Raw genomic sequence first — 133674 nt, forward strand, 5'->3', positions numbered from 1 at the left:
GGCTGCAGGCCGGGAGGGGGAAGCCGCTGCCTGCTGCAGTGCGGGGAGAGGTGGGGATGGGGGCGAGGGGCGCTGAGAAACGGGGGGCGGGAGGTTCCCCCTGAGGCACGGGCGATGAGGGACCCCCATGCAGGGGGTGCTGGGCTCGGCTGAGTCCCTTGGGGCTGCACGGACAACCAACCCCCCGCCCCGGGGAGAGGTGCAGCCACCCCCCGCCCCAGCACCTCAGCCGGGTCCCCCCGAGACATGTGCGACAAGCGAGTCTACGGAATCAGGACCCCATGAAGGGAGTGCTGAGAGGGTCGTCAGCCTCATCCATGTCCCTCGGAGCTGCAGGGACACCCCCTCCCAAGGAGCCTTCAGCGGGGTCTGCCCTGAGCCATGTGCGACGAGCGAGGGACCTCCGTGTAGGGGTATTTGGGGGGGTGCCAGGCTCAGCCATGTCCCTCGGAGCTGCGGGGACAACCCCCCCCCGCCTCCAGACAGCTGTGCAGCTCTCCATCACCTCAGTTCTGCCCCTGCCGCCTTTGGTGTGGCAGCAATGTGGGCTGGTGGTGAAGGGGGGGACGAAGGGGACACGAAGGGGGCCTCCGTGGTGAGGATCCCATCCACATGCTCCCCCCCCACTCATCCTGGCAGGCTGCGATGAAACAGTGATGCGGCGGGGAGGGGTCGCGGGGTGCAGCGCTGATGCCCTAAAACAAACCCCCCCTCATCCCCAAATCCCTCCCCTTGAAATTCCGGCTCTGGTGGCCCCAGACACACCCTGAGGATGCTCAGCACCCACCCGACAGCTGCAGGGTGAGGACTTGGGACCGTCTTCCAAGACCCAAAGGCAAAAACGCCTCCACGGGGGTGCGAACCCCCGGGGGCGGCCCCGTGGGAGCTGGGGTTGAAGGGGGCTGGCTGGGAGGCTGCGGGCTGCGCTCGCCTGCTTGCTGCCGGGGCTGGCCCTGCTCCCAGTTTGCTTTGGGGACTGTTGATCTTGGCTGGGAGGAAGCGTTGCTCCACCGGACAGCTGGTTAATGTGTAGTGACGGCTCCGCTGCGCCCGAGACCGTTGATCCCGGCCCACGCTGTTATCTGTGCCGGCGGGAGCGGGATGAGCCGGGAGCGGCTCCCTGGGGCATCACTGGGGGGGACCGGGCGGGGGGCGAGGGGAAGGAGCCAGGCACCCATGGGTGGAAGGATTGAGTCTGCATCGCAGCAGCAGCTGGGAAAAGTCTGGCGTGATGCCGGCCGGGGCTCGGAGATAGGAGAGGAGAGATCCTCCTCACTGGCAGGAAAAGTGGAGCCGGTTTCCCCCCTGGAAAACCAGGGATGAAGCCCCAGGGCCACGGAGCCGGTCCTGGAGCAGCCAAGGCTGAGTCACTGGCCCCAGCGTCCCGCAGCCCAGCGTTTTCCCATGGTTTGGGACTTGTGGGGCTGGATTTTTCCAGCCTGTCTGCTTTCCCAGCCCCTGTGATGCCATCTCAGCTGGTTTCACCGCCGTGGGCAGCTGTTTCAGGGCTCTGGCAGCCCTCTGGTGCCCCCAGTCCTCCTCACGGAGGGGGCTGCTGGAGAGCATGGCCCAGAAGCATCCCTGCCAGGGTTCATCCCAGCCTCTGGAAATGCCTTTGGACAGCGCCCCCAGCCCAGGCGTGAGCCTCCCCTTGCAAAACCGCCAGGCAGGGATCTGCACCGCTGCAGAGCCAGGACCGGGGCTGGGCTTTGGAGGAACCTGAGCATCAGCAGGCGTGGGACATGCTCAGCACCTGCCCAAAGCTGAGCTGTCCCAGCTCCGGGCTGGGGCACGGCCACATTCGCTCCGTCCTTGTGCAACTCCCTGCAGGCAGGTTGGGAAGGGAGGAGGAGGAGGACTACGAGCAGACCCACACGCACGCATCGGAGGGCGGAAAAGCCATCACCCAGCCCCCCGGGAACTGCCCTTGGAGCAAGAGGCCCCGGAAGCCACTTTCCAGCTTGGAGCACTCAGTTTGTCCCCATGCTCCCAAATACCAGAGATTCCTGCCCTAAGCCGGACCTGTGAGGCAGGATTAGCCGATGCCCTCCGGCTGCTCTCGGCAGGAAGGGCAAAAACTCTGGCAGAAGAGAGAAGAGAGAAGAAAAGCCTCTCTTGGCATCTTTCTCTTTCCTTTTCTTCCCCCTCCCTCTCTCTCCTCCCTCCCCCCGGCCCCCCCTTTTTTTTTTCTTCTTCTTCTTTCCTTTCCCCTCCTAATTAAAGTGCTGCACTGACAGTGGTTGGTGGCTGCAGTCTCTGGGCTAATTACAGCTCCTGGCTTCCACCCCGTTCCATTTATCCCCGGGCCCTCCCTCCCTCCCTCCCTCCCCAGTCTGGCACTGCAGGAGGACCCGGTTTGGTGGGGACAGGGCAGAGGAGGAGGCTTTCCTTCCCCCCCTCCAGGCTTTCTCAGCGGAGTTTTGCTCTTTCTTCCTTTCTTTCTCGCTGGGCTCTTGCTGACAGCAGCATTTGTCATCTAACAATATCTCCCGGGGGGGACCAGCAGCCGCAGAAGCCACCCAGAGCCTTTGGCTGGGCAGGAGCCCCGTGGCCAGCATGGCCACCACTGAGCCCCCCCCCCCCCTCGCTCCTTCCCTCCCCCCAGTGCCAAACACATACTGAGAGAGCACCCAGTGACCACTGGGCACAGGAATTAAAGCTCAGAGGAGACAATCCCCTCTGCCTCCCTCCCGCCGTGGCCAGCAGCTCTGCTCCAGGAATAGGTTTATCCTGCCCCTGACCTTGCTGCCCGCCCAGCCGTGGCTCTGCCCGTGCCCACGTCCCGTGCCCGGGCAGCAGAAGCAGAGGCAAGGCAGGAGGAAGGGTTTCCCCCCACACACACAATGAGGTAGGGTTGGGCTTCTCCTCACTGTCCAGCTCTGGTGGTCTCGGTGTGTCCCCAGCGTGGCACAGCTGGGCTGAGTCCCTCCTCCATCCAAACCACCCCCAGCCCACGGGGTCACCACCGCAGCCCATCCCTCCCTGCAGGAGAGACCAAACTCTCTCCCCAGAACCCTGCTGGCATGGCAGGAGTGGAGTTTACTCCCTCCCAACCCACGGGGTCACCACCGCAGCCCATCCCTCCCTGCAGGAGAGACCAAACTCTCTCCCCAGAACCCTGCTGGCATGGCAGGAGTGGAGTTTGCTTCCCCCCAACCCACGGGGTCACCACTGCAGCCCATCCCTCCCTGCAGGAGAGACCAAACTCTCGCCCCAGCGCCCTGCTGGCATCGCAGGAGCGGAGTTTACTCCCTCCCAACGATTAACTTTCCCTGGCACCGACACACGGGACCCTCTCATCCCACATTCTGCCCACATCCATGCGGCCCCACCCCGGCGAGGGCTCGGGGCGGGGGCGTGGGGGGGCAGGAGCAAGAGGAGGGCAGCAGCTTCCCATCCCCTCCACATGCGTGGCTCCCGCTGTTGCCTCGTCTCCTTCCCTTCCTCGGGGCTCCGCAGCGCAATGTGGCCTCAGCAAAGCCCCCAGATGAACCCAGCCTCAGCCAGCCTTTGGCTTTCATCACGACGTGCCGAGAGCTGCGGCTGTGCTTTCTCCAGTGCCCCAGTTCCCTGCCGCCACCAAGCTCCTCTCCTCCTTCCACCTCCCTCCCAGCAAATCCCCCAGCTGGGTGCCAACTGATATTTTAAACAGTGAGGTATCACTTCGGACAAAAATAACCTCCTCTGCTTTTTTGGCAACGAGAGGGAAGGAGGAGGGAGGGAAGGGGGGTGGGGGGGGGGGAAAGGAGCAGCGGGGATTGCAGTTTGGAGGGGTGGGGAGAGATGAATGATTTCCTGCCTGGGAGCTCTGCTTCCTTCTCCCAACCAGGGCAGGTTGTGGCACCCACGAAGTCCCAGCCTTGGGGGTGGTGGTGGGGAGGGGGGCAGATGCCACCAGCTCCGTGTCTTGGAGCCGGGGGGTGGGGTCCCAGGTTGTCCCAGGGAAAGGCACCGCAGCTGCTGGCTCCTCTCTTCCACTTTTCCCTTTCTTTTGGCCACAAAAAGACTTTATTGGGAACTTTGTGGGGGGGAACTCCCTGCTTGGAGTTCTGTCCCAAAGAGCCACCCAGCATCACCCCCTCGGGATGTGTCCTACCCTGGGGCTGTGCTGTGTGCTCAGCTCTCCGGGCAGAGATTCCTTACACAGCGTCCAGGGAAGCCCCAAAGGCCTGCAGCAGCCTGGGGTGGGCAGCAGCACCCCGGGGTGGGCAGAGGTAGCCCAGAGTTGCCTGCAGCACCCTGGGGTGGGCAGAGGTACCCCGGGGTGGGCAGAGGTACCCCGGGGTGGGCAGAGGTAGCCCAGAGTTGCCTGCAGCACCCTGGGGTGGGCAGAGGTACCCCGGGGTGGGCAGAGGTAGCCCAGAGTTGCCTGCAGCACCCTGGGGTGGGCAGAGGTACCCCGGGGTGGGCAGAGGTACCCCGGGGTGGGCAGAGGTAGCCCAGAGTTGCCTGCAGCACCCTGGGGTGGGCAGAGGTACCCCGGGGTGGGCAGAGGTAGCCCAGAGTTGCCTGCAGCACCCTGGGGTGGGCAGAGGTACCCCAGGGTGGGCAGAGGTGCTCCAGGGTGGGCAGAGGTAGCCCAGAGTTGCCTGCAGCACCCTGGGGTGGGCAGTGCAACTCTGGGGTGGGCAGAGGTAGCCCAAGGTGAGCTGCAGCACCCTGGGATGGGCTGTGGTACCCTAGGGTGGGCAGGGGTACCCTAGGGTGGGCATTGGTAGCCCAGAGTGGGCTGCACCGCCCTGGGGTGGGAAAGTGGTACCCTAAGATGGGCAGAAGTACCCTGGGGTGGGTGAAGGTACCCCAAGGTGGGCTGTGGTACCCCAAGTGGGGGGAGGCCCGTGGCACACTGGGGTGACCTGCAGCACCCCGGGGTGGGCTGTGGCACCCCAAGGTGGGCAGAGGTGCCCGCTCAGCCACGGGAAAGCTCCGGGAGAGAGAGCTCTTCCCTGCTCCAACCCTTCCAAGCTGCTCTTCGCGGGGAGGACGTGAGCCTGGCCACGGAGGGCTGGGTGCCCGGGGGCTCCCCCCAGGAGCGGTGGAATTTTACCGGGAGCTGTGGGGTTTGGCTGTGTTGCTCTTTTCTTCTTAACCAGGAGCCCAGCAACACCCAGGCTTGACCTTGGTGCTGTGGTTCCAGAACGGGGGGGAGGAGGAGGAGGAGAAGGAGGAGGAGGAAGAGGAGGAAGAGAAGGAGGACAGAGGCTGTTAGCTCAAGGCAGGGAGCAAAGCAACCCCAACGGAGCTGTCTGGACAGGCAGAGCCAGGCTGGAGGAGATGCTGCCTTCTCCCTGCTCCACAGGGAGGCTTTATTCTCCACCCCCCTCCCTTTTTGGGCAACTTTTAAGCCAATTTCGTGGTTTTTGAGGGCTAGAGGTTTGGTGCCAGAGCCGTGCGGGCAGCGCTGCCTTATCGGGGGTCCGGGGAGCGCAGGAGTGACCAAACCCACGGAGGAAGGGACCTGTGTCCTGCAGATACGAGGGGCACGGTGCTGAGCCGGGGCTCAGGTGGGGCCGGAGAGGGCGAGGAACCAGCCAGGGTGCCCCCAGGCCGCCGCGGTGGGCACAGCAGGAAGGATCCCCACAGCTGCTGGGGGCCGGGGCCAGGGCGTTGGTGGCAAAACCCTCGGTGGAGGAGAAGGATCAGGACGCAACGCGCTGGGAGACCTGCAGCCGTTGCCAGGGGCCAGGACCAGCTCGGACCCGGGACGCTGTGGCTGCTTGGGCACCGCCAAGCTGCCGGCCCGGGGCTTGGAGGTGCCACCGGTGCAACCTCACCGAGCCCCAGCGGCAAGGGTCACGGGGAGGTCAGCTCCGCGCTGGGGCAAGACTGGGCGGGATGAGGCCCCAAGCGCCGGTTGCACCCATGGGTGCCAGCAGCAGACTGGGTGCAGCTGCCACGCCGTGCCCGTGGTCCCACGGCCCTGCCAGACCCAAGCACGGGCGACTGGGATGGAGCCCCCACGCCACCGGGCACACCGCCCCCGCGGGAGCCCCGGGGCAAGCCCGGTCCACACGAGGAGCAACCCCCCCCCCCCGACCCCTCCTCCGAGCAACCGGGTGCACTGGAAGTCCCCGTTAACGGGGTAAAGCGAGCCAGCTCCCTCCGGACCGAGCGCACCGGGAGACCCCCTTAAATATGCTGTACTGTGCCAGAACCTCCTGGAACCGGCAGCCCCGTTAATGGGGGCAGAGTGTCCCAGACCGCCCCGGGACCGGCAGTACCGTTCACGGGGCACACGGTGCCAAAAGCTGTCGGGGCCGGGAGCCCCGTTAACGGGGTACACCGCGCCAGATCCTGTCGGGACCGGGAGCCCGGTTAACGGGTTACACCGCGCCATATCCTGTCGGGACCGGGAGCCCGGTTAACGGGGTACATCATGCCAGTTACCTGCGGAACTAGGAGCCCGGTTAACGGGTTGCACTGTCCCCTATCTTCCCGAGACCGGGAGCCCCATGAACGGGGCGGGACCGTGCCAGACCCTACCGGGGCCGGGAGTCTCGTTCCCGGCTTGCACAGTCCCCTTCCCCCTCCCCAGGACCAGGATCCCCTTAAGGGGCTGCAGGCTTCCCCCGGCGGCCCCGCTCCCCCTCCCCCCTCCGCTTTCCCCGCTGCCAGCGCGAGCCCCCGCCGCCGGCGTGCGGCCCGGGCGGGGGGGGCGGAGCGTGACGCACGCGCACTGCCCCGCGCCGCTTACGCAACGCCCTCGCGCGCCGGCGACGGCCGTGCGCGGCCGCGTGGCGCCGCGCGCACGCGCACTCCTTCCCTCCCCCCCCCCTCCCTTCTCCCTTCCCCCTCCCCTCCCGCGTCCACCGGCAGCCTCCTGCCGGGAGCGCGCCCGCGCGCCCCCGCCCGCGCGCCCGCCCCTCCCTCCTCCACCACCTCCTCCTCCTCCTCCTCCCTCCTCTCCCTCCTCCGCCACCGCTGCCGCTCTCCCGCCCGCTCCTCTCGGTGTGTCGGTGCGGGGCCGCCGCCACCACCGCTGCCGCCGCGTCGCCGGCAGGAAGCCGCCGCCGCCCGCCGCTACTCCTCCACCATTCCGCTACCGTTCCCTCGGTTCCCCCCCCCCCCCTCCCCCCTCCCCCTGCCCTCCCTCCCTCCTTCCCTCCCTCCCTCCCGCCCGGTTCCGCCGGTTCCCCTCCCCCCCCCCCTCCCCCTTCCCCTCCCCTTCCCCCCGCCGCGGGGGGGCGCAGCCCCGCACCCCCCGCCCGCCGCCCCCGCCATGCCGGAGAAGCGGCCCTTCGAGCGGCTGCCCGCCGACGTGTCCCCCCTCAACTATGGACTCTGCCTCAAGCCCGACCTCATCGACTTCACCTTCGAGGGCAAGCTGGAGGCCGCCGTGCAGGTAGGGCCCCGGCCCGGCCCCTCCTGCCGCCGCCGGCCCCCGAGGGGAGCCTTGCTTCAGCCCCTACCCTCCGCAGGGACCCTGCCCTGAGCCCCTTCCCCTCCGCTACCGAGCCCCGCGGGGACCCTCACCTGAGCCTGTGTCCCCCCCGGGCTCCCGGGGAGCCTTCCCTGAGCCCCTTCAGCCGCCGCTACCGGGCGCGGGAGCGACCCTTCCCGGAGCCTATTCCCCCGGTACCGAGCCCCGTGGGAGCCCCCTGAGCCCGCCGGGCCCGTCCCCGTCCCCCTCTTCCCTCCCTCTCTCCCTGCCTCGCCTGGGCCCTGCCAGCCCTTTCCCCTCTCTTTCCCCTTCCCCTCTTTCACCGCCGGGCCCCGAGGGCTTCCCCACCCCCTCCGCCCCTCCGGGGCTCGGCCGGCGGCGCGGCGGAGCCCGGGGCCGGGCAGGTGCAGGGCGGCCGCTCGGAGCTGCGCCCCCCCTTGCCCCCTCCTTGCTCCCCGCGGGGTCCTCCCTCCCTCCCTCCCTCCCTCCCTCCCTTCCCATTCAGCCTATGGATAGCAATGTATGGGCCCAGCACCCCCCCGGCCGCCCCCCGCCGCGCACACACCGCCCCCGGGGCCGGGCTGCGGGGAAGGGGAGAGGGCAGCCCACGGTCCCCACCCTGCCCCCCTGCTCCCATAGCCCTTGGGGAAGGGGAGAGAGCTCACCCTGCAGCCCCCCACCCGGGTCCTGCTTCCCGCTGTTGGCCTCTGTCCGGGGGGGGGGATGGGAGGGGAGGGGGCCGCCGACAGAAGTCTTGTTCGTGGGTCAGGCGTGGGGGCTGTCTGCTGGTATCTCCCCCCCCCCCCCCAACTTCCCCACCTCCCCAAATCCTTAGCCCAGCAGCATCCCTCCTTCCTCTTTCCAAGCCTCCCACTTGGCTGCTGCTTTCATGTCTCTCCAAGCCATTCAGGGATGGATTTTGCTGGAAAGGCAAACTACAATTAAAGGAGAAATTATCCTCTTCATCACCCCCCCCAATCCCCCCCCCCCCTCCCCTCCCTCCCTCCCCATCCCTTCCCCTCCCTCTCCCTGGCGGAGCAATGGGAAGCTGCTAGGCCTCGGTGCGATGAAAAGCTTGGAGGCAGCCAAGCGAGAGAGGGGCTGGGTGAGCGGTGGCAGGGGGGGGAAGGGGGCTGCAAAGTGCTCTCTGTGTGTGTGTGTGTGTCCCCCCCACCCCCTCCCCGGTGCTGGGTTTGTCTGAAAGGCAAAAGAAAACCCACCTTAAAGAAGGCACCAAGAAAGCGAGAGGAGAGCTTTTCCCACCCCAGCCCCAGTGTTCATGCTTCAAAGGCAGAATGTTTGATGAAAGCCCTGAAGTGTCAGAGTCATTCTGGGGCTGCTGTGCCAAGATTCCCTCAATCTGCTTTCATCTCTTGCCTTGCTGTGCAACGATTGGAAGGAGATAGAGGATTGCAGGAGAGGAGGCTTCCCAGGCTCTTTTTCTCCCCCCACTCTTCCCCTCGGGGGATGACTCTTTAAGGGAGACTTCGGAGCTGCCCGGGGGAGAGAGGGTTCGGAGCTGCCTGGGGAGAGGGTTCAGAGCTGCCTGGGAGCTGCCTGGGGAGAGGGTTCGGAGCTGCCCAGGAGCTGCCCCAGGGAGAGGGCTCGGAGCTGCCCGGGGAGAGGGTTCAGAGCTGCCTGGGAGCTGCCTGGGGAGAGGGTTTGGAGCTGCCCTGGGAGAGGGCTTGGAGCTGCCTGGGAGCTGCCCTGGGAGAGGGTTCGGAGCTGCCTGGGAGCTGCCTGGGGAGAGGGTTCAGAGCTGCCCCGGGGAGAGGGCTCAGAGCTGCCTGGGAGAGGGTTCGGAGCTGCCCTGGGAGAGGGTTCGGAGCTGCCGGGGAGAGGGTTCGGAGCTGCCGGGGAGAGGGCTCGGAGCTGCCGGGGAGAGGGTTCGGAGCTGCCGGGGAGAGGGTTCGGAGCTGCCGGGGAGAGGGTTCGGAGCTGCCTGGGAGAGGGTTCGGAGCTGCCTGGGAGAGGGTTCGGAGCTCCCTGGGAGAGGGTTCGGAGCTGCCGGGGAGAGGGTTCGGAGCTGCCGGGGAGAGGGTTCGGAGCTGCCGGGGAGAGGGTTCGGAGCTGCCGGGGAGAGGGTTCGGAGCTCCCTGGGAGAGGGTTCGGAGCTCCCTGGGAGAGGGCTCGGAGCTGCCGGGGAGAGGGTTCGGAGCTCCCTGGGAGAGGGTTCGGAGCTCCCTGGGAGAGGGCTCGGAGCTGCCTGGGAGAGGGTTTGGAGCTGCTGGGGAGAGGGCTTGGAGCTGCCCTGGGAGAGGGTTTCCATTGGGGTGGGTTGGTTTTTTAAGCCCTGGACTGGGAGTTCCAGCTTTGCTGGGGGGGGCTTGAAAGGGTTGGTTGAAGCCTTTGGTTTCAGCAGCATCTCCTGTGGGGGACAGAGTGAGGGAGTTGGGGCTGTGCAGCCTGGGGAAGGGAAGGCTCCGAGGTGACCTCCTTGTGGCCTTCCAGGCTCTGAAGGGGGCTGCAGGAAGGCTGGGGAGGGACTGCTCAGGCTGTCAGGTAGTGATGGGACCAGGGGGGATGGAGGGAAGCTGGAGGTGGGGGGATGGAGGGAAGCTGGAGGTGGGGAGGAAGTTCTTCCCCCTGAGAGTGGTGGAGCCCTGGCATGGGTTGTCCAGGGAGGTGGTTGAGGCCCTGGAGCAGGCTGGGTGAGGCTCTGGCCAGCCTGCTGCAGTGTGAGCTGTCCCTGCCCGTGGCAGGGGGGGTTGGAACTGGCTGATCCTTGTGGTCCCTTCCAACCCTGAGTGATTCTATGCCCCAGGGGCACCAACCTGCCCTGGGGGGGGGGCAGGTGCCTGGTGCCTGCTCTGTGGCCAGCTGGGGAGGGCAGAAAGGCTGTGGAGGGGTGGGAGGGAGGCTGATGCTGAGGCCTTGTGACTCTGGGGGGGACCTGGAGGAAGGCCACCAGAGATGAGTGAGTTGGTGTCATGTGGAAGGCACTGAAAAAAGCCCGGGGGGGGGGGGGGGAAAAGCCAAGCCTCACCTCGTGGGGCTGTGCTGTGTAGCTCAAGTTCTGCTGCTTGGCTCTGGGGGGGGGGGAGGGATGCCTCTGATCCAGCACTTGCTGGGTGAAAGGAAGGGATTTGGGGGGGGGGGAGGAATTCCTCAAGCCAGATTTGGTTATTTTCCCCTTTTCATCCAGGGAAAGAACCTAATAAAGATTGGGAATTTGGGGGGGGGGGATGAAAATGCTGCCCTGAGGCAGTCCCAAACCATCCTAATCCAAGCTGCCTGCTCCCCTCCCCTCACCCCCAAGCTGCTGCTGCTCCTCCTCAGGCCCTGCTCCAGCTGTGGGGCTGTGCTGCAAATGGGATCACTGAAATCATCCAGGTTAAAAATAACCCTCAGGGGGGGAGAGGGAGTGAGGAGGCTGGGGGGGGGAGGGGAGGGGAGCAGTGGCTTTTTAAGCCATGGGTTGCTGCTGAGGAGAGAGGCTGAGCAGCAGCCCTGGGAGAAGCTTGGAGTGTGGCATCCAGGAGCCCCCAGGGCTGGGGGAGGGGGTGGGGTTGCCCCTGCAGGGGGTTTTGGGGGGGCCTGCTGGTGGGGGGGTGTTTGGGTGGGTTGGTTGCTGCTCAGGGGATTGCTCAATGGGTTCCTGGAGCAGCCTGACAGTGCACAGCCCTGGACTTTCCTACCAGGCAGGGGCATGAGCTCAGGGAGGGAGGAGCAGTGAGCCAGCAGGTTCAGGGCTGTAAAGACATAAAACCTTTGTTCCCACCCTGCTGAGCTGTTCCCACGGTAGGGAGAGTGGGAAAGGAGGAGGCAAAAACTCCAGGGTGAGGCTGCTAAAACCTATCTGGAGCACCTATCTGTGCTTCCAACACCTCCTGGCAGCCACAGGCTGCAGGCTCAGGAGGCCACATCCCAGCTGGGTGCCAGGAGAGGGGCAGGAAGGTGGGGGTGAGGTGGGGGTGGGGGGCAGTGAGTGCTCACATGCTGGGCTCCAGCTTGCTGTGGCTACTGGTGGCCAAAGGCTCCTTCCAGCGAAGCAGAAGGGTAACTGTTGTGCACCTTAGCTGGGAAGGAGAGCAACCAGCTTGGAGTAGCTGGAGAGGACACTGCCAGGGCAGGGGAATGGTTTCCCTAAGGCTGTGGTGGCATTTACTGGTGGTGTGGTACTGAGCTGGGGTTGGGGTCCCCTTGGTGTGCACCCAGCTGGGGTTGGGGTCCCCTTGGTGTGCACCCAGCTGGGGTTGGGGTCCCCTTGGTGTGCACCCAGCTGGGGTTGGGTCCAGGACCTGTTGGCCATTTCTGCCTCACAGCACATTGGAGAGGAGCTCCTGGTGGGGTGGAGAGGAGCTCCTGGTGGGGTGGAGCTCACCAGGGCTGTGCTGTTTGCGGCCCCTGAGAGCTTTGCCATCTGCTGTGAAGTCCTTGAGGGGGAAAGTGGTTGGATGCTAAGACTCAGCCTTGGAGCTCTGCAGCTGTCTGGGTAGGGAACCAGCTGAACTCTTCACCACAAGGGTGCTGAGCCACTGGAGCAGGCTGCTTCGAGAAGCTGTGGAGGCCCCAGGTGTGGAGAGCCAGGCTGGATGGAGCCTTGAGCAGCCTGGGCTGGCAGGAGGTGTCCCTGGCCACGGCAGGGGGTTGGAGCTGGCTGATCTCCAAGGTCCCTTTCAGGCCAAAGCAGTCTGTGGTTGTGCTGTGTGCTCCTGAGGATCCAGCTGCCAAGAGCTGGTGCTCTGCTCCCCTCCAGCCTGGGCACAGCTGGCCAGGCCATAACCCACCCCAAACCAGTGGTGATGGCAGGGGGCTGGCTCTGCATGACCTTTGGAGATCCCTCCCAACCCCAACCATGCTCTGATCCCCTCTGCTTTGTGAGCTGAAACTCTGACCCCAGAGTGAGTCATGATTCATCACAGGGCTGCCCAAACTCATCCCCTGCACCCCAAGAGGGACTTTGTGCCTTTAAGAGCCAGCTGGGGTGAAGTGAGCCTTGATCAGGCAGCTTCTGCTTCTCTCTCAGCCATTCAACCTTCATCACTTCTGTGGGGTGGCTTCTGGCAGCCCTCTCGTGCAGGGTTGAGGTCTTCCAGCTTGAGCACCAAGCCCTCTGAAGAAGCATTCAGCAAGCCCCAGGCTTTGGTGCAGAGCCCTGGAGGGGGAGGGCTGCACATCAAAGGAGCTCCACACAACATTTTGTCTGTGTCAATAGGGCCCCAGAGTGGCTCAGGTTGGAAGGGACCTCAGGGATCATCTTCTCCAAGCTGCTTTCCATGGCCAAGGACACCTCTCAGCTGCTCAAGGCCTCAGCCAGCCAGGCCTTGAACACCTCCAGGCAGGAGGCAGCCACAGCCTCCCTGGGCAGCCTGGGCCAGAGCCTCAGCAGCCTCACACTGAGCAACTTCTCCCTCAGCTCCACTCTAACCCTGCTCTGCCTCAGCTCCAAACCCTTCCCCCTGGGCCTGGCTCCAGACCTCCTCAGAAGTCTCTCTGCAGCCTTCCTGCAGGATCCCTTCAGGTCCTGGCAGGCAGCTCTGAGGTCCCCCCTGGAGCCTTCTCCCCTGCAGGCTGCACAGCCCCAGCTCCCTCAGCCTGAGCTCCCAGCAGAGCTGCCCCAGCCCTTGACTCATCTTTGTGGCCTCCTCTGGGCTCTCTCATCACAGCTGAAACCCTTCCAGATCCTAAGAACCATTTCCCAGGGAGCCCTTAACACACCCAGGACAAACCCTGTTTGTGGAGACTCAGATGCTGCTGCTTGGTCTGGAGCTGAGCTGGAGCTCTGCCTGCCCAGGGCTCTGTGGTCACTCTGTCACTGGGGTCACCTCTCAGCACTTTCAGCTGCTGGTTTGGTTGCTGTTTGGGCTCTGCACCTGCAGCCAAGAGCCAGCCCTGGCCTGGGTTGCAGCTGAAGTTGAGTGGGCAGCAGCTCAAAGGAGGAGATTCTGCCCCTCTGCTGTGCTCTGCTGAGACCTCCCCTGCAGGGCTGGGGCAGCTCTGGAGCCCTCAGCACAGGCAGGGACCTGGGGGAGCAGGGCCAGAGGAGGCCACAGCAGGGCTGGGAGGCCAGGCTGGGAGAGTTGGGCTTGGGCAGCCTGGGGAAGAGAAGGCTCCAGGGAGACCTTCTGGTGGCCTTGCAGTGCTCCAAGGGCTGAGCAGAGAGCTGGGGACAGAGATTTGAGCAGGGGCTGCTGGGCCAGGCCAAGGGAGGATGGCTTGGAACTCCAAGAGGGAGATTGAGAGTGGGGAGAAGGGAGAAATGTTTGCCCCTGAGGCTGGGGAGAGCCTGGCCCAGGCTGCCCAGAGAGGTAGGAGCTGCCCCCTGCCTGGCACCAGCCCAGGGCAGGTTTGGGACTCTGAGCAACCTGCTCTGGTTGGGGCTGCCCCTGCTGACTGCAGGGCTTTGGACTTGGATGACCTTCAGAGGCTTCCTTCCCCCCAGCCCAGCCTGTGGTTGTGTTTCTGAGTGAGCCCAAGGCAGGCATTGCTCTGTGTGCAAATCCTTCATCTCCTTTTGTCATCTCCCAGCTGCAGATGTTATCATCCTGCCCCTGCCTCCCCACCTCTGCTTATCAGCTCCCTGCCTTTGCATTACTCAGTGGCTAGGTCAACTTTTTCTTCTTGTGGTTGTTGTTGCTCTTCCATTCTGCTCTTTGGCTCTTGGGAGGGCCCTGGAGCAAGGCTGGGAACAAAGAGGGGATGTGCAACCCTTCTGGTGCTCAGCTTCAGGCTGCAAGGGCAAAGATGACTAAGTAGCAACAGAAACAAAAGTCTGGCTCCGCCACTCCAAGCTTTGTTTGAAGCTTCTGAGCTGTTGCCCTGGCTGCAGACCATCAGCTGGGCCCTGCAGGGTGCTCCAGGAGGGCACATGGGGACTTCCCTGGCTTCCTGGTGTGGGCAGGAACCACCTCCTTTGGGGAGGCCTTGGTGCTGGTGCATTTCTTGCCCTGGAAGTGGCAGTGAGGTGGCTGAGGGGGCAGTGAGGGGGCTGGAGGCGGCGGTGAGGCGGCAGTGGGGTGGGTGATGGTGGCAGTGAGGTGCTTGGCAGTGGCAGTGAGGCAGTTGATGGTGGCAGTGGGATGGGTGATGGTGGCAGTGAGGTGCTTGGCAGTGGGGCAGCTGATGGTGGCAGTGAGGCAGCTGATGGTGGCAGTGGGGCGGCTGATGGTGGCAGTGGGATGGGTGATGGTGGCAGTGAGGTGCTTGGCAGTGGGGCAGCTGATGGTGGCAGTGAGGCAGCTGATGGTGGCAGTGGGATGGGTGATGGTGGCAGTGAGGTGCTTGGCAGTGGGGCAGCTGATGGTGGCAGTGAGGCAGCTGATGGTGGCAGTGGGGCGGCTGATGGTGGCAGTGGGATGGGTGATGGTGGCAGTGAGGTGCTTGGCAGTGGGGCAGCTGATGGTGGCAGTGGGGCAGCTGATGGTGGCAGTGGGGCAGCTGATGGTGGCAGTGGGGCAGCTGATGGTGGCAGTGAGGTGCTTGGCAGTGGGGCAGCTGATGGTGGCAGCGGGGCAGTTGATGGTGGCAGTGAGGCAGCTGATGGTGGCAGTGAGGCAGCTGATGGTGGCAGTGGGGCAGCTGATGGTGGCAGTGAGGCAGCTGATGGTGGCAGTGGGGCGGCTGATGGTGGCAGTGGGATGGGTGATGGTGGCAGTGAGGTGCTTGGCAGTGGGGCAGCTGATGGTGGCAGTGGGGCAGCTGATGGTGGCAGTGGGGCAGCTGATGGTGGCAGTGGGGCAGCTGATGGTGGCAGTGGGGCAGCTGATGGTGGCAGTGAGGTGCTTGGCAGTGGGGCAGCTGATGGTGGCAGCGGGGCAGTTGATGGTGGCAGTGGGGCAGCTGATGGTGGCAGTGGGGCAGCTGATGGTGGCAGTGGGGCAGCTGATGGTGGCAGTGGGGCAGCTGATGGTGGCAGTGGGGAGGTTGATGGTGGCAGTGGGGCGGCTGATGGTGGCAGTGGGGCGGCTGATGGTGGCAGTGGGGCGGCTGATGGTGGCAGTGGGGCGGCTGATGGTGGCAGTGGGGCGGCTGATGGTGGCAGTGGGGCGGCTGATGGTGGCAGTGGGGCAGCTGATGGTGGCAGTGGGGCAGCTGATGGTGGCAGTGGGGCAGCTGATGGTGGCAGTGGGGCAGCTGATGGTGGCAGTGGGGCAGCTGATGGTTGCAGAGCACCTTGGTCCGGAGGGGGATCCTCAGCCCCCACCTGCAGCACTGCCTCCGGTTCCGGTGCCCCCAGCGCAGGGAGGACCTGGAGCTGCTGGGAGTGGGTCCGGAGCAGGCCATGAGGATGGTGAGAGGGAGCAACCTCCCCTGTGGGGCCAGGCTGGGAGGCTTGGGGCTGTGCAGCAGGCTCCAGGCAGAGCTCAGAGCAGCCTCCCAGGCCCTGAAGGAGCTGCAGGAGGGCTGGGGAGGGACCTGTGAGGAGGGCTGGGAGTGCCAGGCCCAGGAACAATGGCTTTGAGCTGGGACAGGGGAGATCGAGAGTGGAGATTAGGAGGAAGTTCTTTGCTCTGAGGGTGGGGAGAGCCTGGCCCAGGCTGCCCAGGGGAGGCTGCGGCTGCCTCCTGCCTGCAGGGGGTCAAGGCCAGGCTGGATGAGGCCTGGAGCAAGCTGGGGCTGGGGGCTGGCTGCTCCCTTCCCACCCATTCTCTGGTGCTGTTCGTTTCCAGCCTCCTCCAAAGGGACTCTCAGGGTGGGTTGGGTTGGAAGGGACCTTCAAGCTCAGCCAGCTCCAACCTCCCCTGCCGTGAGCAGGGGACACCTCCTGCTGCCCCAGCTTGCTGCAGGCCTCATCCCAGCACCTCCTGCAGGCTCCTGACTCTCTCTGCAGGGTTCTCTGTTCTGTTGAGCACTGTTGAACCTGCACCTGCTGCCTTGTGTAGGTTAATCCTGCAGGAGCTGCCAGGCAAAGGGCTGGGGAGTCTCAGACCTTGCTGCACACCGCTTCCCGAGGTGGAAACCTGGGGGGAGAAAGAGAGAGAGCAGCCTGGTGGGTGTAGTGTTTGTGCTGGCTGCCTCTGCCTGGGGGGAGTGCACACTGCTGTTACCCACTGCCACACAGCCCCAGCCTGGGAGGGACCCTCTGCAGAGCACCCAGCCCAAGCCCCCTGCCCAGGCAGAGCCACCCAGGGAAGGTCACTCAGGAGCACATCCAGGGGGGTTTGGAAGCTCTCTCCAGAGCTGGAGGCTCCAGCACCTCCCTGGGCAGCCTGCTCCAGGCCTCCAGCAGCCTTCAGCTCAAGAAGTTCCTCCTCATGTTCAGGTGGAGCTTCTCCTGTGCCCCTTTGTGCCCACTGCCCCTTGGGCTGGCACTGGGCACCGCTGCCAACAGCCTGGCCCCAGCCTCCTGCCACCCACCCTTGAGGTATTGATCAGCATTGATCAGGTGCCCCCCAGGCTGCTCTTCTCCACACTCAGCTCTGAGCCTCTCCTCCTCCCAGAGCTGTCCCAGGCCCCTCAGCATCTCTGCAGCCCTTTGCTGTGCCCTCTCCAGCACGTCCCTGTCCTTCACAAGTGTTGCAGCTTGCACTTCCAGCAGTACAGTTCCTCCTCTGTTGGTGGAATTGGAGCTGAGGTTGGGTATTAAAGGTGCTGTGCAGAGCCTTCAGGTCTGGTGCTTCAAGGGCAGGACCTCAGGGCTCAGTGCCACCAGCTCCAGCCACAGAAGGTCCTCTCTCAGCTCTCCATGCAGTGGTTGCACTGAACTCTGTCTTGAAGCGATTCACAGGGCTGGAGACCCTCCCCTGTGGGGCCAGGCTGGGAGGGTTGGGGCTGCTCAGCCTGGAGAAGGCTCCAGGGAGAGCTCAGAGCAGCCTGCCAGGGCCTGAAGGGCTCCAGGAGAGCTGGGGAGGGACTCTGGACAAGGGCTGGGAGGGACAGGACGAGGGAAGAAGGCTTTGAGGAGACTGAGCTGGGGATGAGGAAGAAGCTCTTGGCAGTGAGGCTGGGGAGAGCCTGGCCCAGGCTGCCCAGGGGAGGCTGTGGCTGCCTCCTGCCTGGAGGTGCTCAGGGCCAGGCTGGATGAGGCTTGGAGCAAGCTGGGCTGGGGGGGGAGGTGTCCCTGGGCATGGCAGGGGGGTTGGAACTGGCTGAGCTTGAAGCTGCCTCCCAACCTGAGGCCTTCCCTGAGCCTGTGTGAGTTTGGCACTGGTGTGTGGCTGCTGCTGGAGTCAGCCAAGCAGTGGTGGCTGTGCTCAGTCTGCTGCTGGGCTGCCAGCACTTGCTGGAGATGCAGGTTAATAGACCTCTCCTTTTTCAGGGAGTTTGGTTGGGTTTTGTTTCCTTTTCCTCACTGAAGCTTTGGATTCTTAACAGGAGCCCTCCTGGAACAGAGCTTGAGGGCATTTTGGTTGCCTGGGTTTGGGAGGTGAAGTGCTGAGCCCTTCCCTTCTTGCTCTGCCACTGCCTTCAGAGCAGGGCTCTGGAAGCAGAGTGAGAGAGGTTTAATGAGCTCCTGCTCTGAAGGGCTCCAGAGAGTTCCTTCCTGGCTGCAGGAGAGGGCTTGGTGCTCCTCAGCCTTCATTTCAGCTGTGGGCTTGGAGGGAGAGTTGAGGAGAGGCTGAGGGAGCCTGGGGGTGTTCAGCCTGCAGAGGAGAAGGCTCCAGGGGGACTTGATGGCCTTGGAGGTCTCTTCCAACCTGGTTGATTCTGTTGGGACCTCAGAGCTGCCTGCCAGGACCTGAAGGGATCCTGCAGGGAGGCTGCAGAGAGACTGCTGCTGAGGGGGTCTGGAGCCAGGCCAAGGGGGAATGGTTTGGAGCTCTGAGGCAGAGCAGGGTTGGAGTGGAGCTGAGGAGGAAGCTGTTGAGTGTGAGGCTGCTGAGCCTCTGGCCCAGGCTGCCCAGGGAGGCTCCAGGCCAGGCTGGGTGAGGCTTTGGGCAGCCTGGGCTGGCTGAGAGCTGTCCCTGCCCACGGTGGGGAGCTTGGGGGAGAAGAGCTCTGAGGTCAGGCTGCCCAGGGAGGCTGTGGGTGCTCAAGGCCAGGCTGGATGATGCCTTGAGCAGCCTGGGCTAGTGGGAGGTGTCCCTGCCCTTCCTGGATGATCTGGGAGGTCCCTTCCAGCCCAACCCTTTCTGTGGACCTCTGTTTGGGGCCTGAGGTTAGAAGGAGGCTTCAGAGCCTGGTTTGTCTCTGTGTGACCTGCCCTCTGGGGGGGGGGAGGTTTGGCTTTCCTTGGATTATCCTCTCTTAGCCCTGTGGCTGGCAGCTGCTCAGCCTGGCTGGGCTGTTCTGCTGCTGTGGCTGTGCCTCTGCAGTCACACAGGGGATTTCTTAAGCCTCTCTTATCACTGGCTAGACCTGGGCCTGGGCTTTATGTACACAGTGACTAAGGAAGCCTCCCTGCAGCCAGCCTGGCTTGAGCCTGGCTGCTTCTCACACAGATCCCAGCCCCCTGGGGGCAGGGTGGCCAGAGCCTGCTTCTGCTGTGACCCTTCAGCCTTACCTCTCCTGAAGGTGTTGGCTCCCAGGCTCTTGGCTGCTGGGTGTCACAGAATGGGTTGGGCTGGAAGGGACCTTCAAGATGAGGCAGTCCCAGCCCCCCTACCACGGGCAGGGACCCCTCCCCCCCCCAGCCCAGGGTGCTCAAGGCCTCATCCAACTTATCCCTGAGGTGTCCATAACTTCCCTGGGCAGCCTGCTCCAGTGTCTCCCCACCCTCAGAGGAAAGATCTTCCTCCTAATCTTCACTCTCAGTCTCTCCTGCTCCAGTTCTAATCCCTTGGCCCAGGTCCCTCCCCAGCCCTCCTGGAGCCCCTTCAGGCGCTGGGAGGCTGCTCTGAGGTCTCCCCCAGAGCCTTCTCTTCTCCAGGCTGAACAGCCCCAGCCCTCCCCCAGCCTGTGCCCACAGGGGAGGCTCTGCAGCCCTCTGATCGTCTGCATGGCCTCCTCTGGACCCTCTCCAGCACCTTCCTGTCCTTGTGCTGGGGGCTGTGGAGCTGGCCACAGACTCTTCAGGTGCTGGCTGTGCAGGTGCAGGGAGCTCTGCTGCAGGAGCTCTTGGTTCCCAGCCTGGAGAAGCCCCTCTGGGTTTGGCTGTGCTCAGGCTGGGTGCAGCAGGTCCCAGGGCAGGGCAGGGAGGTTGGGGTGGATGATCTCCTGAGGTCCCTTCCACCCTAAGCCCTGCCCTGGGTATGGCTTGGGGGTTGAAATGGTGACAGAGCAAGGAAGGGGCTGAAGCCCTTTATGCTTGAAGGAGGTTTCCAGGAGCAGGGAGCAGCTCCTCTGGGCTCACTTGAACCTCTGGCTTGCTTGGCAGAGGAATTCTTGCTCCTTGACTTCCCTCCACTGCTGTTGCCTGCTGCTGGGAAGTGTCTCCTGGCCCTAGCAGGGCAACCACTGCCTCCAGCCAGATGATTTTGGGGGCTGTGCTTTTCCTTTTGAGTGGTTTTCAACCCTGAAGCTTCTGAATACCTCCCAAATATTTTAGCCCTTTGGTAATTAATTGATGTTTAATTTGCATTCCTCCCTATTCAGGCTCTGGCCCCTCCAAAGAGAAAGCTGGCACAGGCTTGGGAGCCTCTTGCTGAGGCTGGGAGCTGGCCACTTGTGAGCTGAGGCAAAGTGCTGTGGAGCCAAGAGCTGGCAGGGGAGGAGGAGGAGGAGGAGGGGAAAGGCTCTCAGGAAAGGCAGGAGGCAAGGCAGAATCCCTTGCAAGCTTTGGGAGGCAGGCTGGCAGCTTGCAAGGGCCTCCAAGAGGGCAGTTTGGCCTCCCAGGTTGGGTGGGGGTGGTGCTGTGTGGGGTGGCTTTTCCCTTTGCCCTGCTGCAGGCTCCTGGAGGTCATCTCTGGAAGGGAGCTCCCAGGCTTGATGTGGTGTGGTGGGGCCTGGCTGCCCAGGCACGTACAAGGGCCCCATTGTCAGCTGCCAGGGCAGCCCTCAGCAGGCACTTCAGCCCCTGCTAAATAATTTAGGGTGTTAAGTAGGGCCTGGCTGGCTCCAGCAGGATTCAAAGCCTCATGTTCTGCAACAAAGGAGAGCAGGCACGGCAGGAGCTTTGGCTTCTCTTCGCCTCTTGCCAGGCTAAGTTGTGTGCTTGCTGCTGGAGGTTAAGGAGAGGAGGGGAAAGGCATCCCCCCAGGGGAGCCTGGGGGAGTAGGGAGCATCACAGGGTAGGGTAGGATAGGATAGGATGGAATGGAATAGAATGGAATTAACCAGGTTGGAAGAGAGCTTTAAGAAGGACATTGAGAGACTTGAAGGTGTCCAGAGAAGGGCAACAAAGCTGGGGAGGGGTCTGGAGCACAGCCCTGGGAGGAGAGGCTGAGGGAGCTGGGGTTGCTTAGCCTGCAGAAGAGGAGGCTCAGGGGAGACCTTCTTGCTCTCTCCAACTCCCTGCAGGGAGGTTGGAGCCAGGTAGGGGTTGGTTTCTTCTCCCAGGCAAGCAACAGCAGAACAAGAGGACACAGTCTCAAGCTGTGCCAGGGGAGGTTTAGGCTGGAGGTGAGGAGAAAGTTCTTCCCAGCAAGAGAGATTGGCCACTGGGATGTGCTGCCCAGGGAGGTGGTGGAGTCCCCATCCCTGGAGGTGTTCAGGAGGGGCTTGGATGAGGCACTTGGAGCCATGGCTGAGTTGTCAGGAGGTGCTGGGTGCCAGCTTGGACTTGCTGAGCTCTGAGGTCTTTTCCAACCTTACTGATTCTATGATTTCCAGAGTCCAGAGGAGGCCACAGAGATGCTCCCAGGGCTGGAGCAGCTCTGCTGGGAGCTCAGGCTGAGGGAGCTGGGGCTCTGCAGCCTGCAGGGGAGAAGGCTCCAGGGGGAGCTCAGAGCTGCTGAAGGCATCCTGCAGGGAGGCTGCAGAGAGACTTTGGCTGAGGGGAGCTGGGGACAGCCCCAGGGGTTTGGAGCTGAGGCAGAGCAGGGTTAATGGAGCTGAGGCAGAAGCTGCTCAGTGTGAGGCTGCTGAGCCTCTGGCCCAGGCTGCCCAGGGAGGCTGTGGCTGCCTCCTGCCTGGGGGTGCTCAGGGCCAGGCTGGATGAGGCCCTGAGCAGCTGAGCCTGGCTGAGAGAGCTGTCCCTGGGCACGGTGGGGAGTTGGAGTAGATGATCCCTGAGGTCCCTTGGCCCCTGAGCCATGCTGGGGCTCTGATCTGCTCCTGCTGATGCCAGACTTTCCCTTGCAGGTGAAGCAGGCAACCAACCAGATCGTGATGAACTGCGCCGACATCGACATCATCACCGCCTCCTACGCGCCCCAGGGCGACGAAGGTAGGGGCCCAGCTCCTCTGCCTGCTGCCCTGCTGCTCTCCCAGCCCCCTGCAGCCCTGCTGGGAGCTGCTGCTGCCAGCAGCTAACCTTTGGGAGGGCAGGATTCCATGCTGGCTTCACACAATCGCAGAGGGGGAGGGTTGGAAGGGACCTTGGAAGGTCGTTGAGTCCAGACCCCTGCCAGGGCAGGGGCACCCAGGGCAGGGCACCCAGGAGCTCATCCAAGTGGTGTCTGAGTGTCTCCAGAGCAGGAGACTCCACAACCTCTCTGGGCAGCCTGCTCCAGGGCTCAGCACCCTCCCAGGGACAAGGTTTTCCCTTTCCTGTGGCTCCTCCTCTGCTCCAGCTGCCCCCAGTGCCCCTTGGGCTGTGCTTGGCCACCCCTGAGCAGAGCCTGGCTCCAGCCCTGCACACCTTTATCCCCAGCACTGAGGGCAGCCCTCAGGCTCCAGCTGCCTCAGCTGTGCTCACAGGGAGATGCTGCACTGCCTGCAGCAGCTCTGTGCCTCTGGGCTGGACTCTCTCAAGCAGTTCCCTGAGGTCCTCCTGGAGCTGAGGGGCCCAGAGCTGGACACAATATCCCAGCTGTGGCCTCAGCAGGGCAGAGCAGAGTCCTTAGAAGCAAAGAACTAATTATCTAACCCTTCACAGCTTGGGCTGGAAGGGACCCTCCAAGGGCATCCTGTCCAACCCCCCTGCAGGCAGCTGGGACCCCTCCAGCTGGAGCAGGCTGCCCAGGGCCACATCAGATCTGACCAGGAGCATCTGCAGGGATGAGGCCTCAACCACAGCCCTGGGCACCTGTTCCAGTGTCTGCCCACCCTCATTGTGCAGAACTTCCTCCTGATGTCCAACCTAAGTCTGCCCTGCCCCAGTTTCAGGCCCTTGTCCCTCACCCCCTGGCTGCAAGCCCTTCTCAGTGCTCCCTGTGGAGATGCTGTGGGAGAGCAGAGTCCTTGCAGGAGGCAGCAGCAGGAAGCAGAACCCCAGCAGGAGAGGGCAGCAGTGAAGAGGATTCCCCAGAGCTTGGAGCCAGGCCACTGGGGTAGTGACAGAGCAGAGCCCTGTTCCCTAGGTGCTGTCCCTTGGTGCTCCAGCCCTGCCTGCCTGAGCTGGGTGCCTGTTGCTAAGTGCTCCTGGAGCTCTTCCTGGTGTGAGTAATGAGCTGATAAGCAGGGTGGTAGTAACAGCAGAGCACGTTTGGAGTCTGCTCCACCTCCCCCCGTGCCCAGGGCCCACACCACCCATTAATTCCTCATTTTGTCATTGAGAAAGTGAAAGTGAAGGGGGGGAGGGGGAAAAAAGGGGCTGAGGAGGAAAAGTCTCTTTCCAGTCCAAGCAGAGGGAAAGAGAGAGGCTGCATTTCAGCTCCCTTCACCTGGAGGCTTTCTGGTTTGCTGGGTGAGCTTTGCTGTGGCCAGAGCTGGTTTCCTCCTCTCTTTGGTTTCCACTTCCTAGCAGGGGACAAAAAAAAGAGAGAGAGGGAGGTGAGGCCCTTGGGCCTTCAAGGTGTTAATAGCAGAGCTCAAATCAGAGAGAGTGGAAAAGGCCTTGAAGAGCATCAGGTCCAGCCATGAACCCAGCACTGCCAAGTCCATGGCCCTCAGCACCACATCCACACAACTGCTAAAGCCCTCCAGGCTTTGGGACTCCACCACTGCCCTGAGCAGCCTCTTCCAGGCCTTGGCAACACTTTCAGGGGTAAAAATTGTTCCTCCTGTCCAGCCTAAGCCTTCCCAGCTGCAGCTTGAGGCCATTTCCTCTTGTTGGATGCCGGGGAGCAGAGACCAACCTCTTCCCAGAGCTGAAGAGAGCAGTGAGGCCTCTCCTCAGCCTCCTGTTCTCCATGCTGAACACCTCCAGCTCCCTCAGCTGCTCCTCACAGGACCCTGTGCTTGGGTTTAGAGGACCTGGAGCACCCTGGAGATCAGTTTCTGTGGCTTCAGATGGCTTCTGCTTCCTCAGAGAGCCTTGAGCTTGGAGCCCTGCACACAGCCCCAGACCTGGGCACAGGCACTCAGCTCTCAACCTGTGGTGTCACCAACAGCTTGTTGGATGCTGGCTCCAGCTCTCCTCAGGCTTTGAGGGGTTAAAGGCCTCCCTTTCAGCTTGGTGAGCTGCCAGCTAGTGTAATGGCTTGGGAAGGAAAGCTGCATGCAAGTTGGCAGAGGATTTGCTGGCACCTGTTGATACAGATCAAGTCAGCCTTCCTAATGCTCCTATTGTGCCCAGCTTTGGGCTGGTAATTGTATAACTGCTCTCAAAAAGCAGGAGCCATGAAACACAGCCCCAGCCCCCCTGAAATAGCAACCAGAGCAGCTGGGGTTAGCTCCTCAGGTGAGCTTCAGCCCAGCTCCCTCTGCAGCCTGCTGGGAAAGGAGTGGGACCTTGGTGGTCTCTTTGCAAGGCTCCAGTGCTGAGTTGTGACCTCCCTGAGTTCTGCCCCTCAGAGGGGGGAAGGCTTTGCTTCAGCTCTGCCTCTGAGTGTGAGACAGGAGAGGATGGGGCTGGAGAGGAGCTCAGAAGGTGGGAGCAGGCTCACCTAGGGCAGGTCACACAGTCCAGGTGGGCAGGACTTGGTTCACAGGATGGGTTGGAAGAGACCTTCAAGATCATCCAGCTCCACTCCCCCCCACCATGGGCAGGGACCCCTCCCCCCAGCCCAGGCTGCTCAGGGCCTCATCCAAAGGGTTAGGAGGAGAAGTTTTGCTCCAAGGCTCTCCTGTGTGGTGCCCAAAGAGCTGAGCCAAGCCCCCAGGCTGTGAAGCCACTTCCACATCTGAGGCACCAAAGGAAGAGGTTAAAGAAGGTGCTGGGAGGTTCACAGAGTGAGTTTGGGGTTGGCAGAGACCTCAAAGCTCAGCCAGGGCCTCATCCAGCCTGGCCTTGGCACACCTCCAGGGAAGGGGCATCCACAACCTCCCCTGGGCAGCCTGTGCCAGTGCCTCCACACTTCCCCTCTGCAGAATGCCTTCCTGATCTCCACCCTCAGTCTGCCCTTGCTCTGTGGGATTTTAATGCAGAGCTGCAGGGAAAGCAGCTGATTGCCTCCCAGGAGGCTGAGGGAGGATCTCCTGAAGTTTCAGAGTGAAGAGAGGGGGGGATGGGAAAAAGCCCAACACCTCTGGGGAAGGCAGAGGGGAGGGAAGGTGAAGAGCAAAGCAGGAGGGGTTGATTCCATGGTGCTGCAGAGCAGCCAAGTCCTCTGCTCCATCCCCAGAGCAGTGCAGGGGCTGTGTGTGGTGGAGCTGCTGTGTGCCAGCTATGCTGTAATGGAGCAAAGCTGCTCCAGAGCCTCCAGTCTGTGTGCTTGGGGTCCTGGCAGGCACCATGAGAAATCACTTCTGGGGTTCCCAGAAGCTGCTGCTCAGCCTTTGGAGGCAAAGCTTTGCTCTGCTGCCTGTGTCCTTTGCTCAGCTGGGTGACAGAATGGGTTGGCTTGGAAGGGACCTTCAAGCTCAGCCAGTTCCAACCCTCTGCCATGGGCAGGGACCCCTCCCACCAGCCCAGGCTGCTCCAGGCCTCCTCCAGCCTGGCCTTCCACACTTGGAGCCTTCCCAGCCTCTCTGGCCAGCCTGTACCAGTGCCTCACCACCCTCGTGGGCAGGGACACCTCTCAGCTAGACTCAGCTGCTCAGGGCCTCATCCAGCCTGCCCTTGAGTACCCTCAGGGAGGAGGCAGCCACAACCTCCTGGGGCAACCTGTTGCAGAGTGTCACCACCCTCCTGCTGAGGAACTGCTTCCTCAGAGCCAGCCTCACCCTCCCTGCTGCCCTCCCTCAGCTTCAAACCACCCTCAGCCTCAAGTCTTTGACTCCTCCGACAGCCCCAGCTGAGAGCTGCCATCCCTGGAGCCTGGATGGGGTGCTTGGTGCCATGGGTCAGTTGATTAGGTGGTGCTGGGTGAGAGCTTGGACTCCATGATCTGAAAGGGCTCTTCCAACCTGGTCCATTCCTTTCCCATTCCTTTCCCATTCCTTTCCCATTCCTTTCCCATTCCTTTCCCATTCCTTTCCCATTCCTTTCCCATTCCTTTCCCATTCCTTTCCCATTCCTTTCCCATTCCTTTCCCATTCCTTTCCCATTCCTTTCCCATTCCTTTCCCATTCCTTTCCCATTCCTTTCCCATTCCTTTCCCATTCCTTTCCCATTCCTTTCCCATTCCTTTCCCATTCCTTTCCCATTCCTTTCCCATTCCTTTCCCATTCCTTTCCCATTCCTTTCCCATTCCTTTCCCATTCCTACTCCTCTCCCCTTCTACTTCCCCCCCCTCCCCTTCTACTTCCCCTCCCCTTCTACTTCCCCCCCCCTTCTACTTCCCCCCTCCCCTTCTACTTCCCCCCTCCCCTTCTACTTCCCCCCCTCCCCTTCTACTTCCCCCCCTCCCCTTCTACTTCCCCCCTCCCCTTCTACTTCCCCCCCTCCCCTTCTACTTCCCCCCTCCCCTTCTACTTCCCCCCCTCCCCTTCTACTTCCCCCCCTCCCCTTCTACTTCCCCCCCTCCCCTTCTACTTCCCCCCCTCCCCTTCTACTTCCCCCCCTCCCCTTCTACTTCCCCCCCTCCCTTCTACTTCCCCCCCTCCCCTTCTACTTCCCCCCTCCCCTTCTACTTCCCCCCCTCCCCTTCTACTTCCCCCCCTCCCCTTCTACTTCCCCCCTCCCCTTCTACTTCCCCCCTCCCCTTCTACTTCCCCTCTCCCCCTTCTACTTCCCCCTCTCCCCCTTCTACTTCCCCCTCTCCCCCTTCTACTTCCCCCTCTCCCCCTTCTACTTCCCCCTCTCCCCCTTCTACTTCCCCCTCTCCCCCTTCTACTTCCCCCTCTCCCCCTTCTACTTCCCCCTCTCCCCCTTCTACTTCCCCCTCTCCCCCTTCTACTTCCCCCTCTCCCCCTTCTACTTCCCCTCTCCCCCTTCTACTTCCCCCTCTCCCCCTTCTACTTCCCCCTCTCCCCCTTCTACTTCCCCCTCTCCCCCTTCTACTTCCCCCTCTCCCCCTTCTACTTCCCCCTCTCCCCCTTCTACTTCCCCCTCTCCCCCTTCTACTTCCCCCTCTCCCCCTTCTACTTCCCCCTCTCCCCCTTCTACTTCCCCCTCTCCCCCTTCTACTTCCCCCTCTCCCCCTTCTACTTCCCCCTCTCCCCCTTCTACTTCCCCCTCTCCCCCTTCTACTTCCCCCTCTCCCCCTTCTACTTCCCCCTCTCCCCCTTCTACTTCCCCCTCTCCCCCTTCTACTTCCCCCTCTCCCCCTTCTACTTCCCCCTCTCCCCCTTCTACTTCCCCCTCTCCCCCTTCTACTTCCCCCTCTCCCCCTTCTACTTCCCCCTCTCCCCCTTCTACTTCCCCCTCTCCCCCTTCTACTTCCCCCTCTCCCCCTTCTACTTCCCCCTCTCCCCCTTCTACTTCCCCTCTCCCCTTCTACTTCCCCTCTCCCCCTTCTACTTCCCCCTCTCCCCCTTCTACTTCCCCTCTCCCCCTTCTACTTCCCCCCTCCCCCTTCTACTTCCCCCCCTCCCCCTTCTACTTCCCCCCCTCCCCCTTCTACTTCCCCCCCTCCCCCTTCTACTTCCCCCCCTCCCCCTTCTACTTCCCCCCCTCCCCTTCTACTTCCCCCCTCCCCTTCTACTTCCCCCCCTCCCCTTCTACTTCCCCCCCTCCCCTTCTACTTCCCCCCCTCCCCTTCTACTTCCCCCCCTCCCCTTCTACTTCCCCCCCTCCCCTTCTACTTCCCCCCCTCCCCTTCTACTTCCCCCCCTCCCCTTCTACTTCCCCCCCCTCCCCTTCTACTTCCCCCCCCTCCCCTTCTACTTCCCCCCCCTCCCTTCTACTTCCCCCCCCTCCCCTTCTACTTCCCCCCCCTCCCCTTCTACTTCCCCCCCTCCCCTTCTACTTCCCCCCCCTCCCCTTCTACTTCCCCCCCCTCCCCTCCTACTTCCCCCCCCTCCCCTCCTACTTCCCCCCCCTCCCCTCCTACTTCCCCCCCCTCCCCTCCTACTTCCCCCCCTCCCCTCCTACTTCCCCCCCCTCCCCTCCTACTTCCCCCCCTCCCTCCTACTTCCCCCCCCTCCCCTCCTACTTCCCCCCCCTCCCCTTCTACTTCCCCCCCCTCCCCTTCTACTTCCCCCCCCTCCCCTTCTACTTCCCCCCCCTCCCCTTCTACTTCCCCCCCCTTCTACTTCCCCCCCTTCTACTTCCCCCCCCCCTTCTACTTCCCCCCCCCCCTTCTACTTCCCCCCCCCTTCTACTTCCCCCCCCCTTCTACTTCCCCCCCCCTTCTACTTCCCCCCCCCTTCTACTTCCCCCCCCTTCTACTTCCCCCCCCTTCTACTTCCCCCCCCTTCTACTTCCCCCCCCTTCTACTTCCCCCCCTTCTACTTCCCCCCCCTTCTACTTCCCCCCCCTTCTACTTCCCCCCCCTTCTACTTCCCCCCCCTTCTACTTCCCCCCCTTCTACTTCCCCCCCTTCTACTTCCCCCCCTTCTACTTCCCCCCCCTTCTACTTCCCCCCCTTCTACTTCCCCCCCCTTCTACTTCCCCCCCTTCTACTTCCCCCCCTTCTACTTCCCCCCCCTTCTACTTCCCCCCCCTTCTACTTCCCCCCCCTTCTACTTCCCCCCCTTCTACTTCCCCCCTTCTACTTCCCCCCTACTTCCCCCCTTCTACTTCCCCCTCTACTTCCCCCCCTCTACTTCCCCCCTTCTACTTCCCCCCCCTTCTACTTCCTCCCCCCTACTTCCCCCCCCTTCTACTTCCCCCCCCTTCTACTTCCCCCCCCTTCTACTTCCCCCCCCTTCTACTTCCCCCCCCTTCTACTTCCCCCCCCTTCTACTTCCCCCCCCTTCTACTTCCCCCCCCTTCTACTTCCCCCCCTTCTACTTCCCCCCCCTTCTACTTCCCCCCCCTTCTACTTCCCCCCCTTCTACTTCCCCCCCTTCTACTTCCCCCCCCTTCTACTTCCCCCCCTTCTACTTCCCCCCCTTCTACTTCCCCCCCTTCTACTTCCCCCTCTCCCCCTTCTACTTCCCCCCCCCTCCCCTTCTACTTCCCCCCTCTCCCCCTTCTACTTCCCCCCCCTCCCCTTCTACTTCCCCCCCCTCCCCTTCTACTTCCCCCCTCTCCCCTTCTACTTCCCCCTCTCCCCCTTCTACTTCCCCCTCTCCCCCTTCTACTTCCCCCCTCTCCCCCTTCTACTTCCCCCCCCTCCCCTTCTACTTCCCCCTCTCCCCTTCTACTTCCCCCCCCCCCCCTTCTACTTCCCCCCCCCCCTTCTACTTCCCCCCCCTCCCCTTCTACTTCCCCCCCCTCCCCTTCTACTTCCCCCCCCTCCCCTTCTACTTCCCCCCCCTCCCCTTCTACTTCCCCCCCCTCCCCTTCTACTTCCCCCTCTCCCCCTTCTACTTCCCCCTCTCCCCCTTCTACTTCCCCCTCTCCCCCTTCTACTTCCCCCTCTCCCCCTTCTACTTCCCCCTCTCCCCCTTCTACTTCCCCCCCTCCCCTTCTACTTCCCCCCCCCTCCCCTTCTACTTCCCCCCCCTCCCCTTCTACTTCCCCCCCCTCCCCTTCTACTTCCCCCCCCTCCCCTTCTACTTCCCCCCCCTCCCCTTCTACTTCCCCCCCCTCCCCTTCTACTTCCCCCCCCTCCCCTTCTACTTCCCCCCCCTCCCCTTCTACTTCCCCCCCCCTCCCCTTCTACTTCCCCCCCCTCCCCTTCTACTTCCCCCCCCTCCCCTTCTACTTCCCCCTCTCCCCAAGCTGCCTCTTCCAGATCCATTTCTGCAAGGCAAGAGTGACACCCCCCCCCCCCCCCCCCCCCAATCAACAGACCCAAAGCTACATTTCCTTCTGTTGGGGGGGGCTTTGGAATGCTCTTCAGCACCAAATAATTTAATCCAGAGCAGAAGAAAGTAGGGGAGGGGGGGGGTGGGGGGGCAAAAGGCATCAACAATACTTTTTGTTTGGGAGCTGCAGAGAGCTGCTGCTAACAAAGATGTTCAGTTGCAGCTGAAAAACAAAACAACTGCCTGGAATGCTTGACAGCATGGAACACACACAAGCAGAGAGGGAGGGGGGGGAAAAAAAAGAGCTCCTGAGGAGAACAAGGCAAATTTTGGCAGGCTGCTGAAGTTTGGAGAGCTTTGGCACTGCAAGGTTGGAAGTTAATCACTTGCACATTAGGGGAAGAGTCCGGAGCGAGCTGCAGGAGGAAGGGGAAAGCTGAGAGTGCTGCATGGAGGCTTTGGAGGGGGAGGGAGGAAGAGCTGAAGTGCTGATGGAGCTGCTCTGCAGGCCCTGGGCTCCACATGTGGCCCAGGAGGTCAGTGGAATCCTGGGGGGCAGTGAGGAGAGGGAGGCCAGCAGGCTGAGGGAGGTCCTGCTGCCCCTCAGCTCAGCCCTGGTGAGGCCACAGCTGCTGAGGGAGGTCCTGCTGCCCCTCAGCTCAGCCCCGGTGAGGCCACAGCTGCAGGACTGGGACCAGCTCTGGGCTCCCCAGCTCAGGGAGGACCTCGGGGACTTGCTGGAGAGGGGGCAGCAAAGGGCTGCAGAGATGCTGAGGGGCCTGGGACAGCTCTGAGGGGAGGAGAGGCTGAGTGTGGAGAAGAGCAGCCTGGGGGGGCCCTGATCAGTGCTGCTCAGCCCCTCCAGGGTGGGTGGCAGGAGGCTGGGGCCAGGTGAGCGCAGCCTGCTGGGCTGCAGGGGATCCCTTGCCTTGCTCCCCACCCTTCACCTGTGCCTTTCCCAGGGGCAGGCAGAGAAAGTTTATGAAGCAGAGGAGCTGCAAAGTGAGAGAGACTGATGAGAACTTCCCAGCTGGGAGGGGAGAAGGAGGAGGTGGAAACCTGATAGCCATTGTCAGGCCTTGGCAGGAGCCCTGCCTGCCGCCCGGCCCTCTCCCTGTCTCACTTTCAGGAGCTCTGGAACCCTACCCCTGGAGTCAGCCTTTTGTTTGGCTTTGCTCTCAGATTGTTTCCATTAGAAGCTGTCAGAGGATCAAGAAAAAAAAAACCAACCCCCCTCCCAGAGATGGTTTGGGTTTGCTGTGGTCATTTACAGCCCTCCTGCTTGGCTGGGGCTGGGGGTGGAAGGCTTTATCAGCCCTCTCCTCAGGCCTTCAGCTCCCCCCTGACCACAGGCTGACAGCTCAGCAGCTGCAGGTTGCCCAGCAGCAGGGTTTCCTCCCAGGCAGGCTGAGAGCAGTTTCCACAGGTCTTTAGGTCCTCCCTCTGCCCCAGGCCACTTCCATCACACAGCAACAGCTTCCTTGTCCCTTGGACTCTCTGACTGGGGTCAAAATCCAGTGGGACTCTGGGGAAGCAGAGCTGGAGGAGGAGAGGGCTGAGACCTTTCCTTTGCCTCAGGCTTTAGCTGTAGGAGCAGTTGCTCACTTGGGTCCCCAGCCCCCTGAGTTGGAAGCTCAGGAGGGGGAGCAGAATGAAGCCCCCATGATCATAGAATCAGCCAGGTTGGAGAAGACCTCAGAGGTCATCCAGTCCAACCTGGCACCCAACACCTCCTGACAACTCAACCATGGCTCCAAGTGCCACATCCAAACCTTTTCTGAACACCTCCAGGGCTGGGGACTCCACCACCTCCCAGGGCAGCACATCCCAGTGGCCAATTGCTCTTGCTGGGAAGAACTTTCTCCTCACCTCCAGCCTAAACCTCCCCAGGGAAGCCTCCAGGGAAGGAGACTCCACAGCCTCTCTCCAGTGATGGGTTGAGCAGCTCCACAGTGGTGGATTCAGCTGGTTCAGATCATTCCCTGAGTTGCCAAATCATCTCTGGGCCTTGTTTTGACCACAGGCATCTGCTTTTCTCTTTCCAGAGGTACATGCCACAGGCTTCAACTATCAGAATGAGGATGAGAAGGTCACTCTGTCCTTCCCCAGTACTCTTCAGAAAGGTGAGGAGCTGTCTGCCTGCTTCCTCCTTGCTTCAGCCCACGTGTCTGAGACGTCTGCAGCTGCCAGAGCTGGGGCAGGACAGCTCTGCCTGCCTGGGGGATCCCTGCAGGGCTCTCCCTGGGGAGGGACTCTGGGAGCCTCTGGAATTGCAGTGGGGGTTCCTGTTCCTCTGCTGATCTGTGCTTGAGCTGGCTCCAGTTGGCAGCCAGGCTCAGAAGCTCTTGCTGTGAGGTCAGGAGAAGTGGCTTAGGTGATTGGGCCCTGAGGGGGGTTGGACACTGAGGTCAGGAGGAGAGTTCAGGGAGCTCTGAACCGCTGGTGCAGAGTCCAGCTGGAGGCCTGCAGCCAGTGGTGTTCACTGGGGGTCAAGAGTGGATCCAGGTTTGGTCAATACCTTCATCAGTGACCTGGCTGAGAGGGGACTGAGGAGGATATGAAGCAGGGGAGGTGGTGGACACCCCCTCGAGGCTGTGCTGCCAGCCAGGGCAGGCTGGGGGCTGGGCAGAGGTGAACCTCCTGAGCTTCAGCCAGGGCAGGAGCAGAGTCCTGCCCCTGGGGAGGAACACCACAGGCACCAGTGCAGCCTTGGGGTCTTCATGGGGATAGAGCCCTGGGGAAGAGCAGGGGACATCCATGGGACAGCAAGGTGCCCCTGTGGCCAGGAGGGCCGGGGGTGTCCTGGGCGAGCAAAGCGCGGCCGGCGGGGCTGGGGAGCTTCTCCTCGCCCTCTCCTCTGCCCTGGGGACAGCACACCTGGAGCACTGTGTCCAGTTCTGGGCTCCCCAGTTCAGGAGAGACAGAGACCTGCTGGAGAGAGGCCTACAGAGGCTGTGAGGACGATGAGCAGAGGGCTTGAGAGAGGCCAACAGAAGCTGCCAGGACGACGAGCAAAGGGCTTGAGCGCCGCGGGCGGCAGCCCAGCCCCGGGGCCGCGGCTGTGAGCCGCTTGGACCGGCCTGGAGGCCGTGCTGGGGCAGGAGGCAAGCTGCCAGCCAGCCTCCTGGTGCTCTTGCAGGGACAGGGATGCTGAAGATTGACTTTGTGGGGGAGCTGAACGACAAGATGAAAGGTTTCTACCGCAGCAAGTACACCACCCCCGGCGGCGACACGCGCTACGCCGCCGTCACCCAGTTCGAGGTAGGGCACCCGGCCCTGGCCCCCAGCCCTGGTCCCCCAGCTCCAGCCCTGGTCCCCCAGCTCCAGCCCTGGCCCCCAGCTCCAGACCCCAGCTCCAGCCCTGGTCCCCCAGCTCCAGCCCTGGTCCCCCAGCTCCAGCCCTGGCCCCCAGCTCCAGACCCCAGCTCCAGCCCTGGTCCCCCAGCTCCAGCCCTGGTCCCCCAGCTCCAGCCCTGGCCCCCAGCTCCAGACCCCAGCTCCAGCCCTGGCCCCCAGCTCCAGCCCCCAGCTCCAGCCCTGGCCCCCAGCCCTGGTCCCCCAGCTCCAGCCCTGGCCCCTAGCTCCAGACCCCAGCTCCAGCCCTGGCCCCCAGCTCCAGCCCCCAGCTCCAGCCCTGGCCCCCAGCTCCAGACCCCAGCTCCAGCCCTGGCCCCCAGCTCCAGACCCCAGCTCCAGCCCTGGTCCCCAGCTCCAGACTCCAGCTTCAGCCCTGGCACCCACTCAGAGCTCCAGACTCCAGCTCCAGCCCTGGCCCCCAGCTCCAGCCCTGGTCCCCCAGCTCCAGACCCCAGCTCCAGCCCTGGTCCCCAGCTCCAGACCCCAGCTCCAGCCCTGGCCCCCAGCTCCAGACCCCAGCTCCAGCCCTGGTCCCCAGCTCCAGACCCCAGCTCCAGCCCTGGCCCCCAGCTCCAGACCCCAGCTCCAGCCCTGGTCCCCAGCTCCAGACTCCAGCTCCAGCCCTGGCACCCACTCAGAGCTCCAGACTCCAGCTCCAGCCCTGGCCCCCAGCTCCAGCCCTGGTCCCCAGCTCCAGCCCCCAGCTCCAGCCCTGGCACCCACTCAGAGCTCCAGGCCACGCTGGGGCCCCCAGGGCACCTCCTTCACCTGGGATTGGTGCTGACATCAAGCCAGCCCCAGCGTTTCCCACCTTGAGCTGCATGCCCTGGCTGCTGACTCCTTGCTCCTTGTGGGCATGGGGAGAAGGAGCCTCTCCCTGCTTCCTTTTCCTCCTTCCCTTTTTCCTCCTCCTCACTCTTTTCCCCCTTTTCTCCTCCATCTCCCCCTCCCCTCCATCTCCCCCTCCCCTCCATCTCCCCCTCCCCTCCATCTCCCCCTCCCCTCCATCTCCCCCTCCCCTCCATCTCCCCCCTCCCCTCCAGCTCCCCCTCCCCTCCCGCTCCCCCTCCCCTCCATCTCCCCCCTCCCCTCCAGCTCCCCCTCCCCTCCATCTCCCCCTCCCCTCCATCTCCCCCTCCCCTCCATCTCCCCCTCCCCTCCATCTCCCCCTCTCTCCCCTCTCTCCCCTCTCCTGTTTTTTCCCCCCCCTCCTTTTTCCTCTTTTCCCTCTCCCTTCTTTTCCCTTTCATTAACCCAGCCCTGGGGTAAGACCCAGAGCTGCAGTGCCGAGCTCAGGAGTGTCAGTGTCTCTTCCCCCCTCAGCAGCCAGCACTCCCCCAGCTCCAGGCCTGTACAGGCTGCTGACCTCTGTCCCCTCTGTGTGGGCTGAGGTTTGTCAGCACAGCAGTTCCTGAGCCTTGGTTTGCTCTCCTGCAGGCCACGGATGCCCGCAGAGCCTTCCCCTGCTGGGACGAGCCTGCCATCAAGGCAACCTTTGACATTTCCCTGGTGGTGCCTAAGGACAGAGTAGCTCTGTCCAACATGGTGAGTTCTGGAGCTGGCTGCAGCTTGGCAGAGGCTTGGGGATGGAGCTGCAGGAGCTGCAGGTGGTCGTTGGGCCTGGGACTGAGCGAGCACAGGCGCGGGGGCCGGGGAGCGTCCTCCGCTGGAGCCAGGGAGAGGCTCAGCTTGGACAGGAGGGCAAATGTCATCCCAGGGAGGGCTCTCAGGCACTGGAACAGGCTGCCCAGGGGGGTGCTGGAGTCACCAGCCCTGGAGGGGGCTCAGAGCTGCATGGATGTGGTGCTGAGGGCCGTGGTGGGGTGGCGGTGGTGGGGCTGAGGGCTCTGGGGGAGTGCTGGGACTTGAGGAGCTCCAAGGTCGCTTCCAGCCTTCGGTTTTATGGTGCTGTGATTCTGTGTTCTGCCCAGGGATAGGCTGCAGAGGTGGCTCTGGTACAGTTGAGCAGTGCTTGGACTTGGCTGGGCTCAGAGGCCTCTCCCAGCCTCAGGAGCTCTATGGAGCTCAAGGAGAGGATTCAGTGGTGGCTCTGGTACAGTTGAGCAGTGGTTGGCCTTGGCTGGGCTCAGAGGTCTCTCCCAGCCTCAGGAGCTCTATGGAGCTCAAGGAGAGGATGCAGTGGTGGCTGTGGTACAGTTGAGCAGTGGTTGGCCTTGGCTGGGCTCAGAGGTCTCTCCCAGCCTCAGGAGCTCTATGGAGCTCAAGGAGAGGATGCAGTGGTGGCTGTGGTACAGTTGAGCAGTGGTTGGCCTTGGCTGGGCTCAGAGGCCTCTCTCCCAGCCTCAGGAGCTCTATGGACCTCAAGGAGAGGATTCAGTGGTGGCTGTGGTACAGTGCAGCAGTGGTTGGCCTTGGCTGGGCTCAGAGGTCTCTCCCAGCCTCAGGAGCTCTATGATGCTCAAGGAGAGGATTCAGTGGTGGCTGTGGTACAGTGCAGCAGTGGTTGGCCTTGGCTGGGCTCAGAGGCCTCTCTCCCAGCCTCCCCATCTCTCTGTGGTTGTGGTCCCAGAACGTGGTGGACAGGAAGCCCTACCCCGACGACGAGAGCCTGGTGGAGGTGAAGTTCGCCCGCACGCCCACCATGTCCACCTACCTGGTGGCCTTCGTGGTGGGGGAGTACGACTTCGTGGAGGCCAGGTCCCTGGACGGCGTCCTCGTGCGAGTCTACACCCCTGTGGGCAAGGCAGAGCAAGGAAAGTTTGCACTGGAGGTAAATGTGCCCAGGGCAGGGGCTGCCCGCCGGGGCAGGGGCTGCCCGCCGGCTCAGGGGCTGCCCGCCGGCTCAGGGGCTGCCCGCCGGCTCAGGGGCTGCCCGCCGGCTCAGGGGCTGCCCGCCGGGACAGGGGCTGCCCGCCGGCTCAGGGGCTGCCCGCCGGGACAGGGGCTGCCCGCCGGCTCAGGGGCTGCCCGCCGGGACAGGGGCTGCCCGCCGGGACAGGGGCTGCCCGCCGGGACAGGGGCTGCCCGCCGGCTCAGGGGCTGCCCGCCGGGGCAGGGGCTGCCCGCCGGGACAGGGGCTGCCCCCCGGCGCAGGGGCTGCCCCCCGGCTCGGGGGCTGCCCGCCGGCGCAGGGGCTGCCCGCCGGCTCAGGGGCTGCCCGCCGGCACAGGGGCTGCCCGCCGGCTCAGGGGCTGCCCGCCGGCGCAGGGGCTGCCCGCCGGCTCAGGGGCTGCCCGCCGGGACAGGGGCTGCCCCCCGGCGCAGGGGCTGCCCCCCGGCTCGGGGGCTGCCCGCCGGCGCAGGGGCTGCCCGCCGGGGCAGGGGCTGCCCGCCGGCTCAGGGGCTGCCCCCCGGCTCAGGGGCTGCCCGCCGGCTCAGGGGCTGCCCGCCGGCACAGGGGCTGCCCGCCGGCTCAGGGGCTGCCCGCCGGGGCAGGGGCTGCCTGCCGGGACAGGGGCTGCCCGCCGGCTCAGGGGCTGCCCGGCGGGGCAGGGGCTGCCCGCCGGCTCAGGGGCTGCCCGCCGGGGCAGGGGCTGCCCGCCGGGGCAGGGGCTGCCCGCCGGCACAGGGGCTGCCCCCCGGCGCAGGGGCTGCCCGCCGGCGCAGGGGCTGCCCGCCGGCGCAGGGGCTGCCCGCCGGCACGGGGGCTGCCCGCCGGCACGGGGGCTGCCCGCCGGGACGGGGGCTGCCCGCCGGGACGGGGGCTGCCCGCCGGCTCGGGGGCTGCCCGCCGGCACGGGGGCTGCCCGCCGGCTCGGGGGCTGCCCGCCGGCACAGGGGCTGCCCGCCGGGACAGGGGCTGCCCGCCGGCACAGGGGCTGCCCGCCGGGACAGGGGCTGCCCGCCGGCTCGGGGGCTGCCCGCCGGGGCAGGAGCTGCCCGCCGGCTCAGGGGCTGCCCGCCAGGGCGGGGGCTGCCCGCCGGGACAGGGGCTGCCCGCCGGGGCAGGGGCTGCCCGCCGGCACGGGGGCTGCCCGCCGGGACAGGGGCTGCCCGCCGGGACAGGGGCTGCCCGCCGGGGCGGGGGCTGCCCGCCGGCGCAGGGGCTGCCCGCCGGGGCAGGGGCTGCCCGCCGGCTCAGGGGCTGCCCGCCGGGGCAGGGGCTGCCCGCCGGCTCAGGGGCTGCCCGCCGGGACAGGGGCTGCCCGCCGGCTCAGGGGCTGCCCGCCGGGACAGGGGCTGCCCGCCGGGACAGGGGCTGCCCGCCGGGACAGGGGCTGCCCGCCGGCTCAGGGGCTGCCCGCCGGCTCAGGGGAGGAGGCTCTGCGCCCTCCTGCGCCGCCTCCACTGCCCCCACGGCACCAGGAGCGCCTGGAGCCGGTGGAGAGGGGAGCGGAGGAGATGCCCAGAGGGCTGTGGGGACAGGCTGAGGCTTGGGCTTGGTCAGCCTGGAGAGGAGAAGGCTCCAGGGAGACCTCAGAGCAGCCTGGAGCCTGAAGGGGCTCCAGGAGAGCTGGGGAGGGGATTTGACAAGGGCTGGGAGGGACAATGGCTTTGAGCTGGGAGAGGAGAGATTGAGGCTGGGGATGAGGAGGGAGTTCTAATGAGTGAGGCTGGGGAGACACTGGCAGGGCTTGCCCAGGGTGGCTGTGCCCTCCCTGGAGGAGTCCAGGGCCGGGCTGGGTGAGACCTCGAGCAGCCTGGGCTGGTGGGAGGTGTCCCTGCCCGTGGCAGGGGGGTTGGCTCTGGCTGATCCTGAAGCTCCCTGCAGGGAGCTGCCAGTCCTGGGGGCTGCATCAGAACCATTAGCAGATGCTGAAGGTGACCTGGATGAGGCCCTGTGCAGCCTGCCCTGGGTGCCCCTGCTCTGGGAGGCTAGAGGTGGTGGTGGGGGGGCTTGAACTGGCTGATCTCTGGGAGGTCCCTTCCAACCCCTCCCCTTCTGTGCTGGGTTTGTATAGGTTGGAAGCTGAACTCCTTCAAACCCATGCCCCAAATTCACTCTTTTTTTCCCCCCCCTTACCCCCTCCCCCTTTCTCCCTTGTATTCCCCTACAGGTTGCTGCTAAAACTTTGCCTTTCTACAAGGATTACTTCAACGTCCCTTACCCCCTCCCCAAAATCGATCTCATAGCTATTGCAGACTTTGCTGCTGGTAAAGTAAACTCTTACATTCATCACCCACTCAATCAATCAATCAAATTGGTGGCTGGGAAGAGTTGTTTGGTCTGCACCAATCTCAACTAAACCCCTTTGTATTTGTCTTGTCAAGGTGCCATGGAGAACTGGGGCCTTGTTACTTATAGGTATGCTGTTAAAGTCTTTTTTTTTCCCCCCCTCTCATCCTCCTCCTTCCTCTCTGTTCGTTAATCAATTAATTAATTGATTGGCTTGCTTTCCATGAGGAGCTCTCCATGGGGCAGCACCCTCCAGGCTTTGGAGCTCCAGCTCTGGGAGCCTTCCGCTCCCTCCAGCGCTGTGCTCAGCCAAGGCCGAGCTGAGCTCTCCCCCACCTGGAGCCTTTTGAGCCTCTACCCCAAGGGACTTTCTGAGCCCAGGTTTTTTTTGCCCCCTCCCTAAAAATCCCACATTTAGGGAGACAAAAAAAAAACCCAAACCACCTCTGCTTTTGGATGGTGTGGGCAGGTTGGGTGCACTCAGCACCCACCCTAGGAGCAGCTCAGCCCCACAGGAGCAGCTCAGCCCCAAGCTGTTAACTTCCCTTCCTTGACAGCTTTGTTTCTCCATTGGTTTGCTTCTCTTTTGGCCTTCATCTGATCAAACTTTTGGGGTTCTGTTTTTTTTGCCTGATTTCAGTATTGTTTTGCTCATTTTAGGGTCATTTCCCTTTGTTTTCTTGGGAGCTTTGGAGGTTTTTGGGGACCTGATGATCCTTGAGGTCAGCACTGAGTCTTGTAGAGCATTGAGTCCAGTGTTGGCCTTGGGAGTTTTGGGCCCAGGTTGGTCCCTTCCAGCCTGGAATTGTCTCATTTTTGGTCCATTTTGGTTCATTTTGATGGTTGTGAGCTTTGGATTTTGAATCTTTGAGGTCAACCTTGAATCTTGTAGAACATTTTGGCCACTCTTGGGCTTGGGAACAATTTTAATCCAGTGTTGGCCTTGGGAGTTTTGGGCCCAGGTTGGTCCCTTCCAGCCTGGAATTGTCTCATTTTTGGTCCATTTTGGTTCATTTTGAGGTTTGTAAGCTTTGGATTTTGAATCTTTGAGGTCAACCTTGCATCTTGTAGAACATTTTGGCCACTTTTGGGCTTGGGAACAATTTTAATCCAGTGTTGACCTTGGGAGCTTTGGGGTTTTGGGGACCTGATGATCCTTGAGGTCAGCACTGAGTCTTGTAGAGCATTGAGTCCAGTGTTGGCCTTGGGAGTTTTGGGCCCAGGTTGGTCCCTTCCAGCCTGGAATTATCTCATTTTTGGTCCATTTTGGTTCATTTTGATGGTTGTGAGCTTTGGATTTGGGGTCAGCACTGAGCCTTGTAGAACATTTTGGCCAACATTAACCTTCTGCCCACCCCACCAAGCCCTGCTGCTGGGACCAAGGGGTGTGGGGAGTGTCACAGAGCTGCATTTGGGGACTCTGTGAATCCCAGAGGAGTTGCTTTGGGATTGAGGGAGGCAGAGGAGATTTGGGTTGGTTTTTAACCCCCTTCTGCCCACCCCACCAAGCCCTGCTGCTGGGACCAAGGGGTGTGGGGAGTGTCACAGAGCTGCATTTGGGGACTCTGTGAATCCCAGAGCTGCTGCTTTGGGACTGAGGGAGGCAGAGGAGGTTTGCAGTTAAGGTTCCCAGAGCTGAGCTCTCTCCTAGCTCCCTTGGCCCTGCTTTGCTTTTGCTCTGGGGTTTCCTTGCCCTTTCCACTGTGTGCTTGGAGGCCTCCTTGCCCCCCGAGCTGCTGTGGAGCTTCCCAAGACCTCTCTGGGTACAACCTGCAGCTGCACTGCTGATTTTTGGGGCTTGTTTAGCGACCTCAGCCTGGTTCTGGGGCTGTTCCCTCTCTCTGCCACTCTGTTCAGTGTCTCTTTTTTCTCTCTCAAACACAGGGAGACTGCACTGCTCATTGACCCCAAGAACTCCTGTTCTTCATCTCGCCAGTGGGTTGCTCTGGTGGTAGGACATGAGCTTGCTCACCAGTGGTTTGGAAACCTTGTGACCATGGTACCTACCAGCTCCAAGTTCTTGGTTCAGTTTGCTTTGAGATGTGCTGGGGGGGGTGTGGGGGTTGTGTTCCAGGTGGCCCCTGCAGAGCAGAGCTCCTTGGCTCCGAGATAAAACCATCTCAGTGTCTCAACACTGCTTTGGGGCTGCTTGGTTCCTCACCAGTGAGTCCTTCAGGAGGGTTCAGGGAGCCCTGCAATGGCTCAGGGGGGAAGGGACCTCAGGGATCAGCTGCTTCAACCTCCCTTTTCAACCAGGCTCAGCTGCTCAAGGCCTCATCCAGCCTGGCCCTGAGCACCCCCAGGCAGGAGGCAGCCACAGCCTCCCCTGGGCAGCCTGGGCCAGAGGCTCAGCAGCCTCACACTGAGCAGCTTCTGCCTCAGCTCCACTCTAACCCTGCTCTGCCTCAGCTCCAAACCCTTCCCCCTGGGCCTGGCTCCAGCCCCCCTCAGCAGCAGTCTCTCTGCAGCCTTCCTGCAGGATCCCTTCAGCAGCTCTGAGCTCCCCCTGGAGCCTTCTCCCCTGCAGGCTGCACAGCCCCAGCTCCCTCAGCCTGAGCCCCCAGCAGAGCTGCCCCAGCCCTGGGCTCACCTCTGTGGCCTCCTCTGGGCTCCCTCCAGCAGCTCCTTCTCCTCCTCCTCCTTTTCTCCTCCTCCTCCTTTTCTCCTCCTCCTCCTTTTCTCCTCCTCCTCCTTTTCTCCTTCTCCTCCTTTTCTCCTTCTCCTCCTTTTCTCCTTCTCCTCCTTTTCTCCTTCTCCTCCTTTTCTCCTTCTCCTCCTTTTCTCCTTCTCCTCCTTTTCTCCTTCTCCTCCTTTTCTCCTTCTCCTCCTTTTCTCCTTCTCCTCCTTTTCTCCTTCTCCTCCTTTTCTCCTTCTCCTCCTTTTCTCCTTCTCCTCCTCCTCCTTTTCTCCTTTCTGGAAGCACTTTTTGAGGCTGGGGCCTGGTCTTGAGCTGAAACCCCCAATCCCATCAGTCTGTGGTCACTCTGGGGAGGACACTGCCCTGGTGCCCACAGCCCTGCTGCTTCACTCAGCTCCCTTCTGGCATCTCAGGGACTCTTCCCTGCTCCAGGCATCATTCCTGCCTCTCCTTCAGTGGCTCTGAGCTCTAGCCCCCAGGCCTCCCAGCTGCCCCTGGTGAGGTTCTCTCCCCATGCAGAGCTCCTGGAGCTGAAGGGGCAGGCAGGGAGTGCTGGCTGCTCCTCTTGGGCTGAGGCTGTCCTCAGGGTGAGGAGGTTCTGCCCCCAGGTGTTGCTTCTGTCTCTGCATTGCACTTGTGGAGGATGTGGACCTGGTGGAGCAGGGCCAGAGAGAGGCCACAAAGGTGATCCAAGGGCTGGAGCAGCTCTGCTCTGGGGACAGGCTGAGGGAGCTGGGGCTGTGCAGCCTGGAGAGAAGAAGGCTCCAGGGAGACCTCAGAGCAAATCTCCCAGCTGCAAGAAGGCTGCAGGGGGACTGCCCCCAAAGGCCTGCAGGGCCAGGCCCAGGGGCAGTGGTTTGAGAGGAGGGCAGAGCAGGTTGAGGTTGGATGTGAGGAACAAGTTCTGCCCCAGGAGGCTGCTGGAAGACTGCAGCAGGCTGCCCAGGGAGGGGGCTGGGGGCTCCCAACCCTGGAGGTATTCAGGGTGAGGCTGGAGGGGGCTCTGAGCAGCCTGCTCTGGTGGGGGATGTCCCTGCTGAGTGCAGGGAGGGTTGGACTGGGGGAGCTTTGGGGGGTCCCTTCCAACCCAGACCACTCTGGGGCTCCAGCTGGGGCCTTGCAGAGCTGCTCTGGGCTGCAAGCTCTGTGCTGGGGCTGGGGTGGTTGTGCTGCTGAGTGCAGGGAGGGTTAGACTGGGGGAGCTTGGGGGGGTCCCTTCCAACCCAGACCACTCTGGGGCTCCAGCTGGGGCCTTGCAGAGCTGCTCTGGGCTGCAAGCTCTGTGCTGGTTGAAGCAGAGCTGCTGGGGCTGGGGTGGTTGTGCTGCTGAGTGCAGGGGGGGTTGGACTGGGGGAGCTTTGGGGGGTCCCTTCCAACCCAGACCACTCTGGGGCTCCAGCTGGGGCCTTGCAGAGCTGCTCTGGGCTGCAAGCTCTGTGCTGGGGCTGGGGTGGTTGTGCTGCTGAGTGCAGGGAGGGTTGGACTGGGGGAGCTTGGGGGGGTCCCTTCCAACCCAGACCACTCTGGGGCTCCAGCTGGGGCCTTGCAGAGCTGCTCTGGGCTGCAAGCTCTGTGCTGGGGCTGTGGTCACTGCTGTGCTGCTTTGCCCCTGGCAGGAGTGGTGGACCCACCTGTGGCTGAATGAAGGATTTGCCTCCTGGATTGAGTACCTGTGTGTGGATCACTGCTTCCCAGAGTATGACATCTGGACTCAGTTTGTCTCTGCTGATTACACAAGAGCTCAGGAGCTTGATGCCTTAGACAACAGCCACCCCATCGAGGTAGGTCCTCTGCTGGGCTCTGCTCCCTGGGATCAGGTTGATAGAATGAGAGGAAATGGCCTGGAGCTGTGCCATGGGAGGTTTGGGTTGGCCATGGGGAAGGATTTCTGTCCTGCAGGAGTGGTCAGGCCCTGGCCCAGGCTGCCCAGGGGGGTGGTGGAGTCCCCAGCCCTGGGAGGTGCTCCAGAACCCTGTGCCCATGGCACCTGGGGCCGTGGTTCAGTGGCCATGGTTGGACTGGGGGATGTTAAAAGAGCTTTTCCAACCCAAACAAGGCTCTGGGGGAAGCTCAGAGCTGCCTGCCAGGGCCTGAAGGGAGCCTGCAGGGAGGCTGCAGAGAGACTGCTGCTGAGGGGGGCTGGAGCCAGCCCCAGGGGGAAGGGTTTGGAGCTGAGGCAGAGCAGGGGCAGAGTGGAGCTGAGGGAGGAGTTGTTGAGTGAGAGGCTGGGGAGCCTCTGGCCCAGGCTGCCCAGGGAGGCTGTGGCTGCCTCCTGCCTGGGGGTGCTGAGGGCCAGGCTGGATGAGGCCCTGAGCAGCTGAGCCTGGCCGAGAGCTGCCCCTGGGCACGGCAGGGGAGGTTGGAGCAGATGAGCCCCGAGGGCCCTTCCCCCCTGAGCCATTCCTGGGCTGTGGGGTGGCTTCAGTCCCTCTCTCTCTGCATTGTGCTCCCCACAGGTCAGTGTGGGGCACCCCTCTGAGGTGGATGAGATCTTTGATGCCATCTCCTACAGCAAGGGAGCCTCTGTCATCCGGATGCTGCACGACTACATCGGGGACGAGGTGAGGCCGGGGGGCAGCCTCCGAGGCAGCCTCAGGGGGGGGTTGGCCACCCCTTGGTGCACTCCCAAGTTGAGTTCCCAGCCCCCCTCCCCCTTGGGCTGCCTTGAGAGGTTGAGTTTTTCCCTCTCTTTGCCTTGCCAGGACTTCAGGAAAGGAATGAATCTGTACCTGACCAAGTTCCAGCAGAAGAATGCTGCTACAGGTACCTGCTGCCCCTGCCCTGCTCCTCAGAGGGAGGGCTGGGGGCAGAGCTTCACTGCTGGCTTCTTAGCCAGCTCCTGCTCTGCCTTCAAGCTTGAGGAGGGCAGATTGAGGCTGGAGATGAGGAAGAGAGACCTTGAGAGTGAGGCTGGGGAGGGCCTGGCCCAGGCTGCCCAGGGGAGGCTGTGGCTGCCTCCTGCCTGGAGGTGCTCAGGGCCAGGCTGGATGAGGCCCTGGGCTGGGGGGAGGGGTCCCTGGGCATGGCAGGGGCTTGGCACTGGCTGAGCTTTGAGGTCTCTGTGAACCTCCCAGCACTTTCTTTAACCTCTTTCTTTGGTGCCTCAGGTGTGGAAGTGGCTTCACAGCCTGGGGGCTTGGCTCAGCCCTTTGGGTACCACACAGGAGAGCCTTGGAGCAAAGCTCCTCCTAACCCTTTGGATTCTTTCCTGCTCCTTGCTCTCACAGTGTGGGTTGGGTTTGTGCTGGTTTGGTGGGGGGAAACCAAAGCTTTCCCCCCCCTCTTTCTCTCCCCCAGGAGTGGTTCAGACTCCTTTTGACTCTCCCTTTCCTTGCCCCTCACCTGCTCCAGTTCAGTCCAGACCCAACCCAGACCAGAAAGGGCAAACTGGAGCAATGCTTACAGCTCCCCAGCCCTCCCCCCCCATGTGGTGTCTGCCATGCCCAGGCTCCAGGGGGCTCCTTAGCCAGGGAGCTCATCCTGCCCTGTGCTCAGCACTGCTCAGGCCATACCTGGAGTCCTGTGCCCAGCTCTGGGCTCCTCAGGTCAGGAAAGAGGTTGAGCTGCTGGGAGGGGTCCAGAGAAGGGCAACAAAGCTGGGGAGGGGTCTGGAGCACAGCCCTGGGAGGAGAGGCTGAGGGAGCTGGGGTTGCTTAGCCTGCAGAAGAGGAAGCTCAGGGGAGACCTTCTTGCTCTCTGCAACTCCCTGCAGGGAGGTTGGAGCCAGCTGGGGGTTGGGCTCTGCTCCCAGGCAAGCGGCACCAGAACAAGAGGACACAGTCTCAAGCTGTGCCAGGGGGGGTTTAAGCTGTAGGTGAGGAGAAAGCTCTTCCCAGAGGGAGTTCTTAGCCACTGGGATGTGCTGCCCAGGGAGGTGGTGGAGTCCCCAGCCCTGGGGGTGTTCAGGAGGGGCTTGAATGTGGCCCTTGGAGCCATGGCTGGGCTGTCAGGAGGTGCTGGGTGCCAGGAGGTTGAACTTGCTGAGCTCTGAGGTCTTTTCCAACCTGGTTGGTTCTGTGCCTGACCTTCTGCAGAGGATCTCTGGGACAGCCTGGAAAAAGCCAGTGGGAAGCCTATTGCTGCTGTGATGAACACATGGACCAAACAGATGGGATTCCCACTCATCTATGTGGAGGCTGAGCAGGTAAAAGCAGCTGGGGGAGGTGGGGGCTTGGCTGGGTTTGTTCTGGTGCAGCTGCTCACATCCAACCCTCTGCCCTGGGCTCTGTGTCAGGAGCTGAACCCAAGGGTCTGGGAGCAATTCCCCCCTGAGAGCTGCAGTTTGTGTCCAGACTGAACCCCAAGCAGCTCTGCTGTCCCCAGCAGGAGGAGGACACAGAGCTGCTGGAGGGAGGCCAGAGGCTCCCTTCTGCCCCTCCCCAGCCCTCCTCTCCAGACCCTTCCCCACCTTCCTTGCCCTTCCCTGGCCCTGCTGCAGCTCCTCAGTGTCCTCCTGGGGCTGAACATGGAGGAGGGAAGATTTGGTCTCCCCATCACCTCCTTCTCCCTGCAGTTGCCTCACCCACTGCAAAGCCCTCCCTGGCCCCTGCTGGGGCTGGGGGATGCTCTGGCCCAGGGGATTCTGCTCCTTTGCTCTGCTCTGCTGAGACCTCCCCTCCACTCCTGCCTCCAGCTCTGCTCTCCCCAGCAGGAGGAGGACTCAGAGCTGCTGCAGGGAGGCCACAGAGATGAGCCCAGGGCTGGGGCAGCTCTGCTGGGGGCTCAGGCTGAGGGAGCTGGGGGGCTGCAGCCTGCAGGGGAGAAGGCTCCAGGGGGAGCTCAGAGCTGCTGAAGGGATCCTGCAGGGAGGCTGCAGAGAGACTGCTGCTGAGGGGGGCTGGGGACAGCCCCAGGGGGAAGGGTTTGGAGCTGAGGCAGAGCAGGGGCAGAGTGGAGCTGAGGCAGAAGCTGCTCAGTGTGAGGCTGCTGAGCCTCTGGCCCAGGCTGCCCAGGGAGGCTGTGACTGCCTCCTGCCTGGGGGTGCTCAGGGCCAGGCTGGATGAGGCCTGGTTGAAAAGGGAGGCTGAAGCAGCTGATCCCTGAGGTCCCTTCCCCCCTGAGCCCCTCTCTGGGTGCTTAGTGCCAGCTCTGTGTCTGGGGGAGCCAAGATGGGAGGTGGGGAGGTGGGAGGTGGAGTGGAGCTCTTCCACAAGCTGCCTCCCTCCTCTGCCTGCAGCTTGCTGCCAGGGCTCCTTTGCTCTCTGGGTGTTGGGGCAGGGAGGATCTGAGCTGGCACAAGTGCAGAGTGAGCTCCAGCAGCTGAGGTCAGCTCTTCTCATCATCCCTTCCCCTCTCTCTCTCTCTCTCTCTTTCTTTCTCCTCAGCAAGAAGATGACAAAGTGTTGAAACTAGTCCAGAAGAAGTTCTGTGCCAGTGGACCATATGCTGGTGAGTGCTGGGAGCAGGGCTGGGGCTGGCTGCTGCTTTCCCTGCCCTCTGGAGAGGTGAGGCAGCTGCTCTGCAGGTGCTCAGCTGGGCCTCAGCTGTTCCAGGGCTTGCCAGAGCTCCAGAAACCTCTGAGGCTGAGCTGTCTCTGCCAGCTGTGCTTCCCAGCTCCTCCTGGCACAGAGAGCAGCATTCCCCTGCAGGCCTGGGCTCAGGTTGCCTTCTCAGATGCTTCTCATCTGAGTTTTGCTTCCCTGATGCCTCCCCAGGGGGCTGAGGCGCTGGCACAGGCTGCCCAGGGTGGGTTGTGGCTGTGCCCTCCCTGGAGGTGTTCAGGGCCAGGCTGGGTGAGGCCTGGAGCAGCCCTGGGCTGGGGGGAGGGGTCCCTGGGCATGGCAGGGGCTTGGAGCTGGCTGAGCTCTGAGGTCCCTTCCAACCCAACCCAGTCTGGGACTCTCAGCCCAGTCTGGGGCTGCTGCTGCCCTCTCAGTTGCTCTGCAGGCTGCTGCTGGCACTGAGATAAAAACCTCCTGTGGAAGCCAGCTCTGTGCTGAGGGCCAAAGTCCCCTCCTGCTGCTGGGGCCAGGATCCCCTCCTGCTGCTGGGGCCAGGATCCCCTCCTGCTGCTGGGGCCAGGATCCCCTCCTGCTGCTGGGGGCAGGATCCCCTCCTGCTGCTGGGGGCAGGATCCCCTCCTGCTGCTGGGGGCAGGATCCCCTCCTGCTGCTGGGGGCAGGATCCCCTCCTGCTGCTGGGGGCAGGATCCCCTCCTCCTCCTGGGGGCAGGATCCCCTCCTCCTCCTGGGGGCAGGATCCCCTCCTGCTGCTGGGGGCAGGATCCCCTCCTCCCCCTGGGGCCAGGATCCCCTCCTGCTGCTGGGGCCAGGATCCCCTCCCGCTGCTGGGGGCAGGATCCCCTCCCGCTGCTGGGGCCAGGATCCCCTCCTGCTGCTGGGGCCAGGATCCCCTCCTGCTGCTGGGGCCAGGTTCCCCTCCTCCCCCTGGGGCCAGGTTTCCCTCCCCCTGGGGCCAGGTTCCCCTCCCCCTGGGGCCAGGTTCCCCTCCCCCTGGGGCCAGGTTCCCCTCCCCTTCCATGCTGACAGAAGCCCAAAGGTTTGGCTTCAGAGGTGGTGCAGAGCTTCTGGGCTCTTGACCCCAGGATCCATGGCTTGGAGCTTTGCTTTCCTCCTCAGCTGCAGTCCCCCTGGCTTGACCCTGCTCTCCTCTGCCTCTTGCCTGCCCAGCAGGCAGAGCTGCCCAGGGCCCTCTGGGCTGTGGGGGGTTTGTTGTTCTTGTGGTGTGTTTCTCCTCTTCCAGGGGAGGACTTCCCCATGTGGATGGTGCCCATCAGCATCTGCACAAGTGATGACCCTACCTGTGCCAAAGTGCAGATCCTGATGGACAAGCCAGAGCTCACCTTGGTTTTGAAAGACACCAAACCAGAGCAGTGGGTGAAGGTGAGCCTGGGGGTGGGCTCTGCAGCTCCTTCCCCTCTCCCTCTGCTTGAAGAGGGCTGCAGGAGGAGGGACACAGGCATGGAGTGAGAGGGGGATGGGAGGGGGATGGCTTCCAGCTGGAAGAGGACCTTTGGATTGGGTGTGAGGAGCAAGTTCTGCACCTCAGAGCAGCCTGCCAGTAGCTGAAGCAGGCTGGGGCTGTGCAGCCTGGAGGGGAGAAGGCTCCAGGGAGGCCTCAGAGCAAATCTCCCAGCTGCAAGAAGGCTGCAGGGGGACTGCCCCCAAAGGCCTGCAGGGCCAGGCCCAGGGGCAGTGGTTTGAGAGGAGGGCAGAGCAGGTTGAGGTTGGATGTGAGGAACAAGTTCTGCCCCAGGAGGCTGCTGGAAGACTGCAGCAGGCTGCCCAGGGAGGGGGCTGGGGGGGTCCCAACCCTGGAGGCATTCAGGGTGAGGCTGGAGGGGGCTCTGAGCAGCCTGCTCTGGTGGGGGATGTCCCTGCTGAGTGCAGGGGGAGTTGGACTGGGGGAGCTTTGGGGGGGTCCCTTCCAACCCAGACCACTCTGGGGCTCCAGCTGGGGCCTTGCAGAGCTGCTCTGGGCTGCAAGCTCTGTGCTGGGGCTGGGGTGGTTGTGCTGCTGAGTGCAGGGAGGGTTGGACTGGGGGAGCTTGGGGGGGTCCCTTCCAACCCAGACCACTCTGGGGCTCCAGCTGGGGCCTTGCAGAGCTGCTCTGGGCTGCAAGCTCTGTGCTGGTTGAAGCAGAGCTGCTGGGGCTGGGGTGGTTGTGCTGCTGAGTGCAGGGAGGGTTGGACTGGGGGAGCTTGGGGGGGTCCCTTCCAACCCAGACCACTCTGGGGCTCTGAGATGGATTTAGATTCAGACATTAGGAGGAAATTTTTGCCAGGGAGGGTGGGGAGAGCCTGGCACAGGCTGCCCAGGGAGGCTCCAAGTGTTCCAGGCCAGGCTGGGTGAGGCCTTGAGCAAGCTGTGCTGGTGGGAGGTGTCCCTGCCCCTGGCAGGGGGTTGGCACTGGCTGAGCCTTGAGGCCACCCTGAGGCTCTTTTTCCCCCTCCCTCCCTTGCAAGCATTCCTTCTGGGGGGGCCTCTGAGTGCAGCCCCTGAGCTGCAGAGGTTTCAGAGGACCTTGGTGGTCTAAGAGGGGAAAAGAGAATGGGCAAAACATTTCCTCCTGGGTTGTCTCCCTCTGAGCTTTGTCCTCTGCTGCTCCTTTTCCAGCTCAACCTGGGGACAGTTGGCTTTTACCGTACCCAGTACAGCCCTGAGATGCTGGAGAGCTTGATCCCAGCCATCAAGGACCTCTCCCTCCCCCCTGTGGACAGGCTTGGCCTGCAGAATGATCTTTTCTCTCTGGTAAGCAGCCTGTAGCCTGCCTGGACTTCAGCAGGGCCCTTTGCCACCATCCCCCCCCCAGCGAGCTCCTGGCCAAGCTGCCAGCCCCTGGCTGGGGCAGCAGCCCTGAGCTGGGTTAGGAACTGGCTGGGGGCTGAGCCCAGAGGGTGCTGGTGAGTGGTGCCACAGCCAGCTGGCAGCCAGGCCCCCAGGGCTGTGCCCCAGGGCTCAGAGCTGGGCCCCAGCCTGCTCAGGAGCTTTATTGATGAGCTGGAGGAGGGGATGGAGTCCCTCAGCAGGGAGATTGCAGCTGGCAGCAAGCTGGGGGCAGGAGCTGAGCTGGGAGAGGGCAGGAGAGCTCTGCAGGGGGACCTGGGCAGAGGGGCAGAGGCCAGGGGCAGGAGATTGAACACAGCCCAGTGCCAGGGGCTGCACTTTGGCCACAGCAACCCCAGGCTGGGGGCAGAGGGGCTGAGAGCAGCCAGGCAGGGAGGGACCTGGGGGTGCTGGGGGGCAGCAGCTGAACAGGAGCTGCAGAGAGACTGCTGCTGAGGGGGTCTGGAGCCAGGCCAAGGGGGAATGGTTTGGAGCTCTGAGGCAGAGCAGGGTTGGAGTGGAGCTGAGGAGGAAGCTGTTGAGTGTGAGGCTGCTGAGCCTCTGGCCCAGGCTGCCCAGGGAGGCTCCAGGCCAGGCTGGGTGAGGCTTTGGGCAACCTGGGCTGGCTGAGAGCTGTCCCTGCCCACGGTGGGGAGCTTGGGGGAGAAGAGCTCTGAGGTCAGGCTGCCCAGGGAGGCTGTGGGTGCTCCAGGCCAGGCTGGGTGAGGCCTTGAGCAGCCTGGGCTGGCTGAGAGCTGTCCCTGCCCACGGTGGGGAGCTTGGGGGAGATGATCTCTGAGGTCCCTTCCAACCTGAGCCATTCATGGGCAGGGGGGTGCTGGGTCCTGGGCTGGGCTGGGTGCTCCCAGGGCTCTCTTGCAGCCTCAGTGCTGCTTCCTGAGCTTCTCTGCTTGGTGCCTGTGGGAAAGTAAAACCCCTCTTGTGTCCTCCCCCTCTGGCAGGCCCGAGCTGGGATCATCAGCACTGTGGAGGTCCTCAAAGTGATGGAAGCTTTTGTCAATGAGCCCAACTACACCGTGTGGAGTGACCTCAGCTGTAACCTGGGCATTCTCTCAACCCTCTTGTCCCACACAGACTTCTATGAGGAGATCCAGGTGTTCGTGAGAGATGTCTTCTCACCCATAGGGGAGAGGCTGGGCTGGGACCCCAAGCCTGGAGAGGGTAGGAGAACTTCTACATGCTGTGGAAATCCAGCAGGAGGTGGTGGTGGTGGGGGGGAAAGACTCAGGGCTGAATGGAGCCAGCCAGGGTGTGGGGGAAAGGACACAGAGAGAGAGAGAGGCTGTGGAGTCTCCTCCTCTGCAGGCATCCCAGAGCCAGCTGGATGGCTCCCAGGGGGGCCTCTGCCCAGGGGGGATCCTGCTCTGGCAGGAGGGGTGGCACTGGATGAGCTCCCTTCCAGCCCCTAACATTCTGGGGTTCTGTGGAACAGGAGCCTGAAGTGGGACGTGGAAGATGCTGGAGAGGGTCCAGAGGAGGCTGTGAAGAGAATCAGATGGCTGGAACCAACCCTCTGCAGCAACAGGCTGGGGGAGAGTTGGGGCTGTGCAGCCTGGAGAGGAGAAGGCTCCAGGGAGAGCTCAGAGCAGCCTCCCAGGACCTGAAGGGGCCCCAGGAGAGCTGGGGAGGGACTTTGGACGAGGGCTGGGAGGGACAGGATGAGGGGGCATGGTTTGAAGCTGAGGGAGAGCAGGGTTAGGCTGGAGCTGAGGAAGAAGCTGTGGCACAGGCTGCCCAGGGAGGCTGTGGCTGCCCCCTCCCTGGAGGTGTTGAAGGCCAGGCTGGAGGAGGCCCTGAGCAGCCTGGGGCTGGTGGGAGGGGTCCCTGCCCACGGCAGGGGGGGTTGGAACTGGAGCATCTTGAAGCTCCCTTGCAATCCAACCCACTCTGTGGCACTCCTGGGCCTACAAGGAGGGAGAGCCATGAAGCTGGGTGGTGTCCTGGTGAGTCCTGCTGTGGCTGCAGCTGCCTCCTGTGTCTGCCTTGGCTCAGGCTGCCTCCTGTGTTTGGGCTGGAACCAGCTTCTGCCCCTCCTGCCTCAAAAAACACTCAGCTTGTGCTCAGGCTGGCAGCAAGGAGAGCTGGGGAAGGCTCAGTCCTGTAGCTGGAGTGGGGAGGCCACACCTTGAACCCTGGGATCACTTCTGAGCCCCCCACTCCAAGGCCAGGGAGGAGCTGGAGCAGGTCCAGAGGAGGGTCTGCAGGAGGAGCAGCTGAGGGGGCTGGGGGAGATCAGCCTGGAGAAGAGGAGGCCTAGGGGAGAGCTCCTTGCTCTCTGCAGCTCCCTGGCTGGAGCCAGGTGGGGGCTGTGCTCTTCTCCAGGGACGAGTGAGAGGCAGTGGCCTCAGGCTGCCCCGGGGCAGGTGGAGCTCGGCCACGAGCAGCAATTTCTTCCCCTTGAGGGCTGTGCAGGCCTGGCCCAGGCTGCCCAGGGCAGTGGTGGAGTCTCCCTCCCTAGAGAGACTGAAATCTGTGGTGGTGTGGCACAGAGGGCTCAGGGCTGCCCTGGGGCAGGGCTGGGTTGCCCTTGCTGCCCTCCAGGGTCTCCCCCGAGCCGAAGCCTTCGCTGCTAACCCTCAGGCAGCGCGGGAGGACTCGGCTCCTGCCCCAGCCCCTCCAGGGGGCAGAACCCTTCCTTTCCCTGCTGGCTTCTGGCTCTAATTAGTTGCCTTGTCTCCTGCTCGCTCCTTTAGGTCATCTAGATGCCCTCCTGAGAGGCCTGGTCCTGGGCAAACTAGGCAAAGCCGGGCACAAGGCGACGTTAGAGGAAGCCAGGCGCCGGTTCAAGGACCACGTGGAGGGGAAGCACATCCTGTCAGCAGACCTGAGGAGTCCTGTAGGTTACTGCAGCTTCTGCTGCCCCAAAACCTTGCCCCTTTCTCCCTTCCCACCACTGGCAACCAGGCCTCCCTGTGGGGAATCCAGCTGGTTGGGCAGGAGGCCGTGGGAGCTGGGACGCAGTGCGGTGGTGCAGGACGTGACCCTGGGGAGCGTGGTGGAAACAGCTTCAGCCTCCCCTGGTGGCCAGGATTTGGTCCTGACTGAGCTCAGCTGTGCCCACCCTGCCTGCCACAGCCTGCCCTGGGTCCTTGGGAAGGCTGCTCATGGGCAGTGCTGAAGCTGAGCTGACTTCTCCCTGCTGTCCATCCCTCACCAGCCTTCGGCCTCCAGGTTTCATCCTGGCAGGGCTCACAGGAGAGCTCTGCAGGGCTCAGCTTGGCCCTGCAGGGCACAGAGGCTCAGTGGGGTTGGCCTGGGTGGAGTCTGAGAGGTGCTTTGTAAGCTAGGGTGGCAGGGAGCAGGGTGTGGAATCTCCTCCCTGGAGACTTCCAAGGCCCTCCTGGCTGTGTCCCTGTGTGAGCTGCTTCAGCTGGCCCTGCTCTGGCAGGGGAGGGTTGGACTGGATGAGCTTCAGAGGCTCCCTTCCAACCCCTGCCATCCTGTGGGGTACAAAGGGTTCTTGTTCTGCCCTGCTGCTGTGGTTGGAATGGCCAAAGTGAGCCTGAGGGGGCAGGGGAGTTGATGCACCTTTAGAACCCAGGCTCAGAAGGTGGAAGGGCTCAGTGGCACCTTCCAGACCTCTCCACTCATCTCAAACCCACCCCCAAGAGCTGGAGGCTGGTGGCTGCCTCTCCAGAGGGGTGGTGTTTTGAGGGCCCTGCCTTGTCTCTGCTCTCCCTTAGGTCTATGTGACCATCCTGAAGCATGGAGACAGCTCTACTTTAGACACTATGCTGAAGGTGAGGCCCTGCTCTCTCCTCACCCCATGCAAGGGGAAGATTCCACCCCCAGTCTCCTCTGAGAGGGACTTCTCCTGCACCCAGCCTCCATCCCACCTGCTGCAGGTGGTGCTGGGGCTCCATCCTGCTGGCCCTTAGTGGTGAGCAAGCTGAAATTGCCACCTGGGGGAGTGTTGCCACCTCACTGTGTGTGGGGGAGGAATTACTTTGCATGGCTTGGAGGCCAAGGTCCTGCTTGACCTTCCCTGCAGGCTGCTGAGGAGGTCTGGGGGCTGCAGGGTGACTTCCCCCCTGCTCCAGGGTCCATTTGTCACATGTTGGGCTTGGGGGCTGAGCCAAGCAGCTCTGGGGAGAGGCAGAGCAGGGCTGGGGGAGGGGAGGTGGTGGTGGGTCCCAGGTGCTGACCTTGCTCCCTTGGCCCTCTGAAGCTCCACAAGCAGGCAGACATGCAGGAGGAGAAGAACAGGATCGAGAGAGTCCTCGGCGCCATCTCCCAGCCAGAACTGATCCAAAAAGTTCTCAGCTTTGCACTTTCAGTAAGTCCTTGGGGCAGCTGCTGGCAGCATGGCAGCACTGCTCACCTTGGCAGCTGCACCAGCAGCCTGCTCCTGGGGCCAGCAAGGCTCAGTGGGGGCCTGGGGGGGGTGCAGCGAGAAGTGTGGGCAGCAGGCTGGGGAAGGATTCTCCTTCCCTTCTGCTCTGCCCTGCTGGGGCCACAGCTGGAGGGCTCTGGGGCCAGCTCTGGGCTCCCCCAGTTCAAGAGAGGCAGAGACCTGCTGGGGGGAGTCCAGCAGGGGATACAGAGAGGCTGAGGGGCCTGCAGCAGCTCTGTGAGGAGCAAAGGCTGAGAGCCTGGAGCAGGGCAGCCCCAGAGGGGAGCTGAGCAACGCTCAGCAGGAGCTAAAGGCTGGGGGGCAAGAGGCTGGGGCCAGGCTCTGCTCAGTGCTGCCCAGGGACAGCACAAGGGGCACAGAGTGCAGCCCAGGAGGTTCCATCTGAGCAGGAGGAGAAAGTTGTTTGGTGTGAGGCTGCTGGAGGCCTGGAGCAGGCTGCCCAGAGAGGTTGTGCAGAGCTCCCAACCCCCCCTGGGCACTGTGCCCCTGGGCAGGCTGCTGGGGGAGCCCTGCTGGGGGGCAGGGGGGGTTGGACTGGGGGAGCTCCAGAGCTCCCTTCCAACCCATCCCTGCTGGGATGAATTCCCCCTCCCTGGAGGTGTTCCAGGCCAGGCTGGAGGAGGCCTTGAGCAGCCTGTGCTGGTGGGAGGTGTCCCGGGGTGGGCAGGGGGTTGGCACTGGAGGATCTTGAAGCTCCCTCCCAACCTGAGCCGTTCTGTGTGGTGCAGCAATGCAGCCAGGCCAGGCTGGGGCTTTGCAGGGGGGGCTCAGCACTGCTGTCTCTTTGCCCCCTCCCCAGGAAGAGGTACGTCCCCAGGACACCGTGTCCGTGATCGGCGGAGTGGCTGGAGGCAGCAAGCAGGGCAGGAAGGCTGCTTGGAAGTTCGTGAGGGACAACTGGGAGGAACTTTACAACAGATACCAAGGAGGATTCTTGATATCCAGACTAATAAAGGTAGGAGAGGAGAGCCCAGCTGCCAGCCATGACCCTTCTGCCCCCTCCCCCCCAGTGCCCAGCTCTGAGCCTTGCTTCACCTGGGTTTGTTTCTCTTCTCCCTCTCAGCTAACAGTGGATGGGTTTGCAAATGACAAAATGGCTGCAGAAGTGAAGGTAAGAACCTGGGATTTAGGGATCATGGCATGGGAGGGGGTGGGAAGGCACCTCTGGAGCTCAGCCAGCCCAACCCCCACCCTGCCCCCCAGCAGGGCACCCCCAGCAGGGCAGCCCCAGCAGCACAGTGCCCAGGGCGGGTTGGGAGCTCTGCACAACCTCTCTGGGCAGCCTGCTCCAGGCCTCCAGCAGCCTCACACCAAACAACTTTCTCCTCCTGCTCAGATGGAGCCTCCTGGGCTGCACTCTGTGCCCCTTGCCCTGTCCCTGGGCAGCACTGAGCAGAGCCTGGCCCCAGCCTCTTGCCCCCCAGCCTTTAGCTCTGGCTGAGCACTGCTCAGCTCCCCTCTGGGGCTGCTCCTCTCCAGGCTCTCAGCCTTTGCTCCTCACAGAGCTGCTCCAGGTCCTTCATCACCCTCATAGCCTCCCCTGGTCTCCTCCCAGCAGTTCTCTGTCTCTCTTGATCTAGGGGGGGCCTGGCACCTTCACCTTGGCACCCACCCCTCAGGTGTTGATAGGCATTGATAAGATCCCCTCTCAGCAGTGGAGCTTCTTCAGCTCCTGGCCTGGAGATCAATAGTGTTGGTTCTGGAGGAAGAAATGTGAGACCTGAGCTCAGCCCTGGAGTGCTGCTGGTGGCTCAGAGGTCATTATGCAGCTTGGAGGGAAACCTGATAGCCAGAGAAATGCTTCTGCACAGTGGCCTTCGGCTCCCCTCAGTCTCTCCTTCCACTCGGCCAGAAATACCCTCCCTGGGCTGCTGCTTTGGTGCTCTCCCTGGCAGCAGAGGGCAAGGCAGGAGGGGAGGCAGCTTCTGGGTGGGCTTTGGATGGATCCTGGCTCTGCTTTAGCAGAGAAGTGGAGGAGGTTTTGCCCTGGGGAGACTCAGCCAGCAGCTCTGCAAGCTTCTCGGAGCTGCTGGGACGAGGAGGTGGCAGCAGGAGCTGCGGTCAGGCAAGGAGCAGCAGTCCCCAGAGCACTGCTGCAGAGCTCAGAGCGGTGATAGTGATGGCTGGGATGAAGGTCACGGCAGAGTTTGGGTTGGAAAAGGCCTCCAGCATCAGCCAGTCCAAGCATCAACCCAGCACCGCCATGGCCACTAAGCCATGGGCCCAGGTGCCACAGCCACACCTGTCCTCAGCAGCTCCAGGGCTGGGGACTCCACAGCCTCCCTGGGCAGCCTGGGCCAGAGGCTCAGCAGCCTCACACTGAGCAGCTTCTGCCTCAGCTCCACTCTGACCCTGCTCTGCCTCAGCTCCAAACCATTGCCCCTGGGGCTGCCGGCTGTGCCGCGGGGCTGCCGGTTCCAAGGCAAGGGCTGCCGGTTCTGAGATGCGGGGCTGCCGGTTGTGCCGCGGGGCTGCCGGCTGTGCCGCGGGGCTGCCGGTTCCAAGGCAAGGGCTGCCGGTTCTGAGATGCGGGGCTGCCGGTTGTGCCGCGGGGCTGCCGGCTCCGACGCGAGGCTGCCGGTTGCGGCGCGGGGCTGCCGGCTCTGACACGGGGCTGCCGGTTCTGCCGCAGGGCTGCCGGTTCCGCCGCGGGGCTGCCGGTTCCGCCGCGGGGCTGCCGGTTGTGCCGCGGGGCTGCCGGTTCCGCCGCGGGGCTGCCGGTTCCGCCGCGGGGCTGCCGGTTGTGCTGTGAGGCTGCCGGCTCCGCCGCGGGGCTGCCGGTTCCGCCGCGGGGCTGCCGGTTCCGCCGCGGGGCTGCCGGTTGCGCCGCGGGGCTGCCGGTTGTGACGCGGGGCTGCCGCTTTGCCGTCCCCCTTCGCAGGCCTTCTTCGAGAGCCACCCGGCGCCCTCGGCGGAGCGCACGGTGCAGCAGTGCTGCGAGAACATCCTGCTGAACGCCGCCTGGCTCAAGCGGGACGCCGACGACATCCACCAGTACTTCCTGCAGCGCCAGCCCAACCCCCCCCCGGCCGCGGTGTGAAGCCTCCTCTGCATGCCACCGACCAACCCAACCGACGCCGCTGCGGGTCCCGGCAGAGGGGGAGGAGAAAAAGGAGTTGGAGCTCATCAACGCCAAGAATCTGGGAGTCGTCGTCGTCTTCTTCCTCCTCCTTCTTCCTTCTCCTTTCTTTCTCCCCTCTTTTTCTCCCTTCTTCCTACTCTCCCTTCTTCTTTCTCCTTTCTTCCTTTTTCCCCCTTTTCCCTTCCTCCTCCCCCTTTTCCCTTCCTCCTCCTCCTTTTCCCTTCCTCCTCCTCCTTTTCCCTTCCTCCTCCTCCTTTTCCCTTCCTCCTCCTCCTTTTCCCTTCCTCCTCCTCCTTTTCCCTTCCTCCTCCTCCTTTTCCCTTCCTCCTCCTCCTTTTCCCTTCCTCCTCCTCCTTTTCCCTTCCTCCTCCTCCTTTTCCCTTCTTCTCTTTCTCTCCTTCTCCTCTCATTCTTTCTCTCCTCTTCTCTCTCCCCTCTCCTCTCTTTCTCCCTTCTCATTTCTCCTTTCTCTTCTCTTTGCTTTCTCTTCTCTTTCTTCTCTCTTCCTCCTCTTCCCCTCTCTCCTCCTTCTCTCCTCCTCTCTTCCTCCTCTTTCTCCTCTCTTCCTCCTCTTTCTCCTCTTCCTCCTCTTTCTCCTCTTTTCCTCCTTTCTCCTCTCTTCCTCCTCTCTTCCTCCTCTCTTCCTCCTCTCTTCCTCCTCTCTTCCTCCTCTCTTCCTCCTCTCTTCCTCCTCTCTTCCTCCTCTCTTCCTCCTCTCTTCCTCCTCTCTTCCTCCTCTCTTCCTCCTCTCTTCCTCCTCTCTTCCTCCTCTCTTCCTCCTCTCTTCCTCCTCTCTTCCTCCTCTCTTCCTCCTCTCTTCCTCCTCTCTTCCTCCCCTCCTTTTTGGGTTTTGTTTCTGGTTGCTTTTGTTCTCTCCTGGAGCCACCCCTGGGGGATTTGGTTGTTTGCTTCTCCTTTTCCTTTCGTTCTGTTTCGCTTTGGACAATGAATGTAGTTATCTGGGCCCTGCTCACACACTCCAGACTGGGGAAGCTGAAGTGGATTTGCTGTAACAATTCAGATGAAAAACCAAAACCAACCCAACCCAAAACATGGGGAGGGGGGGAGGGGGAGGAAAAAAACCACCCAACCACCACACAAATGATCTCAAAACCCCCAAATAAGCCTTCAAGAAACCCAAATAGGCTCTGAAAACCCCCAAAGAACCCTCCAAACCCCCAAGTAACCCCCCCCCCCCAAAAGGCCTAATCAACCCCCAAACCCCACCAATCACCCCAAAGAAACCACAACCAACCCCCAAACCCCCACAGATAACTTAACCCCCACCCCCCCAAACCCTTCAAATAACCCCTGGAGAATCCCAAGTACCCCCCCCCCCAAAAAAAAAAGCCTCCAAATAACCTGAAGAAGAACTCCAAATCCCCCCAAAGAAACCCAAATAACCCTCCCCAAGCCCTGAATAACCCCCCCCGACCCCCAAAATAACCCAAACAACCCCAAACCCAGAGTTAACCCCACAAATAACCCCCCAGAAACACCAATTAACCCCCCCCAAAAATTCAGGCAACCCCCAAAATCTCTATAAATAACCCCCAGAAGCCCCAAATAAGCCCCAAATCCTCTCCCCCTCCCCCCCCAAAAGAGATCACCCCCCCCAGCTGTAAATATGATAGTAATAAACTCTTAGAGCATAAGAAAACTGTGAAACCTCCTCCAGCCTTTGTCAGTGCTTCAACTATTTAACCCCCACCCCCTTCCTCCCTCCTCTTCCTCACCCTCTTCTTGGTCTGGTTTTTGTCTGAGGGTTTTTTTTTGCCCCCCCCCCTTCCTCCTTCTCCTCTTCCTCCTCCTCCTCCAAATCAAAACAAGGAGCCCCAAGAGGTTTCTAGGTCCAGTGGAATTTTTTGTGTCCTGGGGGCAGGAAATTTGGGAGCCAGGTGACTGAGAAAGGCAAGGTGGAGAGGTTCTGTGCATCCTCCTCCTCCTCCTCCTCCTCCTCAGCTCAAAGAGGGGTGCTGGGGGGGGGGGGGGGGGGAGGTGAGGTGTTGCTGTCACCACCCCCTGATCCGAGGATGGCTTTTGCCCTCCCTTTTGTGTTACCTCTCAGCAAACAAACAACAGTAAAATCAAAGAGAAATGTTCTGCTGGTCGTTGGTTCTTCTCCCTGGTGCCACTTGCTGGTGGTCTCCCTTGGTGCCACTTGCTGGTGGCCTCCCTTGGCTCCCCTTGCTGGTGGCCTCCTTGGCTCCCCTTGCTGATGGCCTCCTTGCTGGTGGCCTCCCTTGGCTCCCCTTGCTGGTGGCCTCCCTTGGCTCCCCTTGCTGGTGGCTTCCTTGCTGGTGGCCTCCCTTGGTGCCACTTGCTGGTGGCCTCCTTGCTGGTGGCCTCCCTTGGCTCCCCTTGCTGGTGGCCTCCCTTGGCTCCCCTTGCTGGTGGCCTCCCTTGGCTCCCCTTGCTGGTGGCTTCCTTGCTGGTGGCCTCCCTTGGTGCCACTTGCTGGTGGCCTCCTTGCCGGTGGCCTCCTTGCTGGTGGCCTCCCTGGCTCCCCTTGCTGGTGGCCTCCTTGGCTCCCCTTGCTGGTGGCTTCCTTGCTGGTGGCCTCCCTTGGTGCCACTTGCTGGTGGCCTCCTTGGCTCCCCTTGCTGATGGCCTCCTTGCTGGTGGCCTCCTTGGCTCCTCTTGCTGGTGGCCAACCTTGGCTCCCCTTGCTGGTGGCTTCCTTGCTGGTGGCCTCCCTTGGTGCCACTTGCTGGTGGCCTCCTTGGCTCCCCTTGCTGATGGCCTCCTTGCTGGTGGCCTCCCTGGGTGCCCTTGCTGGGGGATGGGGTTGGAAGGGAACTTCTCTCACAGCCACAGAGAGCAGAGAAAGGTTCAGGCAGTGATTGAATATTTTTTCTTCTTACATTTTGCTCTCCCAAGTGCAGGCAGAGGAGAAAGCAATAAGGAAAGGAAAGGAGGGAAGCAAAGGAAAAGGAAAGGAGAGGAGAGAAGGAAAGGAGAGGAGAGAAGGAAAGGAGAGGAGAGAAGGAAAGGAGAGGAGAGAAGGAAAGGAGAGGAGAGAAGGAAAGGAGAGGAGAGAAGGAAAGGAGAGGAGAGAAGGAAAGGAGAGGAGAGAAGGAAAGGAGAGGAGAGAAGGAAAGGAGAGGAGAGAAGGAAAGGAGAGGAGAGAAGGAAAGGAGAGGGAGAGAAGGAAAGGACTGGGAAAGGAAAGGAGAGGGAGAGAAGGAAAGGAATGGGAAAGGAGAGAAGGAAAGGAGGAAGGGAAGGATGGAAAGAAGGAAATGAGAAGGGAAAGGGAAGAGGAGAAAGGAAGGGAAAGGGAAGAGGAGAAAGGAAGGGAAAGGGAAGAGGAGAAAGGAAGGGAAAGGGAAGAGGAGAAAGGAAGGGAAAGGGAAGAGGAGAAAGGAAGGGAAAGGGAAGAGGAGAAAGGAAGGGAAAGGGAAGAGGAGAAAGGAAGGGAAAGGGAAGAGGAGAAAGGAAGGGAAAGGGAAGAGGAGAAAGGAAGGGAAAGGGAAGAGGAGAAAGGAAGGGAAAGGGAAGAGGAGAAAGGAAGGGAAAGGGAAAAAAGGGAAAGGTGGAAAGAAGGAAAGAGGAAAGGAAGAAAGGGAAGGGAAAGAATCCTGTGAAACACCCAAAAGCTGAGGGCTCCCCAAGAGGGAACTGCCTGGTGCCAACCTTTGCTGCCACTGCCAGCCAGGATGAGGCAGGGCAGGGATCCACCCCGGCCAGGAAGGCTTCTGCTTAGTGGCAGCTGCAACCCTCCTGAGCAGCAGCCCCCCGGGGGGGTATCCCTGGGGCTCAGGTGGCTGCTCCAGGCTCTCAAACAGGAGGTGGTGGTGGGAGGGGGGGAGGCTGGAAAAGAGGAATTCCATTTGCCCTGAATCATCTCCCTGCCCCTGGCTGCTGCTTTTCCCCTGCTGTCAGCACTGCAGAGCCCCCAGTCTCTCGGGGCAGGGGGTGGGGGGTGGGGGGAGCTAAGCTGCTTTCTCTTCTGCTTCTTGCACAGGGACAAAGTTAGACCTCTGCAAAGCTGCGCTGCCAGCAGGGCCCTGCGGTGGGGCTGAAAGCAGCAAAGCACCGCAGCTGCGAGCCGAGGTGAGCCGGGCCGGGCTTCAAACAATGCAAATGACATGCAAGCAGTTGAAGGAGGGGGACAAAAACAACAGAGCTTGTGGTCACTGAGCAAACTGAATGGGCTCAGCAGACAGGCTGGGCCTGGGCTCTCCTGCCTGCAAAAGGGGGAAAGGGAAAAACAAGGGAGAGAGAGATTTTAATTCCTCAGCAAAGCCAAGCCTGGGATTTGGTCACTTAACAGCAGAGTTTGGGGCGGGGGGGGAGGGTTTGTTTTGGTCATTGGAGAGCCAGGGCACTTCTGAGCCTCAGGAGAGGGTGAGGATGAGAGAGGATGGCCTCAGGTTGCAGCAGAGGAGGTTCAGGAAGGATTTCTCCCTCGTGAGGAATGATTTCTCCCTCAGGAGAGGGTCAGGACAGGCCCAGCAAGAGTTATGGGGGGAGGAAAGGGCTAAAGTGGGGTTCATGTGATGAGCTGCCTCCTCCTCCTCCTCCTCATCACCACCTCTTTGGGATGTTGCCCATCAGAACTGTGTGTAGCCACCAAGGCTGCTGAGGGTGCAGTGCCCCAGGGACACCAAAACGGTGCAGGATCTCAGTGGGGGTTTGGATGGAAGACATTGGCAGTGCCACCAAACCGGGACCCTCAGCACCACAGCTCCAAAACCCCTCCAGGCATGGGGACTCCATCCCTGCCCTGGGCAGCCTGGGCCAGGCCTTGACAACCCTTCGGAGGAAAAACTTGCTCCTCATGGCCAACCTAAACCTGCCCTGGGGCAACCCGAGGCCATTTCCTCTTGTCCTGGCACTTATTTCCTGCTGCCTACCTGACTCAAACCTCCTTGCAGGAACCAATGCACCTCTGCCCGGAGCCGGGCTCGTCCCTGCCTGCTCCGCGCTGCCCCCAGGGTGCGAGGGGCTGGTGTGGCTCCTCCCGGTCACTGTCCCTTCTCCTCGGAGCCTCGGTTTGTTTAGCCTCACACCGCAGCCTGACCGAGTTCCTAATTGCTTCTCCTGTCAGTTACTCAGCGACAGCCCTGGCAGTGCAGCTCCGGGGCTCTCTCCCCGCCCTGCAGCCTTCATCACGGGTTACCGCCACCGCTTCCCGCGGGACGCCGGGCTAAGCGCAGCTCTCCGGCGCCGAGGCAGCCGTTGTCCCGTCCATATCCACCTCCCCACCCCTGAGCCTTCATGCGGTGCAGCGTTTAACCCCCGGCAGCGACACGGGGGCCGGTTCCTTCCTGGGGCTCCAGGTTTCCCCCTGGCGCTGCGGTGCCGATCGCACCCAGCACGTGGCTCCCACCCCCCGGGCCGGTTCCGGGGGTGAGTGGGTAGGCGGAAGGGGGGCGGAAGGGGAGCAGAAGGGGCCGCTCCGGGCCGTGCAGCGATGGGAGCCGGTGCCCGGGGCCGGTGAGCACGGAGCCAGCCCCTGCCTGCCCGCGGCGCGGCCCCCACGTGGCCGCCTCCCCCAAAGCCGCCGGGGGCGCCCTTCGCGGCACCGCCCAATCACGGAGCTCGCCGCCGGAAGCTCCGCCCTCACCCTTCCTCCCCGTTACCCGCCAATAGCCGCGCCCCGGTTGACCCCACCAATAGGAGCGCACGCCGCCGGGAGCTGCCGGCCAATCAGCGCGGCGATAGCGGGGCGGCGGGCCGCGGCTGGTATCCCTCCGCCGGCCGGCCCCCGCTCGGTGTGCGCGCGCGCGCCCGACCCGCTCGCGCGGCCCCTTTTCTCCCTCCGCCGCCTGCAGCAGCAGGAGCCGCCGCTGCCCGCCGCCCCCTGCCCCGCCACAGGCCTCCGCCCGGGACCCCTCCCTCGGCCGTGTCCGCGGGGCAGGCCCCGGCTTTCTTCCCTTCCCCTCCCTTCCCTCCTCCGGCTCCGGCCCGCCCCGCTTTCCTCCCTCCCTCCCCCCCCCCCCCCCTTCCCCTTACCCCCCCCCCTCCCCCCTTCTCCTCTCCCGCCGGCGCCGGAGCCGCCACGCCGCCGCCATGGAGCTCATCACCATCCTGGAGAAGACGGTCTCGCCGGGTAGGGCGCGGGCGGCGGCGCTGTGGCCGGCCTGAGGGAGGGAAAGCGGCGGGTAGGCCCAGCGGGGCCGGGCGGGGCACCCCTGGGGAGGCCGAGGCGGCAGCGGCCCCGGGCCCGGGAGGGCGTGGGCGGTGGTGCCGGCAGGGAAAGGCCGCGGGGTGGTACGGCCGGGAGGCAGGAACCGGGCTGTGTGTGGCTGGGCCGCGGTGTCCGTTAGCGGTAGCTGAGGGCCGGGCAGTTGGGCCCCGCGCACCCGCGGACTGACGCCGGTTCCCCCCCCCCCCCTTCCTTCCTTCCCCGGTTCCCCACCCCCCTCCCCTCCCCGCAGACCGCTCCGAGCTTGAGGCGGCGCAGAAGTTCCTGGAGCAGGCAGCGATCGAGAACCTGGTGAGCGTGCGGGGACAGATCGGGAACTAGGAGCGGGACTGGGGGTTGCGGGAACCGGGACCGGCAGCGGACGCTCCCACCTCAACCTATCCCCCCCCTCCCCCAGCTCAGCCCCGCCCGGCCAGGCCAGGCCGAACCGCCATGGAGCGCAGCCTACCCTGCCCGCGCCCGGCTGCTGCGCTCAGCCAATGGCAGCGCGGCTTTCTTCCTTGCCCACCAATAGGAAGGCGGCGCCGGGCGGAGGGGCGGTGCCGGCTGCGGGAGCGGCCGCGGGCCATGTGCGGGAGCGGCCATCGCTGCCCGGGCCCCGCCGCTCTCCGCCGCCGGCCCCGCCGGCTTCCCGGCCCTCCTGGCTCCCAAGCCGCCTCCCTTCCCTCCGAACTACACCGGCATCGGGTTATTCGGCTCCGTACCGAGCGGCATGGAGGCCCCGGAGCGGCCCCGGTGCTCCGGTGTCCCGGGAAAAGGGGAACTGGGGAGGTCAAGAGGGGTCTTGAGGGTGTCTGGAGGTTGTGGTTTTACCCCCAGCCAAGAGAGGGGACCCCGGTGGGCGCTGGGGGAGCTCCGGTGGGCAGTGGAAGAGCAGGGACTGAAGTGATCCCCTCCCTGGCCTTTAAAACAAAGCAAAACGACTGAAAAAGCCTTTAGAAAGGCTTTAAAAAGGGAGGGGAAGGAGCCCAAGTGCTGCCTGTCGCCCATCAGCTGCTGCGGGAAGGTGCAGTTCATGGAGTGGAGTTTTTGCTTAGTCAAGGTGTGGTGCAGCAGCAGCTCCCTGGCTTGCAGGGGCAAGGGGAGGTTTGGGGGCTCTCCTTAGGGGTGGCTGACGGCACAGGGGTGCTGGTTCCCGGTGCAGCACCACGCAGCCCAGGCTGGCATCCTGCAGTTGGCACTGCTGGCAAGCTGGGAAGGGTGCAGTGGTTGCCTTTCTGTGTCTCCCTTTGAAGGTGTGGAGATGTGCCCTGCAGTCAGAACTCAGGTGGCCTTTGCAGAGTTTCATTTGGGAGGCCAAATTCTCTGAATCCCAGCCTTAGAATGGCCCCCACTTAGGTTAAAGCCTCCTGGGCTGTGGTGGGGGAAGGATTTGGGGGTGAGCTGTTCATGCTCTTGGGGCTCAGGCCCTCTGAAGAGCTTTGAGGGATGCCCTAAGTTTTTAGGTGCCATTTATGATGGAGTCACAAAATGGTTTGGGCTGGAGAGGCCCCTAAAGGTGCAGCTGAGGGGGGCCCTAAGAGGCCCCTAAAGGTGCAGCTGAGGGGGGCCCTAAGAGGCCCCTAAAGGTGCAGCTGAGGGGGGCCCTAAGAGGCCCCTAAAGAGAGATGCTGCTAAGTGGAACCCTAAAGGACCCTAAAGACCCAGCTCCAGCTCCCTGCTATGAGCAGGGACAGGTTCCTGCTCCCTACCTTGTGGGAGCCAGGCCAAGGCAGCGAGCAGAGGAAGCAGAACTCGTGCTGGGGTGGAAGATTGGTGCCTTGGTGTGGGGTGGGAGCATGGAGTGGCCCAGCCTTGGGCAAGGCAAGGGGGTGAGGAGCTCAGTGCAGGTCGTGAGGGTGGTTAAAGGCTTGGCTCTGAAAGGAGGATGAGGATTTAGGGCTGGGGGCTGTGCCCTTTGCAGGGGGGGAGTTGAGGGGGGAGGCTTGGAGATGCAGGGTTGAGTGAGGGGCTCTGCATCTAAAGCTGGAAGTGATCTCCCAGCTGGTTGCTGGAGCTGCAGCTTGCTCTTCCTCCTCTCCTCCTCCTCCCCACAGCTCATTTGGGTCCTTTTGTGGCAGTTCTTCATTGCCACCTCTGTAGGGGTGAGAGCTGAGGTCGTCCACATCTGCTTCTGAGCCTTGAAGGCTCCATCTCACACTGCTCATCTTTAGCTGGAGTTAGGGCTTCCAGCTCCAGGGGAAGGGAATTTGGGAGCCTCAGCTTTTTGTTTGCTCCTTTATGGATGAGGAACCCAAAGAAGCTTCTGCCCCTTGAACCTGAGTGCAGTTTGCTTCTCAAAGGCTCTCAGCTGGGTGTCTGAACATCCTGCCTGTGCTTCCTTGCTCAGTAAAAGGGGGATTTCACCTGGGAATGGCTTCAGTGAGGAGGTTCTGTTGGGATCTCCCCTGGGAATGGCTTCAGTGAGGAGGTTCTGCTGGGATTTCATCTGGGAATGGCTTCAGTGAGGAGGTTCTGTTGGGATTTCATCTGGGAATGGCTTCAGTGAGGAGGTTCTGTTGGGATCTCCCCTGGGAATGGCTTCAGTGAGGAGGTTCTGTTGGGATCTCCCCTGGGAATGGCTTCAGTGAGGAGGTTCTGTTGGGATCTCCCCTGGGAATGGCTTCAGTGAGGAGATTCTGTTGGGATTTCATCTGGGAATGGCTTCAGTGAGGAGGTTCTGTTGGGATCTCCCCTGGGAATGGCTTCAGTGAGGAGGTTCTGTTGGGATCTCCCCTGGGAATGGCTTCAGTGAGGAGATTCTGTTGGGATTTCACTTGGGAATGGCTTCAGTGAGGAGGTTCTGTTGGGATCTCCCCTGGGAATGGCTTTAGTGTGGAGGTTCTGTTGGGATCTCCCCTGGGAATGGCTTCAGTGAGGAGGTTCTGTTGGGATCTCCCCTGGGAATGGCTTCAGTGAGGAGATTCTGTTGGGATTTCACTTGGGAATGGCTTCAGTGAGGAGGTTCTGTTGGGATCTCCCCTGGGAATGGCTTCAGTGAGGAGGTTCTGTTGGGATCTCCCCTGGGAATGGCTTCAGTGAGGAGGTTCTGTTGGGATTTCATCTGGGAATGGCTTCAGTGAGGAGGTTCTGTTGGGATCTCCCCTGGGAATGGCTTCAGTGAGGAGGTTCTGTTGGGATCTCCCCTGGGAATGGCTTCAGTGAGGAGGTTCTGTTGGGATCTCCCCTGGGAATGGCTTCAGTGAGGAGGTTCTGTTGGGATTTCATCTGGGAATGGCTTCAGTGAGGAGGTTCTGTTGGGATCTCCCCTGGGAATGGCTTCAGTGAGGAGGTTCTGTTGGGATCTCCCCTGGGAATGGCTTCAGTGAGGAGGTTCTGTTGGGATCTCCCCTGGGAATGGGAGCAAATGCTGGCTGCCTTCATCCCCCTCTTTGTGGGGATTCATCTCCAGGTGGGCAGCAGTGAGGGAGGGTCTAGGGCAGGAAACAAGAGGTTCCCTGGAGGGGTGCTGAGGGTTTCAGCTGGCTCAGAACCACAGTGGTTGGGGCAGCAAAGAAGGCTCTGGAGAACAGGGCTGGTGAGGAGCAGCTGAGGGACCTGGGGGTGGTTAGTGTGGAGAAGAGGAGGCTGGGGGGAGACCTCCTGGCTCTCTACAGCTCCCTGAGAGGAGGCTGGAGCAGGTGGGGCTTGGCCTCTTCTCCCAAAGAACAAGTGATGGAAGAAGAGGAAAGGCCTCAAGTTGCACCAGGGCAGGTTTAGGTTGGCCATGAGGAACAATTTCTTTCCCCTTGAAGGCTGCCAAGCCCTGGCCCAGTCCCCCCAGGGCCGTGGTGGAGTCCCCACTGCTGGAGGGGTCTCGGAGCCCTGGCGCTGTGGTGCTGAGGGCCATGGGCTGGTGGTGCCCTGGGGCAGGGCTGGGTTCAGGCTCGCACTCCGTGGCCCAAACCCATTCTGTGGCTGCCTGAGTGGTGCTGTGCCCCTTGGGCTGCGGGGAGGGACCTCTGCCCCCCACCAAAGGCGCTCCAGGGCTGTGCTTTGGGCGCTCCCCTCGCAGCAAGGCCATCAGCAGGGTGCTGGTCCCTCCCCAGAGCTGGGTGCTTAGAGCAGGCAGGAGCAGGGAAGGTGAACTGCAGGAAGCTGAAGCCCAGCTCCAGCCAAGTGGCTGCCATCTGACCTGGCTTCCCAGGGGTGCTCATTAGGAGCTTAATGACCCTGACCTGGGCATGGAGCTGTGCGGGCTGGGTGCTGGCAGCCTGGGGGAGGAGGACCTGCAGGGAGCCCTGGGGTGCTGGGGGGTTGGAGGTGGCTGGGCTGGGTAGGTGCAGGACCCAGGGAGCCCTGGGGTGCTGGTGCTGGGGGGTTGGAGGTGGCTGGGCTGGGTTGGTGCAGGACCCAGGGAGCCCTGGGGTGCTGGTGCTGGGGGGTTGGAGGTGGCTGGGTTGGTGCAGGACCCAGGGAGCCCTGGGGTGCTGGGGGGTTGGAGGTGGCTGGGTTGGTGCAGGACCCAGGGAGCCCTGGGGTGCTGGTGCTGGGTCACTGGCGGTGGTTTTGTTGGGCTGGTGATGGAGAGTGGGTGCAGGACCTTTACTGACTGTGGTTTTGCTGGGGGGGGGTCCATGGAGTGGCTGCAGGGCCATGGGGTGGTGGCCCCAGGGCCTCTGGGGGTTCCATGGGGTGGCCACAGGGCCTCTGGGGGGTCCATGGGGTGGCCCCAGGGCCTCTGGGGGTTCCATGGGGTGGCCACAGGGCCTCTGGGGGGTCCATGGGGTGGCCACAGGGCCTCTGGGGGGTCCATGGGGTGGCCACAGGGCCTCTGGGGGGTCCATGGGGTGGCCACAGGGCCTCTCCTGTCCATGGGGTGGCCCCGGGGGGTCCATGGGATGGCCGCAGGGCCCCGGGGGGTCCATGGGGTGGCCGCAGAGCCCCGGGGGGGCCGCGGGCGGCGTGGGGCGCTGGGGGGCGGCGTGGGGCGCTGGGGGGCGGCGCGGCTGGGCGGGTGGCAGGCCGGGTGCTGACCCTGCCTCTCTCGGCAGCCAACCTTCCTGGTGGAACTGTCCAGAGTCCTGGCAAACCCTGGCAACAGCCAGGTGGCTCGGGTGGCGGCCGGCCTGCAGATCAAGAACTCCCTGACCTCCAAGGACCCCGACATCAAGGCCCAGTACCAGCAGCGATGGTTGGCCATCGACACCAACGCCCGCAGGGAGGTCAAGAACTACGTGAGTCTGCTCCCTTTTGGGGCTTCCTTAGCTTCTCCTCTGCTTGCCTCACGCTGAGCCTCCTGCCCAGCCTGTGCCTCCCTCCCCAGAGCTGCACCTTGGGTGCTGGGTGAGATACCTGCCGGTGTTGGGGTTGAAAAATCCGGAGGGCTGGGTTGAAAACCCTGACCCAGCTCCAGGCTGCTGCTGTGCAGTGCCCAAGCAGCCTCTGAGCGCCCTGCTGTGGCTGCAGCAGCTGATGGAAGTGGCTGCCCCAGCAGCGATCCTGACTCTCCTGCTGGTCCTCGTGCTGGAACGGCTTCAGCAGTCACAGAAGCATGGAAATGGCTCAGGCTGGCAGGGCCCTTAGAGACCCTCTACTCCAACCTCCCTGCCATGGGCAGGGGCACATTCCACTGGAGATGAGGAGGGGATTCTTGCCAGTGAGGGTGGGGAGATGCTGGCACAGGCTGCCCAGGGAGGGCTCAGGCTGCTGGGGGCTCTGGGCAGCCTGCTCTGCTTGGGGCATTGGACTGGGATGAGCTCTAAAGATCCCTTCCCACCCAAACCAGAGTCACAGAAACAGTCAGGTTGGAAAGAGACCCTGAGGACCACCAAGTCCAAGCATTAATCCTGCCCTCCAAGGGCAGAGTGTCCCCAAGCACCACATCCAAACCACCTTTCAGCCCCTGCAGGCTCGGTCACTCCACCGCCTCCCTGGGCAGCGCCGTCCGAGGCCTGACCACCCTCTCCGGGAGAGAGGAAACCATTCTCTGCTTCCATGCCTGCAGTGGCAGCCCCCCTGCCCTGCTGGCTGAGCCCCACAGCACCTCTGCTGCTTTCCCCCTGCAGGTTTTGCAGACCTTGGGCACAGAAACCTACAGGCCCAGCTCGGCCTCCCAGTGCGTGGCCGGCATCGCCTGCGCCGAGATCCCCATGAACCAGTGGCCTGAGCTCATCCCCCAGCTGGTGACCAACGTGACCAACCAGCACAGCACGGAGCACATGAAGGAGTCAACGTTGGAGGCCATTGGCTACATCTGCCAGGACATTGTGAGTCTGCTTCCCAGCCCCCCTTTGAGCTAGGACCACCTGAAACCTTCCGCTGGACTTGTTCGGAGCTCTGGCCCCAGCCTCCTCTTCTCCTCCTCTCCTCCTCCAGGACCTCTTCTCCTCCAGCCTTTCCCTTCTCACACCTCTCTTAGTTTCTTTTCAATCCCTTGTGGCAGGGGATGTCTCTGTGCTGGCCAAACAATGGGCAGTGCACACAGGAGGCTGGTGCCTGACCTGCTTACGGAGCACCAATCCAGGTCACCTTTTGTGAGGGTGCAGCTTGCAGTCTCCTGGGGGCTGAGGGGTGCTGGGAAGAGAGGACTTCAGCTGGAGGTCCCAGCTGTGTGATCAGGTTGCTTGCTGTGCTGGGGAAACCTCACAGCTGCCTCCATCCAGTCACAGAGTGGAATCAGTTTGGTTGGGAAAGACCTTTCAGGTCATGGAGTGCAGCCCTGAAGCCAGCCCTGCCCCAGGGTACCACCAGCCCCTGGCCCTCAGCACCACAGCTCCAGGGCTGTGAAACCCCTCCAGGAATGGGAGCTCCACCACTGCCCTGAGCAGCTTGGGCCAGGCCTGGACAACCCTTTGGGGAAGAAATTGTTCCTCATGGCCAAACTAAACCTCCCCTGGTGCAACTTGAGGCTGCTTCCCTCTGTCCTATCAACTTTTCCCTTGGAAGAAGAGCCCAACCCCCACCTGGCTCTAACCTCCTTTTAGGGAGCTGTGGAGAGCATTGAGGCCTTCCCTCAGCCTCCTCTTCCCCAGGCTGAACCTCCCTCATGCTCTCCTCCCCAGCCCTGTGCTCCAGACCCTCCCTCAGCTTTGTTGCCCTTCTCTGGAGCTACTTCAGCCTCTCAGTGTCCTGCCTGGGGGAGGGATGGGGCTGAGCTTGGAGGCTGAGGAGTCTCCTCTCTGCTCATGAGGAGTTCCTTTCTCCTCAGCTGAAGGGTTTTGGATGCACAGGCAAGGCCTTGTAGCTCTTCAAGACACCTTGAGGCCATTTCCTTTTGCCCTGTCATTGGTTCCTTGTGTTAAGAGGCCAACCCCAGCCTCACTCCAACCTCTTTCCAGGGAGCTGTGGAGAGCACTGAGGCCTTCCCTCAGCCTCCTCTTCCCCAGGCTGAACCTCCCTCATGCTCTCCTCCCCAGCCCTGTGCTCCAGACCCTCCCTCAGCTTTGTTGCCCTTCTCTGGAGCTACTTCAGCCTCTCAGTGTCCTGCCTGGGGGAGGGATGGGGCTGAGCTTGGAGGAGGGATGGGTTAAGAGGCCACCCCCAGCCTCACTCCAACCTCTTCCCAGGGAGCTGTGGGGAGCACTGAGGCCTTCCCTCAGCCTCCTCTTCTTCCTCCTGAGCATTCCCAGCTCCTCCCTTGTTGGCTGCAGGTGGTCAAAGCTTTTCAGCTGGCAAGTGATGATTTGCTGCTTTGTTTTCTGTGTGCATCCAACCCTTCTTGTCAGGACCCAGAGCAGCTTCAGGACAAATCCAATGAGATCCTGACAGCCATCATCCAGGGAATGAGGAAGGAGGAACCCAGCAACAATGTGAAGCTAGCAGCCACCAATGCACTCCTCAACTCGTTGGAATTCACCAAAGCAAACTTTGACAAAGAGGTGAGGAGGGAGGAAGCCCTTCTGGGGGAGCAGGAGGGGCAGGGGGAGGAAGCTGAATCCATGGTCTGTGATGAGAGATCATGCACCACTCTGAGCTTTGATGCATAAACCTGATGCAGCTGAGACTTGGATTCGGTTGTGGGCACCTTTTGGGGGTGGGGTGGGGAAGAGTTTGTGCCCTGGCCCTCAGAGTTTAGCTTGGTGGTTGCTCTGCTCCCTCCTCAAGCTGAGCTCTGGAGCTGGGACAGGACAAGCTTGGCTCAGCACTTTGAAGTGGCCTGGCAGCAGGCCACCTTTCACTTGGCCACTGGAAGTGGTGGGAGGAGGAAGGTCTGCAGGGGACCTCCCAGAGCAGGCCTCATCTGCTGATCTGTTTCCTTTCCTCCCTGGATGAAGTCCTCTCCTCTAGGTCTCCAGCAGGGAGACAAGCCTAGAATGGCTCAGGGTGGGAGGGACCTGAGAGATGATCTCCTCCAACCCCCCTGGCCATGCCCAGGGACACCTCTCAGCTACACTCAGCTGCTCATCCAGCCTGGCCTTCAGCACCCCAGGGAGGAGGCAGCCACAGCCTCCCTGGGCAGCCTGGGCCAGAGCCTCAGCAGCCTCACAGTGAAGAACTTCTCCCTCAGCTCCACTCTAAGCCAGCCCCAAACCCTTCCCCCTGGGCCTGTCTCTGGACACCCTCAGGAGGAGTCTCTCTGCAGCCTTCCTGCAGGATCCCTTCAGGAGAAGGTGGAACTGATTTGAGGGTCTTCAAATCTCCCCTTAGGTAGCTGCTGAGTGGGTGGGACTCCAGCAGGAGCCTTCAGACCCTGAGCTGAGTGGGGCACCACCCCTTCAGCCCATATTTAGTGCCTGAGTGGGTTCCAAAAGCCACTACCTGGGCATGAAGCTCTTCCCCCTGGGAGGGTAACTCAGCTGCTGCCCCTTGAGCCATTTCCCTTGGCTGAGTTCTGAGGCTTCCTGAAGCCAGTGCAGGAAACAAGCAGAGCATTTCCTTTTTGCTCTTCTCCCCTTGAAACCTTTGTGCCTTGAATCCCATTTTGATCTCCTCCTCAGCTGGAAACCTGGGGGGGGGGTCCTGGGTTGGTGTTGGGGGTGGGAGGGGGGCAAGAAGATGATCTCAGAGCACTGCAGGGAACACCTGGGGTGCTTCAGGGGTGCTGTGCTCATCCAAGCTCCAAAGGCAGCCTCCCCAGGGAGGTTTGCAAAGCCTTTTGGGGGCAAGGTTCTGATGGTTTATTCCTCCTTCTCTTTCTGTTTTCCAGTCTGAAAGGCACTTTATTATGCAAGTAGTCTGTGAAGCAACTCAGTGTCCAGACACAAGGGTGAGTGGCATGAGGTATCTGGGGGAGGGTTGGGGCAAGCTGCTTACAACCTTTCTGGCAGCCCCAAGCAGTTGGGAAGTGAAGGAAAGGCCTCTGTGAAATGCAAGGGGCAGGTCTGGAGCTCTCAAACACATTGCAGAGGGGAAGCTTGAGGTAGTAGCCAAGCACCAGGGAGGGTTCAGTTAGCTGCTTGTGGTGGGATGTGGAGCAATGAGCAGCCTGGAGTCAGCCTGTGGCAGGTTGTGGCCCTGCCTGGCTCTCAGAGCTCCCAGTCCTGATCCTTTCTCTCTAACAAATTCTAGAGGGGAAGGTTGAAGCAGTAACCAAGCACCAGGGAGGGTTAAGTTAGCTTCTTGTGGTGGGATGTGGAGCAATGAGCAGCCTGGAGTCAGCCTGTGGCAGGTTGTGACTCCTCTTGGCTCTCAGAGCACTCAGAGCTCCCAGCTCTGATCCTTTCTCTCCCAACAAATTCCAGAAGGAGAGTTTGAAGCAGTAACCAAGCACCAGGGAGGGTTCAGTTAGCTGCTTGTGGTGGGATGTGGAGCAAGGAGCAGCCTGGAGTCAGCCTGTGGCAGGTTGTGGCCCTGCCTGGCTCTCAGAGCTCCCAGTCCTGATCCTTTCTCTCTAACAAATTCTAGAGGGGAAGGTTGAAGCAGTGCCCAAGCACCAGGGAGGGTTCAGTTAGCTGCTTGTGGTGGGATGTGGAGCAATGAGCAGCCTGGAGCCAGCCTGTGGCAGGTTGTGGCCCTGCCTGGCTCTCAGAGCTCCCAGCTCTGATACCTCCAACAGAATTCTAGAGGGGAAGCTTGAAGCAGTGCCCAAGCACCAGGGGAGGTTCAGTTAGCTGCTTGCGGTGGGATGTGGAGCAGTGGGCAGCCTGGAGCCAGCCTGTGGCAGGTTGTGGCCCTGCCTGGCTCTCAGAGCTGCCAGCCCTGCCTCTCTCCCTGGCTGCAGGTACGAGTGGCTGCCTTACAGAATCTGGTGAAGATCATGTCCCTCTACTATCAGTACATGGAGACCTACATGGGGCCTGCCCTCTTTGCTGTGAGTGCTGGAGCTCCTCACCCACTGCTGCCTTCTCCTTCACCCTGATCCCCAGAGGAGGAGGAGGAACCTCTGTGGCCCCTGCTGGTTGGGTTTGCTGGCTGGGCCTGGGAATCCCTCTCCTGGCAAAGGCCAGGAGGCTCCCAGAGCTCACAGGGAGGTCTGGGTGGGAAGGGGCCTCCAAAGGTCATCCAAGTGCAGCTTCCCCTGCAGTCAGCAGGGACATCCTGCGCTGGAGCAGGTGGCCCAGAGCTTTGTGGAGCTTCACCTTGAGGATCTCCAGGGGTGAGGCCTCAACCACCTCCCCCTGGGCAGTGTTCCACAAGGCCTCTGCAGGCCTTGCTCTGCAGAACCTCTGAGGCCCTGATGGCAACTTCCAGAGGGGGTTTGACTTCAGGAAGAGTAATTCCAGGGATTCTTGGGGTGGTTTGGGTTGGAAGGGGCCCACAAGGTCAGCCCAGGTTGCTCCAGGCCCCCAGCCAGCCAGGCCTGGAGCACAAGGTGGGGATCTGGTTTCAGACACTCTTGAGTCTTCTGCTGCTGGCTGGCCAGAGGCTGGGGCACACATCTGAGGAGCAACATCTTGCTGACCACCCTTCTCTTCCCCCCTCCTCTCTTTCCTCTTGCTGAAGATCACAATTGAAGCAATGAAAAGTGACATAGATGAGGTGGCCCTGCAGGGAATAGAGTTCTGGTCCAATGTCTGTGATGAGGAGATGGACCTGGCCATAGAAGCATCTGAGGTGAGCTCACAAACCACATCTGAGAAGCAGCAGAATGGCCCTGGGTGGTCTCTTTGGGCAGTGGGGGCTCCTCCTGGGGGACTGGGGGCTCCTCCTGCTCTCCTGAGTGGAACAGTGCAGGAGATCTTTCCCTCCCCCCTCTGAGCTGCTGGTGTGGTGGTGCTGGGTCTGTGATGTGGCATCATGCACCACTCTGATGCATCCTGATGCATGACTCTGACAGAAGCTGAGACCTGAGGCTGCCCCCCCCAGCTCCTGAGGCTGCAGGCAGCAGCATGGTGTTGGGGTACCCAGTGGGGTTCCTCTCTGCTGCTTAGCTCCTCAGTGCTTTGCCTGCTGAAGGGAGGTGTGGAGCTGGCAGCTCTTCCACAGGGCAGCTCCTGCAGTTCTCTTCAGTGTCCCTTTTGGGTTAGTAGAGAGCAGGTCCCTAGAGCTGGGACAGCTTTGAGAGGTTCCTTTGGAGGGTCTGAAGCTTTGGTGTGTCCTAGGAGGGCTCAGAGATCATCTGCTCCATGGGCAGGGGCAGCTCTCAGCTAGGTTTGGTTGCCCAAGGCCTCACCCAGCCTGGCCTTGAGCACCCCCAGGGAGGGAGCATGGTGTCCCCAGCAGAAGGAGGGCACTGAGCTGTTGGAGTGAGGCCAGAGGAGGCCACAAAGGGCTGCAGCACCAGGCTGAGGGCCAGCATGGAGAGGACTCCAGAGGGGGAGAACCTTAGAGCTGCCTTCCTGAATGCATCCTGCAGGAAGGCTGCAGAGGGACTGTTCCTGAGGGGGGCTGGAGCCAGCCCCAGGGGGAAGGGTTTGGAGCTGAGGCAGAGCAGGGTTGGAGTGGAGCTGAGGCAGAAGCTGCTCAGTGTGAGGCTGCTGAGGCTCTGGCCCAGGGACTCACAGGATGGAGCCTTCTGCAGGCTGCCCAGCCCCAGCTCCCTCAGCCTGTGCTCCCAGCAGAGCTGCTCCAGCCCTGGGCTCATCCCTGTGGCCTCCTCTGGGCTCTCTCCAGCAGCTCTGTGGCCTCCTGGCAAAGGACATGGATGTGAAGCTCCTGCTGGAGCTCCAGTGCCACCCCTCCTGCTTTCAGCTCAGCCTCAGCTGCCTTCTGGGAGTCACCAAAATGATTTCTCCCCTCCCAGCCTGGAAGCTCCTGGAAGGAGAGAGGGTGGGGGGGGAAAAGCTTCCCTGGCAGCTTCTGCTGGGACCAGGCTGTGACCCCCAAGTGCTGCAAATGCTGCATGGCAGCTGCCTGCCTCCTCCTCAGCATCCAGAGGCAGGCAAGCTCAGGCTGCTCCTCTGCAGCCAGCAGGGAAAGCTGAGCCCAGCTTCAGCCCAGCAAATCCTCAGGGTCAGGGAGGCTCTCTTGGAGCTTCCCTGAGGCTTGAGCAGCTCCAATCTGCTGAGCTACATCAGCCCCAGGGAAGGAGGGAGAAGGAGTTCTTGGCTCCTCCACAGGCCTGGAAGGGTTTGGGGGGGGTTTGGGGGGGTGAGGGGTCTGGTGGTGGGGTGAGGGATTTGCTTCAGCCTCAGTGAGCAAAAAAGATTGCTCAGGGCTGAGAGAATTTATGGTCTGGGGGGGGGGGGGAGGGGAGAGGGAAATGATGGAGTAAAGGCTTGGGGTGAAACAGCACTGGGCTGAGTGGGGGCTAAAATGCTGGGGGGGGGCTGGGGAGAAAGGAGCAGCTCTGGGGCTGAACTGAAAATAGCTTCTTTGGGGGCCTAAAATTGGGGGGGGACACACCTAAAAAGTGATTCTTTATCAGGCTGAAGTTGTGAGGTGAAAGGAAAAATGCTGCCTTGAGGCTGAAATTTGGGGTGAAAGACCAAGAATCCTTCTTTAGGGGGTCAGAAACTCCAGGCTGGAGTAAAAATGATCATTTCTGGGCCTGAACTTTGGGCTGGGAGGGGAAAAAAGATCATTTCTGGGTCTGAACTTGTGAGGTGAGCTAAGAAATGATCATTTAGGAGGCTGAACTTTGGGGTGGAAAACCAAAAGTCATTATTTAGGGCCTCTAAACTTCTAGGCTGGAATAAAAATGATCATTTCTGGGTCTGAGCTTTGGGCTGGGAGGGGAAAAAGATCATTTCTGGGTCTGAATATTGGGCTGGGAGAGGAAAAAGATCATTTCTGGGTCTGAACATTGGGCTGGGAGGGGAAAAAGATCATTTCTGGGTCTGAATATTGGGCTGGGAGGGGAAAAAGATCGTTTCTGGGTCTGAATATTGGGCTGGGAGGGGAAAAAGATCATTTCTGGGTCTGAATATTGGGCTGGGAGGGGAAAAAGATCATTTCTGGGTCTGAATATTGGGCTGGGAGGGGAAAAAGATCATTTCTGGGTCTGAACATTGGGCTGGGAGGGGAAAAAGATCATTTCTGGGTCTGAATATTGGGCTGGGAGGGGAAAAAGATCATTTCTGGGTCTGAACATTGGGCTGGGAGGGGAAAAAGATCATTTATGGGTCTGAATATTGGGCTGGAAGGAAGAAAAGATCATTTCTGGGTCTGAACATTGGGCTGGGAGGGGAAAAAGATCATTTCTGGGTCTGAACTTAGGGCTGGGAGGGGAAAAAGATCATTTCTGGGTCTGAATATTGGACTGGGAGGGGAAAAAGATCATTTCTGGGTCTGAACTTGTGGGCTGGGAGGGGAAAAAGATCATTTCTGGGTCTGAACATTGGGCTGGAAGGAAGAAAAGGTCATTTCTGGGTCTAAAATTGTGAGGTGAGGTAAGAAATGATCATTTAGGAGACTGAACTTTGGGGTGAAAGACCAAAACTCATTCTTTAGGGGCTCTAAACTTCTAGGCTGGAATAAAAATGATCATTTCTGGGTCTGAGCTTTGGGCTGGGAGGCAAAAAGATCACTTCTGGGCCTGAACTTGTGGGCTGGGAGGGGACAAAGATCACTTCTGGGTCTGCACTTCTGGGCTCCAAATCCAGCTGCTCATTCTGTGGTCATCCCTTGGGGCTGGAGATGAACTTTTGGGGGGGGAGAGGGCATTGTTCTGCCTGCTGCTTGCACACATCCAGCTGCAAATCAGCACTTCAGCCTTGAAGGCCTCCAGATGCATCCCAACCAGCTTGGCAAAGGAGGTGAAGATAGAGCTGGGGCTTAAACCCAACCCCCCCCGAGGGAGAGCCAAGGATTAAAGGTTCAGTTTGAGCTCTAGGCTCTCTCTTTGCTGCCTGTGGGTTAGTTTCTTTGGGGGGGGGGGGGGGGGCTCAGCTGGGAATGAAGCAGAAGAAAGCTTTGGGCTGACAAATTCCAGCTGGGCTTGGCTCAGGGTGGCCTTGAGCTGCTTTGTTTGGGTTTAGGATGGAGAGGGAGGACCAAACAAGGCCAGAGAGGAGGTTTTTATCTACTGGGGAGTTGCCTCCTGCTCTCCTTTCTGAGCCCCTGGGAGGCATTTCTGGGCTTTGATGGCTTTGTGTCACCTTCTCTTCCAGGCAGCAGAGCAGGGAAGGCCTCCAGAGCACACCAGCAAATTTTATGCCAAGGGAGCACTGCAATATTTGGTCCCAATCCTGACCCAGACCTTAACAAAACAGGTGAGTGGCAAAGCCCCCTGCTGCACACCTCCCACCCCCCCAAACCCACCCTGGGAGCAGCAGAATGTCCCTGGGGGCCACTGCAGCCTTGCAGAGGTGACTTTGGCACCTCCTGGGTGCTTCAGGTGGTTGAGGGCAGTCCCTGGTCTGTGATGAGACATCATGCACCACTCTGAGGGAATGATGCATGGATTTCAAGGGCTGAGACTGGGGGGCTGCCCCTGGGGTCCTCCTCGTGCTGGGCTCTCCTCACACCTGCTTGGGGTTGGTGTTGCTGAAGTGCTTCTGTGGCCCCAGTGAAATGGTGAGGAGGGAGAGAGGGCCAGGGAGCTTCTCCTCCCCTTCTGCTTTGCCCTGCTGAGGCCACAGCTGGAGGGCTGGGGGCAGTTTGGGGCTCCCCCCAGATCAAGAGAGGCAGAGAACTGCTGGAGAGGGCCCAGAGGGGGCTGTGAGGGGGATGAAGGGCCTGGAGCAGCTCTGTGAGGAGCAAAGGCTGAGAGCATGGAGAGGAGCAGCCCCAGAGGGGAGCTGAGCAGTGCTCAGCCAGAGCTGAAGGCTGGGGGGCAAGAGGCTGGGGCCAGGCTCTGCTCAGTGCTGCCCAGGGACAGGGCAAGGGGCACAGAGTGCAGCCCAGGAGGAGAAAGTTGTTTGGTGTGAGGCTGCTGGAGGCCTGGAGCAGGCTGCCCAGAGAGGCTGAGCAGAGCTCCCAACCCCCCCTGGGCACTGTGCTGCTGGGGGAGCCCTGCTGGGGGGCAGGGTAGGGTTGGTCTGGGTGGGCTCCAGAGGAGCAGAGAGCAGGCTCTGCACCACTGGAGGCCCCAGGCCTGGCTTCCTGAGCTGGGGAGCCCAAGTTTCATCTAGCACCTGCTGAGCACTTCCCAGGGCCTTGTTTGGCCTCAGCTGCCCAGCCTGATCAAAAGGAAAGGAGCCATGTGCTTCAGCAGGGCTAATTAGGCACTGTTAATTAAGCCATGCAGCATGGAGTTCATTTGGCTGCCAGCAAGGAGCTGGGGGGGAGGGGGAACCACTTTGGGTGCCCTTGGCACCTCCAGGGGAGTTGCTTCCTTGGTTTGTGTCTCTGCTTGGATGCAGAGAGTTCACTTGCAGGAGGCTCCAAAGTGCTGCTCGGAGCAGGGCAGATGAAAGAGTCAGGAGGTAGAGAGCTTCAGAGGGATCTGGGCTGCCAGTGAGGGGGAAGAGGAAGAAGCTCTTCAGCTGCTCCCAGTGGCCACTCTGTGCTGCTGCCCGGATCAAAGGGACAGCATCTGGAGCAAGAGGAGAGGGGAAGCAGCCTGGGAGCTGAGTGAGGCTGCTGGAGGTGTGGCAGGCAGCAGCTGGCAGCCTCGTCCTGGGCAGGGGGCAGCCCAGCCAGGGGCAGGGGCAGCCCAGCCAGGGGCAGGGGGCAGCCAGGCAGGGGCAGGGGCAGCCAGGCAGGGGCTGGGGCGGCCCGGCAGGGGCAGGGGCAGCTGGGCAGGGGCAGGGGCAGCCGGGCAGGGGCAGGGGCAGCCAGGCAGGGGCAGGGGGCAGCCTGGCAGGGGGCAGCCTGGCAGGGGGCAGCCTGGCAGGGGGCAGCCTGGCAGGGGCAGGGGAAGCCAGGCAGGGGCAGGGGGCAGGGGCAGCCGGGCCGGGGCAGGGGGCAGCCGGGCAGGGGCAGCCGGGCAGGGGCAGGGGGCAGCCAGGCAGGGGCAGGGGCAGCCTGGCAGGGGCAGGGGGCAGCCTGGCAGGGGCAGGGGGCAGCCTGGCAGGGGCAGGGGGCAGCCAGGCAGGGGCAGGGGGCAGCCAGGCAGGGGCAGCCTGGCAGGGGCTGGGGGCAGCCTGGCAGGGGGCAGCCTGGCAGGGGGCAGCCAGGCAGGGGCAGCCTGGCAGGGGCTGGGGGCAGCCGGGCAGGGGGCAGCCGGGCAGGGGGCAGCCTGGCAGGGGCAGGGGGCAGCCAGGCAGGGGCAGGGGGCAGCCAGGCAGGGGCAGGGGGCAGCCTGGCAGGGGGCAGCCTGGCAGGGGGCAGCCTGGCAGGGGCAGCCAGGCAGGGGCAGGGGGCAGCCAGGCAGGGGCAGGGGGCAGCCAGGCAGGGGCAGGGGGCAGCCAGGCAGGGGGCAGCCTGGCAGGGGCAGTCTGGCAGGGGGCAGCCTGGCAGGGGCAGGGGGCAGCCTGGCAGGGGCAGCTCACTCAGCTTCCAGCCCTGGCTTCCTCTCTGCAGAGCAGCTCCCACCCTGGGGAGATCCCACAGGCTGCTGCCTGGGAGGGCTGGGGGCTTTTTTTCCCACCCCCCTCTAGACTGAGCCTGGTGCTGGTCTCACCTCTCCCAGGATGAAAATGATGATGATGATGACTGGAACCCCTGCAAAGCAGCAGGAGTCTGCCTGATGCTGCTGGCCACCTGCTGTGAGGATGACATTGTGCCCCACGTGCTGCCCTTCATCAAGGAGCACATCAAGAACCCAGACTGGAGGTACAGAGATGCAGCTGTGCTGGCTTTTGGCAGCATCTTGGAAGGACCAGAGCCAAACCAGCTCAAACCATTGGTGATCCAGGTGAGACCCACTGGCAGCTGAACCTCTGAGGGGCCTGGGAGCCTTCTCGTGTGAGGAGCAAAGGCTTGAGAGCTGCTGAGGAGAAAGCTCTTCCCTGAGGGAGGAATTGGCCCCTGGGATGTGCTGCCCAGGGGGGTGGTGGAGTCCCCGTGCCTGGAGGGGCTCAGGATGGGCTCAGCTGTGGCACTGGGAGCTGTGGTGGAGCTGGCAGGAGGGGCTGGGTGGCAGCAGGCTGGGCTGGAAGGCTCAGCTGTGGAGCTGGCAGGAGGGGCTGGGTGGCAGCAGGCTGGGCTGGAAGGGCTCAGATGCAGCTCTGGGAGCTGGCAGGGGGGGCTGGGTGGCTGCAGGCTGGGCTGGAAGGCTCAGTGTGGAGCTGGCAGGAGGGGCTGGGTGGCAGCAGGCTGGGCTGGAAGGGCTCAGATGCAGCCCTGGGAGCTGTGGTGGAGCTGGCAGGAGGGGCTGGGTGGCAGCAGGCTGGGCTGGAAGGCTCAGTGTGGAGCTGGCAGGGGGGGCTGGGTGGCAGCAGGCTGGGCTGGAAGGGCTCAGATGTGGAGCTGGCAGGGGGGGCTGGGTGGCAGCAGGCTGGGCTGGAAGGCTCAGTGTGGAGCTGGCAGGAGGGGCTGGGTGGCAGCAGGCTGGGCTGGAAGGGCTCAGTGTGGAGCTGGCAGGGGGGGCTGGGTGGCAGCAGGCTGGGCTGGAAGGGCTCAGTGTGGAGCTGGCAGGGGGGGCTGGGTGGCTGCAGGCTGGGCTGGAAGGGCTCAGTGTGGAGCTGGCAGGAGGGGCTGGGTGGCAGCAGGCTGGGCTGGAAGGGCTCAGCTGTGGAGCTGGCAGGAGGGGCTGGGTGGCAGCAGGCTGGGCTGGAAGGGCTCAGCTGTGGAGCTGGCAGGAGGGGCTGGGTGGCAGCAGGCTGGGCTGGAAGGGCTCAGCTGTGGAGCTGGCAGGAGGGGCTGGGTGGCAGCAGGCTGGGCTGGAAGGCTCAGATGTGGAGCTGGCAGGAGGGGCTGGGTGGCAGCAGGGTGGGTTGGAAGGGCTCAGATGCAGCCCTGGGAGCTGGCAGGAGGGGCTGGGTGGCTGCAGGCTGGGCTGGAAGGGCTCAGTGTGGAGCTGGCAGGAGGGGCTGGGTGGCAGCAGGCTGGGCTGGAAGGGCTCAGATGCAGCCCTGGGAGCTGTGGTGGAGCTGGCAGGAGGGGCTGGGTGGCAGCAGGCTGGGCTGGAAGGCTCAGTGTGGAGCTGGCAGGAGGGGCTGGGTGGCAGCAGGCTGGGCTGGAAGGCTCAGTGTGGAGCTGGCAGGAGGGGCTGGGTGGCAGCAGGCTGGGCTGGAAGGCTCAGTGTGGAGCTGGCAGGAGGGGCTGGGTGGCAGCAGGGTGGGTTGGAAGGGCTCAGATGCAGCCCTGGGAGCTGGCAGGAGATGCTGGGTGGCAGCAGGCTGGGCTGGAAGGCTCAGTGTGCAGCTGGCAGGAGATGCTGGGTGGCAGCAGGCTGGGAGGGCTGTGCTGGGAGGGCTGAGGCTGATGCTGTGCCCCTGCCTGCCCAGGCCATGCCCACCCTGATCGAGCTGATGAAGGACCCCAGCGTGGTGGTGCGCGACACAACCGCCTGGACCGTGGGCAGGATCTGCGAGATGCTGCCCGAGGCTGCCATCAACGACATCTACCTGGCCCCCCTGCTGCAGTGCCTGATGGAGGGGCTGAGTGCTGAGCCCAGGGTGGCCTCCAATGTCTGCTGGGTAAGGCCAGCCCCGCAGGGCCTCTCCTCCCCTCCGCTCCCCCCCGGCGGCAGAGCGGCTCAGAGCTGCTGCAGGGAGCCCAGAGGAGGCCACAAGGATGAGCCCAGGGCTGGGGCAGCTCTGCTGGGGGCTCAGGCTGAGGGAGCTGGGGGGCTGCAGCCTGCAGGGGAGAAGGCTCCAGGGGGAGCTCAGAGCTGCTGAAGGCATCCTGCAGAGAGACTGCTGCTGAGGGGGGCTGGGGACAGCCCCAGGGGGAAGGGTTTGGGGCTGAGGCAGAGTGGAGCTGAGGCAGAAGCTGCTCAGTGGGAGGCTGCTGAGGCTCTGGCCCTGGCTGCCTCCTGCCTGGGGTTGCTCAGGGCCAGGCTGGGTGAAGCCTTGAGCAGCCAAGCTGAGAGCTGTCCCTGGGCAGGAGGTTGGAGCAGATGAGCCCTGAGCTCCCTCCCAGCCTGAGCCCCTCTGGGGTTCTCTCATGGGGTACTTTCTGTGCAGCTGGGTGGCTCTGGTGAGGCCCTGAGCAGCTGAGTCTGGCTGAGAGCTGTCCCTGCCCATGGCAGGGGGGTGCAGGAGATGAGCCCTGAGGTCCCTTCCCCCCTGAGCCATTCTGTGAGCTGGAGCTGCACAGACCCCAGGTGCTTGCACCCTGAGCTGGGCTCCAGAGGTGGCTCCTGGCCTGGTCCTGCAGCACACAGCACTGCTCTTGAGCCTTCAGGCCAGCTCAGGGCTGGTTTGAGGCTCTGCCAGGAAGAAGTCAAGGGGAGGTGGGGGAGGAAATAACCAGGGGAGGCTTAGATTGGGTTCCTGGCCTGCAGGAGTGGTCAGGGATTGGAGCAGGCTGCCCAGGGAGGTGCTCCAGGCCAGGCTGGCTGAGGCCTTGAGCAGGCTGGGCTGGTGGGGAGGGGTCCCTGCCCATGGCTGGGGGGTTGCAACTGCCTGCTCTTGAAGCTCCCTTCCAACCCATCCTGTGCCTCTCTGAATGGCAACTCAGCTTCCACAGGCAGTGAAGGGTTTGTCCTCTGGGCCTCCTGTCAGAGGAGAAAGGGAAATGGCCTCAAGGTGCACCAGGGGAGGCTCAGGTTGGATGTGAGGAGGAAGCTGCTGGGGAGGGGGGAGGGGGGCTTGGTGTGGCTCCATTTGTGAGAGGCTGTGCTTGGGGCTTTGGAGGTGAGCTCAGCTGAGCCCCAGCACTGCCTCTTGTGTGCTCCAGGCCTTCTCCAGCCTTGCTGAAGCTGCCTATGAAGCTGCAGATGTAGCTGATGATCAGGAGGAGCCAGCAACCTACTGCTTGTCCTCTTCCTTTGAGCTGATAGTGCAGAAGCTGCTGGAGACTGCAGACAGGTAACCCTGCAGCAGCAGTTCAGCTGCAGCTCTTGCAGCACAGATGCTCTCTGGTTTCTGCAGGCTGTGGGAGCTCCTCCTTGGCAGCCTCACAGCTGAGTGCTGCTGCCCAGGAGCAGGGCTCTGCAGCTTCCTGGCCTCCCCTGGGCTCCCAAGTGCCAGGGCCCAGGAAGAAAGCCTCACACAGGATCACTGCCCAGGGCTTTTCTCCCCATCTGGAGCAGGGTGCTCAGGGAGGATGTGGATGTCCCTGCCTGGAGGTGTCCCTGCTGACTGCAGGGGGATTGGACCTTTAAGGTCCCTTCCAACCCAAACCATGCTGAGATTCTATGATCTCCTTCCAGGCAGGGTAAAACCACCCTGGAGGATGCTGCTCAGCCCTGGAGGTCATCCTGAGGAGGCTCTGAGCAGCCCACCCTGGTTGCAGATGCCCCTGCAGAGTGCAGGAGGGTTGGCTTAGGTCACCTTTAAAGGTCCCAACCCATTCTATGATCACCCTGGAGGATGCTGCTGGCCTCTGGAGGTCATCCTGAGGAGGCTCTGAGCAGCCCACTCTGGCTGCAGATGTCCTGGGGACTGTAGGAGGGTTGGCTTAGGTCACCCTTAAAGGTCCCAACCCATTCTTTGGTCTCCCAGGCAGGGTAAAACCACCCTGGAGGATGCTGCTGGCCTCTGGAGGTCATCCTGAGGAGGCTCTGAGCAGCCCACCCTGGCTGCAGATGCCCCTGCAGAGTGCAGGAGGGTTGGCTTAGGTCACCTTTAAAGGTCCCAACCCATTCTATGATCACCCTGGAGGATGCTGCTCTGCCCTGGAGGTCATCCTGAGGAGGCTCTGAGCAGCCCACTCTGGCTGCAGATGTCCTGGGGACTGCAGGAGGGTTGGCTTAGGTCACCCTTAAAGGTCCCAACCCCTTCCCTGATCTCCCAGCCAGGGTCACACCACACTGGCAGATGTGGGCCTCAGGCTTCTTCCTCTGCTCCTGGGATTGCTGTCGGTGCCTGAAGCTTGTGGAGCTTCCAAAAGTAGCTTCCCCACTTCCTGCCCAGGCTGTGGGGTGCAGGAGGCACAGCACTGAGGCTGAGCTCTGGTTTTCTCCCCTGACCTGCTGCCCAGCAGCCAGCCTGCCCCTGGGAGCTGTGCATGGATCTCTTCCCTTGCAGACCTGATGGCCACCAGAACAACCTGAGGAGCTCTGCTTATGAGTCCCTGATGGAGATAGTGAAGAACAGTGCCAAGGATTGCTACCCTGCTGTGCAGAAGACCACTCTGGTCATCATGGAGAGACTGCAGCAAGTGCTGCAGATGGAGGTGAGGGGAAAACAACCTCAGTCTGAGACCTCTGAGGTGCCAGGAGCTGGGTCTGGTGCTGCCTGTGCTGTGTTGGTTCCTCTGATGGAGAGGAGAGCCCAGGGCTGGAGCAGCTCTGCTGGGGGCTCAGGCTGAGGGAGCTGGGGGGCTGCAGCCTGCAGGGGAGAAGGCTCCAGGGGGAGCTCAGAGCTGCTGGAGGGACCCTGCAGGGAGGCTGCAGAGAGACTTTGGCTGAGGGGGGCTGGGGACAGCCCCAGGGGGAAGGGTTTGGGGCTGAGGCAGAGCAGGGGCAGAGTGGAGCTGAGGCAGAAGCTGCTCAGTGTGAGGCTGCTGAGCCTCTGGCCCTGGCTGCCTCCTGCCTGGGGGTGCTGAGGGCCAGGCTGGATGAGGCCCTGAGCCAACCAAGCTGAGAGCTGTCCCTGGGCATGGCAGGAGGTTGGAGATGAGCCCTGAGCTCCCTTCCCCCCTGAGCCACCCTGGGGCAGTTTCCTTGCAGCTGGGTGGCTCTGGTGAGGCTCTGAGCAGAGCCTCCTGTGTGGGACCCCCTGCAGCCCTCAGTGCTGCCAGGAGCAGAGCAGGCAGCCTCCAGCTGCCCCAGGGCAGGCCTGGGTTGGGCAGGAGGAACAATTTCTGCCCTGGAAGGGTTGCCAGGGCCTGGCCCAGGCTGCCCAGGGCAGTGGTTTGGGCTCAAACCCACAGAGCTGTGGTGCTGAGGCCTTGGCAGGGTTGGGTGAATGGTTTGGAGTTGATGCCCTGAGAGGTCTTTTCCAGCCCAGACAATTCCCTGGCTGCCTCCTGGCTCCCCCTGGATGTGGCTGCAGCCTTTCCACTCCTGGCCTCTGTTCTTTTCCAGTCTCACATCCAGAGCACTTCTGACAGGATCCAGTTCAATGATCTCCAGTCTCTGCTTTGTGCTACTCTCCAGGTAGGTTCCTGTCCCCTGTGCTTCTGGAGGCCTTTCTGTGCCCTGAGGATGCAGCCTGGGAGCTGTTGATGGGAAGTGAAGGAGGAAAGCAGGGTCCTGGTGCCCCAGCTGGCAGGGGGGAGGGGCTGCAAGGTTCAGAGGGCTCCAGCAGAGAGCTGGGTTGGGAAATTGAGGGCAGTGTGAGGGGAGAGCAGTGGCTGTGGCTGTGCTGTGCTGTGCTGGCAGCCTGCTGCTGCTGAAGAATCCTCCCTTTGGTTGCTGCAGACAGGGGGGAGGGAGCCAAAGCCTTCATCATGCCTCTAATCCCTTCCTCTGCCTCTCCTGGTTGCTGTTGCTTCAGCTGGCCCTGGCTGAGGTGCACTGAATGGCCTTGGAGTGAAGCAGGCTTGGGGGGGCTGGGGCATGGCAGCTCCTGGCTTGCTCCTGCCAGGCCTGCCTGAGGACAGCCACATTGCCTCCCCCTGCCCCAGCACAGGCTCCTCAGGAGGCTCAGGAGCAGCCTCTGAGGCAGGTGGGGCTTGGTGGTGAAGCTTTGCTCCCTCTGTGCCCCCTCAGCAGCAGCCTTGAAGCCCTCAGGACAGCCTGCACTGGGCTGCAAGGCAGCCTCCAAGGGCACCTTGCCCAAGCCCCCTGCAGGGAGCCCTCCAGCCAGAGCAGGCTGCCCAGGGCCACAGCAAAGCTGCCCCTGAGTGTCTGCAGGGCTGGGGCTGAGCTCAAGCACCTCCCTGGGCAGCCTGGGCCTCAGGAGCTTCCTCCAGCCCCTCCTGAGCAGCCCCTGGCCTGCAGCTCCCCTGCAGCCCCCTGGCCTGCAGCCCCTCCTGAGCAGCCCCTCCTGAGCAGCCCCTCCTGAGCAGCCCCTCCTGAGCAGCCCCTCCTGAGCAGCCCCTCCTGAGCAGCCCCTCCTGAGCAGCCCCTCCTGAGCAGCCCCTCCTGAGCAGCCCCTCCTGAGCAGCCCCTCCTGAGCAGCCCCTGGCCTGCAGCCCCTCCTGAGCAGCCCCTGGCCTGCAGCCCCTCCTGAGCAGCCCCCTGGCCTGCAGCCCCTCCTGAGCAGCCCCTGGCCTGCAGCCCCTCCTGAGCAGCCCCCTGGCCTGCAGCCCCTCCTGAGCAGCCCCTGGCCTGCAGCCCCTCCTGAGCAGCCCCCTGGCCTGCAGCCCCTCCTGAGCAGCCCCTCCTGAGCAGCCCCTCCTGAGCAGCCCCTCCTGAGCAGCCCCTCCTGAGCAGCCCCTCCTGAGCAGCCCCTCCTGAGCAGCCCCTCCTGAGCAGCCCCTCCTGAGCAGCCCCTCCTGAGCAGCCCCTCCAGAGCAGCCCCTCCTGAGCAGCCCCTCCTGAGCAGCCCCTGGCCTGCAGCCCCTCCTGAGCAGCCCCTCCTGAGCAGCCCCTGGCCTGCAGCCCCTCCTGAGCAGCCCCTGGCCTGCAGCCCCTCCTGAGCAGCCCCCTGGCCTGCAGCCCCTCCTGAGCAGCCCCCTGGCCTGCAGCCCCTCCTGAGCAGCCCCCTGGCCTGCAGCCCCTCCTGAGCAGCCCCCTGGCCTGCAGCCCCTCCTGAGCAGCCCCCTGGCCTGCAGCCCCTGGCCTGCAGCCCCTCCTGAGCAGCCCCTGGCCTGCAGCCCCTCCTGAGCAGCCCCTCCTGAGCAGCCCCCTGGCCTGCAGCCCCTCCTGAGCAGCCCCTCCTGAGCAGCCCCTGGCCTGCAGCCCCTCCTGAGCAGCCCCTCCTGAGCAGCCCCCTGGCCTGCAGCCCCTCCTGAGCAGCCCCTCCTGAGCAGCCCCTGGCCTGCAGCTCCCCTGCAGCCCCTGGAGGTGCTCAGGCCCAGCCTGGATGAGGCCTTGGGCTGTGGTGGGAGCTGTCCCTGCCCCATGGCAGGGGGAGGTTGGCCCTGGCTGAGCTGGGAGCTCCCTCCCCAGCCCCTCCTGAGGCTGCTGCAGGCAGTGCCCAAATCTTCCTCCCTGCTTTGCCTCCCCCCCCAGAACGTCCTGAGGAAGGTGCAGCACCAGGATGCTCTGCAGATCTCTGATGTGGTGATGGCTTCCCTGCTGAGGATGTTCCAGAGCACAGCAGGCTCAGGGGTGGTGCAGGAGGATGCCCTGATGGCTGTGGGCACCCTGGTGGAAGGTCAGTGCTGCCCTGCAGGCTGCTTGGCCTCCTGCTCAGCTTTGGCTTCCTCCTGGGGGGGGGCTGGGGGCTGGGGTTGGCCTTTGCCTGACTGCCCCTTCCCATGCCCAGTCCTAGGTGGGGAGTTCCTGAAGTACATGGATGCCTTCAAACCCTTCCTGGGCATTGGCCTCAAGAACTATGCTGAGTACCAGGTAAGGAGCAGGGCTGGCAGCCCCCTGGGGGGGCCCTGCCCCTGGGGGGGCCCTGCCCCTGGGGCTCACAGCTCCTGAGCCCAGCAGGAGTGCAGCTGTGGAGAACCCCCCAGCTGGGGGCCCCTGGCGAGCCCCCTGCCCCCCCCTGCAGCTGGGGACCCCTGGGGAGCCCCCTGCCCCCCCCTGCAGCTGGGGACCCCTGGGGAGCCCCCTGCCCCCCCCCCCCCCACTGCAGCTGGGGGCCCCTGGGGAGCCCCCTGCCCCCCCCCCCGCAGCTGGGGGCCCCTGGGGAGCCCCCTGCCCCCCCCTGCAGCTGGGGACCCCTGGGGAGCCCCCTGCCCCCCCCCTGCAGCTGGGGGCCCCTGGGGAGCCCCCTGCCCCCCCCTGCAGCTGGGGGCCCCTGGGGAGCCCCCTGCCCCCCCCTGCAGCTGGGGGCCCTTGGGGAGCCCCCTGCCCCCCTTCCCCCCCCTGCAGCTGGGGGCCCTTGGGGAGCCCCCTGCCCCCCTTCCCCCCCCTGCAGCTGGGGGCCCTTGGGGAGCCCCCTGCCCCCCCCCCTGCAGCTGGGGGCCCTTGGGGAGCCCCCTGCCCCCCCCCCTGCAGCTGGGGGCCCTTGGGGAGCCCCCTGCCCCCCCCCCTGCAGCTGGGGGCCCTTGGGGAGCCCCCTGCCCCCCTTCCCCCCCCTGCAGCTGGGGGCCCTTGGGGAGCCCCCTTCCCCCCCCTCCCCCCTGCAGCTGGGGGCCCTTGGGGAGCCCCCTGCCCCCCCCTCCCCCCTGCAGCTGGGGGCCCTTGGGGAGCCCCCTGCCCCCCCTCCCCCCTGCAGCTGGGGGCCCTTGGGGAGCCCCCTGCCCCCCCCTGCAGCTGGGGGCCCCTGGGGAGCCCCCTGCCCCACCCCTGCAGCTGGGGGCCCCTGGGGAGCCCCCTGCCCCACCCCTGCAGCTGGGGGCCCCTGGGGAGCCCCCTGCCCCCCCCTGCAGCTGGGGGCCCCTGGGGAGCCCCCTGCCCCCCCCCTGCAGCTGGGGGCCCTTGGGGAGCCCCCTGCCCCCCCCTGCAGCTGGGGACCCCTGGGGAGCCCCCTGCCCCCCCCCTGCAGCTGGGGGCCCTTGGGGAGCCCCCTGCCCCCCCCTGCAGCTGGGGGCCCCTGGGGAGCCCCCTGCTCCCCCCTGCAGTTGGGGGCCCTTGGGGACCCCCCCCCTCAGCTTGTAGCTGATGGGGAGCCCCCTTTCCACCTTGTGCCCCTTGGGGACCCCCCCCCAGCTCGTGGCCCTTGGAGCCCCCAAGCATTTGGCCCTTGGGAGCCAGCCTGGAGCCCCCTGGCCTCAGAGCTGTGCTGGGCAGCAGAGCCTCCTGGGCTCTGTGCTGCTTGGCCTGGCTGAGCAGAGGCTGCTGCCTGGGAGCCTCCAGGAGGGGCTCAGGCCCTGGGGCCCCCCGTGGGCTGGATGCTCACAGCACCCAGGTGCTGAGCTCAGTGGGCTGCAGCCACACCTGGGCACCTGGGGGGCACCTGGGAGCCCCTGGGGGCTGCCCTTTGCGGGGCACCTGGGAGCCCCTGGGGGCTGCCCTTTGGTGGGCACCTGGGAGCCCCTGGGGCTGCCCTTTGGTGGAGCCAGCTCAGCCCTTTGGGGGGCACCTGGGAGCCCCTGGGGGCTGCCCTTTGGGGGGCACCTGGGAGCCCCTGGGGGCTGCCCTTTGGTGGAGCCAGCTCAGCCCTTTGGGGGGCACCTGGGAGCCCCTGGGGGCTGCCCTTTGGGGGGCACCTGGGAGCCCCTGGGGCTGCCCTTTGGGGGGCACCTGGGAGCCCCTGGGGGCTGCCCTTTGGGGGGCACCAGCCCAGCTCTTGGGGGGCACCTGTGGTTCCCAAAGCAGAGCCTCATCCTCTGGGGGTCCTTCCCCTGGGTGGCCTGAGGGCAGAGCCAGCAGTGCTGAGGGGCCTGGAGGCTGGGGGGCAGCTGTGGGGCCTGGAGGCTGCAGCTGGGGGCTGGGGGCAGCTGGGGGGCAGCTGAGGGGCCTGGAGGCTGGGGGGCAGCTGGGGGGCAGCTGAGGGGCCTGGAGGCTGCAGCTGGGGGGCAGCTGTGGGGCCTGGAGGCTGGGGCTGGGGGCTGGGGGCAGCTGTGGGGCCTGGAGGCTGCAGCTGGGGGCTGGGGGGCAGCTGAGGGGCCTGGAGGCTGCAGCTGGGGGCTGGGGGCAGCTGTGGGGCCTGGAGGCTGGGGCTGGGATCTGGGGGGCAGCTGTGGGGCCTGGAGGCTGGGGGGCAGCTGAGGGGCCTGGAGGCTGCAGCTGGGGGCTGGGGGGCCCTGAGTCACCTGGGGGGGCCCTGTGCTGCTCTCTGCAGGTCTGCCTGGCCACTGTGGGCCTGGTTGGGGACCTGTGCAGGGCCCTGCAGTCCAACATCCTGCCCTTCTGTGACGAGGTGATGCAGCTGCTCCTGGAGAACCTGGGGGTGAGTGTTTGCCTCCTCATTAGCTGGTTAGTAACAGTTGGCTCCCAGGCTGGGAGGGGAGTGGGAGGTGGGAGAAGCAGAAGTGTTAGGCTGGCTCTGCACATCTCCTGCTTGACAACTCTTTGGCTTTGCTGGATGGAGGCAAACCTCAGATTGATTGGGGGGTGGGGAGGGGGGAGGGGAAGGGTTGGCATGGCCAGGGAATGGCTTTGGCCTGGCCCTCACCTCCACTCCTGCCCCCAGCTCTGCTCTCCCCAGCAGCAGAGGGACTCAGAGCTGCTGCAGGGAGGAGCCCAGGGCTGGGGCAGCTCTGCTGGGGGCTCAGGCTGAGGGAGCTGGGGGGCTGCAGCCTGCAGGGGAGAAGGCTCCAGGGGGAGCTCAGAGCTGCTGGAGGGATCCTGCAGGAGGGCTGCAGAGAGACTGCTGCTGAGGGGGGCTGGGGACAGCCCCAGGGGGAAGGGTTTGGAGCTGAGGCAGAGCAGGGGCAGAGTGGAGCTGAGGCAGAAGCTGCTCAGTGGGAGGCTGCTGAGCCTCTGGCCCTGGCTGCCTCCTGCCTGGGGGTGCTGAGGGCCAGGCTGGATGAGGCCCTGAGCCAACCAAGCTGAGAGCTGCCCCTGGGCATGGCAGGAGGTTGGAGATGAGCCCTGAGCTCCCTTCCCCCCTGAGCCACCCTGGGGCAGTTTCCTTGCAGCTGGGTGGCTCTGGTGAGGCTCTGAGCAGAGCCTCCTGTGTGGGACCCCCTGCAGCCCTCAGTGCTGCCAGGAGCAGAGCAGGCAGCCTCCAGCTGCCCCAGGGCAGGCCTGGGTTGGGCAGCAGGAACAATTTCTGCCCTGGAAGGGTTGCCAGGGCCTGGCCCAGGCCTCCCAGGGCAGTCTGGGATCCCTGCAGAGAGACTCACAGGAACCTCAACCTGCCTCAGCCTGAGTCCCTGTGGAGCTGTGCCCTGACCCTGGAGGCCTCTCAGGGTCCCTGCCAGGCTGCCCAGCCCTGGGGCAGGAGCTGGAGCTGAGCCTGCTGCCCTCTCTTGGCAGAATGAGAATGTCCACAGGTCTGTGAAGCCTCAGATCCTCTCTGTCTTTGGGGACATTGCCCTGGCCATTGGGGGAGAGTTCAAGAAGTACCTGGAGGTTGTCCTCAACACCCTGCAGCAGGCCTCCCAGGCCCAGGTGGATAAGGTGAGCTGGGGGCTGCCCCCTGCCCCTCCCTGCCTCAGCTGGAGGCCCCAGAGCCCTGCTCAGGGCACTGCTGAGCACCTCCCTGTCCCCTTCCAGTCTGACTATGACATGGTGGACTACCTGAATGAGCTGAGGGAGGGCTGCCTGGAAGCCTACACTGGCATTGTCCAGGGCCTGAAGGGAGACCAAGAGAATGTTCACCGTGAGTCCCTTCCCCTCCTCCCCCTTCCCTTCCCCTTCCCCTCCTCCCCCTTCCCTTCCCCTTCCCCTCCTCCCCCTTCCCTTCCCCTTCCCCTCCTCCCCCTTCCCTTCCCCTTCCCCTCCTCCCCCTTCCCCCTTCCCCTTCCCCTCCTCCCCCTCCCCTTCCCCTTCCCCTCCTCCCCCTCCCCTTCCCCTTCCCCTCCTCCCCTCCCCTTCCCCTTCCCCTCCTCCCCCTCCCCTTCCCCTTCCCCTCCTCCCCCTTCCCTTCCCCTTCCCCTCCTCCCCCTTCCCTTCCCCTTCCCCTCCTCCCCCTTCCCTTCCCCTTCCCCTCCTCCCCCTTCCCTTCCCCTTCCCCTCCTCCCCCTTCCCTTCCCCTTCCCCTCCTCCCCCTTCCCCCTTCCCCTTCCCCTCCTCCCCCTCCCCTTCCCCTTCCCCTCCTCCCCCTCCCCTTCCCCTTCCCCTCCTCCCCCTCCCCTTCCCCTTCCCCTCCTCCCCCTCCCCTTCCCCTTCCCCTCCTCCCCCCTCCCTTCCCCTTCCCCTCCTCCCCCTTCCCTTCCCCTTCCCCTCCTCCCCCTTCCCCCTTCCCCTTCCCCTCCTCCCCCTTCCCCCTTCCCCTTCCCCTCCTACCCCTCCCCTTCCCCTTCCCCTCCTCCCCCTCCCCTTCCCCTTCCCCTCCTCCCCCTTCCCTTCCCCTTCCCCTCCTCCCCCTTCCCCCTTCCCCTTCCCCTCCTCCCCCTTCCCCCTTCCCCTTCCCCTCCTCCCCCTTCCCCCTTCCCCTTCCCCTCCTCCCCCTTCCCCCTTCCCCTTCCCCTCCTCCCCCTTCCCCCTTCCCCTTCCCCTCCTCCCCCTTCCCCCTTCCCCTTCCCCTCCTCCCCCTTCCCCCTTCCCCTTCCCCTCCTCCCCCTTCCCCCTTCCCCTTCCCCTCCTCCCCCTTCCCCCTTCCCCTTCCCCTCCTCCCCCTTCCCCCTTCCCCTTCCCCTCCTCCCCCTTCCCCCTTCCCTCTCCCCCCTCTCCCCTTCCCCTTCCCCCTCCCCCCTCTCCCCTTCCCCTTCCCCCTCCCCCCTCTCCCCTTCCCCTCCCCAGAGGTGGTCAAGAAATGTGTGGCTGTGGCACCTGGGGAGGTGGTTTGATGGCCCTGGTGGGGTGGGGTTGGTGTTCTGGGAGGGCTTCTCTGCCCCCCTCAGCTCTCAGGGGCTGTTGGGTCTGGGAGGGCTTCTCCAGCCCCCTCAGGGCTGCTGTGGCCAAGCACAGCTGGGCCTAGGCCTGGAGGCAGAGGGGGAGGCAGGAGGAGCTCTGCCTGGGGGAGCTGCTCCATGCTGCTTGTCACACCCAGGGGCTCCTCCTTGCCCATTCCCTTCTGGGGGGCAGCAAACAGCTTCAGTGGGGGTGGGGGCCTTGGGGGGGGCTCTCTCCCACCCTTCATGGGTCCCTGAGTCTCCTGCCAGGAGCAGGGCAAGGGGCTGGAGCCCTTGAGGTGTTCCTCTGGCCTCTCTGCCTGAGCCTTGTTGTGGGCCCAGCCTGTGGCTCTGCTGGGCTGCCTGGGGGGGGCCCAGGAGCTGTGTCCCCACCCTGCTGGCAGCAGCCTCTCCTCTTTTGCAGCTGATGTGATGCTGGTGCAGCCCAGAGTGGAATTCATCCTGTCTTACATTGACCACATTGCTGGAGATGCAGACCACACTGATGGGGTGGTGGCCTGTGCTGCTGGGCTCATAGGGTAAGAGTCCTGCAGCCTCAGCACACCCAGCAAAGCCTTCCTGCAGCAGCCTCCCTGCTTCCAGCTGCCCTCTCCTGACCCCCCCAAGAGCTCCAGCAGCACTTCTGGGCTTCTCCAGCCTGCTGGGGGAGGTTTCACCTGAGGGGTGAAGTGGTGGTGCCCTGGCAGGGGGGGGTGCCAAGAGGGCCAAGGGCAGCCTGGCCTGCAGCAGGAGCAGGGAGCTCATCCTGCCCTGTGCTCAGCACTGCTCAGGCCACACCTGGGGCCAGCTCTGGGCTCCTCAGGTTAGTTGAGGTGCTGGAAGGTGTCCAGAGAAGGTCTGGAGCACAGCCCTGGGAGGAGAGGCTGAGGGAGCTGAGGTTGCTGAGCCTGGAGCAGAGGAGGCTCAGGGGAGACCTCCTTGGGGAGACCTGCTCTAGTGTGGGGTGCAGGGGGGTTGGAACTAGGTGACCCTTGTGGTCCCTTCCAACCCTGACTGATTCTGTGGTTCTTGCTCTCTGCAGCTCCCTGCAGGGAGGTTGGAGCCAGCTGGGGGTTGGGCTCTGCTCCCAGGCACCAGAACAAGAGGACACAGCCTCAAGCTGTGCCAGGGGAGGTTCAGGCTGGATGCTAGGAGGAAATTCTTCCCAGCAAGAGAGATTGGCCCTGGGGATGTGCTGCCCAGGGGGGTGGTGGAGTCCCCAGCCCTGGAGGTGTTCAGGCAGAGCCTGGATGAGGCCCTGGGTGCCAGGGTTGGGCTGATCAGGTGGTGCTGGGGGGGGAGGTTGGGCTGGAGGAGCTCTGAGGTCTCTTCCAGCCTGGTGAATCCTGTTCTGTAGCCATCAGCTGGAAGTGCAGGTTGGATCTGCCTCACACTTCCTGCTCCAGGAGCCTTTCATCAGACCACCCTGACCTCAGGCCCCTGGGGCACACAGGGGCTGTGGCCTGGGCACAGGAGATGGAGTTGGTCACAGCTTCAGGGAGCCCTCAGCTCTCCTGCTGCTGCAGTCAGTGCCCCCTTCACCCAGCAAGGGGGTGGGGGGTGTGCTGTGGAGCCCCCTAGGCAGCAAGGCCTTGGCAGTGCCTGGGAGGTCCTCTGTGCCCCCTTGGCCAGGCAGCAGCTGGCACCGGCAGCGCTTCCTCCTCCCACCGTTGGGCTGGCTCTGGAGCTGCTCTCCAGCCCTGCAGCTTGGCTGGGGGGGAGGGAGGGAGGCATGGGGGGGAGGGAGAGGGGAGGGAGGGAGGGAGGTGTGCAGGGCAGGGGGAGGGAGGGGAGGGAGGGAGGTGTGCAGGGCAGGGGGAGGGAGGGAGGGAGGGGGAGTGAGAGGAAGGGAGGCACATGGGTGGGAGGGAGGTGCATGAGAGAGGGAGAGGGAGAAGGAGAAGGGAGGGGTGTGAGAGGGAAGGAGGGAGGGAGGGGCATGAGAGGGGGAGGGAGAAGGAGGGAGTGGTGTGAGAGGGAAGGAGAGAGAAGGACTGGTGGGAGAGGGAGGGAAGTGCATGAGAGGAAGAAGGGAAGGAGGTGCATGAGAGGAAGGAAGAGGTGCAAGGGAGAGGGAGCAAGAGGGAGAAGGAGGGAGGGAAGCATGTGGGAGGTGTGTGAGAGGGAAGTGCATGAGGGAGGGAGGGCGGGCAGGCAGGGAGGGGAGGCAGGGAGGGAGGGAGGGCAGGCAGGGAGGGAGGGCAGGGAGGGAGGGGAGGCAGGGAGGAAGGGCAGGCAGGGAGGGAGGGCAGGCAGGGAGGGCAGGCAGGGAAGGCAGGGAGGGAGGGGAGGCAGGGAGGGAGGGCAGGCAGGCAGGGAGGGCAGGCAGGGAGGGGAGGCAGGGAGGGGAGGCAGGCAGGGAGGGAGGGAGGGCAGGCAGGCAGGGAGGGCAGGCAGGGAGGGAGGGGAGGCAGGGAGGGGGGGCAGGCAGGGAGGGAGGGCAGGCAGGGAGGGAGGGCAGGGAGGGAGGGCAGGCAGGCAGGGCAGGCAGGCAGGGCAGGCAGGGCAGGCAGCTGGCCCTGGGAGGCGCCGCGCAGGGCGGTGCTGGAGTCCCTGTCCCGGGGGGCACCCAGGGGAGGCTCAGGGCTGGCTCTGGGAGCTGTGGCTCGGGGCTGGGTGGCTGCTTGCTCTCAGTGACCTCTGAGGCCTCTCCCAGCCAGCTCAGGTCTGTGGCTGGGACCTGGCCCTGCGCCTCCCCCGAGCCTGTCCCTCCGCCCTCCCGCAGGGATCTGTGCACAGCCTTTGGCAAGGACGTGCTGAAGCTGGTGGAGGCCAGGCCCATGATCCACGAGCTGCTCACCGAGGGCAGGAGGTCCAAGACGAACAAAACCAAGACCCTGGCGACCTGGGCCACGAAAGAGCTGAGGAAGCTGAAGAACCAAGCTTGGTAAGGGGGGAGGGGGAGGCCTGGGGGGGGGCCCTGAGCGGCCTGCAGGGCGCCTTCAGGCTGGGGGAGAGCTGGGGCTGCGCAGCCTGGAGGAGAGGAGGCTCCAGGGAGACCTCAGAGCAGCCTCCAGTGCCCTGAGTGCCCCAGGAGAGCTGGGGAGGCTCCAGGGAGACCTCAGAGCAGCCTCCAGTGCCCTGAGTGCCCCAGGAGAGCTGGGGAGGCTCCAGGGAGATCTCAGAGCAGCCTGCAGTGCCCTGAGTGCCCCAGGAGAGCTGGGGAGGCTCCAGGGAGACCTCAGAGCAGCCTCCAGTGCCCTGAGTGCCCCAGGAGAGCTGAGGAGGCTCCAGGGAGACCTCAGAGCAGCCTCCAGTACCCTGAGTGCCCCAGGAGAGCTGGGGAGGCTCCAGGGAGACCTCAGAGCAGCCTGCAGTGCCCTGAGTGCCCCAGGAGAGCTGGGGAGGGACTTTGGACAAGGGCTGGGAGGGACAGGCTGAGGGACAGTGGCTTTGAGCTGGGAGAGGGCAGACTGAGAGTGGAGATGAGGAAGAGCTTAGAATAGAATTAACCAGGGTGAAAAAGACCTTTGAGATCATCCAGTCCAACCTCCCACCCAGCACCACCTGATCAACCCAACCCTGGCACCAAGGGCCTCATCCAGCCTCTTCCTAAACACCTCCAGGGCTGGGGACTCCACCACCTCCCTGGGCAGCACATCCCCAGGGCCAATCTCTCTTGCTGGGAAGAATTTCTTCCTCACCTCCAGCCTAAACCCCCCCTGGCACAGCTTGAGACTGTGTCCTCTTGTTCTGCTGCTGGCTGCCTGGGAGAAGAGCCCAGCCCCCAGCTGGCTCCAAACTCCCTGCAGGGAGCTGGAGAGAGCAAGAAGGTCTCCCCTGAGCCTCCTCTGCTCCAGGCTGAGCAACCCCAGCTCCCTCAGCCTCTCCTCACAGGGCTGTGCTCCAGAGCCCTGATGGAGAGTGAGGGTGGTGGGGAGACTCCAGTGAGGGGCTGGGGAGACTCCAGTGAGGGGCTGGGGAGACTCCAGTGAGGGGCTGGGGAGATTCTAATGAGGGCAGGGAGACACTGGAAGAGGTTGCCCAGGGAGGTTGTGGAGCTCAGGCCCAGGCTGGATGAGGCCCTGAGCCCCCTCGGGCCGGTGGGAGGTTGGCCCTTGCCTGCCCTCGGAGCTCGCTTCGGAGCCCTCTCCCCGCCTGCACCACCCTCTCTGTTGCTTCCTTTGGCAGATCTCTTACCATTGGGATACCACCAGAGAGAGAGAGAGAGAGAGAGAGAGAGAGAGAGACCCCACTGGGAAAATAGAAACAAAACCCACACAAAATCTCCAATCTTTTGAACCCCAACCGGGAAGTGAGGAGTGTGCACGGACGCTGAGCGCTTGGGAGTGAGAGGATGAGTGAGTGAGGCTTGAACACCACCACACTGCAGACCCCACCACAGCAGCAGCTGGCAGCCAAGCCTGGGCACCTGAGAAGCTAAGCAAACCCAAAACCCCACCTGGAGGAAGGTCTAACTTTGGGAGAGGAAGAGGAGGAGGAGGAGGAGGAGGTGGAGGAGAAGAAGAGCGAACCAGCGAGGACTTGGCTTCTCCAGCCTTGGCTTCTCCAGCCTTGGCTTCTCCAGCCTTGGCTTCTCCAGCCTTGGCTTCTCCAGCCTTGGCTTCTCCAGCCTTGGCTTCTCCAGCCTTGGCTTCTCCAGCCTTGGGCCCAGCACAAGGGGAGAGGGATTCAACCAACCAGTTGGAGAGGAGAGGAGAAACAAACTTGAGCTCAACTGTGGTGCTTCAGAGATGATTTTGGTTTGGGTGTTTGGGTTGTGGTTTTTTTTCCATGTTGTTTGGTTGGATTTTGCTTTTGGTGATGATGGTGATGATGGTTTTCTTCTTGCTGTTGGTCTTTCTGAGGGGCTTTGAAGCCTGGGATTGCATTGTCAGGGTGGTTGGAAGGAGATGGAAAGCTTGGAAGGGTTTCTCCAACCACCCTGTTGCTGGTTTTGAGGGGCTTGAAGCCTGGGCTTAGGTTTTCAGGGTGGTTGGATGGAGATGGAAAGCTTGGAAGGGTTTCTCCAACTACCCTTCTGCTGTTGCCTTTTTGATGGGTGATGGTTGGAAGGAGGTGGAAAGCTTGGGAAGGTTTCTCCAACCAGCCTTCTGTGCCTGTTTTGAGGGCCTTGAAGCCTGGGATTGCATTTTCAGGGTGGTTGGAAGGAGATGGAAAGCTTGGAAGGGTTTCTCCAACCACCCTGTTGCTGGTTTTGAGGGGCTTGAAGCCTGGGATCATTTTCAGGGTGGTTGGATGGAGATGGAAAGCTTGGGAAGGATTCTCCAACCACCCTTCTGTGCCTGTTTTGAGGGCCTTGAAGCCTGGGCTTAGGTTTTCAGGGTGGTTGGATGGAGATGGAAAGCTTGGAAGGGTTTCTCCAACTACCCTTCTGCTGTTGCCTTTTTGATGGGTGAGGGTTGGAAGGAGGTGGAAAGCTTGAGAGGGTTTCTCCAACCACCCTTCTGTGCCTGTTTTGAGGGCCTTGAAGCCTGGGCTTAGGTTTTCAGGGTGGTTGGAAGGAGATGGAAAGCTTGGAAGGGTTTCTCCAACCACCCTTCTGTGCCTGTTTTGAGGGCCTTGAAGCCTGGGATTGCATTTTCAGAGTGGTTGGATGGAGATGGAAAGCTTGGGAAGGATTCTCCAACCACCCTTCTGCTGTTGCCTTTTTGATGGGTGAGGGTTGGAAGGAGATGGAAAGCTTGGGAAGGTTTCTCCAACCACCCTTCTGTGCCTGTTTTGAGGGCCTTGAAGCCTGGGCTTAGGTTTTCAGGGTGGTTGGAAGCAGATGGAAAGCTTGGGAAGGTTCTTCCAACCCCACTGTTGCTGTCCCCACGCTGGCAGCGCCCAGGAGGAAAGGCAAAAGGCAGAGAGAGAGAGGGGAGGTGAAAGCTTCTTCAGCCTGGGGGAGTGAGTGTGTGTGAATGAGGCAGTGTCCACATTCTCAGCTTCAAGTCATTGCAGTTTCCTTTTCCCCTTTTTTGCTTTGGTTGTTGGGTTTTTTTTTTTCCTGTTTTGGATTCTTTTGGGGTTTGCTTTTTTTTTTGGTTGTTTTTTGGTTTGTTTTTTTGGTCCTTCCTATTTCCCATCCCTCCCCCCCACCCCCTCCCCAGAAAAACCAACCCAAGCCCCCAAGGGTTTAGCTGTTGCATTTCATCCCCTGCCCCACGTTGAGTCCTACTGATGGCAGCCGCGGAGAGGTGGAATTGGGGAAGGTGAAATGAAGAGGGGGGGAGGGAGGGAGGGAGGGAGGAGGGGGAAAAATAAGGGGGGGGGGGGGAGAAAATGGGAAAGAAAAAGAAGTAAAAAGCAGAAGAAACTCAAAGTCTCTCTTTTTTTAGGGCTTGTGGTTGTAGGGGGAAACAGTGATGGAAAGGGGCAGAGCCCTCCCGCTCCCCAGCGCCGCTCCCCCAACCCTCCTTTAACTCAGCCAAGCGCCTTTGGTCCTTCCTTCATGGCTCAACTGTGAATGTAGAGAGGGGGGAGGGGAAAGGAGGAGGGGGGTGGGGGGGGAGAGAAAAAACACAGGAGAACACAAGAACCCCCAAACCAACCCCACCCCCCCCCCCAGATCAAACACAGAGCTCACACCAAGCTGCTTCCCAGAGTGCTCTGAAGCCGGCAGCGGGGAAGGGAAGAAAGCTCTCTCCTGGCTTCGGTACTGCAGCAGCCCTCCCTCCCTCCCTCCCTCCCTCCCCCCCCCCCAACCCTGACCCCCAAATTGTGCCAAAGAGGTTAAAAAGTGAACACACACAAAAAAAAACCCCAAACCCCAACCCCAATTCCAATCACAAGGAGGACAAAAGCCCTTCCCCCCGACCCTAAAGGAGCGAAGGGGCAACCAGCAGCTGCCTTTGGAGCCGCTGCGGTTTCGTGGTTGAACCTTCTTTGCTTTGGGTTTAATTTGGGGGGGGGAGGAGGGAGGAGGAAGAGGAGGAAGAGGAGGAGGAGGATCTCTTGCTGCACATCCAACCAATAAAAAGAGGATTGAAAGGGGGGGGGGGCAAAAAAAAAACAAAAGACAAAAAAAAAGAGAGAGAAATTTATATGAGAGATATATTATGCCTGACTTGGGAGCTTGCCACCAGGAGGCACTTGTAAAAGGTTCTATTTTTCCACTGCAGTTGAATAAAATGGTGTCAAACCTTTCCCCCACTCCTTTGCCCCTTTTGTATTCTTGCTTCCAAACAACTCCCCCCCAGGAGCTGCCTGAGTTCAGCTTAACTCAGGTGGTTGTTTCATGCTGGGGCTCCCTTCGAGGCTGATGGGCAACTGGAATCTGCTCTCCTCCCTCCTCCTCCTCCTCCTCCTCCCCTCCCCATTGCTCAGTGATGAAGGATCAGAAGGTTGCTTTTTTGTTCCCCCCTTCCCCTTTTCTCCCTCTCTCTTTCTCTCTCTATTTCTCCAGGAGTGACCCAGCAATAAATAAGCCAAGAAATAAACCCAGAGGAGGTGCAGGGCTTGGAGATTTGTGTCGTTGTTCTTTCATGGTTTGCTTCTTGCTTTGGTTGGTTTTTTCTGGGGGGGGTGGTGGTGGTTTCATTGCATTTTTCTTTTCTCCTCATGGATTCAGCTGCTTTGGAGGAGTCCCTCCCCACCCCCCTCCCTCCTCCCCACCCTCCCACCCACCCTCCACCTGCCAACCCTCACCTGGTGGCCCGTGGGCATTTCCCTGACTGGGGGAGGGAAAGAGTGGAGAAAGCCTCAGCCAGGGTCGGTGCAGTTCTGCTCTTGGTTTCCCCACACTTCATCTCCTCTTTTCTGCTAGTTTGGGGGGGGGGTTGGGGATGCTGTTGGTTGGGGTTTTGTTGTTCCTGGGTTTGAGGTTGGGTTGGGGTTTGGAGGTTGGGTGTGGGGCTTGAGGTTGGGTTGGGTTTGGAGGTTGGGTTTGGGGGTTGGGTTGGGTGTGGGGCTTGAGGTTGGGCTGGGGTTGGGTTGGGTTTGGAGGTTGGGTTGGGTTTGGAGGTTGGGTTTGGAGGTTGGGTTTGGGGTTTGGGTTGGGTTTGGGGCTTGAGTTTGGGTTGGGTTTGGAGGTTGGGTTTGGGGCTTGAGTTTGGGCTGGGTTTGGAGGTTGGGTTTGGGGTTTGGGTTGGGTTTGGGGCTTGAGTTTGGGTTGGGTTTGGAGGTTGGGTTTGGGTTGGGTTTGGGGCTTGAGTTTGGGTTGGGTTTGAGGTGTGGGGTTGGGGTTTGAGTTGGGTGTGGGGCTTGAGTTTGGGTTGGGTTTGGAGGTTGGGTTTGGGGGGTGAGGTTGGGCTGGGTTTGGAGGTTGGGTTTGAGGTTGGGTATGGGTTTGGGGTTGGGTGTTGGGTTGGGGGCTTGAGTTTGAGTTTTGAGGTTTGGGGGCTTGAGGTTGGGGCTTGAGTTTGGGGTATTCTGTTTGGTCTTGGGGGTTTTTGGTTGGGAGTTTGGTTTAGTTTTGGGGGTTGGGTTTGCTTGGGGGTTTGGGGCTTTTTGCTTTGGTTTTGGGCCTTTTGGTGGTTTGGGGCTTTTTGCTTTGGATCAGTTTGGGGTCTCTGTTGGTTTTGTTTGGGTTTCTTTGCTTTGTTTTTCTTTGGTTGGTTGGTTTGGTTTGGTTTCCACCCACTCTGATCCTTTGGGTTCCCATTTTCAGGGCTGGCATCCCCCCTTTGTGTGTGTGTGTGTGTGTGTGTGCTGCTGGATGTTTAGTTTTCAGTTGCCCATCTGCACTGCAGCATCCCCACCCTTAGCTCTTGTACAGGGTATCAGCTATGTGCCTTTCAGTGCTGGGTTCAGATTGCAGTCGTGAACCAGGCTACAAAAAGAGACAATAAAGAAACAGAAAGAAAGAAAAAGGAGGAAAGAAACTCTTAAAAACAAACCACAAACCCCCAGGTTTGGAAAGGAGGGATGAGAAAAAAACCACAAAGGAGCTCTGAGAGCTGGAGGGGGGGAGGGGAAAAAAAACCACCCCAGCTCCAGAGCTTTTAATTTGGGGAGAAAAAGAGGGGTTTAGGGGAGGGGGGAGGGAGGAAAGGGGAAAGAAAAAGGATTAACCCAACCCCCCCCTCCCCCCCCCCAGGTCATGTTTCTAAGAATTGCCTTTTGGTTTTTGTTTTGCCTCTCTGTTTAGTTTGGGTTTCTTGAAGTTTTTGTTGGGGGGGGGAGGGGAATTTCCTAGGAAAAAAAAATTAATTAAAAAAAAGGATAATAATAAAAGAAGAATTAAAAAAAATCTAAAATGGTGAGGGGGAAAAAAAGGGGAAAAATGAATTAAAAATTCCAAAATTGTGAGGAGAAAAAAAAGGAGGAAAAAAAAGGAAAAGAGGAAAAAGGGGGGGAAAAAGGAGGGGGAAAGAGGAAAAGGGAAAAGGAGGAAAAAAAGGGAAAAGAGGAAAAGAAGGAAAAGAGGAAAAGGAGAAAAAAAAAGGGGGAAAGGAGGGAAAAAGGAAAAGATGAAAAGGAGGGGGGAAAAGGGAAAGGAGGAAAAGGAGAAAAAAGGAAAAGAGGAAAAGGAGGGGGGAAAAGGGAAAGGAGGAAAAGGAGGGGGGGGAAAAGGGAAAAGGAGGGGAAAAAGGGGGGGAAAGGAGGAAAAAGGAAAGGAGGGGAAAGGAGGGAAAAAGGGAAAGGAGGAAAAGGAGGGGGGGAAAAAGGGAAAAGGAGGGGAAAAAGGGGGGGAAAGGAGGAAAAAGGAAAGGAGGGGAAAGGAGGAAAAAAGGGAAAGGAGGAAAAAAAAAGGGGAAAAGGGAAAGGAGGAAAAAAAAAGGGGGAAAGGAAAAGGAGGAAAAAAGGGAAAGAAAAAAGAGGAAAAAAGGGAAAGGAGGAAAAAAAAGAGGGAAAGGAAAAGGAGGAAAAAAGGGAAAGAAAAAAAAGAGGGAAAGGAAAAGGAGGAAAAAAGGGAAAGGAGAAAAAAGGGAAAGGAGGAAAAAGGAAAAGGAGAAAAGAGGAAAAGGAGGAAAAAAGGGAAAGGAGGGAAAAAAAGAGGGAAAGGAGGGAAAGGAGGAAAAAAGGGAAAGGAGGAAAAAAGAAAAGGAGAAAAGAGGAAAAGGAGGGAAAAAGGAAAAGGAGGGAAAAGGAAAAAGAAAATGAGGGAAAAAAGGAAAAGAAAAGGGAAAAGGAGAAAAGTCAAAGAAGGGAAAGGGAGAAAAGGAAAAGGGAGAAGAAAACTGAAAAGGCAACAGGAGGAGAAAAGGCAAAACGTGAGGGAAAAAAGGGGAGGAAAAAAAAAAGGCAACATTAAAAAAAAAAAAAGAAAGAGGGAAAAAAAAAAGGAAAAAAATATTTTTAAAAGGGTTAAAAAAAAAAAAAAGGGAAAATGAGACCAAATTGTAACAAAAAAAAGCAAAGCAGCCAACCCAAAGCCATGGCTGAGGCTGGGGAGGGGGGGCGGAGGGGAAGCACCCCTCAGTGCTGCCTGTTTCTGTCCTGTGTGGCTGCTCAGCTGTAGACAGCAGGAGAATAAAGTACACTGAGACAGTAGTGGAAGCCTCTGTGTCTGGCCTCTTTCTTGGGGGGGAGGTTGGGGCAGGGAAGGTCACAGCCTGGGGCTGGGGCTGCTGGAAAGCAGAGGTCTGGGGAGCGTTGGGGGATAGGTTGTAGGGCAGGGGTGCAGCAGGAGTGGGGCCAGAAGGGGTAGGGAGCTGCTTCTCCCCCCCGCCAGCTCTGCCCTGGTGAGGGCACAGCTGGAGTGGGTCCAGTTTGGGGCTCCCCCAGTCCAAGAGAGGCAGAGATGTGCTGGGGAGAGTCCAGCAGAGGCTGTGAGGATGATGAAGGGCAGGGAGCAGCTCTGTGAGGAGCAAAGGCTGAGAGCCTGGAGCAGAGCAGCCCCAGAGGGGAGCTGAGCAGTGCTCAGCAAGAGCTGAAGGCTGGGGGGCAAGGGGCTGGGGCCAGGCTCTGCCCTGTGGTGCCCAGGGACAGGGCAAGGGGCACAGAGTGGAGCCCAGGAGGAGAAAGTTGTTTGGTGTGAGGCTGCTGGAGGCCTGGAGCAGCCTGCCCAGAGAGGTTGTGCAGAGCTCCCAACCCCCCCTGGGCACTGTGCTGCTGGGCAGGCTGCTGGGGGTGCCCTGCTGGGGGGCAGGGTAGGGTTGGACTGGGTGGGCTCCAGAGCTTCTCTTCCAGCCCAGCCCATGCTGGATTCCATGATTCTGGCATGTGAAGGGCACAGGTTTGTGCTGGGGGGCGGGGGGCAGGGGGAGGGCAGCTTTCATCTCGGCAAACTCTCTTTAATGCACCCCTGGCCTTTTAGCTCCCAACCAAACCCCTTCATGAACTGACTCCTGCTCATTTCCTCGGGGGGGGTGGGAGGTGTCTAGGGCAGGATCCAACCCCCCACAGCTCCTCTGCCTTCCTCTACCAAAGCCTTCCTCCCCCCCCCCCCCCCCCCCTCATCTTGGAGAGGCTTCCAACTCCCTACGGATTTGGAGGGCTGAGTCCTTTCCCTCCTGCCTCCAACCACTCCCCTCTCTTTTTGTTGTTGTTGTTGTTTTCCTTCTATTTTATGTCTGGGGGGGGGTTTTTTGAGCTTTATTTTTGGGGGGGGGGGGTTGGTTTGGTTTGGTGTTTTCTGCTGCTTCATCCTCCCAGCTCCTGCCGCGGCGTCTCCCTGCCAGCGCCCGGCCCCCGCCGCGGTGGCGCCGGAGACTGTGTGGGTGTCGCTCAGTGAGTGACAGAGCAACCATTTCCTCTTTGGGGGGAGCCGGAGGTGACAGCAGCGTGTCACCAGCCACCTGCCGGCACCCGAGGGGAGCCAGGCCATCCCCCCATCCCCCGAGACCCCCGCACGGGCCGCCCCAGGGAGGAGGTGGAAGCTTCATCCGCCAGGCTCGGAGCAAGCTGCTGCGGTGTGAAGTGTCCCTGGCCATGGCAGGGGGGGGTTGGAACTGGCTGAGCCTTGAGGTCCCTTCCAATCCTGACACTTCCATCATCCCACAGCTGTTTTCCAACCACCTCCAGTGGTTTCCTGGCTTGAGGTGAGCAGGAGGTGGTGAGAAACCTCATCCACCAGGCTCAGAGCAACCTGCTGTGGTGAGAGGTGTCCCTGGCCATGGCAGGGGGGGGTTGGAACTGGCTGAGCCTTGAGGTCCCTTCCAATCCTGACACTTCCATCATCCCACAGCTGTTTTCCAGCCACCTCCAGTGGTTTCCTGGCTTGAGGTGAGCAGGAGGTGCTGGAGTCACCAAGCCTGGAGGTGTTCTTAAAGGGTGGTTTGGATGTGGTGCTTGAAAGGAAGGGAGGGGATGTCGATGATCTTTGAGGTCTCTTCCAACCTTAGTGATACTGAATATTACTGAATATATTTTCAGGGTGAATTTTGAGGAGGAGGGTTCTGGGTTGGGCTTGGGGAGGGGGATCCTGAGGGCCTTTGGCAAGCTGAATGTTCTCTGTGGTTGGTGTGCTGAGGAGTCCCCGGGAGTTGTGGATTCCTTCCTGGAGTCACTGAAGGGGTTGGAAGGGAGCTTCAAGACCACCCAGTTCCATGGGCAGGGACACCTCCCACCAGCCCAGCTTGCTCCAAGGCCTCATCCAGCCTGGTCCTGAGCACCTCCAGGGAGGGGGCAGCCACCACCTCCCCTGGGCAGCCTGTGCCAGGCTCTCCCCACCCTCACTGCAAAGAATTTCTTCTTCATCTCCAATCTCAATCTCTCCTCTCCCAGCTCCAAGCCGTTGTCCCTCATCCTGTCCCTCCCAGCCCTCATCCCAAGTCCCTCCCCAGCTCTCCTGGAGCCCTGCAGGCAGTGGCACACCCCCCCGTGAAGCGTGGGGCACTGCCCTGGCATCCCTCACCTCCCCTCGGGGAGGTTTCCTGCCGTGAGCCAGAGCCCAGCCGGGCCCCGTCCAGCCCTGCCCACCGCCGGGAGCTGGATGTGCTGCGTGGGTGCTGAGCCAGGATCAGGGCGATTAGGGAAGGGCTGTGCTGATCAGGGACAGGCTCCAGCACGGGGACTTACAGCTTTGTGCTCTCCCAGTCACAGGGTGCAGCTTTCCAAAGCTTCTAATCCCCCTGGATCCTCCTCCACTTGTTGCTCCCCTGGCCGGGACAGGGTCAGGGTTGTGTGAGGACTCGAAGCCTTTCACTTGGCTCCTGCCAGGCTGAGCTGGAGCCCACAGAGAGATGTGGCCTGGGCACAGACTGGGGGACACAAAGAGGATCTCCAGAGAGGTCCTTTCCAACCCCTAACGCTCTGTGGTCTCACCCTCACAGCTCTCTGCTACCACTTAGCACCGTGGGCTCCTCCATCCGTGCACGCTGCTGCCTCTGAGCCTTGCCAAAGCCTCTCCAGCCTTGGAGATGTGGCTCTGGGGGAGCCCAGAGTGTGCTCTGCTGGTCCTGGCTGCTGGGTCACAGCCCTCACACACAGGGCACCGTGGGGAGCCAGCCCCAGGCTGGGAATGTTGCTGCAGCCTTGGCACAGGGGTGAGCACCTCGGGGAGGGTGCTCAGATACCCCTGAGGATGCCTCCAGCCTGCCCAGAGATGCCTTTAGTCCACCCAGAGATGCCCCCAGATGCCCAGAGATGCCTCCAGCCCCCCCAGGGATGCCTCACATGGGTGGGAGACAAGCTCAGCTCCTTCCTCTTCCCCAGCTCTTCCCTTCCTCTTCCCCTTTCTCTTTCCCAGCTCTTCCCCTACTCTTCCCCCTTCTCTTCCCCAGCTCTTCCCTTCCTCTTCCCCTTTCTCTTTCCCAGCTCTTCCCCTACTCTTCCCCCTTCTCTTTCCCAGCTCTTCCCTTCCTCTTCCCCTTTCTCTTTCCCAGCTCTTCCCTTCCTCTTCCCCTTTCTCTTTCCCAGCTCTTCCCTTCCTCTTCCCCTTTCTCTTTCCCAGCTCTTCCCTTCCTCTTCCCCTTTCTCTTTCCCAGCTCTTCCCCTTTCTCTTCCCTTCCTCTTCCCCTCCTCTCTCCTTGCTCTTCCCCAGCTCTTTCCCCTGCCCTCATCCCTCCCTGCCACGGGCACTGCACTAATTAGCCAAGCCCTTGAGCCTACCCCAAAACGCATTAAATAATTCAGCTCTGGAGCTAAGATGGGAATCAGGGAGAGGGAGAGAGGAGTGAGAGGTGCTTGCAAAGGCAGCAGGAGGCAGCCCCCAGGCACAGGGGGGCAGCAGGGACCGACCTGAGCAGGCAGCAGAGGCCTGTGTGAGGCTGGGGGGAGGGAGAAATGGGGAGGGGGAGCAGGACACTGAAGCAGCTGAGAAGCTGACAGAGCCCCTGGGCAGGGAGCTGGCTGCTGGTGGCTGGGAGACAAGAAGGCTGATGGGGAAAGTGTGGGGAGCCCTGCCCACAGCCCTGCCTACAGCCCTGCCTGTACCTTTGCCCACATCACTGCCTGCATCCTTGCCTGTATCCCTGCCCACATCCCTTGCCTGTATCCCTGCCAGCATCCCCTGCCTGTATCCCTGCCCACATCCCTTGCCTGTATCCCTGCCCACATCCCTTGCCTGTATCCCTGCCTTCCCCCCTGCCTGTATCCCTGCCAGCATCCCTTTCCTGTATCCCTGCCCACATCCCTGCCTTCATCCCTGCCTGTTTCCTTGCCCACATCCCTGCCTGTATCCCTGCCCCAGAGTGGGGGATGCCTCCTGCTCCCCTCCCCTCCCTGCTGCAGCAGGCTGGGGGTGCCCTGTGCCCTGGCTCCAGCCCCTCAGGACGGCTGCTGGAGCAGAGCTGCAGCGTCAGGAGGAGCAGAGCATCCCCTGGGACATCCAGGCCGGCTCTGGCTCTGGCTCCGGCCCTGCCCGGAGCTGCTGTCCCGGGTGCTGCCTCGGCTGCGGGGGTGCCGTGAGCAGCCTGAACCCTGGCACCTGCCCGGCTCGAGTGCTCTCCTCCTGCTTCCAAAGCCTTCCTCTGCCTCCCTCCTCCTCTCCACAGCTGGACCCCGCAGCAGCTCCCACGGGGGGCTGCGGATCTCGTCCTTAACGCACGGCCAAGTTCCGTGCCCCGGAGCCAAGCGGCTCCGGAGGGCTCGGGGCGGGGGGGGGGCGGCACAGGGTCGCCTCCCCCCTGCCCACTGCCTGCCTCCCGCCTGGGGCTGTTTGCTTGGAGTCGGAATTAACTTCGGGCCTGACGTGGAGAGCCTTCATTTGCACTTCAAAGAGCGGTGCAGCAATTTCCCGGCTCGGAACAAAGCCGGAGCTGGCACCCAGGGCTTTTCCCTTTCCTGGGGCCCTGCTTGCAGCAGAGCCCTGGCAACGGCCAGGCAGCAGCCACCAGCCCTCCCCTGGCACCAGTGGTCCTCCCCTGCCTCTCACCCCAGCTCTGTGATCACCTAAGAGCTGGTTCTGTGCCCTGGCAGGAATCCAGGGGGGAGCAGCTGCCCATCGCTTCTCACCCGCTCCGAGCAGCCCGGTGCCCACCTGGCATCGACCTCCCAAACCCCTCTGGGCCTCACATCCCTGGGCTCAGCTCAGGACCCCAGCCTCTGCTCCAGCCCTGGGACGCACCTGGCATCCCTGCATCCCAGCAGTGGTACCCACTGATGCCAGCCTGGGGTGGGCAGGGGTCCAGCCCCGCTCTGGTGATGATGCTCCATGGGCTGAGTCACCTCCCAGGCTCCATCCCAGTGATGATGCAGTGCTGGGAAGGGGGGAGGTGAGGGGGGGGGGGGGGCTTAGGGGGGGGGGTGTCCCATGGCTGCTCCCCAGCTGAAGGCTTTGCTCCCTTTGGGGTCATGGAGGGGGGCACCGAGCCAAGCGCCATCCTCACCCAGTTTGCCACCAGCACTGCCCAGTGCCGTGCGAGGGGGGGGGGGGGGGGGGAGAGGGGATGCAGGATGTGACCCTCCCCAGTCACAATCTTTGCTTCCTTTCCCCCTCTCCCTCCCAGGTCATCCCGGGGGGGGGGGGGTTGGAGGAGGCCTTGGTGAGGACGCTGGTGCCAGGCAGCACCCTGGGGTTGCTTGGCCGGGCTGGGAGGTTGTGTGGGTGCCAGGCTGGCAGCGATGCCCCTGCCGCTGCGGGGGGGGGGGGTGCAGGGGCTGGTCCCTAGGGGCTCTGTGCTGCCCGGTGGAGCCCCCAGCAGCAGCAGCAGCAGCAGCAGTGCCAGGGAAAGGAGAGCAGCTATTAATATCCCTGCGCAGCAGCAGCATTCCATGGTGGAAGCAGCTCCGGGAGAACAATTCAGGGAATAAAATGTTCCTTTTTTTTTTCTTCCTGGGGAGGGGACGGGAGGGGGAGGGGGAGGGGAGGGGGATGAAGCCATCCCAGCCCCCACTGCTTGTGGCTCTGCCCTCACCTCCCGCGGGGCTCTCCGGAAAGGGACAAACCCCCTCCCCCCCCACCCAACACCACCATCAGCCTTGGGGGTCCAGCACCGCTCTCGGGCCCCCTGGCTGCGGGAGGGGTTGGGGTCCGGTGCGTCCCCGACTCTCCCGTCCCCGGGAATGGCGGCGTGGGGGCGGCAGACGTCCGGTGCCATCCCGGGAGCGCGCCGGGGACCGGTCGTGGCCCGGGTGATGGGTTTTATTTGGGGGGTGGGGGTGGGGGAGGAGGGGGGCAGCACCGGGGGCGGCACCGGCGTGTGGCGGGGGGAGGGGTTGGCGGCCGCCCGGTGCCCACGTGGTTTCTCGGTGTCTCCGGAGCGGAAGAAACGGCGGGGCCGGGGCCGGGGCTGCGGCGGGGGCGTTCGGGACCGGGACTGACACCGGAACCGGGTAACGGGACCTAACGGTGCGGGGAAGGAGCCGCAGCTCGGTGGGTACCGCCGCAGCTACTGCATCACCGGTGAGTGCGGGGCCTGGACCGGGGCTGGGGGGTGTGGGGGGGTGGGAACCGGGCTGCCCGCACCCTCCCCGGGCCTGTCTGCTTCATCCCCGGTTCCATTCCCCCCCCCCCGCCTCTACCTGCAGGTCCATCTCCGGTTCCATCTCCGGTCCCAGCCCCATCCCCGGTATCATCTTCATCCCCGGGTCCATCTCCGGTTATCATCTTCATCCCGTCTCATCTTCATCCCCAGTTTCATCCCTAATATCCCGGCTCCATCCCCGGTTCCATGTCCGGTCCCCTCCTGCGTCTCCAACCCCAACCTCAGCCGCGGCGACCCCCGGGCTCGGTGCGACACCGGCCCGGCCCTGGGATGCTCGGGGAGGTTTTACCGGAGGTACTGGAGCCAGGCCGAGCCCCCACCGCCGGTACCTGCCACCCCCTCCCGGGCTCAGCCGCCTGCCCGGGCCCCGCTCCCCGGGTCGGGGGTAGTCAGGGGTGGGGTACGGTCAACCTGAGCCCCTTTTGCGCTCCGGTTGAGCGGTCGGCAGCCCGGTCGGCAGCCCTGTTGGCAGCCCGGTTGGCAGCCCGGTTGGCAGCCCGGTTGGCAGCCCGGTTGCCCCGCCGGTGATGCCATCAGCCCCCTCCCTGCACCCTGCCGACCTCCCAGCAGCAGGGAAGGCACCCAAGGAGCTGCCAGCACTGAGGAGGGGGCTCGGGAGGGCTTGTCCCAGCTGCAGCCCCCCGAGGCTCAGGCCAGGGGGTGCCTGGCTTTGAGAGGGGGGGTTGGGAAGGGGAGGGGAGGAGGGGGGAAGCTGAAGTCCCACCAAACGCATCCGCCCAGACCCCTCCCCTTCCTCCCCAAACTGGGCTGTGCCTCTCCCCAGATGCCAGCTGGGTGCTGGCATCCCGGTGGCATCTGCTGCCTGGCACAGCTTGTTCCCATCCCCGTCCCCACCGGGGGCTGCCACCCGCCAGCCAAACCTGTGTGTCCCTCCATCCCCCAACCCTCCCCCTCCCCCCCCGGGCAGTGTCCCCCTACCCCCCACCCCCCCGGGCAGTGTCCTGCTGCCGGGGAAGCTGCAGCTCCGTTTTCATTGATTTTTCCCTCTTTTTTGTGTGTTTTTTTTCCCCAAGGCATTGTGCAGGCCTGGAGGAAGGGCTGAGCGCTGGCAGCGTGCGGGCAGCGTGGCCAGCACAGGCCGGCCCTGGAGAGCTCCTCGCTTGCCCCCTCGGAACCTGATGCCAGCGCTGCCACCTCCCTCCGCCCCTCTCGTGGTGCTTCCTTCGCCGAGATCCTCCTGCCCCTCGCCGAGCTCCTCCTGCCCCCGGCCGAGATCCTCCTGCCCTCCGCAGAGCTCCTCCTGCCCCCGGCCGAGATCCTCCTGCCCCTCGCCGAGCTCCTCCTGCCCCCGGCCGAGCTCCTCCTGCCCCCGGCCGAGCTCCTCCTGCCCCTCGCCGAGCTCCTCCTGCCCCCGGCCGAGCTCCTCCTGCCCCTCGCCGAGCTCCTCCTGCCCCCGGCCGAGCTCCTCCTGCCCCCAGCCGAGCTCCTCCTGCCCCTCGCCGAGCTCCTCCTGCCCCCGGCCGAGCTCCTCCTGCCCCCAGCCGAGCTCCTCCTGCCCCTCGCCGAGCTCCTCCTGCCCCCGGCCGAGCTCCTCCTGCCCTCCGCAGATCTCCTCCTGCCCTCCACCGAGCTCCTCTTGCCCCCAGCAGAGCTCCTCCTGGTCCTCACCGAGCTCCTCTTGCCCCTGGCCGAGCTCCTTCTGCCCCCGACCGAGCTCCTGCCCTCCACTGAGCTCCTGCCCTCCACTGAGCTCCTCCTGCCCTCCACCGAGCTCCTCCTGCCCCTCGCCGAGCTCCTCCTGGCCCCGAGCGATCTCCTCCTGCCCTCCACCGAGCTCCTCCTGCCCCCGACCGAGCTCCTCCTGGCCCCGACCGAGCTCCTCCTGCCCTCCACCGAGCCCCTTCTGCCCCCGGCCGAGCTCCTCTTGCCCCCGGCCGATCTCCTCCTGCCCTCCACCGAGCTCCTCCTGCCCCCGACCGAGCTCCTGCCCTCCACTGAGCTCCTCCTGCCCTCCACCGAGCCCCTTCTGCCCCCCGCCGAGCTCCTCTTGCCCCCGGCCGAGCTCCTCCTGCCCCCCGCCGCTCCCTGCCGACGCCTGAGACGCCTCTGCCCGCGCCGCAGCCCTGCCCAGCCTGCACCGCCTCGCCCCGCGCCCGGGGCACACCACAAGGCAGGTGGCACAGCCTGGCACGGATGGGGAAACTGAGGCACAAAGCCAGCCTGGGGGGGGGCTCTGGGTGCAGAGCTGCTGCCAGGTTCTGTGTGCCAAGGAAGGAGAAGGTCTCATCCCCGCTTGGTACTCTGGGCTCCAACCCATGTGGTGCCCCCAGGAGCCCTGGGCACAGCTGGGGGCACCCATGGCTCCCATGGGATTGCTTGGAGGGGGCCTGGGGGGGCTGGGCTGGGCTTAGTGGGGTGCCTCAGTTTCCCCAGGGGGATGGTGATGGTGATGATGATGTCTAAGCAGAGCTGTGCCCCCTCCATCAGTGCCCGGGGGGGGGGGGGGGGCAAGATTTGAGGCCCCTCACTCATTAAAGGTTGGGGGCAGAGGAGGGGACACAGTGCTGGGGGAGGGGGGGAGGGGTGCCCACATTCCATGCTCCTGATCCCAATGGAGGCTGTGAAATGTGTGCCCCAAAACTGCCCACGGGCCCTTGCCAACCCCCCCAGGGGGCAGAGTGGGGCTGGGGGTGCCAGCAGGGCTGGGCTGGGCCCAGGCTCTGGCGAGGCTCGGGGGGGGTGGGGGGGGGCTGTCCCCACCACGTCACCTGGCAGCAATCTCCTCCCTCCTCTCCCTCTCCTGCCTTTGTGCCATGAATTATTTGTGCCATGGCAGCTCCTGGCTGGCTGCCCGGAGCCGGCGAGGCTGCGCCTGGCCAGATGCCACCCCGGTGCCCACCGGGTCCCCGGCTGGGATGGGGGAGACTGTGCCAGAGCACTGATGCCCATGAGGTCCCCACCCAGGGCGGGGGAGGGACGGTGCCAGAGCCCCTGCATGCCCCCTGTGTCTCCAGCTCAGGTGTGGGCACGGTGCCAGAGCGCTGGTGCCCACGGGGTGCCCACCCAGGATGTGGGTACAGTGCCAGAGCACCCACAGGCCCATGGGCACCCGGGGGGGGGTTGGGGGTGCCAGCACCAGCTCACCCACGTGCCCATGCCAGCGCTCAGCACCCCAGCCACTGCCACCTCACCAAACCAAGGCTGTGCCAGGCCCTGTGGCAGAGCTCCTTGGTGCCACCCGCTTTGGGCAACCTGCGCCGCTCCCAACCCTTCCCTTCAGGGACCAATCCTGCGGTGCTGGTGCTGGGCAGGGCGGGCTGGGCAGCATCAGGGGGGTGCCAGGGTGCCCGTGGGGGCAGGTTTGGGGAGCAGGAGGCAGGTGTGCCCGGGGAGGGGGGGGTGAGTGGCAGTGCCAGTATCTAGGGCACGGCGCAGGCTGCGTGGGAAGCAGCTCGCGTGTGGCACGGGGCTGCTATTCCTGGTGCCTGCTCCCGGGGGGGACGTGGGGAAAGTCACCCTGGCACCCCCCTTCCCTACCTGGGATGGGCTCTGCCACCCTGGCTCCTGCTCTTGCCCCCCTCCCAGTGCTGCTGGCCCCTCCTGTGGCACTCGCGGTGGCAGAGGGCAGCACCTGGCTGGTGTCCTCCCCCCCCTGCCGCCGTCCTGGGGATGCTGCAGGGTTGGAGCTGCCGCTGCCGGCAGCTCCGGGGCTCATCCTTCCCCCATCAGCCTTTGTGGTGGCACAAACCAAGCTCCTGCAGACCCAGCTCTGTCCCCGGGACCTGGCTGGGCTCAGGGGGAGGCTGATCCATGGCCAGGGTCCTGCTGAGGCAGCCCAGGGCAGGTCCTGCACCCAGCCACAGCCCAGGCTGCTCCGGGGGCTTTGGGCTGCTCCTGGCCAGGTTCATAGGATCCATGGAATGGCTCAGGCTGGAAGGGAGCCTCAAGATCCTCCAGTTCCAACCTCCCTGCCGTGGGCAGGGACAGCTCCCACCAGCCCAGGCTGCTCAGGGTCCCATCCAGCCTGGCCCTGAACAGCTCCACAGCCTCCCTGGGCAGCCTGTGCCAGTGCCTCCCCCCCACGGGCAGGAATTCCCCAGATCCATGGAATGGCTCAGGCTGGAAGGAGACCTTCAAGACCCTCCAGTTCCAACCCCCCTGCCATGGGCAGGGAACCCTCCCAGCTTGCCTCATCCAGCCTGGCCTTGAACCCCTCCAGGGAGGGGACATCCACAGCCTCCCTGGGCACCCCCCTCCCAGTCTCTCACTGCCAAGAACTTCATCCCTGCCGTGGGGGTCACCAGCAGCTGTCTGTCTGTCCGTCCACCCCCCCTCTGCAGGCAGGACATGGACTCCATGTTCGAGGACGACATCAGCATCCTGACTCAGGAGGCCCTGGGGCCGGATGAGGACTGGTTGGACAGTCCCAACACAGACCTCTCGGGGGAGATGTGCTCAGCCTCCCACTTCGCCCTCATCACCGCCTACGACGACATCAAGAACCGGCTGACAGGGCTGGAGAGGGAGAACTCCACCCTCAAGCGCCGGCTCAAGGTGTACGAGGTCAAGGTGAGGGGCAGGGGGGGGGGACGGGACATGGGGGGGGGACGACCGCGGGGAGGGAGGAGGTTGGCTTGCAGGAACCTGTCCAGAGGAGGGCAGCAAAGCTGGGGAGGGGTCTGGAGCAACAAGGCTGGGGAGGGGTCTGGGGCACAAAGCTGGGGAGGGGTCTGGGGCACAAGGCTGGGGAGGGGTCTGGAGCAACAAGGCTGGGGAGGGGTCTGGGGCACAAGGCTGGGGAGGGGTCTGGGGCACAAAGCTGGGGAGGGGTCTGGGGCACAGCCCTGTGAGGGGAAGCTGAGGGAGCTGGGGTTGCTTAGCCTGGAGCAGAGGAGGCTCAGGGGAGACCTTCTTGCTCTCTGCGACTCCCTGAAGAGAAGCTGCAGCCAGGGAGGGTTGGTTCCAGGCACCCAGTGCCAGGAGGAGAGGACACAGTCTCAAGCTGTGCCAGGGGAGGTTTGGGCTGGATGTGAGGAGGAAACTCTGCCCAGGAAGAGAGCCTGGCCCCCGGGATGTGCTGCCCGGGGAGGTGGTGGAGTTCCCATCCCTGGAGGTGCTCAAAACAAGCCTGGGGGAGGCGCTGGCTGCCAGGGTTTGGTCGGGCAGCAGCTGCTGGCTGCCAGGGTTTGGTCGGGCAGCAGCTGCCGGGTGCTAGGTTGGGTTGGGTGATCTCGAAGGGCTCTTCCGCCCCGGCTGGCTCTGTGCGTGACGGGGAGGGGGTCGTGGTGGGGCTGGGGGTGCCCTCTGACCCCCTGCCCCGTGGCTGCAGTACCCCCTGATCGGGGAGTTCGGGGAGGAGCACATCTTCTCCCTCTACGGGGCCAAGGAGACGTCGCTGCTCAAGAGCGAGAAGGCATCGCTGCAGCAGCAGCTCAACCAGTTCCAGCATGAGGTGAGAGGGATCTGGGGGGGCGCTGGGGGACTCCAGGGGTCTCTGCAAGCTGACCACCAGCGTCCCTCCCTTCCCTCCCCCCAGCTGCAGAAGAGCAAAGAGCGTGAGGAGCAGCTGGAGGAGATGATCCAGGCCTACGAGAAGCTGTGCGTGGAGAAGGCTGACCTGGAGACCGAGCTGGGGGAGATGGTGAGGGCTGCTGGGAGGCACTGGGCACAGGGGGAGGGTCTGCACCCACTCAGGTGCCACCTCTGGGACTTGGTGGGGACAGAGAGCTGGGGATCCATGGCTGCTCCCCCCCCCCCCCCTCCCCCCTGTTATGGCCTCGTTGGGGGTCGTGGGGCTGCAGGTGGCACCACTTTGCCCCTCGCCCCACCACCACCTCACCCAGGGGTGCTCCTGGCTCTGGCGTGGTGCATGTGTGTGTCCCTGGGTGCTGGCACCGTGTGTTTGGGCTCTCCCCAGCTTCCCCTGTGCCACCTGGCTCAATGCTCTGCCAGCCCTGGGGTGCCACCCGTGCCATGCCATCCTCTCTCGTGCTGTGCCAGGATGGATCCCATCGCCCCGCCATGACGGACGCCAGCTCTGTGGCGCCCCCCAGTGCTGGTTCTGCTGGGAGGGGACAGGGTGGACCCCCCCAGGGAGGGGGTAGGGTGCCAGGTGGGGGTTCACCCCTCTCTCTCCCTCCCCTGGCAGCGGGCACTGGTGGAGACTCACCTGAGCCGCATCCGGAGCCTGGAGCAGCAGCTGCGGCAGCGCGACGGTGCCACCTTCCCCGGGCTGGGCCCCCCTCTGCCAGGGCAGGAGGTGCCTTTCCTCACCCTGCACCCCAACCCCAGCCTGACCCACGGTGAGCTGCTCCCCTCCCTACCCCCTTGGAACCACCCCCAAACCACCCCCCCCCCCCACCCGGGACCCTGCCAGGCTGGGTGCTGGGTGCTGGGTGCTGAGCCGAGCCGTGCCCGCAGTGCTGGAGCGGGCTGGGGGCTGGCAGAGCCGGGGGCTGGAGGCTGAGCTGGAGGCAGCACGGCAGGAGGCGCAGCGTGCCCAGCACCGGGAGGAGCACCTCAAGGCCGAGTGTGAGAGGCTGCAGGCGGAGCTGAAGCATCTGCAGGACACCCGGGAGCAGGTGTGGGGCAGGGGCTGGCAGCCCGGGACCACCCTCCCCCTCCCCCCCACCCCCGTGCCCGCTGGGTGGGGGGTTGGGTGCTGACCTGGTGCCTGCTGTCCCCAGGAGCAGTCGGAGCGGGACATGGCCTGGGTGAAGAAGGTGGGCGACGACCAGTAAGTGCCAGGGGCAGGCTGGGGCAAGGGCTGGGCTGCCACGGGGGTGGGGGGCAGATGGGGAGGGGTCCCTGCCCTGGCAGGGATGGGTGGAAGCTGGGGCACCGCTGAGCTTCCCCTCCAGGGTGTCCCGGGGTGACAGGACCCCTCCCCCCCACCCCTCTTTGGACAGCGTCCCCTGGGGGTCGTCCCCCACCGAGGTGAGATCCTGCACCCCGCAAGCCCCCAACTGCACCCCAGGGGTGTGGGAGCGGAGCTGGGCCGCGGGGTGCCCACCGCCTGGCGGCTGGCACAGCCTGGCACCGCCTGCTCTGCCCGGTGCCCGCTCGGTGCTGCTGCCTGCAGAGGGCACTGACAGCTCACGGCTGCCGCACGGCGCCGGCCAGGCACGGAGCTGTGCCAGCCTGTGGGGGGCCAGGCGGCACCGTGCCCGTGCCCAGGGTGCTCAGGGCCCTGGGCTGCCCCTTCTCCACCAGCTCTGCACCAAACCCCACCGGAGGGTTTCTCCCTGCACTGCTGGCACCCCGGGGCTGGAGCCCTGGAGGTGCCGGCGCTGGGAGCTCCTCCTTTAGGGATCATTTTCTCCTCTGGAAGGGTTGGCACCAGGCTGCCCAGGGCAGTGGTGGAGTCCCCATCCCCGGAGGGGGTCTCCAAGCCCTGGAGCTGTGGTGCTGAGGGTTGGTGGTGCCCTGGGGCAGTGCTGAGGCCAGGCTTGGACTCAATGACCCTAAAGGTCCAACGGAGCTGATCTGAGGATGCCTCCAGCCCCTGCAGCTCCTCCTGGCCTCCCCACGCTGCAGCTCTGGGGACTCCATCAGGGCACCCCCCGAGGGTGCTGAGGCTGGGACTGAGCACCCTGGATTTAGGAGTGTGGGCCAACCTCTCCCCCCTCCCAGCCCCCCCCAACCTGCCCCCTCCCCAAACGCAATCCTGTGGAGACTCCAAGCCTGGAGGTGCTTCAGCCCAGGCTGGATGAGGCTTTGAGCAGCCTGGGCTGGAGGAGGTGTCCCTGCCCGCGGCAGGGGGGTTGGAACTGGGTGGTCTTGAAGGTCCCTTCCAACCCAACCCATTCTGTGAGACCAGGGGGAGGTCGCTGCCAACCCCTCCCTGGTGCCAGCCCTGGGCATCAGCAGGGTCTGTAACCTCTCTGAGCAGGTCCTTACCCGCCCCCTCCTCACCAGCTCAGCTCCATGGGGCTGCTGGGAGGTGGCAGAGGGACTTCTACACCCCCACGCGTGTCCCCCACCCCCACCCACCCCTCCTGCTGTACTGTGACACCGGGGCTGGCATCAGGTTGGCATCAGATCACAGCTCCCCCGGGCACGAGGCAGCCCGTGCCAGGCTGTGGACAGATGCAAGGTGACAGAGCGGGGCCTCGCCTGGCACGGGGCTGGGGAGGTGCTGGGGTGCCGGGGGGGGGTCCCCCCTCCTCCTTCCCGAGGTGTTGGAGGCTTTTGCTCTCTCCTGTCTCCCCGCAGTGGATCAGAGCGTGGGGCTCGGGGCGGGCACAGCCCAGCTGGCACCCCCGGAGCTGCTGCTGCTGCTGCCTGCTCGCTGCCAGCTGGAGACAGAGGTCCCGCGATGGCCCCCCCCAGACTGCCCCCCGCCAGGGCACTGTGTTTAGTGCAAAGCCCAGACTGGCCCTGCCCTTCCTCCTTCCTCATCCCCTTCTCTTTCCCCTTCCCCTTCCCCCTTCACCTTCCCCTTCTCCTTTCCCCTTCCCCTTCCCCCTTCCCCTTTCCACTTCCCCTTTTCCCCTTCCCCTTTCTCCTTCCTTTCCCCTTCCCCTTTCCCCTTCCCACTTCCCCTTTTCCCCTTCCCCTTTCTCCTTCCCCTTTCCCCTTCCCCTTTCCCCTTTTCCCCTTCCCCTTTCCCCTTTTCCCTTTCCCCTTTCTCCTTTCCCTTTCCCCTTCCCCTTTCCCCTTTTCCCCTTCCCCTTTCCCCTTTTCCCCTTCCCTTTTTCCCCTTCCCTTTTTCCCCTTCCCTTTTTTCTCCTTCCCCTTTCCCCTTTTCCCCTTCCCTTTTTCCCCTTCCCTTTTCCTTTTCCCCTTCCCCCTCCTCCTTCCCCTTCCTCTTTCCCGTTTGTTTTTCCCTTTCTTTCAATTTCTCCTTTCCCCTTCCACCTTTTTGGTTTTCATTTTCCCCTTTTCCTTTCCCCTTCCCTTTCTCCTTTCCCTTTTCTTTTCGCCTTTTTATTCTGTCTTCCTTTTTCACTTTCCCTTTTTCCTCCTTTTTTCCTTTCCCTTTTCCTTTAATTTTTTTTACTTTCATTATTTTTTTTTACTTTTAAACATTTTTTCCTTTCCTTTTCTTTCTTCTTTTCCTTTTTCTTTTCGTTTCATTTTTTCTTCTTTTTCTCTCTTTCATTTTTTCTCTTTTCCTTCTCCTTTTTCTCTTTTCCTTTTCCTTTTTTATTCTTTTCTTCTTCTTTTCCCCTTTCTTTTTCTTTTCTTTTCTCCCTTCCTCTTTTCTTTTCCTTTCCCTTCTTCCTCTTTTTTTTTTCCCCCCCCTCTTCCTTTTCCTCTTTCCCCGACTCTTTCCCCCCCACCCCAGGAGCTGCCGGGCAGGCAGGCAGGGGTCGCCCTGTCTGCTGCTGTTAGGAGCGGCGTCTCCCGAGCCCCGGGGGTGTCACAACGACTCAGTTGATCTCCTCCCCGCTCCGCGCTGAGTCCCCAGCCCCGCGGGGCCCTGGCAGGCAGCTTCTGCCTTCACATCACCACGGAGAGGGAGCTGCCAAAAAGCGACACCCAAGTTTGGGGCAGAATTGATGACTTTGGCAGGGCCTCCAAAACCATGGGGGGAGAGGGGGGACCCCCCCACACACACACTCATGTCACCCACCGTGTGTGTGTCGTCCCCCCCCCCGTTCACAGGGTGGCTGTGGGTGCACTGCTGGGTGAGGCACGACCACAGCTTTGCCCTTTTGAGTTGAAAGCTTGATTTTGGGGTAGCTTTGGCTGCAGCCCATGGCAGAGGGAGCCCCCTCCCAGCCCCAGGCAGGAGGCTGGGGCTGTCCCAGCCTTGGTGACACTTTGTCCCTGTCCCAGGGTGAACCTGGCACTGGCCTACACGGAGCTGACAGAGGAGCTGTGCAGGCTGAGGAACCTCAGCTCCCTGCAGAGTCAGATCCTGCGTGCCCTGCTGCAGGAGAAGAGCCTCAATGGGGGTAAGGGGCAGCGTGGGGGGGGGCTGCACCCCGTGGCTGGATGGGGCTGGGGTGTGAAGAATGGGGAGGTGGAGCTGGCTGCCAGCATCCTCCAGCCGGTGCTGAGCTACTGCATGGATCCATCCTGGGGAGCATCCCAACCCAAGAGCATCCATCCCCACGGGAGCAGCCATCCTGGGGCTCAGCCATCCCTCGGGAGTGTTCATCCCTGGAGGCAGCCATCCCAAGGATCATCCATCCTGGGAAGCATCCAGCCCTGGAAGCAGCCAAGCCTCGAAGTGTCCATCCCCTGGGGCTGTGCATCCTCAGGAGCATCCACTCCACGTGGAGTGTCCATTCCCCAGGGAGGGATCATCCACCCCTTGGGAGCCCCCATCCTGGGAAGCACTGATCCCTGGAAGCATCCTCTCCCTAAGGAATGTCTATCCTAGGGACCACCCATCCCCTGGGACCATCCATCCTGGGGATCACTCATCCCCTGGGAGCATCCTTACCCTGGGACCATCCATCCTGGGGACCACCCCATCCCCTGGGAGCATCCCCCTGGGATGCAGGCGGCTCCCGAGGGGTCTTTTCCGTGCTGCCCAACTGACAGCAGGCTTTTTTTCTCTGCTTCCCCTCACCCTCTTTTGCTCTGCAGGCCAACGCCACTCTCCGTTGTCCCAGTGCCACTCCCCCCTCTCCCAGTGCCACTCTCCGTTGTCCCAGTGCCATTCCCCAGCCCAGCAGCGCCGCTCGCCCGGCCCGCAGTGCCCCTCCCCCGCTCCTCCGGGCCGTTCACCGGCACCCCAGTGCCAGTCTCCGGCCCTCCAGCGCCGCTCCCCGGGACCCCCCAGTCAATCCCCTGCCCAGCAGCGCCGCTCGCCGGCCCCCGGCCCCTGCCAGTCCCCTGCCCAGCAGCGCCGCTCGCCGGTGCCACCTTCCTCCAACCAGTCCCCCGCCCAGCAGCGTCGCTCCCCGGTGCCGCCGCCGCCGCCTTGCCCCTCGCCGGCTTCGGCGTCGCCGCACCGGTTGCCGGCCGAGAGGATGGAGCTGGGCTACGCCAAGCCCTCCAGCCGCCACATCAAAGCCGGCTTCCAGGGCCGCCGCAGCTACTCGGAGGTGACCAACGTGGCCCTGTACCAGCAGAACCGCTCCCTCTGGCTCCAGCCCGAAGCCTCCACCCTCCCCAAGCACCGACCCTACGGGGAGGTGTATCTGGGGGGCGCGGGGTCCCCCCTCAGCGCCCGGGAGCCCTTCGAGGAGCACCTGCGCTTCGAGAAGCAATCCTCCGATGAAGAGGAGTGGGCTCTCCCCAGCCCCCCCAGCCCCGAAGCCGGAGCTATTCGTTGTGCTTCCTTCTGCGCCGGCTTCCCCAGCCCCGACGCCGACGCCGCGCACCGGACGGCTGCCGCCTATGCCCGGGCAGAGCATGCCCAGTCCTGGCCCTCCATCAACGTAAGTAGGACATCCTCACGGCCGCCCTGGAGGTGGGGTGAGGGGCTGGCAGCAGGGAAAAGGGGGGAAAACAAGCCTAGAAAACTTCCGAGGAGCAGCCGAGGCGCTGGGGGTGTTCAGCCTGGAGAAGAGGAGGCTGAGGGGAGAGCTTCTGCCTCTCCACTGCTCCCTGGAAGGGGCTCGGGGCCAGGTGGGGGTTGGGCTCCTCTCACTTGCTACAGGATAAGGGGAAATGGCCTCCAGCTGCCCCGGGGGAGGTTTGGGTTGGAGGTCAGGAACAATTTCTGTCCCCAGAAGGGTTGCCCAGGGCGGTGGTGGAGTCCCCAGCCCTGGAGGGGTCTCACAGTCCTGGAGAGGTGGTGCTGAGGGCCATGGGGTTGGTGAAGGGCTGGACTGGATGATCTTAAGTGCCAGGGCAAGGGGCACGAAGTGCAGCCCAGGAGGTTCCAGCTGAGCAGGAGGAGAAAGTTGTTTGGTGTGAGGCTGCTGGAGGCCTGGAGCAGGCTGCCCAGAGAGGTTGTGCAGAGCTCCCAACCCCCCCTGGGCACTGTGCTGCTGGGCAAGCTGCTGGGGGAGCCCTGCTGGGGCAGGGGGGGGGTTGGACTGGGTGGGCTCCAGAGGTGCCTCCCAACCTCCTCCACGCTGGCACCCCATGGCTCTGGCACTCTGAAGGAGGTTTGGCAGCGCCCTGGGGCAGAGCTGGGTTAAGGCTTGGACTCCACGACCCCCAAAGGTCTCTTCCATCCCAAACAACTCCATGATCCTGGTGGGGAGGAGATGGGAGAGGATGGGGCACGGCTGGGCCCCCCCCACCCCCCCTGGGTGGTGAGCTCAGTGCCAACCTGTGCCCCCCGCAGCTGCTGCTGGAGACGGTGGACTCGGAGGTGCGGAGCTGCCCCCTGTGCCAGTTGGCCTTCCCCATTGGCTACCCAGACGATGCCCTGGTCAAGCACATCGACTCCCACCTGGAGAACAGCAAGATCTGAGCCTTCCCCACGCCCCCCAACCCCCCCCCCGTCCCCCCGGCCCCGCCTCCCCCCCACCTTTGGATGCTGCATGACAAACACAGGAGGAGCGAGAAGGGCTCCCGAAATACCTCCAAGTCTTCAGTAGCTACAGAAAGACTCAGCCCCCAACTCCCCCTCCCCTCCCGCACTGGAGCCCCCTCCAAACCCCCCTCCTCCACCCCCCCAGCCCCCCACCCCAAGTGGGTTCCTCAGCTCCTGCTCCATCCCTGCCAGGTTTGGATGCTCTGATGGGGGGGTACCGGGGTAAGGAGGTCCTGGGTGGCAGCTGGAGGGGGACACCCCCCCCACCCCCCACCCCCCCGCACCCTTGGGTGCTGCTGCTGTGATCTCAGGGAGGATTCGAGGGGCCAGGTCCTGGATCTGGCCCCCAGGAAGCAGGAGAAGAGGAGGAGCTGCTCCTTCCCCAGCTCCCTGGGACAGGGTTGGGTTTAGGGGGGGCTGGGGGCGAGGGGGCAGCTGCTTGTTCTCGGTCCCCTGGCCTTGTCCCAGCAGCTCAAGCATCCCCCCTCCCCCAGCCCCATTCTCCCCTCTCCCCCCAGCCCCGTTTCCCCCTCCCCCCTTCCTCACAACGATGCTGCTGAGAAACGAACCCCCAGGTGCAGCATGGACCCCCCCCCCAAATCCCCCCCTCCCCCAAACCACTGCACCGAGCTCTGCAGCCTGGGGGCTCTCCCAGGGCCCCCCCAATGCTGTAAGGACAGTGCAGCCCCCCCCCCCCCAAACTGGGTCCCCCCTGCTTTAGCCCGGGGCTGCAGGTGGCTGCTCACCCTGTGACCCCCCCCTGTGACCCCCCCCCCTCGTCACCCCTGCTGCCCCTCAGCCCCCACCCCCCAGCCTCCCCCCACGTTCAATCTACCTCAAAGCTGCCGGGACAGAGGGGGGGTCCACAGCACTGTCCCCTCCCCCCCCCCCCCCCCCAAACCCGAGCTGCTCAGCGCTGCATGTCCCCCCCCCCATGCCACGGCGTGCACCCCCCCATGCACCCCCGGGGGGCTCTGCTGGGTGCAGCCCCCCCCACTGCACCGGGACCCCAATAAAACCCTTCCAGTGCCCAAAATGCCAGGGGGGGGCAGAGATGTCTCCTCTCTTTGGGGTCCTTTGGAGGGAGGGAGGAGGGGGGGCAGACTGTGACTGCCCCCCCCGGGATTGGGGACAGGGCTGGTGACAAGCTTGGGGGTGGCAGAGCCAATTCATCTCACCAGGCCTCAGCAGGGTGGCACAGGGGGTGACAGGGCTTGGGGTGCCCCCTGAGCTGCACCCCTTGGTCCCTGCCCAGCAGGGTGGCACAGGGGTGACAGGGCTTGGGGTGCCCCCTGAGCTGCACCCCTGGCTCCCTTCTCAGGGTGGGGTTGGCACATTATGGCTGCCCTTGAGGAATCCCAGGTGTGGGATTCCAGGGGTCCCAGCTCTGGCACCCCAAGCCCTGTCACCCTCTGTGCCACCCTGATGAGAAGGGCCCCAGGTCACCCCCTGTGCTGCCCAGCTGAGAAGGGTGCCAGGGGTGCAGGGGTCACAACTCATCACCTTCTCAGCTGGGTGGCACAGGGGGTGACAGGGCTTGGGGTGCCCCCTGAGCTGCACCCCTGGGTCCCTGCTCAGCAGGGTGGCACAGGGGTGACAGGGCTTGGGGTGCCCCCTGAGCTGCACCCCTGGGTCCCTGCCCAGCAGGGTGGCACAGGGGTGACAGGGCTTGGGGTGATGAGTTGTGACCATTCCCTGACCTCTCTGCCCGGGGGGGGGGGTGGGAAAGGCTGACAGGAGGAGGTGCGAGGGGGGGGTCGGGGGGGGGGGGCTCGGTGCCAAGCACAGCCCTGAGCAGGGTGTGGAGCTGGCTGGCAGCCACCGTGGGACAGGGAGATGGTGTGAAGGAGATAGAGGCTGCAAGGCGAGGAGGCTGAGGCTCTTATCACCCCCCCTCCATCTCTGCTTCTGCCGGGGGGGGGGCAGAGGAAAAGCTGCCCCTGCGCAGGGCTGAGCAGGATCTGACCCTCTGACTGGGCACCAGCAGCCCCAGGGTGTGAGTGGGGCTGAGCTGGGGGGGGAACACCAACGGTGACCCCCACGGGGATGTGCTGCTGTGAGAAAGGGTCCCCAGAAGAGCAGACTGGGGAGGGGGAGAGGTTGGACTGGGAGCAGACTGGGGAGGGGGAGAGGTTGGACTGGGAGCAGACTGGGGAGGGGGACAGGCTGCACTGGGAGCAGACTGGGCTGTGATTGAGGGTCCCCAAAAGAGCAAATTGGGGAGGGGGAGAGGCTGCACTGGGAGCAGACTGGGCTGTGACTGAGGGTCCTAAAGGAGCAAACAGGGGAGGGGGAGAGGTTGGACTGGGAGCAGACTGGACTGTAATTAAGGGTCCCCAAAGGGGCACATTGGGGAGGGGGAGAAGTTGTACTGGGAGCAGACTGGGGAGGGGGGAAGGTTGTACTGGGAGCAGACTGGGCTGTGATTAAGGGTCCCCAAAAGAGCAAACTGGGGTGGGGGGGAGGTTGGACTGGGAGCAGACTGGGGAAGGGGCCAGGCTGCAGTGGGAGCAAACTGGGCTGTGATTGAGGGTCCCCAGAAGAGCAAACTGGGGAGGGGGAGAGGCTGCACTGGGAGCAGACTGGGCTGTGACTGAGGGTCCTAAAGGACAAACTGGGGAGGGGGAGAGGCTGCACTGGGAGCAGACTGGGCTGTGATTAAGGGTCCCCAAAGGGGTACATTGGGGAGGGGGAGAAGTTGTACTGGGAGCAGACTGGGCTGTGATTAAGGGTCCCCAAAGGGGCCAACAGGGGAGGGGGGCAGCAAGCTGGGCTGGGGCTGAGGCCTGACCCTCCCCCCCCCGGCGGCACCATCGCGGCCCCGGTTCCTTCTCCGCCTGTTCCGCCGGTTGGGACTGGAAGCTTGGCGGGATGGGGGTGGCGGGGGGGGGGTCGGTGGCAGACAGGGGGGTGCCTGGCCCCCACCCTCTCCTGCCACCCACTCCCCCCCCCCAGCCGCTCTCTCTTTTTGTGAAATCACGTGATAAATGTCAAACGGGTGCCAGTTACTCATCCCCTGCCAGCTCAGCGCTGCTTTCCCCCGGGGGCGGCTGCCGCTGACTCAGGGACCTGCCGGGCTCCCCCCCAGCCGGGGGACACGGGGACCCCCGACCCAACCCCCTCCCCCCGACCCACCAAACATTAACCCTTTCTAGCTCCTAGGCCGTGCTGGAGGAACCAGGAGGCTTTGGGGCCGTTGTGGCACCCGTGGGAGATGTGTCCCCAGTCCCCAGGGGGTGATGCTTGAGTGGGTTTGGGGGGGGTGTCCCAAGCCTCCCCAAGGTGTTCGCCCCCCCCAGGCTGCCGTTGCCCTTGGCGTGGTACCGGGGGAGGGGGGTAGGGAGGGCAGCAACGCTGGTGGTGGCTCATGGTGGGCACGAGGCTCGGTGCCCGGTGGCTGTGCCATGCCTGTGGTCCTGGGGCTGAGCAGGATGTGGGCAGCGAACCCCTTCTGCACCCTGACCGCCTTCACCCCCACCCTGCCTGAGGAAGCCCTGAGCCAGCCCCCCCCCCCCCCCCGCAAGCAGGTCCCCACCAAAGCCTCCAGCGAGCTCCGTGCCTCAGTTTCCCTCCCCCCCCCCCGCAGTGCCCGGGGCTGCAGGCCGAGCGGGGCTGCCCGGGGAGGGGGTGTGCGGCCCCATTTCCTCTGGCAACCCCCCCCCTACATTTCCCCCCCCCCCAGCTCAGGTGCTGCTGCCTCCTCGGGGTGCTGCAAACCGCAGCGCTGGGTTGTGGCTTTGGTCTCGCCCTCCTCTCATCCCCCCCTCTCCCCCGGCCCCCCCCCCCCGGGTGCAGGGCTTTAGCCCTGGGCACCTACCCCGGGGGCTCAGCTGGGTGCTCTCCACCACCTCTGCAGGACTCAGGGTGCCACCCGTGGGTGGCATCCCCTCCCTCCCCCCCCCCCCCCCCTTCACTCCCGGTCACTTAAATCCCCATCTGGAGCTGCCCTGCCCCAGGGGTGCTGCGGAGGTGGGGGGCTGGGAGGGGGGCAGGGGGTGTGAGGGGATGTGGCTCTGCTGTCCTCACTGCCTGGGACAGGGGACAGCATCCCTGCCACTGCCACAGGCACTGCGCCCCCTCTGGGGACTGGCACGGGGTGGTGGCCTTGCTTTAGGGGGGGGGGGGGGAGGGTCTGCCGTGAGCGTCCTGCTGCCGTTCATGGGGGTGGCAGGACCCACGCTGGGGCCTGGGGGCTCTTGGCGGGGGTCCAGGGCCCTGCTGGCCTGGCCTGGCCTGGCTGCAGCCGCAAGGCACAGTCCCACCCCAGCCAGGAGAGAGGGTCGTGCTGGGAGGGGGCGGGCGGGCGGGGGGCGGTGGGAAGGGACTTCCCGGCGGGGCAGGGGGCTGGGGTCTGCCTCCCTCTGCTTAGCCCCAAGGCCAGCGGCACCGGGGACGTGGCAGCACCTGCGTGGGACCTCGTCCCCTAGAGCCAGCCCGGGGAGGGGGGCGCGGGGTGGGATGAGAAGCTCCTTGCCCACCGCACGCCTGGCCCCGTCCCTTGATGTCCCTTGATGTCCCCTGATGTCCCCCTGATGTCCCTTGATGCCCCTGACCCCTCGCGGCGGGTCGCGGCTGGCTGTTTCCTCTCTGCGGCAGCTTTCTGGCTTCATTTTCTCTTTCCCCGGCAGAACAGCTCCCCCCAACCCCCCCCCCCCAAACCCCCCCCAACCCCCCCCTTATTTTGAGCCTCTCGAAAGTTTCTCTTTCCAGCTTTCAGGGCTGCCGGGGGCTGAGTTTGGGTTGGGTTTGGGGTTTTTCGTTGGTTTTTTCCCCCTTTTCTCACCGTTTCCAGCATTTAGGGGAAACATGAAGCGATTCTTGCTCCGCGGCTCCTGCTTGCTCCTGCAGCTGTGGCATGAAGGAAGGGGGCAAAAAGGGCACCAGGGGACATCAAATGGGTTGGGTTGGAAGGGGCTTTCGAGACCATCCAGGTCCAACCCTCCCCCCCTCCTCCCCCCCCTTGCCGTGGTCGAGGTCCCTCCTGGGTCTTCAGCACTCCCAGGGATGATCTTTGGGGGGCGATTTGGGTCAGCTCCAAGCAGAGGACAGCAGTGTCCTGGGGTTCCCCTGCCTGCTTGTGTCTCAAAGGGGATCCCCTGGCGCCCAGGAAGGGCTGAGCTGGTGTCTTGCTCTGGCTGCTCCTCACTCATCCCGACTTTGCCTTGCCCAAAAGGACGTGGATGGAGATCATCCTTCCACGCTCAGGGGGGCTGGAGGACCTCTCCTACCAGGACAGGATGAGAGGGTTGGAGCTGTTCAGCCTGGAGAAGAGAAGGCTCCAGGGAGGCCTTGGAGCTGCATTTCAACACCCGAAGGGGAGCTACAGGAAGGCTGGGGAGGGACAGCTCCCGAGGGCTTGTGGTGACAGCGCAGGGGACAAGGGCTTGAAAGCAGAGCAGGGGAGAGTTAGGTTGGAGGTTAGGAAGAAGTTCTTTGGCTGTCAGGAGGAAGAAGTTCTTTGGACACCAGGAGGAAGCTCCTTGGACACCAGAAGGAACTTCCTTGGACACCAGGAGGAACTTCCTTGGACACCAGGAGGAAGTTCTTCGGACACCAGGAGGAAGTCCTTCACGATGAGGCTGGTGGAAACCCGGAGCAGGTTGCCCAGAGATGTGGAAGCCCCCAACCCTGGAGACCCTCAAGCTTAAACTTGGTGGAGCCTGAGCAGGCTGCTCCTGCAGGGGGGGGTTGGACAAGACGCCCTCGGAGGATCCCTTCCAACCCGATCGCCCAAAGCCATCACCTCGAGCCGGGACGGAGGGATCCCTGCGGCGCCAGGAGGGCTCCGGAGGAGCTCTCCAGCAGCTCAGGGTTTATAGGAAACGCTGCCGGGGGGAAGCGCCGGGACCGGGACCGGGGCTGAAGGTTTCTTTCCAGGCGTGGGCGCGGAAAGGTCCTCTCCGTGCCGTGGAGCCGGTGGTGGTGACTCAAACCTGGAGCCCTGGGGTTGAACCACAAAGCCCCAGAGCTGCTGTGTCACGGGAGGGCATCTCCGGGGGGCATTCATAAGAAGTGAAGGAGCTGCCCACCCCGGCAAAGGGTCCCCGAGCTGGTATCAGGGGGCTCTGCCAACCCCCTTTAGGGATCAACCTCCCCTGGGTGGAGGTGGCACAGCTGCTGCCCACAAGCTCAGCTCTCAGCTCATGGCTTCTGCAAAGGATTTAGGGCTGCTGCCCTTCAGCTTCTCAGCCTGGCATCTGCAGAAGGGTGCCCACAGCACCCCGAGGTGCCCACATCAACCCCAGGGTGCTCACACGGCCCTGGGTACCTGCATCCAGATGGCTGCCTGGTTCCTGCATCACCCCTGGATGCAACGCTCCAGGGTGCCCTGGGGTGCTTGGTCCCTGCATCAGCACAGGGTGCCCGATCCTTGCATCAACCTGGGATGCCCACACCACTGCAGGGTGCTTGGGCCTTGCATCATCTTGGGGTTCCTGCCTCACCCTGGGGTGTCCAGGCCTCGAATCATCCCACAGTGCCCACATCACCCTGGGCAGCCTGGTCTCTGCCTCACCCTGCAGTGCCCACATCACCCTGGGCAGCCTGGTCTCTGCCTCACCCTGCAGTGCCCACATCACCCTGGGCAGCCTGGTCTCTGCCTCACCCTGCAGTGCCCCACATCACCCTGGGGTGCTTCATCCCTACATCACCCTGAGGTGCCCCCGTTGCCCCCGGGGTGCCTGCATCACCCTGGCTCTCCTGCCCTGCAGGCAGCAGCTGCCTGTGGCTGCCAGCTCCAGCTCTCACTGCTGGTCCCAGTGCCACCCATGTGCTGGCAGCTGCCTGCCCTCTGGCAGAGGCTCTTCCTGGGGTGACAGAAGCTTTAGGTTTTCACAGGTGCCTCACCCCACAGCTTGGAGCTGGGGTGGGGGCGGGTGGGGGGACACAGTAGTGGCTTCTGCAGTCCCTGACTATCTCCTGCCCTTCACCCCCAGGATGTGTCAGGTCCCCTCTTGGCCAAGCCACCCCAGTGTGCTCCCTCATGCCCACGGTGGCATCAATTCTTTAGCATCCATCTGTGCCACCCCCCTCCCCCCTCCCCCCCCCCCCCCCCCGCCGCTTCACCATTCCCAACCATCAGGGGGTCCGCGGCCTCAAATGACAGCTCTGGGGGGGGGGAGCGGGGGGGGACACGACACAGAGAGAGAGCCCTGGCTGCCATGTGCCCAGCGCCATCACAGATGCTGCAGAGAGACAAGTGCCACCGGGCACCCCCCTGGGCACCCAGGGGCTGCCGGCTCGGCGCCAGCCTGGGACCCGCCGCCTCGCTGCGGGGAGGTGACGGAGCCAACGCGCCTTGACACGGGCTCTGTGCCTGCGTCCTCCCCCCTCCACGCACCACCTCTACCAAGGCCAGCGCCTCGCCAGTGCCAGCCCGGGGGGCACTTCTCGGCTGTCACAACCCATCTGTGTCGGGGGCAGCGTCTGCCGGCGCCGTAAGTGGGGTTAAACTCGGGGTCACCCGGATCGAGCATCCAAAGAGGGGAGGGGGAGAGAGTGGGGATCTAGAGGAAAACAAACCCCCCACCCCCCAAATTCCCCTGTGCCCTGGCACCCCCTTGTCCCCAGTTGCCTACCAGGGTGGGATGCAGGGCGGGGAGGGGGAGCGATGCTGCGAGCTGCTGGGGATGGAGCAGAGGGAGGAAGGGACTGAAACTGTGTGTCCCCTCCCGTCCCCCCCTCGCCTCCAAGTCCCTGCGTGGCTCTGGGGGACAGCAGGGTGGTGACCAGCCGTGGTGGTGGCCCCGTAGCAGACGTGTCCCCGGGGCGGGGGGGGGGGGGGGGAGCAGCTCCTTAACTCCTTGCTGCAGGTCCTGCCTCCGACTGCAGCCGTGGGGACATGCGGGGCAGTGACAGCCGTGACCCGCTGGTGGCCCTGCCCTGGCCAAAATCCAGCGCCAGGCAGGTGCCCCCGGGGGCCGTCGACACCCGGGCCTGGCAGCGTGAACTCCCGGTGACCTGCTGGGGCAGCAGCCACGGCCACCAGCAGCGTGAGGCCACCACAGGCACCAGGGGACCCCTGATGGGGGAGGGGGGGAGCGCAGCCCCACCGTCCCCTTTGCAATCCTGCCCTGAGCTCCAGCGGGGAAAACTTCAGGGTTTCCTTCCCCCCACCAAAAGAAGTCCTCTAGGTGGCTCAGAGCTGGGGAAGTGGCATTTTGGGGACAGCATCATCACAGATTGCATCACACTGGGAGGGACCCTCCAAGGTCATCTTGTGCAACCCCCACCCTGCAGGGGCATCTCCAACTGGATCAGGCTGCTCAGGGCCACAGCAGCTCTGAGCCTGAGCTGTCTCCGGGGATGGGACCAAACCTGGCCCTGCTGGTGCCAGGGGGAGCATCCTGGTGGGACCCCCCCACCCTTCACCCTTCAGAGGAAGCAATTTTGGGGCAGGTGGGACTTGAAAAGGGGTCAGAGGCAGGTTGGGGTTGGTCTCTTCTCCCAAGGAAGGAGCTGTAGGACAAGAGGAAATGGCCTCAAGTTGCACCAGGAGAGGTTTAGGCTGGCCATGAGGAGCAATTTCTTCCCCTTGAAGGCTGTCAAGGCCTGGCCCAGTCCACCCAGGGGAGTGGTGGAGTCCCCATGCCTGGAGGGGTCTCAAAGCCTTGGAGATGTGGTGCTGAGGGCCATGGGTTGGTGGTGCCCTGGGGCAGGGCTGGGTTAAAGCTTGGGCTGGGTGATCTTGAAGGTGTTTTCCAAGCCAAACCATTCCATGGTATCCTCAAGCATGAGAAAGGACCTGGGGCATGGTCTAGGAGCTGTGAGATGATTGGCTATGGCTGGACTTGGTCCTAAAGGTCTTTTCCAGCCAGGTGATTCTGTGATGTCATGATTCTGTGGGGCTGGGGTCCCAACAGAGCCAGGTTCTATGGGTTTGGGGTCCCACCACCCCAACAAAGAGAGGTGCTGTGGGGCTGGGATCCCACCACCCCAACAAAGAGAGGTGCTGTGGGGCTGGGGTCCCACCACCCCAACAGAGCCAAGTTCTATGGGTTTGGGGTCCCACCACCCTAACAGAGAGAGGTTCTGTGGGGCTGGGGTCCCACCACCCCAACAGAGCCAGGTTCTATGGGTTTGGGGTCCCACCACCCTAACAGAGAGAGGTTCTATGGGGCTGGTGTCCCACTACCCCAACAGAGGCAGGTTCTATGGGGTCCCACCACCCCAAGCAGAGCCAGGTCCTCTGGGGTCCCACCACCCCAAGGGAGCCACGATGCTGACAGCACATCCCACCCCCATTCCCTCCCCATCTCCACCTGGCCCCTCCTTCCCTTTCCAGCCCCCCCGGGCTCAGCCAGGACCCGGGGGGGGCAGCTCCTCTGAGCTGAAACCGGTCCCAGCTCCTTCCCCCTGACCTATTTTTAACATCTGATGGGGGATTTATTTACTTGGTGTGTGTGTGCGGTGTGTGTGTGTGCGGTGTGTGTGTGCGGTGTGTGTGTGTGTCCCCCCCCCCCCTAATCCCCTCCCCTCGCTGTTATCTTCTCTTCCCGGGCGCCGGCCCCGGGTGCGAGCGCGGTGTCAGCCCCGCGTCACATCAATTAACGCTGCCCGGGCGTCATTTGTCACTTCGGATTTGCCCAAAGGGTCCCTTCGCCGCGGTCTGGGCCGTGCCAATGGGTGGGTGGGCTGGGGGTGTCCCCCCCTATCCCCACACGCCGTGGTGCTTGGGTGCTGTTGAGCCTCCCTCCCTCCCCGGCGCTTTGTCGGGGGTGCTCCCGGCCGCTGCGCGCTGGGGACTCAGCGGAAGCTTTGGTGGGGTCTCAGGGGTGGGTGGAGGGGGTCTTTAGTGGGGGGGGGGCGGTCAGGATACAAGAGTGTGGCCCCCCGCCCCCCACCCCCAGCCCTGAGCAGCCGGTGCCGACACCTCCACTTCCGTCGGCAGGGCCCCCAAGGGTATTTTTAACTCCCGGCTCCGGTGTTTGGCACGCAGCGAGTGTCCGTCCCCAGCGCTGCCCTGCCTCCGGCTGCCTCCCCCGGTCCCTGCCACCCTCCAGGGCAGGATCGGACCCTCCAGAACCTTGGCAGACTCTGCAGGACCGTATGGGAGCTGATGGGACCCAGTGGGGCAGGATTGGACCCTCCAGAGCTGTGTCAGACCCTGCAAGACTGTATGGGACCTGATGGGACCGGATTGGACCCTCTGAGGAAGGACAGGATCCCATGTGGCAGGATCTGGGGACCCAGCTGGGACTCTGAAGGACAAGATGTGACCTAAAAGGGCAGGATGAGACCCTTTGGTAGGACAGGACCCTTCACGACAGGCTGGGACCTAAAGGGGCAGGATGAGACCCTCCGTGGAAAGACAGGACCCCGCAGGATGGGATGGAGACCTAAAAGGGGCAGGATGAGACCCTCGATGGCAGGACAGGACCCTGCGGGACAGGCTGGGGACCTAAAGGGTCAGGATTGGTCCCCACGGGGCAGAATCCCGACATCACCATCGCTCCTCCGGGGCTGGAGCATCCTCAGCCCCATCCTAGAAGGGTCCAGCTCCCCCCATGTCCCCACCTCACCCATTCCGCCGAGCCCAGGGGACCCCTCCCGTGGCCAGACGCCTGGACGGGGGCTGTGGGGAGGGCGGCGGCAGTGGGGTGAGCGATCCCCCCCACGCGTGTGCCCGCGGGGGCCGCACGCCGTTGTCAGAAGCTGTAGCCCGTGTCTCGCCTGCCGCCCCCCCTGCCCGGTCAGCGCACATCACTCCCCAGCCTTCGCCTCTCGCTGACGAAGAGGAAGGGCCGGGGGGCCTGAGCCCCAAGCCCCACACGCCCCTGTCAAGCTAAACCAGCCGGACAGGGGCTGCAGCCCCCCGGCCCCCCGGGCCCTCCCCAGGGAGCTGCAGCCCTTCACCGGGGATCTGGCTCCTGCTGAAGCAAATCTCCTCGAACAGGAGCGGGGCGAGGGCTGGGGGGGGATGAAACGGACTCTACACCACCCCCCCCAACACCTCACACACCCGGGGGAGCCCCCCCCTCACCCCAGCACCGCCTCACGCCCGTGCCCCCCCCTTGCACATTCCCCCTTGCACACCCAGCCTGGCTGCTTGCACACCCGGGGGCACCCCAGCACCACCTCACACGCACTGCTCACACTTAACCTTGCACACTCATCCATGCAACAGCTTCCCTGCACACCCTGGGACCCCTCAGGCCCCTTGCACACCCACCCACTCCAGCCTCTTGCACACTCAGCCATGCACCATCCCCCCTTGCACACACCCCCATGGTGCACACCCCGCTCTTGCACACCCATGGATTTATCAGCTCCTCCCTCTTGTGCACGCTGCCCATTCTCTTGCACACCCTTGCACGCTCCAGCACCCACTTGCTCACGCTCATCTTGCACACTCATCCGTGCACCAGCCCCCTTGCACACACCCCCCAGCCCCTTGCACACCCCTGCACACCCACGGAACCCACCCTGACACCACCACCCCCCCCTTTGCACACGTACAGCCCTTCCCTTGCACACCCACACCGCTCCCTGGCTCTCCTGCCCCGTGCAGGGAGCGGCGGTGGCACCCTGGGGAAGGTGGCAAGGGTGGCACCCGGCCAGGGAGGCGGTGAGAAGCTGCCCTCTGCACGCTGCCGCCTCCCACGCAGGCTCCCACGAGCAGAGTGAGGAAGAGGAGGAGGAGGGACCGGAGCCAAACTGCGGTTCAGCCTCCTGGGGCTCAGCGGGCAAGGATCCGACCCGCAGCAGCACCCCCGGGGGTGTCTGTGTCACGGCGGCATCCCGGGACTCCGGGCGCTGGCGTTTGAAGTGGGACCCAGCCCAGGGATGGGAAACGGGGCTGGAAGGGGGGGGGGGGGGCGGGAGGGGCTCCCGTGGCAGGACCCCTTGGATGGTGGCCGTGACAGTGGTGGCAGCGGGGGCGTGGGGGTGCGGGGGTTGGCAGCGGGAGGGTTTTGGATGGCAGCTGGAACGATGTTAATGACTTTTCTTCCTGTCCCCTCTCCTTTTACACCGAGGGCAGCTCCGTAACCAGAGCCGCTTCCTTCCCCGAGATTAAGGAGCCGTCTGCTCGACCGCTGACCCCCCTCACCCCCTCCTCCGGGACCTGCCACCGACTTGTCACCCTCGGCTGGCCCAAGCCTGGCCCTGGCAGCACCCAGCATCCATCCCCGGCACCCATGGGTGCTCCTTTTCCTGCGGGGTCGGTCCAGCAGCAGCAGCAGCAGGTGCTGAGCATCCTCCCCGAGCTGCTCGGCAATCGCCTCAGCAGCTGGGGAGATGGTTTGAGGGTGCTCAGAGGTAGCCCCATGGTGGGACAGGCTCGCCGTGGGCCACCCACTCTCCTCCTTACCTTCCCCGCCCCCCACCTCCCCCCGGGGCTTTTCCCCCCACCGCCGAAAGCTGCCGAGGGGCCGGGGTGGAGCGCGGCGGCCGCCCGCGGCGGTTTGGGGCAGGAAGGAGGAGGGTGGCAGTGCGGGGGCGCAGGGTGGAGACCGGCGGTGTGGGGAGGACGGGGACCGAGCCCCCTCCCCCCACTCCCCCCGGCCCCCCAAACTGGCCACCTTGCCTCGGTGCCCACTCGTTACCACCCGTGACTCGATTTCCCCTGCCTGCTGTGACTCACAGGACGCTGCTGCTGGCGTGGGACCCGCCGGTGGCACCTGGCTACGTTTCGGGGGGGACACCCAGGGTGCTGTAGCCTGGCTGGGGGTGCGGGGTGGGGTTTGGCAGGGTGGGAGCTACGGGGCAGGGAGGGGCTCAGCAGCATCGCTCCGCTCTGGGATGCGCCAAGGAGTGACCACGCATCCACCTCACCACCACCCTTCCATC

General features: G+C 63.2%; 3 protein-coding genes across 3 annotated transcripts; all 3 read left to right on the forward strand.

Annotated features, from left to right (window-relative positions):
- Positions 1-7159: 7159 nt before the first annotated feature.
- NPEPPS (aminopeptidase puromycin sensitive) lies at positions 7160-56196 on the forward strand. The gene is made up of 23 exons (XM_054176795.1): positions 7160-7342; positions 21446-21530; positions 31351-31428; positions 32445-32566; positions 34100-34207; positions 35193-35393; positions 37621-37717; positions 37835-37868; positions 39624-39738; positions 41994-42158; positions 42834-42938; positions 43080-43140; positions 44412-44521; positions 45702-45765; positions 47080-47219; positions 48454-48588; positions 49626-49845; positions 51378-51520; positions 52368-52424; positions 52853-52960; positions 53838-53993; positions 54102-54149; positions 55920-56196. The coding sequence occupies exons 1-23, from the start codon at positions 7220-7222 to the stop codon at positions 56076-56078; spliced, it is 2634 nt and encodes an 877-aa protein (XP_054032770.1). The 5' UTR covers positions 7160-7219; the 3' UTR covers positions 56079-56196.
- Positions 56197-62097: 5901 nt separating this feature from the next.
- Positions 62098-94730, forward strand: KPNB1 (karyopherin subunit beta 1). The gene is made up of 21 exons (XM_054176794.1): positions 62098-62178; positions 62507-62565; positions 67248-67430; positions 68262-68462; positions 69921-70073; positions 71342-71401; positions 72356-72445; positions 73078-73188; positions 76626-76727; positions 79031-79255; positions 80790-80981; positions 82186-82316; positions 83478-83625; positions 84479-84550; positions 86513-86657; positions 86769-86851; positions 89181-89288; positions 90320-90463; positions 90560-90665; positions 92264-92378; positions 94565-94730. The coding sequence occupies exons 1-21, from the start codon at positions 62139-62141 to the stop codon at positions 94728-94730; spliced, it is 2634 nt and encodes an 877-aa protein (XP_054032769.1). The 5' UTR covers positions 62098-62138.
- Positions 94731-110567: 15837 nt separating this feature from the next.
- TBKBP1 (TBK1 binding protein 1) lies at positions 110568-120834 on the forward strand. The gene is made up of 10 exons (XM_054176741.1): positions 110568-110671; positions 112842-113066; positions 113827-113949; positions 114034-114138; positions 114646-114799; positions 114918-115078; positions 115184-115233; positions 118281-118399; positions 119040-119836; positions 120694-120834. Exons 2-10 carry the CDS (start codon positions 112845-112847, stop codon positions 120820-120822), a joined length of 1860 nt encoding a protein of 619 aa, XP_054032716.1. The 5' UTR covers positions 110568-110671; positions 112842-112844; the 3' UTR covers positions 120823-120834.
- The last annotated feature ends 12840 nt before the right edge of the window (positions 120835-133674 follow it).

This window comes from Dryobates pubescens, chromosome 36 (assembly GCF_014839835.1).
Source record: "Dryobates pubescens isolate bDryPub1 chromosome 36, bDryPub1.pri, whole genome shotgun sequence".
Taxonomy (NCBI): domain Eukaryota; kingdom Metazoa; phylum Chordata; class Aves; order Piciformes; family Picidae; genus Dryobates; species Dryobates pubescens.

Coding starts and splice junctions, on each gene's coding strand:
- TBKBP1 (XM_054176741.1), top strand. CDS start 112,845: ATGGACTCCATGTTCGAGGACGACATCAGCATCCTGACTCAGGAGGCC. Junction 113,950..114,033: donor TCAACCAGTTCCAGCATGAG/GTGAGAGGGATC, acceptor CCCTCCCCCCAG/CTGCAGAAGAGCAAAGAGCG. Junction 118,400..119,039: donor GGAGAAGAGCCTCAATGGGG/GTAAGGGGCAGC, acceptor TTTGCTCTGCAG/GCCAACGCCACTCTCCGTTG.
- KPNB1 (XM_054176794.1), top strand. CDS start 62,139: ATGGAGCTCATCACCATCCTGGAGAAGACGGTCTCGCCGG. Junction 67,431..68,261: donor GCAGGGAGGTCAAGAACTAC/GTGAGTCTGCTC, acceptor TTCCCCCTGCAG/GTTTTGCAGACCTTGGGCAC. Junction 73,189..76,625: donor TGGCCATAGAAGCATCTGAG/GTGAGCTCACAA, acceptor CTTCTCTTCCAG/GCAGCAGAGCAGGGAAGGCC.
- NPEPPS (XM_054176795.1), top strand. CDS start 7,220: ATGCCGGAGAAGCGGCCCTTCGAGCGGCTGCCCGCCGACGTGTCCCCC. Junction 52,425..52,852: donor CTTTAGACACTATGCTGAAG/GTGAGGCCCTGC, acceptor GGCCCTCTGAAG/CTCCACAAGCAGGCAGACAT. Junction 53,994..54,101: donor TGATATCCAGACTAATAAAG/GTAGGAGAGGAG, acceptor TCTCCCTCTCAG/CTAACAGTGGATGGGTTTGC.